The sequence below is a fragment of the Suncus etruscus genome, chromosome 12 (genome assembly GCF_024139225.1).
Source record: "Suncus etruscus isolate mSunEtr1 chromosome 12, mSunEtr1.pri.cur, whole genome shotgun sequence".
Taxonomy (NCBI): domain Eukaryota; kingdom Metazoa; phylum Chordata; class Mammalia; order Eulipotyphla; family Soricidae; genus Suncus; species Suncus etruscus.
This window is the reverse complement of record NC_064859.1, coordinates 53,316,787-53,460,965: the sequence shown is the minus strand read 5'-3', so window position 1 is coordinate 53,460,965 and position 144,179 is coordinate 53,316,787. Positions and strand designations below refer to the sequence as shown.

General features: G+C 40.5%; 4 protein-coding genes across 4 annotated transcripts in view; 2 read left to right on the top strand and 2 right to left on the bottom strand.

Moving 5' to 3' along the window:
• THNSL2 (threonine synthase like 2) overlaps window positions 1-7,493 on the bottom strand; it is a 15,868-nt gene extending 8,375 nt beyond the window's left edge. The window contains exons 1-4 of the mRNA XM_049784925.1: window positions 7,431-7,493; window positions 5,199-5,433; window positions 2,366-2,560; window positions 1,853-2,005 (exon numbers count right to left, since the gene is read on the bottom strand). Of these exons, the coding sequence (XP_049640882.1) occupies window positions 1,853-2,005; window positions 2,366-2,560; window positions 5,199-5,421 (571 nt within the window). The 5' untranslated portion in view covers window positions 5,422-5,433; window positions 7,431-7,493. The remainder of the gene's footprint in view (window positions 1-1,852; window positions 2,006-2,365; window positions 2,561-5,198; window positions 5,434-7,430) is intronic.
• A 34,806-nt stretch (window positions 7,494-42,299) lies between these two features.
• On the top strand, window positions 42,300-48,034 carry FABP1 (fatty acid binding protein 1). The gene is made up of 4 exons (XM_049784964.1): window positions 42,300-42,466; window positions 44,027-44,199; window positions 46,198-46,290; window positions 47,915-48,034. Exons 1-4 carry the CDS (start codon window positions 42,400-42,402, stop codon window positions 47,963-47,965), a joined length of 384 nt encoding a protein of 127 aa, XP_049640921.1. The 5' UTR covers window positions 42,300-42,399; the 3' UTR covers window positions 47,966-48,034.
• A 30,892-nt stretch (window positions 48,035-78,926) lies between these two features.
• On the bottom strand, window positions 78,927-108,819 carry SMYD1 (SET and MYND domain containing 1). The gene is made up of 10 exons (XM_049784943.1): window positions 108,692-108,819; window positions 98,924-99,100; window positions 95,361-95,574; window positions 93,285-93,415; window positions 90,239-90,277; window positions 86,807-86,996; window positions 83,862-83,954; window positions 80,777-80,940; window positions 79,655-79,823; window positions 78,927-79,085 (listed from the first exon to the last, which is right to left on the bottom strand). Exons 1-10 carry the CDS (start codon window positions 108,811-108,813, stop codon window positions 78,927-78,929), a joined length of 1,458 nt encoding a protein of 485 aa, XP_049640900.1. The 5' UTR covers window positions 108,814-108,819.
• A 6,658-nt stretch (window positions 108,820-115,477) lies between these two features.
• On the top strand, window positions 115,478-141,016 carry KRCC1 (lysine rich coiled-coil 1). The gene is made up of 4 exons (XM_049784942.1): window positions 115,478-115,573; window positions 134,705-134,812; window positions 137,119-137,289; window positions 139,669-141,016. Exon 4 carries the CDS (start codon window positions 139,691-139,693, stop codon window positions 140,453-140,455), a length of 765 nt encoding a protein of 254 aa, XP_049640899.1. The 5' UTR covers window positions 115,478-115,573; window positions 134,705-134,812; window positions 137,119-137,289; window positions 139,669-139,690; the 3' UTR covers window positions 140,456-141,016.
• The last annotated feature ends 3,163 nt before the right edge of the window (window positions 141,017-144,179 follow it).

The following is a 144,179-nucleotide window of genomic DNA, read 5'->3' as shown; positions in this document are numbered from 1 at the left end:
AAGCTAAACCAGCCTGCAGGCACTTTCTTCCACATTGGGGTTTTTGTTTTGCTTTGTTTTGTTTTGTTTTGGTCCACATTAGGTGGCAGTGCTCAGGGATTACTCCTTGCTCTGTGCTCAAGGGTCATTCCTGGTGATGCCTGAACACTAGTGCCTGGGACACTAGGAATGGAATGTGCAAGGCAAATGCTCTACCCACTGTACTATCACTCCAACTCTACATCTTGGGTTTTAACTTTCATTTGTCTTGGCCTTGTTTTTTTAGACTCAGAAATTAAGCTCTTCAAGGACAGACCCCATTTTTGTGTCTTATATTCTTGTGATCCTATTTCTAATGTTTCTGTCATTTGATAAAGAAGTTGTCAACCTTCTGAAAATATCAGCAACTGTATCGCTCCTGATTCTCCCTGGCCCCTGGGAAGACACAGAAACTGAATATCTGATATGAGGGAGAAAAAAGCTAACTGAATTACCCACCATCGCATGGTGGGAGAATTTTTTTCCTCACTCATATGTCTGCCTTTTTCTCCTCATTTAGACCATGATGGTGGGTGTTCTTATTGCTCCTCTATGGTAAGAAAGAATTTCTCCTGATCTGGAAGTAAACACAGCCTAGTTTATGGAAGACTTAGTAAACTTATAGGTAAGCTGGCTACTAGTCAAATTTCATCTGCAAATCAAGCTCCCCCAGCAATCAAATATTGTTGTGATATCTGATACCTATATTAATTTCTCCAGTGAATCCAAACATGGAATACAGCTTTGGAAATGCAATTACTGAGGTTTTTATACATTCCCTTCCCTTCTGTGTGTGAGTATGAGACTGGGGGATGGACTTCACATCCACACCAGAATCCTAAGTGGTGGGAACATCTATGATCATTCCTTCCCTCCACCAACCCAGAACCAAACCAATCAGCTCCTTGTTTCCCTGTGTAGTGAGTGTATGGAACCAAGATGGGTACATACTCAAATTCAGGCCAACAAAATGTAAGAGGGATGTTTGATGGTGCTCAAGGAAAATGCTCAGTGCTTTGTAATTTTAGTTATTTGGTGGTACTTGGGGAATATTACTAATGCTGTGTTCATGAATGTTAGAAATTAAACACAGATATTTTATGGGTTTAATAAAAACTTACTTCAATAAAAAGTAAGCTTCCTGCATGCTTTGCATTGAAATATCTCCCATTGTTTTCAAGAGCCAAGGAAGATGATATGTTAGTTTTCCCAGAAGAATGAGCATCAGGAGTTGGGGAGGCAGAACAGAGGATGGAAAGAATTTGGTCCCAGAAAGCACTGCTGTGCCACTGAATCAATTCATCAGACATTCCCATCCCTGCACTACCAGTCTAGGAACCAGAAATATTCTTGGTTGTGAAGGAGGCTAGGCTACACTTATCTGTGTAAAGTTATGACTTTATATTTAGACCTGCTAACCAAGTACATGGCCTAGTCTATACTGTAAAAGGGGCAGAGCTGGTAACTATGCTGATGTGTGCTCTAAATTATTAAACATGTTTGTGTTCTTGAAACTTGTGTGCCTGGGATAAAGCCCAAGTCACAAGACTATGGTGGTAACAGGCTGAACTTGTATGATGCATTCTTTGGGAGATGGTTTTAAACCTGTGCTTTTTGGGGTGTCCAGTCATTACTGATGCAGGGTTCTGTCCCACCAAAGCTTATGACACTGTTGAACCAATAGTCCACCAAGAGTTAAACAAAGGCCCAAACCAATCTCAGAACAGGTCTGACAGAAAAAAGAAAGGATACTAGGCAGTGAAGTCACTGTTCTTCTGCAGGCCAGCTCACAGCAGTGCCATGCTGTCCCCGAGACCCGGGTGCCAACACCCACCTCCAAACACATGGACATTCTCCCTTAGCACCGTTGTCATCTGGAGTTCCTGAATCTTTGTGCAGTGACCTTTTGGCAGCAGTACAACAATGTCCACATTCTTGGCTCCTTGAACACTCTCAATGGCAGCACTCCCTGTGTCCCCAGAGGTCCCTAATTGGGAAGAAAGGAGAACAGAAAAGGAAATAAGCCCTCAATCATTTTTTCCAATAGAGAAAATAACAACTTCCAAATGCTTGCAGAGAAGAAACCTGGAGCTTAATTTGGTGTCTATGAAGCCCCAAGAGATCCATATCCCAAATCCAGGGTATTTGTGAATTTGGTACCATATGAGTTTATGTATATCAACAATACTATTATGGGAAACACCCATAGCCTCCACCAGACTTTTAAGAGCCCCAGGGCACAAGAAAAGCTGAAAAAAAATCAGCTGTAGAATAACCAGAAACTCTTCCTGAGCAACAACAGAGAGTTCCCATGGATGAACACCCCAAGTCAGGCCACCATGCACACCTACAACCACTGTCACGTGCTTCTTCCTCTTCTCCAGGAAGTACTGCAAGAACTGGGCTGTGCAGCTCAAGGACAGGTCCTTAAAGGCAAATGTGACCCCATGCCACAGCTCCAGCACATTCAGCCCATCTTTCAGCCTAGCCAGGTGAACCACCTCTGGGTGCTGGAATCTGCTGAAGGCCTGGTCGATTAAGTCTGTGGGGACAGCAAGAAGGGCATTAGCTCTTCCCATTAACTTCTCTCTCTCTCTCTCTCTCTTTCACTTTATATTTCTGAAATTGAGTTTTCTCCTCAATCTGCTACCAGATAAAAAGAACAGAATGATATTGTCTCAGGTTTAAATTGATTTGATTCTAGACAAAAAAATCTAAAAAAAAAAAAAAACTATTTATAGATCTTCGGACTAATCGTCCAGAGAGCAGAATTGTTGCTGTTATACTTATTTTCCGCCCTAAAAATTCTTTAGAACTGAAAAACAAAAAGTAGGGGCGAGTTGGTCCACACGACCTTGGGGATGTAGGGGAAGGAGGTGGATATTCTGGTGATGAGTGCAGTGCTGGAATGATGCATACATGAAAACCAGGATAACAAAGTATTAGAAATCACACTACCAGGCTGGAGAGATAGCATGGAGGTAAAGTGTTTGCCTTGCATGCAGGAGAATGGTGGTTCGAATCCTGGCATCCCATATGGTCCCCTGAGCCTGCCAGGATTGATTTCTGAGCAAAAAGCCGGTTGTGACCCCAAAGCCAAAATCCAAAAAAAAAAAAAAGAAATCACTCTACCTCAATCAATAAAGATAAAAACTTACAATAACGTAAATTTTTGTTTGTTTTTTTTGGGTCATACTCAGCAATGTTCAGGGTTTATACATGGCTCTGCACTTAGAGAAGACTTCTTGCAAGCTCAGGGGATCAATCATATGGGATGCTTTGGATCAGACCCAAGTCAGCCACATGTAAACACTCTATCCACTGTACTATTGCTCTAATTTACAAAATAAAATTCTCCAAAGCTGGAGAGAGGAGCTGGAGCAATAGTAGGGTAGGTAATGGCATTTGCCTTGAATGCAAACAATCCAGGTTCAATTCACCAGCATCCCCTATAGCGCCTGCACTTCACCAGGAGTGATTTCTGAGCTCAGAGCCAGGAGTAATCCCTGAACACCACAGTTTGTGGCCCCAAAACAAACAAACAAAAACCAATCTGGAGCGATAATACAGAAGTAGAAACTGGCTTTACACAGGCTAGTTTAATTTCCAGCTTCACATATAGTCCTGGTCAGCAGTGTTATCTCTGAGCTCAGAGGCAGGAGTAACCCCTGACCACTACTGGATATGGTCAAAATAAATAAATTATTTATATTTCTTTGTTTTTAATCTTTATTTAAACACTGTGATTACAAACATGATTATAGTTGTATGATTACAGTCATGTAAAGAACACCCCCCCCTTCACCAGTGCAACATTCCCACCACCAATTTCCCAGATCTCCCTCCTCCCCACCCCCCTACACCTGTACTCGAGACAGGCTTTCTACTTCCCTCATTCATTCACATTGTTATGATAGTTTTCAGTGTAATCATCTCTCCAACTGCACTCATCACTCTATGTGATGAGCTTCATGTCCTGAGCTGCACCTACCAGCCCTCATCTCTCTTGTCTCTGAGATACTGTTAAAAATGTCTTTCATTTTTCTTAAAGCCCATAGATGAGTGAAATCATTCTGCGTCTTTCTCTCTCCCTCTGACTTACTTCACTTAGCATAATAGATTCCATGTACATCCATGTATAGGAAAATTTCATGACTTCATCTCTCCTGATGGCTGCATAGTATTCCATTGTGTATATGTACCACAGTTTCTTCAGCCACTCATCTGAATTATTTATATTTCAAATTTCTTGTGAGCATGTATTTCCATGCAGATTCAACTGAACAGTGATATGATAATTTTTATTTTTTTTTTTGGTTTTTGGGCCACACCCAGTGATGCTCAGGGATTACTCCTGGCTATGCGCTCAGAAGTCGCTCCTGGCTTGGGGGACCATATGGGATGCCAGGGGATCGAACCGCGGTCCATCCAAGGATAGCGCAGGCAAGGCAGGTACCTTACCTCTAGTGCCACCGCCCGGCCCCTGATATGATAAATTAAAGTAACAACTTTTTTTTTTAATTGAGACCATTGTGAATTACAAGTCTTTCACAGTTGTATTTTAGGCATTTAGTTTATCAGGTCTGAGACTTCTAATAATCTTCTAAAAATAAATGCCAGGGAAAGCCATCACAACCTGTCATCTAACTACGTTTCAAGTAGTCTTCCTCACTTCAGACTCTCACCAATGGCCATCAATGGAGAGTTGGCCAAGGGCCAGTAGGATCAACATTAGTAGAAATGCAGAATTCTCAGGCCTAGTCCAGACTAATTGCATCAGAACAGATATTTGACCAGATGCCCAGGGGGAAACCCAGGAACACATACATTGTGACAGGAGCTGTTCTAGAAACCAGAGACCCCTTAGGAATGACCACTCAGGGAGAGAAAGAGATCGAGGGTAGAAGAATTTTATTTGCAGGAAGGAACTATCTCGACTAACTGTTCAGGAGAATACTAAGGTCTTTCCCCTCCAAAAGGGGCTTGCTTTTAAAATAAACTCAGAAATTCTCTGCAAATCATTTTGATTTGAATATGCTTGAAGACAGAAATATTTAGAGGTTGTTTCCAATTTAGGGATGCCAGAGTCTGGAAGTGAAAAAATACAAAATTGGAGAATATGACTCAAGATCTTGAGGCTCTCCACAGTGATGAGTTTGCCAGGCAGGTGGGTAGCTCACCGTTTAGAGCATCTCTGGGAATGAGCTCAGGGCCAATGAAGAGCGCACACAGCTCCTTCACCAGGCGCGGGTAGGAGAATTCACTCCACTCCAGGAGGGTCTCCCTGCTCAGCTGAGGCACTTCTGCAGGCATGAATAGCCCTCCATCTGGCGCATAGCCTGAGAAGAGGGCCCCCTCAAAGTCGACCCGAGGCACCATGCCCCGAGTGCTGACATACCACATTATCCTGCAGATCTGCAGAGTGGATAGTGAACAGAACCGTTAGGTTTCCCAGGTCATTGTCTGAGGGAGCAACATTGAAGTATACATACATACATACATATATATATATATCTCCTGTCATACATATACATATATATATATATATATATATATATATATATATATATATATATATATATATATCCTGTCCTTCTACAAGCCGCTTGTCCCAGCTTAGATGGAGCCTGTCTGGAGTCTTGCAGCAGCTCTATCTGGGACTGTGCAAATCGCAACCCCTCCAATGGAAATGAGGCATTGCCAGTCTTTATTGGGAGGATGTTTGGGGCCACAGCATTCAGTGCTCAGGACTTACTACTCTTGGCTCTGTGTTCAGGGATCATTCATAGAAGAGCTCAGAGAACCTTCTGCTGCACAGGGACTGAACTGGCAACAAGTAAGGAAAGTGCTTTAACCACTGTGCTATTTCTCTGGCTCAACTCAACTTGTTTCTCTACCAAAATAAAGCCTTCTAGAGCTTGCCATTCATTTAAACAAAAGGGATAGCATGGGGCTGGAGGAATTGCATGGAGATAGAGCATTTGCCTTGCATGTTGAAGTAGGGTGGTTCAAATCCCGGCATCCCATATGGTCCCCCGAGCCTGCCAAGAGTGATTTCTGAGTGTATAGCAAGAGTAACCCCTGAGTGCAGCCAGGTGTGAAAAAGAAACCAAAAATAAAAATAAAAAAGGACACGAGACAGTATTAATCAATGGAATTCTGGTGTCCAGGACTGTGGACCTTAACCCTCAGAACCCACGCTGAGTCTGACGTGAGTGGCTATTTCTGTACCTACAAAAAAAATTAAATGAGTGCATATGAGAGACAGAGACAAGTTTAACCTGTGAAACTTCCCAAAATCAAAGCGGATGCTTTCAATTAATTATGCTGGAACCATGAGAATAAGCCAAAACGTTGCCTATGTGGTCACCTTGTATAGATGAGAATGTTACAGAAATAAAAGCAGGTTAACTCCCAACGCCAGTTGCAGCCAATAGCAAAGTAGGCTTGGAGTTAGCAGAGAAGTGGGAAAGGAATCTAGGGAACAGCTGTACCCTCTCTGAGGGGCAACCTCTGCAACCTTGAAGCCAGGGTTAATGCCAACACATTAATGTACATATTAAGGTCCTGGAGTCAGGAGATCCTGCCTCAACACTTCACAGGGCCCAACTCGTGGTAGGGAAAGTGATGGTTTGACTTAAAGCAGGACTGACAACAAAGGCAGGATGGGCAGCAGGGAGGAACCAGGAAAACCTTTGCAGAATCTCTGTCTTGGGGACAGCAGTGGGACACCTCACACCCAAGAGAGCACAGGGCTCTTCTGAACTCTGAGTTTTAGGAAGGTAGAATATCCTGGCCCAAGAAGAAGGCCAAGAACTCTGCACCGAGGCATTGGCCTATTTGGGGCGGGCGGATCCTGCTGGCTTCATTGAGCTTGAAAGCCACTGTCAGGCCAAGGGGCAAAGCCATTCACATCAAGGGAAACCAGAGAGAAATTGCCGAGAGGTGCGTTTGGTGGCAGATACCTTAGGAAGATCAAACACTATTGACTATTGTAGGTTAGCACCAAACAGTGTGATGGGGATAGGAGGGACTCAGTGACCTCAGCAGGGGAGGTTTTGGGGAGCGCTGGATGAGGCTATACTTAACCAATAACCTCACTAAACACCTCTCAGACTCCGGAGGTGGCCTGCAGGAACCCGCATAGGCCTTAGCTAAGCACTGGAAACTCAACCCTCCCGGTTTCTCCTATGGAAGGCGCCCGCACCCGGTTACAGAAGGGGCGACGCGGCCCAGCGGACCTGGGGTGGTGGATCGGAACCGAGAGGAGTTTAAGGACTCAGAAACATCGCAAGGGCTGCAATGGCGGGGAGGGGTGCTGGGGCTGGCGGGTGCACGCAGCTGCCACCCCGCGAGAACCGCGCGGACCCCGGGCACTCTGGGGCTCCCTGGGCCGCCCCGAGGCACGTTACCGGGTCGGCGGCGGGACGCTGGGTCGAGGCTTCCTGCGGGGCCGCGAGCGGAGCCACCACCGAGCAGCAGCCGGCGGCGGAAGCAGGGCCGCGGAGAACTGGGCGGGCCAAGCCCGGCTGGGAACGTTGGACCTTCCGTCTTGGTTCCCGTGCAGTCTCTTACCCTCCGAGTTCTGGAAGTGCTTTTCAGATCAGAAAAAGAGGACAAGGGGCCGGAGCGGTGGCGCAAGGGGTAAGGCGCTAGTCTAGGACGAACCGAGGTTCGATCCTCCGGTGTCTCATATGATCCCCCAAGCCAGGAGCGATTTCTGAGCGCATAGCCAGAAGTAACCCCTGAGCGTCACCGGTTGTGCCCCCCAAAAAAAGTGAGAAAGAAAGGAAAAAGAAAGAAAGAAAGAAAGAAAGAAAGAAAGAAAGAAAGAAAGAAAGAAAGAAAGAAAGAAAGAAAGAAAGAAAGAAGGAAGGAAGGAAGGAAGGAAGGAAGGAAGGAAGGAAGGAAGGAAGGAAGGAAGGAAGGAAAGAAAGAAAGAAAGAAAGAAAGAAAGAAAGAAAGAAAGAAAGAAAGAAAGAAAGAAAGAAAGAAAGAAAGAAAGAAGAAAGAAAGAAAGAAAGAAAGAAAAAGAAAGAAAGAAAGAAAGAAAGAAAGAAAGAAAGAAAGAAAGAAAGAAAGAAAGAAAGAAAGAAAGAAAGAAAGAAAGAAAGATGGAAGGAAGAAAGGACGGGAGGGAGGGAGGGAGGAAGGAAGGAAGGAAGGAAGGAAGGAAGGAAGGAAGGAAGGAAGGAAGGAAGGAAGGAAGGAAGGAAGGAAGGAAGGAAGGAAGGAGAAGGAAGGAAGAGAGAGGAAGGAAGGAAGAGAGAGGAAGGAAGGAAGGAAGGAAGAAAGAAAGAAAGAAAGAAAGAAAGAAAGAAAGAAACAAACAAAGAAAGAATCAAAGAAATAAAGAAAGAAAGAAAGAAAGAAAGAAATAAAGAAAGAAAGAAAGAAAGGAAGGAAGGAAGGAAAGAAGGAAAGAAAGAAAGAAGAAAGAAAGAAGAAAGAAAAGAAAGAAAGAAAGAAAGAAAGAAAGAAAGAAAGAAAGAAAGAAAGAAAGAAAGAAAGAAAGAAAGAAAGAAAGAAAGAAAGAAAGAAAGGAGGGAGGGAGGGAGGGAGGGAGGGAGGGAGGGAGAGAGGAAGGAAGGAAGGAAGGAAGGAAGGAAGGAAGGAAGGAAGGAAGGAAGGAAGGAAGGAAGGAAGGAAGGAAGGAAGGAGAAGGAAGGAAGGAAGGAAGGAGAAGGAAGGAAGGAGAAGGAAGGAAGGGAGGGAGGAAGGGAGGGAGGGAGGAAGGGAGGGAGGGAGAGAGGAAGGAAGGAAGGAAGGAAGGAAGGAAGGAAGGAAGGAAGGAAGGAAGGAAGGAAGGAGAAGGAAGGAAGGAAGGAAGGAAGGGAGGGAGGGAGAGAGGAAGGAAGGAAGGAAGGAAGGAAGGAAGGAAGGAAGGAAGGAAGGAAGGAAGGAAGGAAGGAGAAGGAAGGAAGGAAGGAGAAGGAAGGAAGGAAGGAGAAGGAAGGAAGGAAGGAGAAGGAAGGAAGGAAGGAAGGAAGGAAGGAAGGAAGGAAGGAAGGAAGGAAGGAAGGAAGGAAGGAAGGAAGGAAGGAAGGAAGGAAGGAGCCCTTTTTGTGGGTTTCATGTTTCTTCCTCATATGCAGAATGGGAAGGCAACTCAAAGTGGAGCCCTGAAGTCAGTCCTTCTGGAGGGCTCGATGACATGGTTTTAGCTCAGCTGTCTGAGTGAGAGAACACATTGGGTTCAACTCAGGTCTCATCTGGAATAGTGAACGACATCCCAGTTGTTTGTGTGTTTGTGTGTTTGTTTGTTTTGCTTTGGGGGCCACACCCGGAGATGACCAGGGGTTAATTCTGGCTCTTCACTCATGCGTCACTCCTAGAGGTACTGGGGATTCATAGGGTGCAGAAGATGGAACCCAGGTCATCATAAGCGAGACAAAAATCCTACCCTTTGTACTGTTGCTGGGCTCCTTCCTCCCCAATTGCTTAAAAAAAAGAAACCTAATTGGTCTGTGTGCATATGTGTGTGTGTGTGTGTGTGTGTGTGTGTGTGTGTGTGTGTGTGTGTGTGTGTGTGTTTTCGTGGTCCCAATGCTTGACTAGCAAAGTTTGAGAAACTGGAGGCATCATATGACCCACAACCCTAACCTAAACCTAACTCTAAACCCAGACCCTTAAGGGCCTTGGCTACAGTTCAGTGGGTAGAGCATTTGCCTTGCACATGACTGGCCTGGGTTTATTCCTCCCGCATTATATGTGGTTCCCTGAACTCGACCCAGAAAGATCCCTAAGCGTAGAACCTTGAGTAAGTCCTGATTGCCTTTGGGAGTGGCCCTTCCCTTTTTAAATACAGAATGATCTTTCTCTCTATCTCTCTCTGTCTCTGTCTGTCTCTCTCTCTCTCTCTCTCTCTCTCTCTCTCTCTCTCTCTCTCTCTCTCTCTCTCTCTCTCTCTCTCTCTCTCTCTCTCGGATATAGGGTATTAAGAAATAAAATAAGGGACTAACAAATTCCCCAAAGCAACAGAACCTGAGAAGTGATCTACAGAATGAACCTTGGGTTTGGGAGGACACCCTATCATTAATATATTGTTATTCATGATACCTCAATCTAAATTAATGATAAAAAGAGATATGGAGGGCCACTCTCTGATGTTGACAGTCCCCTTTTATGAATTTCCCAGAAACCTGTGGACTCTGCTTACTCAGGTCACCTACTCTCCAAACTGCCCAAATTTGGTATTCTCCAAACAAATTTACACATACCTGCCATTGATTGACTCTGGTCTAGAATTCCAGAAAGGGATTTCTCTCTTTCCTGGTAACTGCTCAGCTGATGGATTTGGGGGTTGCTAATTGCTAATTGTTTGAGGAGTCACACTCTGCAGCACTTGGGATTTAATCCTGGCTCTGTGCTCAGGGATTACTCCTGGTGACTAGGGCTTGCTGGGGATCAAACTTGTCAGTCATATATGCAAGGTAAGTCCACTACCTCTTCGGCCCATTCAATTCTTTTCCTTTTATTTAAATGCCATTGTTACAAAGTTGTTCATAGTTGAGTTTCAGTCTTGTAATGTCCACTACCTTTCACTCATGAACATTTCCTGCTACCACCCGTTCCTATTTTCCCACCCTCCCCTGCCTGCCTCAGGGAAAGATATTTTACATTTTACATCTCTCCATTTTTTTTTCCCTTTGGACACTGATTTGCATTCTTGTTGATGAAGGGATACTGTGCATATGACTTTATCTCTATACAGCACCCAATTATTGTCCAGAGTGATCAGTTCCAACTATCATTGTCATAGTGGTCCTCCTCTATGCTAACTACACTGTTCCACTGTTTGTGGCATGCTTCCTCGTGGTCCTCATCTATTTTTTCTGGGTATTATTATCCTACCATCTTTGTTTTTCTTATATCCCAAAAATGAATGAGATTATTCTATGTCTATCCCTCTCACTCTAACTTATTTCACTTAGCACAATACTCTGTATATCCATAAAGGTATAAGCAAATTTCATGTCTTCATTTTCCCTAACAGCTGCATAATATTCCATTGTGTAGATGTACCATGGTTTCTTTAGCCACTCATCTGTTCTCGGGCACTTGGGTTGTTTGCTGATCATGTCTATTGTAAATAGTGCTGCAATGAACAAAATGCAGAGTAGTATCTATCCCTAAAAGTGATATTGATAGATCATGTGGAAGCTCAATTTCTAGTTTTTGATGAATATCCATATTGTTTTTTAAAAGGCTGGACTAATCGGCATTTTCACCTGCAGTGAATGAGAGTCCCTTTCTCTCCACTCATTTTGTTTTGTTTTGGTTTTTTTTTTTTTGGTTTTTGGGTCACATCCAGCAGCATTCAGGGGTTACTCCTGGTCTATGCTCAGAAATCGCTCCTGTCAAGCTCAGGGGACCATAGGGAATGTCGGGATTCAAACCACCGATTTTCTGTATGCAAGGCAAACGCCTTACCTCCATGCTATCTCTCTGGCTCCCTGCCACTCAATTTTGTAAAATCTTTTTGTTCATGTGAATGGAAGGATTTGAAAAATGATGCAACTATGAGAATATTGTTCTCCATGATAGAATAGAAATGACTACCCAATATTTCCTAGAAAATTGGTAAGAGGGGAATATTGTTGCAGAAATTATCTTCTATTTCTGTGTTTCTCTGTTTCCTGACCAGAGAGGAGATGCATGCATTGGTTATGCTGCACCACTTTTCCCCCACTACTTTTTCTTGTTTTCTACAGCTCCTCTGTAGAGATAATGACTGAAAATAACAATTATCAGAGATGTTTATAATATTTATAATGTTTAGAAGCAGACAATTGCTATAATTTTGCCTGTGCTTTATAAATGCAAAATAAATAAAAACTAGAATAGGAGTGGCTCATCCTCATATTCTCTGACTCCTTTTGTGACCTCCTATTAATGAAATTAAAATTTTATTGTAATACAATGCAACTCCTATGGATATAGCCTAGGAACACAAAAACAATACAAAAATGCCCTCTGCACTCCTCTGTTCATTGGAGCACTATTTACAATAGCCAGAATCTGGAAATAACTCAGGTGCCTGACAACAGATGAGTGGCTAAAGAAACTGTGGTACCTATACACAATGGAATACTATGCAGCTTTTAGGAAAAATGAAGTCATGAAATTTTCTTATGGACTATCATGGATGGACTATCATGCTAAGTGAAATGAGTCAGCAGGAGAGAGATAAACACAGAATAGTCTGACTCCTTTGTGAAATATAAGAAAAAATAAAAGACCAGATGGTAGTAATATCCAGAGACAATAGAGAGGAGAGCCAGAAGCATCAGCCCAGGATATGAAGCTTACCACAAAGAGTGGTGAGTTCATTTAGAACATTAACTGTACTGACAACTTCTATGACAATGATACTGAGAAAGAGAAGTAGAATGCCTGTCCCAGAGACTATCAGGGGGAGAGAGAGGAGGGAAACACTGGTGGCAAGAAAGTTACACTGGTGAAAGGTAGTATATATTCTATGACAGAAATCCAACTACAAACATTTCTGTAACCACAGTTCTTAAATAAATAATTAAAAATTATGCTAATACTTCATATCATTTTTTGAAGGAAGATAAGAGAAAATAAGCAAGTAGAATAAAATTAATTAAAAATTAAGATTCTTATTAGCCATTCCAATATTATCTCTATTGTTTTGCTCTTTTTTTCTGAAAATTTGTTTTTTTTTTGGCCACACCCATTTGATGTTCAGGGGTTACTCCTGGCTAAGTGCTCAGGAATTGCCCCTGGCTTGGGGGGAACCATATGAGACACCGGGGGATCGAACCGTGGTCCTTCCTTGACTAGCACTTGCAAGGCAGACACCTTACCTCTAGCGCCACCTCACCAGCCCCTGAAATGTTTTTTCTTAATTTACTTTGTTTTATTATTTCTTTTAAATAGGAATAATTTTTAAGAACTTTATTTTCGAGGGTCAGAGAGATTATATAATAGATATACATTAAGGTGCTTTCTATGCACATGGCCAACCTAGATTCAATCCCTGACATCTCATATGGTCCTCTTAATACTGCCAGGAATTATCCCTGAGCACAGAGCCAGGAATAACCCCTCAGCACCATTGGGTATGGTCTAAACATAAACAAAAAATATTTTTAAGTCTGAAAATAAAATGTGTTAATGCTGTCTCCTAATCCCTCTGCACCCAAGTCCCTTCCCTTATCTCTGTTTTTCATCACTGTAAAGAAACTATATCGTAAAGAATATCTGTAGATCTTTGAAAGGCAGAGTTATTCATTCAACAGACATGTGTTAAGCAATAGCTTAGTACAAAGTATCACATTTAACTAGAGTCAATGCTGAATGTGGTGCTCTCCACCTTGCAGAACTTAGAGACAAGAAGGAAAAACAGAGAATCACATACCAAAGGCCTTCATGGGCAAGTAAACACACACAAAAAAGAAAAAAAAATCAGTTAAAATAAGGACTGTTCATATCAAATGCTCATAAACCAGAGACACATAGGGTGCAAGAGTGCAGGTCGGAGATTAAGAGATAGAACAATGGATAGAGCACTTACCTTTCACAGGCCCAACCCAGGCTTGATTCCTGGCATCTCAGATGATCCATTGAGCACCACCACAGTAATTCCTGAGTGCAGATCCAAAAATGACCCTTGAGCACTGACAAGTATGACTCCAAAACTAAAAAACTAAACTAAATTAAAATAAAATAAAAAACCCACTTTTTTAAAATAAAAAAAAGAGTACAGATGACAAAATAATGCAGACAGAAGAGAACAAGAAAGGGAAGGCGATTGGTGCTGAAGTCAGACAAGAAAGTCAGACAAAGAAAGATTTCCCTCTGATCTACATATTTGGGAGAGACCTACATTTGGCAGTGCTCAGGGATTACTCCTTACTCTACACTCAGGAGTTATTTCTGGCAGTACTCAGAGGATGCTGGCGATTGAACCCAAGTTGGCCTCATAAAAGGCAAATAAATGCCCTATTCACTGTGCTATTATTCTGGGCCCTCTCTGACACACATTTTTATAGAGAAGGTTTACAAGGGATCCGCTTTGCAGCTTCTGTGGGCTCAAATGAGTTGTGCAAGATAGGTGGGAACACAGACACCAACCATTCTCAATGGCACCTAAAGGAGGTGGGCTTGCTAGGACAAGTGAACTGGGTTAATCAGTAAAGCCCAGAACATTCCCTAACAGCAACGGTGGCAGATATATGCCCGGGTAAGCATATGAAAACCATCAAATAAGATTTAAATAAGATCCTAATTTCCATAATGCCAAAAAAGTGAAACAAGGGAAAAGGTAGAGGGAGAGAGTGAGAAAGAGAATGAAAATAAAACAGGCTATTTAGAAAGGCAGAAGAAATAAATAATAAGAAAAAATAGCTAGAAGAGTTCAAAGTGGTTGCAATGATCTCATTACTCTTATCTCTTTTGTGGGTTTTTTGTTTTTGTTTTTGTTTTTTGCTTGTTTTGTTCTGGGGCTACACTTAGCAGTGCTCAGGGGTTACTCCTGATTCTGCTCTCAGGGATTACCAGACTTGGGGAACAATGTGGGCTGCTGGGAATGGAACCCAGTGTTGGCCATAAGCAAGCTGAGTGTCTACCTGCCGTACTATGGCTCTGGTCTCCTTACATGATTTTTAATTCTAGGAAACTTCCTAGATTTTAAGCACATTTTAATGTGCTTTTAAACGTTGGGGCTGCCTAAGTAGTAAGGTTCCCACACTCAGAGACTATAACTGCATGGTGTGAAGGCCTGGAAGTCTGAAAGTTTAATCTGAATAGGAGCTGAGCAAATCCCTTGAGGGAATTCAGTTTTAGAGCTGAACAGTGGACTTCTAGGCCAATCAATTTATTTCTTTGTTTCTCCTGTTAATAACAAGGCATAGTATTGGTCACAGGTGAATTGGGTGGTGTGGATTGCTCAAGTTAAAAATCTAATTAAAATCTTAGCAGAAAAATTGCAATAAATCTTGTACAATACTTCAGTGAACTTAATGAGCTTTGAGAATTCCATAGATTATTGAATTCAATCTTCTTAGAGAACATGTTTTCTTTTCCTTGTGAAGTTCAAGTTGATCTGGATTCTGGGTATGGTGGGCAGGTTTTCAGGGATCAATATAAAACCTGAGTTGATATGATCTATTTATTTATTTATTTATTTATTTTTGTTTGGGACTGGCCATGCACAGGAGTTACTTCTAGCTCTGTGCTCAGAAATCACTCTTGGCAGACCCAAGGAACCATTTGGGATGTCAGAGATCAAACTTAGGTTAGCCACATACAAGACAAACACCCTATCTGCTGTTAGCACTCAGGCCCCTATTTTATTTTTTGATAGGGGTCTCCTTCTAGAAGGGCTCAGGGGATAGTGGATTCTCCCACCAATACTCAGCTAACCAGGCCAGTGCTTCAGTGCCAGTGTCTGAGGATATGGTGCTGCTCAGACTCTTGGGGTAGCAGGTACCACCAGGACACAGCTAGCAATGCTTGGAGGTGATGCTTCGGAGCTGTATGGTGACCAGGTCCAAATCCAGTGTGATACATGCAAGTTATATGCCCTTACCCTTGCATTGACTCCCTTGTTCCTGCCTTCTATGGAGTAAATGAACAGTTTACAACACACAGGTACAAATAGTACTGACCCTGACTAAAAATCTAGTAACCAAGCCTCCAAGTACTAAGGGACCAAGTACATCCAGGGTTACAACTAAGCAGAACATCTCAAAAGTTTTAAACTGCCATTTAATCAGGAATTAACTATTGTGAAAGATAAACCTATCAGCTTGAGGAAGTGGCCTCTCTACCCTTCTTCAGATCTTAGAAAGAACAATCTATCTAGATAAGATTTTGATAACGTCCCAAGTATATATTCCCCATCCAGTAAATGGACTCAGATTTCTTGGGAAGGGTCTGACCTATCCTGCAGTTGTTAGGTCAAAGGTTTCCTGCTGTCTTTATCAAGCCTAAGACCTTTCACCCATCCAGACCTCTGGATGGAGTGCTGAGTTCAGACAATTTGAGGTCTAATCAAAGTAACCACTGCTGCTGCTTTTCTAATCGTATTGAGACTAATTGGATCTATAACTCGTGACCAGATGGCCAATAGTCACAGAGCCAAGTTTCTAAATAGAAAGAGAAAACTCAGGTTTATTGAAGCATGAACCACCACTGTGATGTGTGTGCTGACATACGAGTCAGAACACAATTCGCCATTCTCCCAAAACAGAGAGAAAGGCTAGCGACAAAGGGTAGGAGCTCTGTGGGACTGTGAGGAAAAAGTCAAGGGGCCCTTCAACTCCTGATACCTATTCCCCAAATAGGCCTGCTATTGTCCCTTTTTTGCAGCTGAAAATTTCCACTATGGCATCTTGATTAAATTATAAAACAGACCAGCATAAAATTATCCCTCTTCTGTCTGAGTTTTGCCTTTCCTATTTAATTTTGTCTATTTATTACTAAAAAGTTTCTTAACTGTTGATTACAAAATTCAGGTTATGGAGAAGTATAGAGAATAAAGAGAGAAAATAAAAGTGGAAGTGGAATGTCTTGGGGACTTTGTGATGGTGAGACACAGTTACTTTGCACAATAAACTTCAGCATGATTTTAGCTTATGTTAACTAAACCATAGTTCAAAAAATAAATATTTAAAAATTTTGAGAAGAAATAGTCTACTTATTGTCTTGAGAGAATCTTTCAACTCTAGGATATGTACGGGAAACCCAAGGTTATCTGTGTGAGTTTCCCAATCTGACAAAGATGGAGTTAAAATTAGGACCAGAGTGATAGTACAGCAGCTAGGTCTTATATGTGGCTGACTGTTGTTAGATCCTGGGCTTCTTATATGGTCCCCTGAGTCTTCCAGAAGTAATTTCTGAGTGCTGAGCCAGGAGTAACCCCTGAGCTAAAAGTGGCCAGAACTGGCCTAAAAAACAAAGAGAAGCTGAAATAAAAGAATAAGTTGGTGAGAATCTAGGGAACAGAGTCCTAGAGAAGAGAAAACAGCATAGACAGAGTTCCAGAAATCTACAGAAGGTGTCCCTGAAGTGGTCACCATGTATATATTACCAAGAGAGCTACTTCAGATGGAGGAATGTGGATTAGAGATGACAGTGCTTGGTCCTGCCAGCTAGAGAGGAAAAAACAAGCAAACAAGTGAGTTATAGTACATTGAATATGTTGCCCTAGATGAACTGTCTCTGTATTGGGCAATAAATTAACCTTAGTCAGACCACTGCCATGGTTCATTCTATCTAGATAGTCAGACTCAAGAGGATTAAATGGCCTTGAAGAAAACTGAATACAAGAACAAAGGTCAAATAATTACCAAGACATAAAAAATACTTACAATCCAACAAGGTAAAATTTATATGATCCAATAAAAAGAAACTTATTACACATGCAAAAAGATGGGATACAATAGCCCTAAGGAGAAATCAAAGCAATTGCCGTTCTCATAATGCCCTTTACATAAATGTTAGGATTAGAAAATAGCCATTAGATTTGTAGTGATAGTACATCAAGTAGGGCATTTGCCCTGCACACGGTCCACCTGAGTTCAACCCCTGGGGTCATATATGGTCCCCTGAGCCCACCTGGAATGATTCTTGAGTGCAGTACTAGGAGTAATCCATGAGCATCTCCAGGTACGGCCCAGCCCTACACCCTAATAGTCATTAAAGCAGTTACTATCCTCATTCTCTATATATGTCTTGTTAAGTAGGCATATGAAAAATGAAGTTTTTTGTTTGTGTGGATGTTTTATTGTTCTGGTTTAATTTGGTTTTGAGGTCACACGCAGTGATGTTCAGAGTACAGTGTCTAAGATGAACTTCATAATGGATAAGAATGAAAAGTGAGGCACACGTAAATTGTCAACCCATGCATATGGTTCCCTCATGCTCATGTCACCTGTTTCTCCCCTCTTGATATGTATACTTTCATATCAGTGTGCATTGATGTGTAATGTGTAATGGCTCTCTCTCAAGCATCTTACTCTCTCTTATCTTCTCCCTCCCCTTTCTCAGGACCTTCAAATAAAACTTGTTTTTAATTCACAGAAAAAATAAAAATGATTAAATGTTGTATAATTAAATATTAGTCCATTTAAATCCATAGTAATAAAGTTATTAAATATAAAAAATATGGTAAACAAAAAAGATTTAAATAAATAAAATATCAATTAATTGTGAGACCACACCAGCATTTAAACATACCCACTAGGATAGCTGTAATTTAAAAAGTGACTAAAGGGCCCGGAGAGATAGCACAGCGGTATTTGCCTTGCAAGCAGCCGATCCAGGACCTAAGGTGGTTAGTTCGAATCCCGGTGTCCCATATGGTCCCCCGTGCCTGCCAGGAGCTATTTCTGAGCAGACAGCCAGGAGTAACCCCTGAGCACCGCCGGGTGTGGCCCAAAAACCAAAAAAAAAAAAAAAAAAGTGACTAAAATCAAGTATTAGTGAAAAAATTGGTGTCCTCAGACAATGCTGGTAGGAACATAAAATTAGGCAACTACTTTGGAAAACATTTTGGAAGTTTCTAGAAATATTAAGCATTTAATTACCAAATAATCTAGAATTTCTATTAGGTATATACTCTTGCGAAAGAAAAGCATGTGTCTATATAAAACTCTATATACAATATTCAGAGTAGCATTATTTATGTTTGCCAAAGCAGGGGCCAAACCAAATGTCCATTAGACAATGAATTAAAAAATACTATTCTGTATTTATATAGACAAAAGGCTACTGCTTGGCAATAAAAAGTAATGGTGTAGGGAAGGAGAAAGGGATCGAGTTGGCTCTGCAGTTTTCTACAATAAAAATGATATGGAATAAGTTGGGTGCAGACTCTGATTTGAGTTCCTGCAGAGGAATTCACTGGTTCTTGACACTCCTCTGAGAATGACAGATGAAGGAGAGGGTACAAATGATGGGGAGAGAAAAGAAAGTGGGGGAAACCAGGCATCTTCAAGAGCAATCAGCTGTGCAAAAACAAATGCAGACTTTCTACAACCCTCATATGTTCTCATTATTAGGATAGTTCAAAATGTAGTTATTTCTCTAACTAAACTCATCACTCTTTGTGGTGAGCTTCCTGAGGTGAGCTGGAACTTCCAGCCCTTCTCTCTTTTGTGTCTGAAAATTATTATTGCAAGAATGTCTTTCATTTTTCTTAAAACCCATAAATGTGTGAGACCATTCTGCGTTTTTCTCTCCGTCTGACTTATTTCACTCAGCATAATAGATTCCATGTACATCCATGTATAGGAAAATTTCATGACTTCATCTCTCCTGACAGAGATCTCTCCTGACTCCTGTCTAGAGTACTGGTGGAGGTTGGGTGGGGAGGAGGGAGATTTGGGACATTGGTGATGGGAATGTTGCACTGGTGATGGGTGATGTACTTTACATGACTGAAACCCAAACACAATCATGTATGTAATCAAGATGTTTAAATAAAATATATTTTAAAAAAGAAAATTCAGAACCCCATGTAACACCATGCACAAAGATCAAATCCAAATGGAAAAAAGACTTTGATATCAGACTAGAAACCATAAGGTACATAGAACAACACGTAGGTAAAACACTTCATGACATAGAGACAAAAAGCATCTTTAAAGAGGAAACAGAATTCTCCAAAGAGGTGGAAGCAGTGATAAACAGATGGGAATATATTAAGCTGAGAAGTTTCTGCACCTCAAAGAAATAGCACCCAGGATCCAAGAGCCACCCACTGAGTGAAAGAAACTATTCACCCAATACCCATCAGATACGGGGCTAACATTCAAAATATACATGGCACTGACAGAACTTTACAAGAAAAAAACATATAGCCCCATCAAAAAATGGGGAGAAGAAATGGACAGACACTTTGAGAAAGAAGAAATACAAAACGCCAAAGGGCACATGAAAAAATTCTCCACATCACTAATTATCAGGGAGATACAAATCAAAACAACTATGAGGTACTATCTCACACCACAGAGACTGGCACACATCACAAAGAATGAGAACAAGCAGTGCTGCCAGGGATATGGAGAGAAAGGAACTCTTATTCACTGCTGGTGGGAATGCAATCTTGTCCAACCTTTATGGAAAGCGATATGGAGATTCCTCTAAAACCTGGAAATTGAGATTCCATAGGATCCAGCTATACCAATCTTAGGGATATACCCAAGGAACACAAAACTACAATACAAAAATCCCTTCCTCACACCTATATTCATTGCAGCACTCTTTACAATAGTCAGACTCTGGAAACAGCCAAGATGCCCCTCAACAGATGAAAGGCTAAAGAAATGTGGTACATATACACAATGTAATATTATACAGTCATCAGAAGAGATAAAGTCATGAAATTTTTCCTATACATGGATGTACATGGAATCTATTATGCTGAGTGAAATAAATCAGAGGGAGAGAGATAGATGCAGAATAGTCTCACTCATCTATGGGCTTTAAGAGAAATAAAAGACATTTTTGCAATAATTCTCAGAGACAAAGAAAGGTGGGCTGAAAGTCGAGCTCACTATGTGAAGCTCACCACGAAGATTGATGAGTAAAATTAGAGAAATAACTACACTGAGAATTCAATAACAACGTGATTGAATGAGGGAAGTAGAAAGCCTGTCTAGACTACAGGTAGGGTTGGGGTGGGAAGGAAGGAGACTTGGGACATTGGTGATGGGAATGTTGCACTGGTGAAGGGGGCTGTTCTTTACATGACTGAAATCCAACTACAATCATATTTTTAATCAAGGTGTTTAAATAAAGATATCAAAATAAAAAAAAAACAAATGCAGAAGCTTGAGCAGCTGCAGGTTGCATAAGTTTTATATAGGTGTGTCCAGTAGTGGGGAGATGATAAGGGACAAAGTACTGGTGACTCCAAGGAGTGTCCTGGGACGTGACAGCAGATTCAGTCAAAAGAGATAACAAGTGGACTTTGTTGCTACTGGCAATGTGACTTCAGAGCAGTGGAGAGAGCCACTGCAGTCTCTTTGGAGATGAGTTACCACCCTCAACCATCCACCCACTCTACCAGATCAACAGCTAAGTGGACTGCTGGCAGATATTTTCTGGAAGCTCAAAGCTCAGTCAACAATGTTGCTGCCTTGACATGCCCAATCCTTGGATCTGCACCACCTAACTTGTGTTTCAGCCTCATGCAGCTCACTGAGCTCATGGGCACCTAGCCAGGCTGGGTAATATAGCCCTACACAGCTAGCCAGTCCCTGGACCTGTTGTGGAACTTGTAGCCCAGCCCAGTTCTGTTCATGTGTTCTTTGGGAGCACAGCCTACCAAGCTAGAGAGATGTTCATCAGAGTCTCCTTCACAAAGGCAAAACAAGCCAGTCCATTGATCCAAGGAGTGCCTGAGTTACACTCATGCACTTGATGCCCCCTGAGTCCATCTGATTCCCCACAACTAGAAAAGCAGCAACAAGACTTGCAGGCAGAGTCAAAGAAATGTAGGAAAGACTAACAGTCCTGATCTGCCATTCAAGAATGACCCAATATGTTTGCTCTAGTACCTGGAACCATTTCTTTTCTTTCTTTTTTTTAAAGGGGTATGGTAATACCTGTTCAGAACTCACATTCTGGCTCTATGGTTAGGAGTCTCTCATGATGGTTTTCAGGGCTTCCTCCTGGCTCTGCACTCCTATAAGTTCTCAGAGGACTATATGTGGTACTGGGATGAAACAAGGTTGGATCTGTGCAAGTGTCCTGCCTCCTTTCTATTCTATTTCTCTGGCCTGAACAGTTGTGATTTGATGACAAGTCACCCAAAGTTAAAACTCAGCCATACACAAAACGAACTGATAGCTGCTGCCAAGTTCTGTTGACAGGGTTTCACTAGCTGTTCATTAGAAACCCTTTCAAACCTAACAGAGTAGCAGAAGTTTGCCTCTGCACCTCCAGTTATCTTTTAGATCTGTTTAAATGTATCCCCCAGGCATATGGAGAGATCCATAAATTAGCTTATATGGCAGCAACAAAGACCTATCCTAAGGTTTATTCAGACAACAACATTATTGCACTATGAGTCGCTATTCAGAATGTTTAAAATTTGGCTCTATACTGGTAGCCTAGAACTGACAAATAAAAAATTTCCAGAGCCAGAATGCTAGTGAAGCAGTAGAATATTCGCCTTGCATAAAGTCATTTCAGGTTCAATCCCAGGCATCCCATATAGTTCCTCAAATTCTTCAGAAGTAATTGCTGAGCACAGAGCCAGGAGTAATCTACTGGGTGTGAGCCTCCTCCACTTCACCCCAAAAAGAAAACTTTACAGTAGTTTAAGTAGCAGTAGCGAGAATCAGCTTACTTAACTGTGATGATGAGATGCTTGTGACTGCAAACCCCCTTGCTACCCAGAGTGGCACGGTGACACTTACCAGACTCCAGCAGGAGTGATTCCAGGCCAGCCCAACTGTAGGGCTATGACAGCTATAGGGCACTGGTGTCAGTGAGCCAACAGCAGAAACCCAGAGTCTGTGAATGGGAACCCTGGATTGCTACCCAAACTGCTATGCACTCAGCTATACTCCTAGTTCCCATATAGTACCAAGAATAATGGAAAATAAATGAATGGATTCAGCTGCATTGATTCTGACTTTGATTCCCAATCAGAAATGAATAAACTTCAAAGAAGGAAGGAATGCAACACTATTTTTAATATTTAAAGAAAGGAAGAAATCAGTAGAAGAGCCCACCAACAACTTCAAAGGAAGGTTGATGGGAAAAAATATGGAAAAACTCCTGGCATTGTATGACCACCTGAGTATCACAAGTGACTACCAAGCACACAGAGACAGCTGTAGAACCAAGCACTCCTAATTGTGGACTAACCATTTCTACTCAATTTAGGAACACTCACTCAAGTGGACATAAAAGAGTTAAAGCTAAAAATAATAAAGCTTTTAAAAAATAATAAAATTCATTAAGAGAACTCAAAATCAAGATATTAACACAAAATTTGAATCATTAATATCAAGGTCAAGGTATATGACATTGATAAAGAAAAGAAAAAAAGACTTAATATTTTAAATAAAGAGAACTTCGGTATTTAAGGGATAAAAATCAAGAGAAATAATGAGGCCAGAGCCATAGTACAGTAGGTAGTGTAGCATAGCACAGCATAATTCAGCACTTGCCTTGCATTTGGCTGACCTGAATTTAATCCCCAGCACCCCATATGGTCCCCCAAGCCTACCAGGAGTGATTCCTATGAACAGATCCAGAGTTAAGGCTTGAGCACTGCTGTCGATGGTCCAAAATAAACCAAAAAAAAGAGAATAAACTTCTGTATCCCAGAATGTCAGAGGGAGAGGGGGGAGTAAAAGACAGAAGAATTATTAGTGAAAAAAATAGTCAAGGATTTTCTTGATCTGAAAAGGGAGTCATTTGAACAGATTGGGAAAGCCTAAAGAGTTCCAAACAAATAAATCTAACCATAAAAAACAATTGTAATAAAACTGGCATTACCCAAAGTGAGAAATAGATTAAAATTAACAAGACATAAAAAAGATGCATTAAAAAAGCAACCTGACTCCAATGCCAGGTCTTCTGGGTGTCTTCCACTGGTATGTTGGGGGCTCTGGGCAGGACAGCTAGCCATAGGCCCCCTGGGCTGACCACTTAGTCCAGGGGACTGAGATTCCCCCATGGCAGACTGGTCTTCAGGGCCAGGCCTGGTAAATCGGACCCTGTTGTTGGGGAGACAAACTCCTGTCGTATGCATACTGGACCCCATTCTGGGGTTCGTTTCTTACTAGTATTCATTTTCAAAAGCGCGTGGGCGCATATATACTTTTTAATTTCACCCAAAAATGTTTTTAATTATTGTTTCTAGGAAAAAAATGGAATGCCTTAGATTTGGAGGATAATATTCAAATAGGTCTCTAAAATCAGTGTATATGTAGAGGTGACTTTCTATACAGTGATCCTCTCTGACTGCCAAGCCTAATCCATAAACAATTCATCTATATAATGTATATACCCCCTCTGATATATTGCCCCTCCCCCACACCAGAGCCCCTTCTACTTCCTCATCTCCCAATCCGGATTCGTTTTCTTCCCCTTAATTTGCCCTCTTTACTCTCAGTTCTTAACATGTTAGGCACCAAGACGTACATCCTGCCCCAACAGATTCTGCCCTTTCGCACACCCCTTCAAAGCTCATTATTACTCCTTAACTCTCTCACCCCCAACCATCAGTACCCCACATTTACTCTTTTTAACTTCAGTACTGCACAGTCCTAATCACAGACCAAAGTCGTGTATTGGATTTAACAACCCCCAATTATTTCAAAAGACATAAAATGGACACATATGTCTTTTGAATATTTTATGTGTATTTTCTTTGACAGCTATAACTCTTACTAAGTATTCTTTTACAGTGACTATTGTACCCACTTTTTATCTTTTCTTCTCTTCGTGAGCTGTTCAATAAGGAATTTTGGTGAAAGAATCCCTCAGTTTAATGCTTATGATTGAACCATGTCATGGGGATTGTTGGACTTGTTCTTATGGCCCCCATATGCGCTGATAACACCACGTGGCATTGTTCCTTGTTTGCATAGGCACTTTAAAATGGGAAAATACTATACATACAAATAAGTTCTTATCTAATAGAGATTGGAACACACAAATCTTGTAGTGCAATGGGACCTCACACCCTGAACATTGATATAATAACCAGGCACAGGCCTCAGAAGAATGGGCATCCTTCATTCACCCCTGAACCAGGGAAGCTATCTACAAAACATCCAAGGTTTTTTATAACAACACCTGGAAGCAATCCTCTACCAGGGAAGACCCTACCACTGCTCTGACATCGACCTGCTCAAAAGAGACTTCCCTTAACACTAAAAAGACTTTACAACAACAACGACCTGCTTACAGGACAGGGCTCTTTGCATTGCCCTTTAATTGTAAGGTGAAACGAGAGGACACTCTAAACCATCCTGACTGCAATGTAGGATATGCAGATTCCAGGATCTTTAATACAGAAACATGATACCAACAACAGAGACTGTGTGAAAAATAAAAGTATAATGGCACTACAGACAATGACTTGGATTGGACAAACTAGTTTGCCTGGAGCCTAGAGTTGGTCTTATGCTAGGAAACTTCCTTATATTTAGGCCAAGGCTTTTCCTTTCCATGTTCCTCATATTTTGGTGGGCCTATGCAAACAATAATTGCCACTCTAACACCATTTTTACTGTGCTCCTTTGACTCTAACCCTTAAGAAAAACAACCCACTTAAACTTTTGAGGTTTACTTAAACTAATATGCATGTGCATGGAAATGTAAAAAAGTACTTTGCCTTCCATGTTTAAGGAGTTACATAAGTTTTATGGCTTTAGATTGCTTTGTGTGATGCTAAGAAATATTATGTATTACAATCTGGGGACTTGTGGGACAAAGTAACTGTACATGGGTTCTGTTTTATTTTTCTTAATGTTCTTTGGTTGAAAGTTCAAAGTTCAGATATCAGCAAGGGGATTTCTGAGAATTCTGTTTATGGGTGATTGTCCTTCCACTGTAACTTTACCTTGTCCTCTTTCTTTGCATCTTTGTTTTCATAATTAAAAATAAAAAATTTAAAAAAAGCAACCTTCATACGATTAACAGTGGATTTCTCAAATAAAACTAATAAGGAAGAAGAGAATGCAAAGATGGTTTCAAAGTACTGAATAAAAAGAAAACCTAGTCTAGAATTTGTTTTTCTATAGGTAAACAATGAACTAGGAGAACACTAAATCAAGAGAACAATTCCATTTAAAGTTTTGTATAAAAGCACAAAATAGGGGCCAGAGCAGTGGCACAGTGGTAGGGCATTTGCTTTGCACTAGTCTGACCTAAGACAGACTGTGATTCGATCCCCTACCATCCCATATGGTCCTTCAAGCCAGGAGCGATTTCTGAGAGCAGAGCCAGGAGTAACCCCTGAGCATCAACAGGTGTGGCCCAAAAACCAAAAAAAAAAAAAAAAAAAAAAAAGCACTAAATATAGAAATTAACATGAGGATGACTTAGACATTGAAAACTCTGATTATTGAAATACAAGAGGACAGGGGCCGGAGAGATAGCATGGAGGTAAGGCATTAGCCTTTCACGCAGAAGGACAGTGGTTCAAATCCCGGCATCCCATATGCCACCCCCATGCCTGCCAGGGGCGATTTTCTGAGCATAGAGCCAGGAGTAACCCCTGAGCGCCACCAGAAGTGACCCAAAAACAAAACAAAACAAAAAAATGAAATACAAGAGGACAGAAGAAAACAGATAAACATTCAAATCTGATGGATTAGAAGATTATCTTGGTCAAAATGACTATTTTCCATGTTCCTGGACATGGAAGAAGATGTAAAATCTCCATCTTTATTTTGGAGATGGAGATTATCTGAGACACCACCCAGATGTAGAAACTGAAATACCACCACAGAGGGTGAAAAACTTCAGAAAAGGAGAAGCTTTTTATCCAACCTTTGTCTCTAGAGCAATTGGACTCAAGCAGTGAATACTTGAACTTAGTTTCAGTAACAATGAGGTACTCATTGTAGCAATTATGTAGCAAATCAGCCCCTGAAGAGGTTGACTGATGGTGGGATGGAGAATGAGGCCTTTTTCTTCCAGCTCGGAGCACGCGTCTGCCACCCTGTCTAGCCCACGGTTCTGAGGTGAAACGGCGGGTAAACAGCTCGCAGACAGTCAGGCTCGTGGAAATATTCGCTTTATTCGGAGGACAAAACTGAAGTCCAAAGACTCAGCTTCAGTTCCAGCCAGTCAAAGCCCCCGCCTTCCACAGACCCTTGCTCTTATACCCCAGAATCAGGTACCACCCAATGGTGGGATCAGATACCAACCAATGGTGGAAGCAGAATCAGGTCCTACCCTAGGGTGGGGGCAGAATGCCAGGTCACACCCTAGGGTAGGGCACAATCACCTAATCAGTTTAGGGTGAGCAACATAGTAATCCCCCAAAATACTTACATACACAATAATTCCCCCGTTTGTTTTTAGTAAACAAACAATATTGTCTACAATTATTAAAAGAAAAATTAGTCAATAATAAAAGCGGCTGTTTGCATAAGCGCATCACAGGAAAATGTAAAGAAAAACTTCTAACCTAAGCACAGGGTGTCTAAAACCAGAAACATGTATCAAGGAATCAACTACAAGCTCCTGAGAAGATAAATCTAAGACGTACATAGATCTTTCGAAGAGACACCAGAAAGGTTGTGTAGCAGGCAAGAAGAAGCACCTTTTCTTTATTTGTTGTTGTTGTTTGTTTTTGGGTCACACCTGGCAGTGCTCAGGAGTTACTCCTGACTCCACGTTCAGAAATGGCTCCTGGCAGATACCGGCATTTGAACCAATGACCTTCTGCATGAAAGGCAAACGCCTCACCTCCATGCTATCTCTCCAGCCCCATTTTCATTCAAGTTCAGGTAGACCAGAAAGCCCATCTTTGAGGTCAATGAACTAGACCTTTATTTCGGAAGAAGAGGCACATACACCCTCTGCACAGTGGGGAGCCACTGCAATGATGATCAATAGGTATCTGAACTTAGTCCAAGTATGAGGTACTTTATACATAGATACCATAAACACAAATACTGTTCTGACCAAATAACAGTTACCAAAAACTACACTTACCTAAAGTCTGATTTAAAATAAAATGAAGTTGTAGAATATATACATAAAGGAATACTTTTCAGCTCTAAGAAAAGACAAAAAATTTTCATTTTGCTATTCTTTAATCAAACTAGAAGGGGTTGTGTTAACCTTGATAAGTCAGGAGGAAAGGGGAAAGTGAACAGATAATATCACTCATATTGGAATATAAATAAGCAAATCAGAAGAATGAACAGTCTCTAACATCAAAAGACAACTGTATGCTATATAACATTTTTTCAAGTCTGGACTAGAAAAATCTAGAGACCAAAGTCTCAATACTAGGGCTTGGAATAGGGTTTTAAAAAATAGAGAGTGACTAAGATTAGTACAGTTTATTTAGGTGGGAAGAGTTGGAGACAAAAATATTATACTTTAGTATTGTTATGATTGTCGCACAGCCTATTACTATACAGAAAGTAGGATTTAATTAAACATTTTAAATGGGTTCATTATTTAGTATGTTAATTTTAACTCAATGAATTTGCTCAGAAACACTAATGGTCAAATGCTGAAATGATAAGGTCAATATTTTTAGGTGCAATCAAAAGAAAAGTAAGCATAAACTACTTGGTGTCTATAGCAGTACATTTTAAAAATGAAGCCACAAATCATTAAGAAGTTAAAGGATAAAAAGATATGTACAGGGGCTGGAAAGATAGGACAGCAGAGGGGCCACTTGCCATGCACACATCTGATCTCTATTCATTTACTGAACTCTATATAGTCCCTCAAGCCCCCCAGAAGTGATCCCTGACCACAGAGCCAGGAGTAAGCCCTGGCCACTGCATGGTGTGTCCCGATATATATGTATATATAACAATATATTTATATAAAATCAATAACTAAAGGGAAGTAAAACTGTGGTTTCATGAAAGTAAATTCAGAGCAAATACTATTCCCAGGAATAAAGAAGTTAAGTTAACTTTGTAATGATTAATGAGTGAATTCATCAAGGACCTTACAAACCTAATGTTTATATATCCAGGAACTGAGCCTCATAATGATAGATCAATTAAAATATCAGAGAACAAGAACTAATAAAATTCTAAATTACAATAGAATTTTCATGATTCTCTTGAAACAACTCATAGATTTGATGCTGGTGAAGGTCCCCAGGATGTATATGAAGCAGAGAAAAAAAGAGAAGGTAGTCAGAGAAAGGAATCTGCCACTTTATCTCTCCACCTCCTCCACCAGAGAATGGCTGGGCAATCTAGGACTGATGTCTATGATGAGCCCCTGCATGGCATGGACTCAAATCCCACCAGCCCCAATAGGCAGACATCAAACAGCACCTAACATCCACTTGATCTGCCTAGTGTAGGGATTGATCCCTGCCACCTGATTTCTCAAAAATCGTGGATTAAATCTGTAGTGAGGAATGGCTCTTTGCAGGAAAGGAGTCAATCCTAGACTTTTTCAGGCACAAGCCATGAAGAAAAAACAAGCTTTATTTGAGAATACTAAGGGAAGAGGACAGGATAAGAAAGGAAGAGAATAATGTGCTCAAGAGAGAATATGACTTTCTCCAAAAGTGGGAAGAACCCTGGTACACAGCCCAGCATGAATGTAGAAAAGTCCACATTTCAAGAGGGTAGAAGCAGGTAACATAAGCATTCTAACATCAGGTTCACAGACCCAGGGAGAGTGCACTTATGCACATCTCCTTTGTTCCAAGATGGTTTACATAGGATTTTCCCAACCTGTCCTAATGGGCTTTCTTCTTTTTTTTTTTAATCTTTTAATTTTATATCATTCTCCTTTCATTAAGTACACAAGAAAACATGACAGTTGAATAGAAAAAAATCAACCAACTTGCAGCAGCTAAATGAACTTTATTGATACAATTTTTAGATATCATGACTTATAACAGTGTTTATATTCATGTTTTTATGTTAGATCTTTATTTAAGCACCATGATTACAAGCATGATTATAGTTGGGTTTCAGTCATAAACAGAACACCTCCCTTCACCAGTGCAACATTCCCACCACAAATGCCCTCCTCCTTCTTATCCCACCCCTGCCTGATTCAAGACAGGTATTCTACTTCTCTCACTCATTAAGATTATCAGGATAGTTGTTAGTGTACAATATGAAGCTCACCACAAAGAGTGGTGAATGCAGTTAGGGAAATAACTACACAAATGGGACCTTCTAATGAGGTAAGAGTCCTGTTGTAGTTACCAGTGGGAAGAATTGAGATCAGATGATCTTCTTTGACCTTCCTTTTCATCCTTTGTTCCTATTGGATCTTCTGTTATCAGGTCTTAGTTCCAAGGTGTATCCTGATAGTCTTAGGGTTAGTAACAAGAGTCATTACTTCATATTCTATCTCTTGGTTTTACTATGTCCCAAGGACTTTAGTTACATCTCAAGAATTCATTGTCCAAGGAAGCTGGGGCAGGGTGTACTTACCTATATTCTGGTTTGTGTCACATTTAAAAATAAAAACAAAATCTTAGAAACTTTAAGTTCACATAAATCTAACTAAGTTAGATTTATCCCAGGAACATGAAGTTGGCCTGTTGTTTGAAAATCAAATGAAGGCAAATTCACAATATAAACAAATAAAAATCAGTTCTAAGTGCAAATCTTTTTTGTTTTGTTTTTCAGCACTCAGGGGTTCCTCTTGGCTATTCATTTAGGAACCACTCCTGACTTGGAGGACCAAATGGGACACCGGGAATAGAACCGAGGTCTGTCCTGGTTCAGCCGCATGCAAGGCAAATGCCCTACCACTGAGATATCGCTCTGGCCCCAAGTGTAAATCTCTTTGTTTACAACATCTATTTCAACTTCTGATTAGGAAAACTCTTACACCTGAACTTATGAGCTCCTCATACCTGATAAATACACTGGTGAATGCATAATAAACCTATTAAAGAAAATCCCTAGATAATATCATTCTTAATCTGAAAGATTAATGGTTTCCCTCTTAAAAAATGGCATTTCTCACCAATTGAATAAAACATTGTTTTTGGAGTTCTGTTGCACGCAGGCAGATAAAGGGAGGGGAGGGAGGAGACTAATAATGGAGATTATTTTAAAATAATAATACCAAGATAAAAATTGACAAGCCACTAGCCCAGAAACTGCCCCCAAAGAGTAGAAACCAAACCCTTGAGGTGCAAATCCTGAGCTCTTTGGAATGAGACATAGATACAAATGAAGACTCTGAGGCTCACCCAGAAAAGTGTAGCCCTCTCAGAACAGGAGAAGCTACTGAGAATCTAAAGGCCATGAGAAGAAAATGAAAAGATCATATAGGGTCCAAGGTTCATTCCCATTAACATTAACTTTTATGTATATAGAGAACTCCAGGGCAAGGCAATTTGTTAAAAAACAAACAAACATGTATAATCCTTTCAAAGCACTCAAGGCTTTTTTCCCCCTTTCAGTATGTTTTCTAATAGCATCAAATACCTAGGAATCAATAGGAAACTTCACTCCCTCACTCTTTCTCCCACCCTCCTCTCCTTCATTCCCTCTTTCTCTTCTCTCTTTCTCCCTCTATCTTCTTTCCTCCCTCTCACCCCTCCCTCACCCCCTCCCTCTCACCAGCTCATTAAGTTTATTTTAGTCTACTGTCTTCTCCTCCCAATATTCTATTCTGTAAGGTAAGTCAATGGTCCTAAAAACCAGAATAGAGGTTAAAACTAAATTTTCATTTCCTGCAAAGAGCAATTTCTTGCTCCAGTCCAATGTGACTGCTCAGTCAGGGTTGGGGACCACCTTGTAAACTTTGGGTAGAGCTATAAGCTGCTTTGTGGGGCTAGTGAGATGCTCACATCTCATAGGTGCTTAGATTCATATGCTCACATGCTCATAGGTTGCATAGGTGCTTGTGGCAAATTTCATCAGTCCAAACTTTCAGGCATTTCTCAGGTGATGATGGTGAGACAAGAGGGCAACAAGGGGAGGAAGACCAGTGAATTGGTACAGTGTTGAGGTGCTTATCTTGTACAGTCACGATCTGGTTTTGATCTCTAGCACCACATATGGTCCACTGAGCATTGACAGGAGTGATCCCCAAACACCACTGAGTATGGCACAAAAGCAAAAATGTAGAGCAATGTGTTTCTGACATTGTAGGATTGTGTTAACTTCTCTGCAGTTTCCTGGCTGTTTTCTGACCTCAGAAGAGATGCTTTCTCTCTCTGAGTCTCAGGTATTTTTTTTTCAACGGATGGGCCCTAGGCAATGTGTCAGCCCCACAGGTAGTTGGGAACCAGTAAGGGTGGTAAGCTGCGTGGTGTATCCCATACCTGCCTTTGTGAACTAGTAGTTTTTTCAATCTCCCCAACTGCAGCAAAAATAAATAAGTAAATAAAAGATCAAACAAAACCAGGGTCAAGAGTTTGACCACTTTGGCATACTTGGACAAGAAATCAGATGAGTGGTTTATATGGCACTTAAATGATCACAGCCAGACCTATACTTGTTGAATTAAAAAAAAAAATCCGGGCCCGGAGAGATAGCACAGCGGCGTTTGCCTTGCAAGCAGCCGATCCAGGACCAAAGGTGGTTGGTTCGAATCCCGGTGTCCCATATGGTCCCCCGTGCCTGCCAGGAGCTATTTCTGAGCAGACAGCCAGGAGCAACCCCTGAGCACCGCCGAGTGTGGCCCCCCCCCCAAAAAAAATCCACTTTAACACACCCCCTACAAGGTTGACCTGTATTCACCCAAATCTTAACAAACAACTCTCATCGGCACTGTTCCTATCAAAGCTAGCCAAAGAATTTCACAGATCTCAATGCTCCAAGCTCTAGGGAAGTCTATTGAGTCAAGTAATGCTATAGGAATTCAGGTCAGAATTTAAAAAGTGATTTCCAAAGCTTCCCTCCCTAAGTCTACCTCTCCCACACACATTTGTGCCATTAACAGATAGGGTGACAGGTCTTAGTCCTGCTCTGTGGAAAATGTGCATGTTGTAGGCTCGATATAAAAAATTTTTGCATTTCACCAGGCTATTTTCCAAAAGCAGTGGGCTTTGAATTTCCAAAATAATGTTTACATTATTGTATGTAAGAGTATTGCTGTAAAAGACTACACTCTTCCTCATGGACCCTGAATTGCTGGGTGAACAATGTCAAAGCAGAGGATTAAGAAAACAAGGCAGCGGGACCCGAGCAGTGGTAAAGGCAGTAGGGTGTTTGTCTTGCATGCACTAACCTAGGACAGACTATGGTTCAATCCGCCAGCATCCCATATGGTCCCCCAAGCCAGGAGAGATTTCTGAGCACATAGCCAGGAATAACCCCTGAGTGTCACCGGTGTGGCCCAAAAACCAAAAAGAAAAAGAAAACAAGGCAGAAATCTGAAAAATCTTGGGTCAAGGCATGAACAGCCTTGTGAACTGAGAGCTTCATGGTCAGTGTTTACTGCTTTGATCCAGTAATCATTATGGAAAGGAGACCAACTTAGTAGATCATATGCCTATTTTAACCCAACAGAATAAAACCTATTAATATATCAGAGGGTCTCAATGTATTGAGATTAAAATCTTTTTTATGGATTGCTAAAGGGATTATTTCATGGGAGTAAATAGAAAAAGCAGTCATAAGAACCCTTGTTTCACCAGTGCCAGTTTTGGATCTTTTTTCTGTCCACCCTGCCTTTTCCCTTACTCTGCCTTAGCCCTTTTACCCAAACCTGAATTTACTCTCATCTTTACCTATTTGTACCCTTTATCCCCCTTCCTGTAATCAAAGATCCCACAGAAGGCAGGTACTGAGCAGAGTTGTCCCTTGTGAACACTGGCGACACTTGTTTTCTTCCTTTACACTCATTCATCAAACTTATCTATTTGGGGGAGGGGGCCACACCCAGCAGCATTCAGGGGTTACCTGGCTCTGCATTCAGAAATCGATCCTGGCAGGCACGGGGGACCATATGGGATTTCAGGATTCAAACCACCATCCTTCTGCATGCAAGGCAAACACTTACCTCACTTACCTCCATGCTATCCCTCTGGCCACATTATCAAAGTTATCTTGCGTTCCTTCCACTCTCAGCTACTTTGCTGAGCTAAAGAACAGTCTCTTCTTTTGTTTGTTTGTTTGTTTTTGGGTTACACCCAGCAGCGCTCAGGGGTTACTCCTGGCTCTATGCTCAGAAATCACGGACCATATGGGATGCAGGGATTCCAAACACCGTTCTGATGCATGGAAGGCAAACGCCTTACCTCCATGTTATCTCACCTGCCCCAGACAGTCTCTTCTTAAGAAAGTTACAAACAATAAACAAAGCAGAAATAGAAATGGCACTAAAAATATCAAATTGTATCATGTACCTGAGTTAATAGTATGATTATTGCCTAAAAAATAATAGATTAGGGGCCGGGCGGTGGCGCTAAAGGTAAAGGTAAGGTGCCTGCCTTGCCTGCGCTAGCCTCGGACGGACCGCGGTTCGATTCCCCCGGTGTCCCATATGGTCCCCCAAGCCAGGAGCGACTTCTGAGCGCATAGCCAGGAGTAACCCCTGAGCATTACCGGGTGTGGCCCAAAAACCAAAAAAAAAATAAAATAAAATAATAGATTAAAAGCAGTAAAAATGTTTTGTCTTCTATAAAGACTGTGCTTTTTAATCTAGTTTCTACACAACCAAAATTTAATATTGTTAGTGTTTTTTTTATTAATTGCTTTATTTAAGCGCCGTGGTTACAAAATTGTTCATTGTTGGGTTTCAGTCATACAATGTACACCATCCTTCACCAGAGCACCTTTACTGCTTCCAATGTCACCTGTTTCCCTCCCATCTCTCACTCCCACTCTGATTTTCCTATGGGAGGCAATTTGCTTCTCTCTGTCTGTCTCTCTCTTTTCCATTTTGACACTCTGGTCTGTACTTTTGTCAATGGAGGGATGCCTTGCATATCACTTTCTTCCCTTTCAGAACCCAAACCAGTTCTTGTCTAGAGCAATCAATTCCAGCTATCATTGTCCTAGTAGTAGACCTTTCTCTACTTTATCTCCACTCAACACTCCTTGTGGCAAGCGTCCTATCCTGGGCTGAACCTTAATTCTATTGTCTCTGGATATTGTTACCATATATCTCTTGTTTTTCGTCCCACAATAAGATTATTCTATGTCTATCCCTTTACCTCTGACTAATTTCACTCAGCTTAACAATCTCCATGCCCATTTATGTATATGAAAATGTTAGTTTTGATCACAAGATGAGAGATAAGAACTCAAAGTGCCCCAAGATTTTCTCATTAGCTTCAGACTAAATAGAGCAGGGGTCTCAAACTCAATTTACCTGGGGGCCGCAGGAGGCAGTGAGGGGTGAGGCAGGGCCACATAAGGGATTTTGCTTACCGAATCTTCGCAATAAAAAAATCGCAATAAGAAAAAAAAATCAAAAAAAAATCTCATTAAACATTTGCATACCCCAAACAGAATTGCTCGGGGTATGTGAATGTTTAATGCGATTTTTTCTTACTAATGCAATTTTTATTGCGATTATTCGGTAAGCGAATAATAGCGAATACTGCGATATTTGAAGGCTGGCTGCAGGCCACAAAATGTTGTACGGAGGGCTGCAAATGGCCCATGGGCCACTAGTTTGAGACCCCTGAAATAGAGCCTTGGGTATATGTACCCATAAACAGGATTGCAGCATAGTACAGAACTTTGGAATTTCTAGAATTCTAGGTAACAATACTCTAGGTACCACTTATTGTGATGCAACCACAATGCTTGGAGCATTTACATATTTGTTGAAACATCCTAGAGAAGGACTAAGAGTGGTTTCTCCTAGGCACAGCAGTAATAAGACCAGAATGTTTGTGTCATGAACAGATCTATCTTCCCCTGTGTCCTTACAAATTTCCTATAAATTTAGTAAGGGTGGAACTTCACAAATCATTATGCATTCTGGCTCATGAAGAACCAGCTTTTTGTTAGCAAAGTGTTATTTGTAGGGATAGATCTAGATCCTAGAGCAGGACTTGATGGGTTTAAATCTTGGTTCTGGACAGGAGCAGTACAGTGGGTTGGGCACTTAACTTGCATACAACTGATTTGGGTTCAAGTCCTTGTATCCCCTATGGTTCTGAAGCTCACTATTTTAGGAGCTTCAAAAAAAATCTTTTAAGTAAAAACAGATTTTACTGGAAGTTTTTGAGAAAGAGAAAGGATAAGAAAGAGAGAGAGTAATGTACTCAAGAGAGAACACGGGTTTCTCCATATGTGGAGAGAGCCCTGGGACACAGCCCAACATGAAAATAGGAAAGTCCACCTTTCAAGAGGGAAGATGTGGAAGATATGTGTATGCAGAGACCGTATTCATGGAACCAGGAAGCACATGGGCCTAAGATTTTTTTGAACACATGTGAACTGTCAGATTATTTGATAAAAACTCAACCTTGCTTTACTCAGAAGGCCAATAACACTGGAACTGTTGTCTATCAACATTTTCGAGGCCCATACTCCTTGGAAGGTTCACTGCTAATATCTGGTCTAGAATAATTTTATAGTGATAAAACGTTTAATTTGGGGGGGGGTTGGAGCCACACCTGGTGACGCTCAGGGGTTACTCCTGGCTATGCACTCAGAAATTGCTCCTGGCTTGTGGGACCATATGGGACGACGGGAGATGGAATCATAGTTCGTCCTAGGTTAGCACATGCAAGGCAAATGCCCTACCACTTGTACCACTGCTCCAGCCCCAGAACTTTTAATATTTTAATACATTTAAGTCAAGCATATAACCTTATAGACCAACATATCTTAGTTTTGATACCCAAAAGCATTGGGAGAAAGATGGCTTATATTATAGTAAGATTTGATAATGTAATGATATAGAACAGAGAATGTATCTACTTAGTATTCAATTAATGGAAGATTTTATTTTGTCATTATTAACAGAATGGACTAGTAATTGTTATTGGACACTTGGAAGCAGAAAAGGTAGAGCCATAAAGAATCTGTGAAGAAGCGATGGGACTGTCTTCTGATCTGTAGTCAGATTCATGATCCATTCTGTGACTGGCCTGCACATGGACCTGAGTATTAAGAGGATGTCAATGCAGTAATCCATCCTGACTACAAAGGACTGATGAATCATAGCTCTAAGCAGAGAAGTAACCAAATTTTAGGAAATAGAGTGGAAGTTGAGTCAAGCATTACTCAAAGCCATTGAACTACCTCTTAGTCCCAGAAGAGGTTTCCCTTTGAAGTGTAAGGTTGACTTTGAAGCCAACTAGATTAACTTTCAACCCTCAGAGGTCAAGAGACACAAGGTCACAGGGACTCAGCAAACGGTAGTTTTTATAATAAAAATAGGAGCTTCATAAACCTACTTTAGAGATAAATTTTGAGTTTGTTCTTGATTGCATCAGTCTCATTATCTCCAGTGCCTGCCACTTAATCCACAGGATTTTTCAGTCTGTCAGGAGTAGAGGAGAACTCACAGATACCTGACGTTAATCATAGGGAAATCCCACTTTCTATGATAGAATATACCTAAAAGTTATTGCACATGGGGGTATTTTGTTGAAAATACTTGTTTGTTTGGGGTCACACTCAGTAATGCTTATGGGTTGATAAGCTTATGTTTATGGATTTGCACTTAGGAATTACTCCTAGTGGACCCAGGACACCATACAGGAGACCAGGCTTGAACCCAAGTCAGCTACCCACTTAATTATCACTCCAGCTCTGAAAATACTTTTTAGTATGGTCAGTGCATAGTCTGATTCCTTTAATAGTAAAAGAACCAACCACAAGTTTTGTTTGGCATATTTTTACTTTTGCATCTAGTGGGTTCTTTAAGCAGGACAATCTGTAAGAATGCTGGCATGCTAATGGGTTGTAGAGGGTTCTGTTTCATGCACAGGTTTGTTTTCTGTGTGTTCTTTAAAAAAGTTATGATTAGAGATCCAGAATAGGTATATGAAAAAATGTAAGGTTTAATATGTCTCTAAATGTGTTTTGAAGGATTTATATCCTGATTTAAAATCATATAGAATGACTCAAGACCTCCAGAAGCCAACTGAGTCAATGCAAGCTCTTCACTCAGCATTGCTGGAAGGTGAAGTTGTAGCTTTATGGTTAAGTAACTGAGGTCACAAGAAATAAAAGTTACCAGAGTCAGGAAGTAAGCCAAAGCATCAAGTGGTGAGCTAGAGCTGGGGGTCTCTCAGAGATGACTAGGCTAGGAAATAAACCTTATGGTCAGGGAATTGGGTTTTCATGCCCCTCAGGAGTAGAATCTGAAGTCTCAGTCTTGTGAAACTAGAAACTGATGTGCCTCAATTTGTGTCAAACTGGGGCCTGGAGACATTACTCACTGGCCCAGGGAGGTGGACGTAGGTCCCAACCTGAGCATAAACACACAACTAGATTCTGTGCCAATGATACCTCAGAATATCTGGCACAAGTAAATTCATACTATCTAGATTCCCTGATGTGAGTTTCATGTTCCTGAGTGCAGAGGATGCAACACCTCATAAAACAGAGAATGTCATGATGATTTCATGATAAGTGGGAACTTGGACAAACTGACTTGACCAGTTTCAACATTAGGGAGAGAGAAGAGTTGGGCTAAAACCAGTCCTTCCCCCTCTAGTCATCAGAAGCACATCAGAAGCTTCCATAAGAAGCACAGGATGTGTGAGGTCTCCCTGAATGCTCAGAAAGTGAGCACACCCCTAGTGACTAGTGACTAGTGACTCCTCAGGAGTAGGTGCACTAGAGCAGGCCCAAATGAAGTTCTTTCAGATCCCATCAAGCCACCAAGACACAGTTTTGTCCCCTGACTCACCTCCAAACTGTTCCCCTGAGTAGGAAAGTTGAGACTGTCTAGTCAGGGCCAGAGTGGCTTAGGGTCTCTGGGTTCTGAAATGTGAAGTTGTGCTAATGCAGTGGCAACCTAGCATCATTTTTTTTTCTTTTTTGAAAACCACTTAAACTTTGCCCTTCCAATTATGCTTATCTCTTCTGTTTGCTTAGCTTGTGGGTGGGAGATGTCAGTGTCCTTTTCTCATTCAAGTCTGGTGTTGAGACAGACACTAAATCCTGTGGACCCTGAGATTCTCTCACAAACAAATGTGTCCATGCAGAGCCAGGGGGTGGGATGGGGTGGGTGATAAGATCTGTGCTTTAGGATGTGGGGAGAGGAAGACCTTCACTTCTTGCCTGTCAGTCTATATCTGTCTCTGTTACTGTAGGGATATTTGCTGGGTGGATGGCAGGCTATGTCCAAAAGATGCCACAACGTCCAGGAGGGGTAAATCAGGAAGAAGGAACACAAGAAATTAGCTCTCAGCCCCAGCTCTCCCTCTGAGACCTGAAAAGGCATTTCTGGCCTAGACTTCTGAGAAACTCCTAGAATTTTCTTCCTTTTTTTTTTTCTTTTTCAATGGAAGGGAGGGAGGGAGGGAGGGAAAAAAGGAAGGAGGGAGGGAGGGAAAAAAGGAAGGAAGGAAGGAAGGAAGGAAGGAAGGAAGGAAGGAAGGAAGGAAGGAAGGAAGGAAGGAAGGAAGGAAGGAAGGAAGGAAGGAAGGAAGGAGGGAGGGAGGGAGGGAAAAAAGGAAGAAAGGAAGGAAGGAAGGAAGGAAGGAAGGAAGGAAGGAAGGAAGGAGGGAGGGAGGGAAAAAGGAAGGAAGGAAGGAAGGAAGGAAAGGAAGGAAGGAAAGGAAGGAAGGAAAGGAAGGAAGGAAGGAAGGAAAGGAAGGAAGGAAAGGAAGGAAGGAAAGGAAGGAAGGAAAGGAAGGAAGGAAAGGAAGGAAGGAAAGGAAGGAAGGAAAGGAAGGAAGGAAAGGAAGGAAGGAAAGGAAGGAAGGAAGAAGGAAGGAAGGAAGAAGGAAGGAAGGAAGGGAAGGAGGGAGGGAGGGAAGGAGGGAGGGAGGGAGGGAGGAAGGGAGGGAGGGAGGGAGAGGAGGAGGAGGAGGAGGAGGAGGAGGAGGAGGAGGAGGAAAGGAGAGAGGGAGGAAGGAGGGAGGTAGGTAGAATTTTCTGTGCTAATTTGCCCTGTGGAAAAATTTCTGGGACTCAACTTTCAAATATCCCCCACAAGGAGCATTTCTGTAGGACATAACATTTGACTTTTGTAGTCAATGGGACAGGCTATTTATGTGGAACTGCTGGTTTGCTGTGCTTTACCTGAGAGGTACGTCAGGGAGCTGTGAGAGGGGTGTTGGGCAGCACTTGGTGACTGGGCAAAAGGGTGGAAGCAAAAGGCCTTTACTCTGCCATTTCCTTCATAGTATTGCCATAGTTTTTGACAGCTACCCAAAGGGAGTTTGATCTTCTCTCTGACACATGTTTGAAGAGTTGTTTAGGAAGAAGGAGACATGATGGAGTGAGTGGAGTCTCAGGTGTGCTTGAGTTAGAATTGGGCCACACTACCTTGTCATTCAATAATATACACAGTTATCAGCCTCTGGGTGTTAGTTAACTTCTGAAGTAGAGGGTCTCTGGGATTGAATGATAATGTGTATCCTCCTAGGCTGTTCAATCCTTCAGCACTGTCCCTGAAGAAGGCAGAACAGACTGGCAAGCTGAAAGCACACGGGCATTTATGGTCATGAGTCTGGAACTGGAAGTCTCTTGTGCCCTGGGCACCTGCAGGCCAGGTGGGGAGACAACATATCTGCTGCTGCCTAGATTCCCATGGGAACCCCTAGCATTTCCCTTTCATTTAGACATGGGATCCCCATGTGGTAGTGTGGTGCTGATATCTAATTGGGCTCTGACCCTGAGCGTGTGGTGAAGACAAGACTTTGATGGACTTTGCTGGATCCACAGGTCAGAGTTCTGTAGGCTGGGAGGGTGTGCGTGCTAGGTGTGGTTGGCAGTGTGCTTGTCTTGTGGCTCCCATACATGTGTTTACCCCAGCCCCTCAGTTTGTATCTCTGGAGTCTATGTTCCCTGGCCTGAGGCCTCATCCACTCATGTAGCCTGTGCCCACTTCTGGAACTTGAGGGACCTATGCCTCAGGAGCAGACACCCCAACTGCTCAGAGGTGCTTTGCAATGATAGTGAAACAGTTGAGAGAGTGAGCACATTGTCATTGGTGCAGTGCACAGATAAGAATTATGGGTTCAGGGGCCAGAGAGATAGCACAGTGGTAAGGCATTTGCCTTGCATGTAAAAGGATGGTGGTTTGAATTCCGACATCCCATGTAGTCCCCCGAGCCTGCCAGGGGCGATTTCTGAGCATAGAGCCAGGAGTAGCCCCTGAGCGCTGCCAGGTGTGACCCAAAAACCAAAAAAAAAAGAAAAAAAAAAGAATTATTGGTCCCCTACTGAAGAGACAAGTGTCTGGGAATAGAGGGGTCCCTATCTACATTTCTCTCTTATACATTGACTAGACTGCAAAACAAACCTACAGAGGGTGGAGAAGGAATGATGGGAGCAGAGGAACTGGTTTTCTGGGCTAGGTTTCCACTACCAGGGCCTATTACACTAATTCACACCAAAATTCAGCCTACACATACAGATACACATACACACACAGAGACCCCTCCTGTTGTCCTGTGGTCAATTCTAGTGATCAGGGAATTATTTTGTATCTATTACATCTCTTAACAAGAAGAGCCATAGTCTCTTGGACAGTTTTAATTTGCAGACTTATCATTAGTTTAAAATTTACTATGTGCTATATTCTGGAAAAATATAAGAAGTTCACTTTGAAGCACTATACAGAGAAATAAACCAGTAGGGATTAGATTAAAGAGAACTGCAGTACATTCTGAAATGAAGTCTAGAACCCTTCCATTACCCCAGGACCTGTGGCTGTGCCCCTAGAGCACAATGTCTCCAGATGTTATTACATAGAGCTGAGCACACATGGAGGGGAAGATCAGAGGCTTTAGGAAAGAGGCTAAAACCAAAGTCCAGATAGAGGAAGAAGAGGAGAGAGAGGAAGGCAGGGTAGGGGGAGCTCCAGAGACAGAAACAGAAACACTGGGATTCACTGGGTACCCCTATATGCTTCATAGCACACAGTTCCAGGGTCTCAGACTTCTCTGCCAGCTCCTCAGGGGCAATGTCCAAATTCCTAGATTAAAAACAGTCCCCCCATTCAAGCATCCCAAGCAGCACCGCCTTTTCTCTTTCTACTTTCACATCTCTGTTAATCAGATAGGTTTTTATTTTAACACATTTGGCTTTCATGGTCAATACCTGCCTGTTATATGCCAATTCAACATTTCTAAAAGGAGGCTGATTTGGATAATGGAGAAGTCTATAACTGGCTAGGGGAAAGTCCCTGAATATAACAATCTTAGAGGCTGATGGAAAGAAAGAAAAAGGTTTGGTAAATAAGGGTAGTTGGGGATTTGAGAGAGATTTGGTACTTTTCCAGGTATAGACATACACAGGAATGTCAAAGTCTAGATGTATAACACACGGAGAGAGACATCTGCACACACAGACATCTATACACATACATGTTCACTCATACCTGAGAGAACATGTTCTTGGCCATGGAGCTTTGCACTTGATTGACATCCACAAATGTTTGTTGAATTGGAGCAAACCTCTGCTGTTCCCATTCTGTTTTTATTTTTATCATTGACCATTGCTCTCAGGAGTTAATGTTTGAACCTGGCCATAAAGGAATTGACTGTTACTGACCTATGGCCAAATTGGAAGTGGAAGGAACCCCCTATAAATCAGCTCACTCTGGGCAGTGGGGTCAGAGCTGCAGACTAGCTGTGGAAAGAGCCTGATCACCACCATGAACTTCTCCGGAAAATACCAACTGCAGAGCCAAGAAAACTTTGAGGCCTTCATGAAGGCTATTGGTGAGTCCTAGGCTAGATGCCAAGGTTTGAATGTCATGGTACTAGGGGTCTGGGAGCATTGTGGCTAGTTGGTGTCTTTGTGTTAGATTTAAGGACAAGACAAGCTTTATTCAGGTGAGAGCTGAATAAATTTCAGTTTTACAATCACTTGTTTGCACTCTACTCATGGCCATGCCACAGGCAAATGGAAAGAGCTATGATTTAAGGTTAGACCTGGGTGACTCCAGGGAGAACCAGGGAAATAAATCTTAGTTTCAAAGTGGCAATTGTTAAAGAAGACAGAAGTGCAACAAGTTTCTCCAATGTGCAAACATTGGGTGCAGGCACCATGCTAAATTCTTGATATAAATTCTCACCCCAAACTTCCTCATTGGAGGCTGTCATCTTATCTTCACATTTGCAGTTGCATGAGTGAGGCCTGGAAAGGGCAAGTCACACTATGAACTGGAGTGAAGCAGGAAGAGCTGAGCTGGGCTGGGCTTCAGCCTCACCCTGATTCTCCTACAGAAGTACCGAATGATACACCCTAAACTAGAGAGGGATCCTGGGATCAAGAGAAGGGGGAACAGAGAGAGAGAGAGAGAGAGAGAGAGAGAGAGAGAGAGAGAGAGAGAGAGAGAGAGAGAGAGAGAGAGAGAGAGAGAGAGAGAGAGAGGACCTCACTTGAGGAAGCAAGAGAAGATCTTTATGGACAAGAGTTCAGGTTTTCTGTGGGATGAATCACACCACCCAAGTCTCACCTCTCCATACAGCTCACCAATGCAGCAGGACTTTCCACTCCCACTGGCTCAGTCCATGGCTCTGTGATCCTTAGTTCACAGAATAATGGTGCCACATGCCAACAATGTAAAGCTCTGTCCATGATAGAACGCCTGATACATCTTCCTCAGGAGCTTCAGACACAGGCTGAAGGAGGGGGAATGAACATGAGGGTGTCACCTCGGGGTTGCGTGTAGTATTGGCCTCATTACTAATCAGCTTCACTGGGACTGTCAGGAGTGCCCAGCTTCTAGGTCAGATTTCACATAGCAGAAGCAATTCTTGCATGTGAGGGCAAAATTTCTGGAGTCAAAGGGGGCGAGTGGAAGGAGGGCCACCAGCAGGAAACAGGAAAGGTCGATTTGGCCAAGGAAGCATCATTCCTGTGAGATTACTGGCCAGAGAACAAGTGGACCAGGTCAGGGCTCTATAGTCAGGCTTTGAAAGTCAAAGTCCAGGGGCCGGGGCGGTGGCGCTGGAGGTAAGGTGCCTGCCTTGCCTGCGCTAGCCTAGGACGGACCGCGGTTCGATCCCCCGGCGTCCCATATGGTCCCCCAAGAAGCCAGGAGCAACTTCTGAGCGCATAGCCAGGAGTAACCCCTGAGCGTCACAGGGTGTGGCCCAAAAACCAAAAAAAAAAAAAAAAAGAAAGTCAAAGTCCAGGACACCTCAGTATTAGTGCCTGAGCAGTAGGAGAGATGGCAAAAGGAGCCCAGCAACTTCCTACCAGGCACTGCCACTCTTGGTTGTATACCCTTGATGTCATCTCTGCTATCTCTCATGCTCTGTGCTTTCCTCCAGGTTTGCCTGACGAACTTATCCAAAAAGGGAAAGACATCAAGGGGGTGACAGAAGTGGTGCAGAATGGTGACCACTTCAAAGTTGTAGTCACCACTGGTGCCAAAGTGATCACTAATGAGTTCACCTTGGGAGTGGAGTCTGAGCTGGAGACCATGACTGGAGAGAAGGTCAAGGTAGGAATGCATCTCCACTAATCACTGTACTTCTAGAACTTTCTCCAGAGTCCAACCCCAGGCCTTCACCTTCACCCTTTTTTGATGAGGGCAGAAAGACAAAGACAGATCATAGAGATGCTCTCGGGGAAGTTTCTCCCATCATCCTGAGTCTATGGGATGGAGTGCCCAGGCTGAGGAATTTGAGTTCATTGTGTGGAGGATTGGGGAAAACTGGGCACAGAAGAGGAATCTAAGTGTAATTGCTTCCAGTATCCTTACTTTCATAGTTGTCTAAGCAGGACCCGACTGTAAGTTAGGGAGGGATCAGCACTTTTAACAGAGCCCCAACATACTTGAATTCAAGTATACTGACCTTTTGAACTTAGATCTGTGGATCACAGAAGTTTCCTAGAGGAGGTATTGGCCACACCCCAAGTCCCAGACTTTCATTAGGCCCTCAGAGAAATCATCAGGGAACTCTGTAAATGGGCAAAATGCCCCTTCAGATGAAGGAAGAAGGCAGGGGAACACCAGAACTCTGGGCTGTGGATGATGCTAAGAGACCTGGTGGGTTGGGATAGTGATCATCAAGGAGGAGATGACACCAGTAGGAATCCCTCTCCCCCTGCAAGATGCCCACACTCCCACCAGAAACCCCTGGGACAGCCCCAAACCCTGAGTAAGGACCAGCCAGCAGCTCCTCCTCTTCTTACTCTTTATTTCATATCTCCCGATCCAATGCCACACTCAGAAAGTTTGAGATATATTTAGGAGAGAAATTCTCTAATGTTCCCTGACAAGGGTGACAGCCCTGGGATTTACCAACTGTTCACTTTGGAGGAGTTTTATTTTGTTTGTTTGTTTGTTTTTGTTTTAACAGGGACTAGTAAATCTCCTTCTTGTTGGGTATAGTCCTAGTAACAAAAGATTTGAGAAAACCAAGATTTAAAAAAGGGGCCAGAGGGCCAGGAGAGATAGCACAGTGGTGTTTGCCTTGCAAGCAGCCGATCCAGGACCTAAGGTGGTTGGTTCGAATCCCGGTGTCCCATATGGTCCCCCGTGCCTGCCAGGAGCTATTTCTGAGCAGACAGCCAGGAGTAACCCCTGAGCACCGCCGGGTGTGGCCCAAAAACCAAAAAAAAGGGGGGGGGCAGAGCGATAGCATGGAGGTAGAGTGTTTGCCTTGCATGCAGAAGGACAGTAGTTTGAATCCCAGCATTCTATATGGTCCCCCCGAGTCTGCCAGGAGTGATTTCTGAGCATAGAGCCAGGAGGAACCCCTGAGCGTGGCTGGGTGTGACCCCCCAAAAAAACAAAAAAACAAACAAACAAAAAAGAAGCAGTGCATACCCCAGTAATCCATGTATTCTTCCAGCTGACCAGTGTTCTGAATGCACCTAACACCTCCCTCAGCAATTCAAAGAATTGAGAGTTTATCATTTGGGTGCGCTGTGCTCACTTCCAAATCACATAAATTCAAAGTCTGATGAAGAATCTCTGACTTCTTTTGTTTGTTTTTGGAACACACCAGAGATTCTTAAGGGTTAGTTCCGGCTCTGAACTTGAGAATTACTCCTGGCGATACATAGGGGACCATATGGGATGTTGGGGATTGAAACCGGGTTGACCCCATGCATGACAAATATCCTACCTACTGGTACTGTCACTTTGGCCCCATTTGACATTTTCTTTAGCTTTTAAATATGCCCACTTCTTTTCTTTTTCTTTCATTTTTGGTTTTTGCACTACATACTATAGTGCTCAGAGATTAATCCTGGTCTTGTGCTCAGGGTGCCAGCAATTGTATCCACTCAGTTGCTTGCAAAACAAGTGCCTTACCATCTAGTACTATCCCTCTAGTCTACTCCACTTTTAGAACCAGAGTATTGGGTATATCTAATACAAATATGAGCAGGGAAATTACTGTCAACAGGTATCCAAACAGGGGGTCATCTCCTTGGCACTGTCTTCTCCCTTCTCAGCCTCCCTCATCAATTATATCCTCTATCCCTATAGGCTGTAGTTCAAAAGGAAGGTGAGAATAAGCTGGTGACATCTTTCAAAGGCATCAAGTCTGTGACTGAACTCAATGGTGACACCGCCACCCATGTAAGTGAATGCTCTGAGCTGTGGTCCATATGCAGCAGGGGTGAAGGAAGGGGAATAGCCCTCTGAAAACCCTCCTATCTCAGTCTCTGCCTCCCCAGCATGGACAGGGGATCTGTGCACAGTATCTCTCATTTTCCTTCAATCCCCAATTCCCTAAGAGGAAAACTTATGGCAACAAATTTACTGTAACCTGGCAGACCTGGGGTTCCCTGGAAGTGGGTCTATAAAACATGTTTCATGAGGTGCTATTAGAGTGGAAAACTTGTTATTTTATACAAAAAATGTGTGGAATGGCCTTGCACACTACTACAAATATGGTACTACCAGCTCATCTCATTGCAACTGACCAATGCTATATGCCCTGAACCACTGTTATATATAGTGTCTTAGTGTCTAAGAAATAAACACTCTTTTCTGGTTCACAAAATGCCCCAGAGCACAGGCAGGGGACACTCCTGCTGCTTCCCACCTCTCCTTGGAAGAGAGCATTTATCTACTTTCTCCTATTTTCTGGCCAGGATTGATGGCCTCCCACCTGCTACTCTCCCGGCAATCAAAAGCTGGGACGAAAGCGGAGTCAGTAGGAGGGGATCTGGGCCCTACTAGCCTTGCTTCTCTCTGCTGGGGTGTGGCCCTAAGAGCTGCCCACAGGCCAAGGGTAGCAATCAAGTATTATATTCCTGGAGTCTCAGCGGCTCAGAGAAGTTCACATTGTACCACATTTAATGGACACTTTGGCCCTTAGTTTTTCTCTCTCATAGCTTCTTATACTTTTTTGTTACTAATGTCATTGTAGTCATAGCTCTTTTTTCTGCTTAGCTCTAACCAGTGAACCCCAGAGGCACGAACCCAGTGTGATCCAGATTACCTTTGCCATTTTGGCTTTTACTTGGAGAATCAGATTTACTGCAACTTTATGGCACATTTAGTCTGGCCCCTCCCTCCAGTGGAATCATGATGGGTGTCTGAATGCTTTGTCCAGATGAGCTAAATTGTGCAGATGCTTCTCCTACCTTAAATTCTCCTAGTCCGTGTGGTTCATCACCCTAAGAAAGTGTCTTTAGAGGGACAGAAAGAAGAGCACTGTCCAAAATGTTTGGTCTGTTTAAGTGAAATTTCCTTTGTTTAGTAAGAGAATCAGCTATGAACAATATGAGCTCCTCCTCCTGCACCTTCACAGAAGAGGAGAGAGGAACCCATAGGGTAGCAGAAGATGATCCTGTGACCAGATAATGCTGGCTAGTGTCCAGTTTCCCAAAATTAGGGACACAGGATGTGAATTTCAAAAGCAGGTTGACCTATCCTAGGCCATTCAGCCAATGAGCTTTCAACCAGAGCTCACTCCATTCATTCATTCCTCTGCTTCAGAAGCTAAGGATTTTATCCTAACTCTGTGCAAGCACTTCATGATGCAAAGTGATCACCCTACTCATTATAATATTGCTTCATTATGTTTAGCATAATTTTTAAGATAAGGCATCAACCCATCTCCACATCTTACAGAAACAGAAATGTTCAATTTGCTTCATAATATAACATAAGTGGGGCTGTTTGTGCAGGTCAGTTATTTTTTATGATTTAACAATAATTTTATGATTATTTTTTCTGATTTTTTCCCTTTTAGACCATGACACTAGGAAACATTGTCTTCAAGAGGATCAGCAAGAGAATCTAGACAAGTCTGCATTTCCTATTCTTTTACTATGTAAAATTAATGTAATAAAGTGAACTTTGTTTTATTTTTTATTAGTTGCTTTATTTAAGCACCGTGGTTACAGAATTGTTTATTGTTGGGTCTCAGTCCTTCACCAGTGCACCCTTCCTGCCACTGATGTCACCCCCCTTTTGCCACCCTCACCCCCGCCTATCTCTAGGATAGAAAATTTGCTTCTCTCTCTCTCTCCCTCCCACCTTCTCTCTATCTGTCTCTATCTGTCTTTCTCTTTCTCTTTCTCTCTCTCCCCCTCCCTCCTTCTCTCTGTCTCTCTCTCTGTCTCTCTCTGTCTCTCTCTGTCTCTCTCTGTCTCTCTGTCTCTCTGTCTCTGTCTCTGTCTGTCTGTCTGTCTGTCTGTCTGTCTCTCTCTCTCTCTCTCTCTCTCTCTCTCTCCCTCCCTCTCTCCCTTCTCTTTTCTCTAATGAGCTGCGCAGGTGGCAAAGGCCCAAAGCACTACATTTCGGTGTCCCTGGGTGAATACCTCACCCCATCCTGCAGCCTGTCCTCCGGTTCTTGCAGCCTTGCAGTTTTGCAGCCTTTGTGGCTTTGTAGCCAGTGCTGGCCTTTGCAGCTGGTGCCAGGCTTTTGCAATCCCACAGGTCTTTTGTTTATTTATTTTGAGTCTTTCCTCATCTTCTGCTATTTATTGTCTGGAGGTTTTCTGTATCTTATCTTGGAGCTCACTGATTTTTTTTCCTTGGTTACTATTACTCTGCTGCTCAGGCCTTCCAGTAAGTTTTTTATTCAACCTACTAACTTCTTTAGGTATGTCATCTCTGCTTGTGGTTTTTTTCTTTCTTCTTTCTTCTTCTTTCTTCCTTCCTTCCTTCCTTCCTTCCTTCCTTCCTTCCTTCCTTCCTTCCTTCCTTCCTTCCTTCCTTCCTTCCTTCCTTCCTTCCTTCCTTCCTTCTGTCCTTCCTTCCTTTTCTTTCTTTCTTTTTTTTTTGGGGGGGGGAGTCACACTCAGTGACACTCAGGAGTTACTCCTGGCCTGAACTCAGAAATTAACCCCTGGCAGGCTCAGGAGACCATGGGATGCCAGGAATTGAACCACCATTAGTTCTAGGTCAGCCATGTGCAAGGCAAACACCTTACTGCTGTGCTATCTCTCCTGGCCCCCATAATTTCTGCTTTCATTCTCTCGTATTCTATGACTGTCTGTTCCATTATTTTTTTGAGGTCCTTACACAATCTCAACATTTCCTCTCTAAAGTCCTATCAGAGAGGTCACAGAGCTGGTTATTACTGATTGGGCTACCATTTTTTGTTCACTAAATTTGGTGATGGTGGGGAGTTTCTGCATTATTTTTCCATTATGACTTTTTCAGTTTAGAGGTATTATTTGAGTGGTGTGTTGTTGTGTGGATAGGTGACGAGAGTTGGGATGTTAGTGAGATATGAAGAGGTGAAGAGATACATGGCCACAGTAATAGCTGTGTGCTTCACTAGGTTCTGACCTGAGGGTGAGATGGCAAGATTTTGGAGTTTATTTTGTGGAAGCTTTCTGTATAATGCCACTATTTTAGTTCCCACTGTCTTCATCATTAAGTTTTTAGTGATATGCTGAATCTTTTCTTCAAGTCTGCTTCATTCCCTAAAGAATGATTTCCCTGATTTTTTTTTCTTCCCTGGTTTTCTCCCTAAAGTGGGAAAAGTACAAAAGAAGAGGAAGGCTTCTGGGCACCCAGGACTTTAACAAACAAATGCCAGGTTGGGGGAAGAGGACTTTTACCCGGGCAGTTTAATTTTGGAAGCTTTCAGAAAGGAGAGATCTAAGACTGTAGAGGGAATGAAAGACTGATCTCTATTTTTGGATCACTTGTAATGGTAAAAGATAAGAGTTTAGATAAGGTTTCCAGTTTAGGATGGGACAAAGATTAGCACCGGCCATTAGTTCAAGCCCAACAGCTTCCTATTTCTAAAAGAGCAAACTAGAATTTTTTTTTCATCTTTAAAGTTAACGGAGAATAATCTTTGATGACCTTTGAATATGAGTGGACACTGAAACTTCAGGGTCAATAATAAGCTTTTTGGGGACATGCCCATTGGTTGGTGTCATGTCTGTGGTGGCTTAATATTGTAAACCACTGAGAAAGTGATTGTGAAAGAGACAGGATGAGCCAGATGAAAACGTTTACTCTCTGGTTCTTTCTAGAGAAAAGTTGATTGACCCCTGAAAGAGAGTTATGAATGCAGACTTAGGAATTTGACTCTTATGGGCTAGAGAGACAATGATTTTGATTAATGCTTTTTTTAAATTATTTGAAAGAACTCATCAGCTGTTTGGAGTTTTAAGGAACTTTAGGAACTAAGAAGTAAAAGTCTAGAACTTCCCAAAGCTGGTAGGTCTTTGAATATGGAATATAAGCACTGCATTGATTTTCTAGAGCTGCCATAAAGTATCAGAAACTGGGTGAGTGAAACTATAAACTTACTGTCTCACAAATCTGGTGTAAAATCACCGTAGGTGAATGAGTCTAAAGTAGAATCGCTGCACAAAATAATCCAGACCAGGCTGAGGGTGAAACATATAGTCTTGCAATCTTCTACATCTTCAGGAGAAAAAGCTGCCTGTAGAACTCTGGTTTTTATGAGTAGGGAACCACCCCCCATGTGGGACAGTAAAGACAGAATAAGGAGAAAATGCTCAGGCTATCCTGAGCCAGTCCTACCCAGGTTTACATGTAAGACAATCTCTGTTTTGAAGTAAAACTAAGTTGTAAACAAATGCAAAGAAACCAGGGATGATCTTTATTTTGGGTGAAACCAAGTTGTAAGGAAACAGATACAAAGAAACCAGGAATTATCTTTTGGGGGGGGGGGTAATAAGGTAAATAAGGTAGAACCTAACAACTGCCCCATTATAGTTCAAAAATTGAGAGGGATACTTAAGTCATGTTCTATTGTTCTCTGCAAGAGACAGGAACCACAGATCAATACTTATAAAAAAATTAGTGGTTGTTCTTTTACATAAGCACAATAAAAGTTGGCTGTAATAGTATCAAAGTTTAAATTGTATAAATCATTCTTAAAATGATCAGCTTTTATGGGGCTGGAGAAATAGCATGGAGGTAAGCCGTTTGCCTTGCATGTAGAAGGACGGTGCTTTGAATCCTGGCATCCCATATGGTCCCCTGAGCCTGCCAGGAGTGATTTCTGAGCATAGAGCCAGGAGTAACCCCTGAGCACTGCCGGGTGTGACCCAAAAACCAAAATAATAATAGTAATAATAAATAAAATGATCAGATTTTCCCATATCTTTCTATATCTTATACATATGACCATTTTTCATAGGCTTTTCTGAACATAAACATTTAGAACATTTCTTTTTTTTGATGGGGGTCACACCCGGTTGGTGCTCAGGGGTTACTTGTAGCTGGCTGCTCAGAAATAGCTCCTGGCAGGCACGGGGGACCATATGGGACACCGGGATTCGAACCAACCACCTTTGGTCCTGGATTGGCTGCTTGCAAGGCAAACACCGCCTGTGCTATCTCTCCGGGCCCACATTAGAATATTTCTGCAGATGCACTTAATTTGAAAATTCTTAAACATTCTTACACTGATTACTGTAATATGCGTATAAAACATCTGAGTTTCTTTTCATAAACTTCTTAAACAAAATCGCAGAACATTTCTGCCAAATATATATGGTTTGAAAATAAATTTGCTAAACATTCTTATAATGAACACTGTAATAAGATTCTATAATACCCAAGTTCATTTTCCATCTACTTCCGTGAACAAAGACATTAGAACATTATTGCAGGAATAATTTGAGAATAAGTTGTTACATAATATACACAATCAAACTTCAAAACAATTGGGAAACATTCAGTAGGGTAGCTGAGAAATTTTTTAAACTCTAACAACATGCATTTCCCTTGAATTGTGCAAACAAATATTAAACCACTAAAGCTGGATACAAAGTTCTCTGTAATAATAGCTATTAAGACCCACACAGATAAAACACAGTTTAACTAGTAATACAGTGACCAATGCAAATAGGTCAAAGAGATTAACCTAGAAGAAAGTTAATTTTTTTTGAAAGTAACCCCAGATGCAAAAGGTTCTGAAAACAGCTTTTCCTCAGTTGGGCTTAGACTGGGCTTGTGTTCTTCATCTCCACCTTCTGTGGTGGCTACTGGGGTCTCCTTGATAAACTGCTGCAGATTAGGGGGGGTGAGGTCCTTGTAAAAAGTGCTTCTGGTAGAAGAAAGATGGTAGATGTCGGCATCTGGGATGCTTCCTAGAGTCTTAAGCTCTTTCCCTTTCACTACTTGCTTTTATCCACCACCATAGGTGGTGGGACAGCTGAGTGAGGCCAGAGGATGAATCAACAGAACGTATGTCGATTGGGAACATCTCAGCTACCTTTCATTGGCATTCCTCCAGGTCCAGATACATTAGCAGCTTTTGGACTGCTCTCTCCTTTCATGACATCAAACAACACAGTTTCACCATCTCCAATGCTGCACAGAAGCTTCCTAGGATTGTTTCTCTTAATAGCTGTCCTTCGAACAAAGATATCATCTTTAGTGTCATTTCTGTTAATTATAGTGGTCATGTAAAAAATGGTTATGGAATCATTCCAGACATTGAACCATTTGACAGTACCCAGGAGTTGGATTGCCAGCATCACTTTATCCACCTGATTCGGTGCTTGGGATGTGGGGGTATCTCTGGTTAAACCATTTTCAGACTCTGAGTCTGCAGAAACAGTAGCCATCTCATCATCCTTGGTGGGAGATGGGGTTCTTCCTGGTTTAGTGCCAGTAGTAAATGATAAATGAAGACCTTTAGAATGAGAAATCATCACCACTGGGAAGGTACCCTTCCCCTCTTGTGAAATGTGTGCAGGAGAATCTCTAGGAAACCTGGCATGTACAGTCCAGAGTGAGAAATGCAGGTAGATGGGTTGGTGCAACATGAAGCTATTAACAATGGAAGTCATGTGCACCGATGTTTCAGTGAAAGGCATGGTACATTTAGTGCAGCTCAAGGGGCTGTTGTGGTCACTATCCACCAGAGGGTCAAGTCATTCACTATTGCTGGGGTCTTCTTGGGTTCTCGAATCATTGTTTGAGTGCCAGTTGGTAATGACAAGCCAAAATTATCTGGTGAAGCAACTAGAAACTCTTCTGGCCTCCGGCCAGTAGAGGGCGCTGGAACACCAATGTGACCACTCATGTTAACTGGAAAAATATTTCTTTTAATCTTCTAGGCATTTCAGAAACAATTAAAAGCACTTCAGAAAATTTTTTGTAATAAGTCAGAGTATTCTAAGAGCACTTCAGACATTTTCCAGAGTATTATATCCGTATTTTATTGCACTTTATGATACTTACGAATTAACATAACAAGTAAAACCAATATCAAAGTCCCAGTTGCAAAAAAATATCATATCAGTATGTTCTATTTTGAGTATTGAAAAAAAGAGGTAGCAATTCGTATAAGAAAAAGCTAAGGTCATTCAATCCAAAAGAAGCCCTTGTCATAATTCTTTTTTTTTAATAATATATTTATTTAAGCACAATGTTTACAAATATTTTTTGTAGTTGGGCTTCAGTTATAGAAGACACCCCCCCTTCACAGTGTAATCTTCCCACACCAATCCTCGTCATAATTTAATTCAAAATATACCAAGCTTAAAAACCCAGACGGTTAAATCTACTTAAAAAGCCACGAAATTAACATCTCACTAACATTTCACCAAACATCGGCTGAGTTCCAGGCACCATCTGCTAGAATTAGGCCCCAGGTTCTAAAGCCAGGACACTGGAGAGATGCTGTTCTGGAAGCAAAAGTCAATGTAGAAAATAATCTATATACACACTAAAGAGGGAGAAACGGGTTCAGGAATTCCAACACACAAGCTTTCAGCTCCTAAGAAGCAAGAAGCTCGGTGTGAAGTCCTGAAATGCAAGAGAACATTTTCTGAAATCAAAGGTCTTTATTAGGAAGGAACAGACTAGACCTGGAGCTGGGATTAGGTAGTCTAAGCACCAAAGGAAGTCATGTGCACTGATGTTTCAGTGAAAGGCATGGTACATTTAGTGCAGCTCAAGGTACTACATTAAAAAATGTTTCCAATTAATGAGGCATATACTGAGTGGGATGGGATCTGTTTAATCCCACAGTCTTGGAAACTGAAATCCTAGATCATGATGTCAGTCAGGCCATGATCCCCATGAGGCACCATGGATGGAAGAGCTATTCTACACCTTTCCTCAGGTTCTTGTGGTTCCTTGATCTATGACTACAGGACGGAATGCCACCTGTGTGCAAATTTCCTCCTTTGAATAGAGCCCAGACCTACTAGGTTGAGAACCAGTCCTACTCAAGTAGGACTTCATTTTATTTTGTGTCATTGCATGTTCAAGTCTATACTTTATAATCTGAAGCCCTGATGATTAGAACTTGAACATGTGACTTCAGGAGATGCATCTCAACCAAACAAGACCAAAGCCTGGTGTTCCTATACTCTTCCAAATCACAGAGAAAGTCTCTATCTGAGCTTCCTCTTCCACTCTGGTGTCTCCTTAGCCCTCCCTAAGGAGACAAGATTATTCACTTAGTGGTTATGAACCTTTCTGTTCATGTCCACAGTAGGTGGGCTGCTGTGAGCACTGCCCAGTGTTTCTGCTTTGACACCACAAGGAACTCCCTCAGGGCCTGCACAGCCCAGGTCTCATGTTTCAGTTCCTAACCTGACTTGGAAAGTAGAAAGATCACTCCAGTCTACTTCACAGATCCAGTTACATCTTTGTTCCTCATAGCATCTGAATGAGTGTATGAGGGTGCCCTTTCAGAGGCAATGTGGGGAGTAAAAAGGTTGATAAAATAGTAAAACTATTTTCATCTAAAGGTGCTAAAGGACTACTCCTGGTCTGAGCTCAGAGATTTGTGCTCATTTGTAATGCTGGGAATCAAGCCAATATCATAGTCAAAATGGCCACATACAAGATTAAATGCCTCAAGGAGATAAGTTTTACCTATAACAATAACACCACCAAAGAAAGCTACTGAGAAGAAAAATCATTGAATTTAGGCATGGAGTACCTAGATAAGCTGAAGATTTTAAGAGTACATGCTCCCAGATCTAGGAAACCTGAAGGATACCAGATAAAAGGGATCCAAATAAAAGTAAAAGACATATCCTAATCAGAATGATGAAAACCTTAGAGATAAAACACTTAAAACAACAAGTCAAAGAAGGAAATTATGTACAAAGGAGTGTTCTCAAGATTTACAGCAAACCTTTCAAATGGCACCCTCTTGGCTCAAAGGCAATGGGAAATATAAACTCACTGAAATGAACACCTCACCAAGAATACATTACTCAGTCAGACTTGCATTCGGATTTGAGGGACTAATATACAACCTCACAGATAAAGAATAGCTCAAGAACTTTATAGCTTTAAAATAAGAGGAATTAAAAGGATTACTTTAACACAAGGCAAGTCTCACCAATACACCAAAATTCTATAGAAATATGGCACAAAACTTCATGACAATAATCTATCTCATTGTCAATGGTCTAATGAACAATTAAGAGACAAAATGGCAAGATGGATCATAAAAATGATTCCAACATTCTGCTCCCTGCAGGAAATACATGTGAATGTCAGACAAGCTATTCATTATAGCAAACACAGATGCAAAGTTTGGAAGAAAATTCTTCAAGAAAACAATTCCTTACAAAGTCCAGGATGGCCATACTAACATAGACTTCAGACTCAAAAGATTATAAAAGACAGAGAGGGTAATTTTTGGGGGGCCACACCCAGTGACACTCAGGGGTTACTCCTGGCTATGTGCTCAGAAATTGCTCCTGGCTTAGGGGACCATATGGGACGCCTAGGGATCGAACTGCAGTCCATCCTGGATCAGCTGCGTGCAAGGCAAATGCCCTACCGTTGCACCATCACTCCGGCCCCCAGAAAGGGTAATTCTAAAAGATCAAGGCATATGTACATCAGGAAGGAATCACTGTCCTAAACATATGTGCTCCTAATGAGGGACAAGTACAATACTTAAAACAACTGCTAAAAGATGTTATGGAGGTTACTGATAGCAACAGAAGAGTATTTGTAGTCTTCAACACCACTCTGTCACCCCTCTTTTTTTTTTTTTAGTTTTTCAGGCCACGTCCGTTTGATGCTCAGGGGTTACTCCTGGCTAAGTGCTCAGAAATTGCCCCTGGCCTGGGGGGACCATATGGGACACCAGGGGATCGAACCATGGTCGCGATCTTTTCTTGGCTAGTGCTTGCAAGGCAGAACCTTACCTCTAGCGCCACCTCGCCAGCCCCACCCCTCAATAGATCAATCAGACTAAAACTCAACAAGGCTTTGAAGTAGAAAATTTAAGATAGGGAGTCCAGTATATATATGACATCTTATCCTGTAAAAGCTGAATATATATCCTTCTCCAATGTACATAGGACTTTTCTAAGGCAGACCACATGCTAAGCCACAAAACATACCTACATAAAGTCAAAAAGTTAGAAATGGGGGCTGGAGAGATAGCACAGCGGCGTTTGCCTTGCAAGCAGCTGATCCAGGACCTAAGGTGGTTGGTTCGAATCCGGCATCCCATGTGGTTTCCTGTGCCTGCCAGGGGCTATTTCTGAGCAGATAGCCAGGAGTAACCTCTGAGCACCGCCGGGTGTGGCCCAAAAACCAAAAACAAACAACAACAAAAAGTATCTTCTCTAACCATGATGCACTTAAAATATGTCTGAATTGGTGTGTTTGTATTCTTCAGTTAGATAAGCACAAGTGAAATAGTTATATCATAATACTATTATATACTGCATTTGTTGAGGAATTTCCATATTGACTTCAATAATAGTGATGCCAATTTATATTCCCACTGAAAGTGTACAAGGATACCTTTTCTCTCTACATCCTTGCCAATGTGCATTTTTTATTTCCATAGTATTTATCTTTGTAAATATTATTTTCTTCCTGCTTACTTTGGGATCTTTTTACTGTTTTCTCCTAGTTTCTTGAGATATGAAATTATATTTCTCTGAGCCTATTCTTGTTTCCTAATGAATGCATGTAGTGCTATAAATTTTTCTTTTGTAGAAGCATTTGCATGTCCCATAAGTTCTGATATTCATATCTTCATTCCAATTTGCTTCCAGAAAACTTTTTACTTTTTACTTTTTTTTGACCCAATGGTGTTTTAGTCTTCATTACTTAATATTTAAGTGTTCCTGTTTTATTATGGTTTGTTTCCTACCGCAAAGAATTATGATCTGGGCTCAGAGCAATAGCATAGTGGACGTTGCCTTTTCCTTGCACATGGCACATGCACGTTTGTTTAATTCCTGGCACCTATTGTGGTTCTCCAAGCTTTCCAGCAGTAATTTCTGAACACAGAGTTAGGAGTAACCCTTCTGCACTGTTAGGTATGGCCAAAAAAAAAAAAAGAATTATGATCAGATAGCATGATATTATTTTTGCTTTCTTGATTTTATATAACTTATTTTGTGCCCTAATACTTGATCCTAGTGAATTATCTATGAAAACCAGAAACAAATGAATTCTCAGTTTGGGGAGATTACAAATCCTACAGATATCTACTAAATGCATATATTTTATTTCTTCCTTTAATATTGCTTTTTTATATATTTTATTTGTGATTTACATTGTGATTTACAAAGTCCTTCATAGTAGGATTCAGACATAAAATGCATCAGTGCCAAACCCACCACCAGTGTCGTCCTCCCTCTAGCAATGTTCCATGAGTGTATCCCATACCACCATCACTTGCCCCCTGGTCTGCCAGTATAACAGGCCCATTTAAAGTTTAGATTGTTAGAGTTTGGGTCCCTTGATTTCACTGTTGTTGACTTTGGCTTGAATATTTAGTTCTGTACCCTTTTATCTTCACCAATTTACCTGAGACCCTTTAGACCCTGGCTCCAATCCTTTCTTTCCCCCTTCTTAATTTTATAGAAATATGCAGAAATATAAGGTAGAACAAGTGATTCATAGCCCAAGGTTCTATGCAAAAAGTAAGAGCCCCTATATAAAAAATAAAAGAAAGGATGGCACTTTTCTGCATAGGTGCAGCAAAAGTTGGGGAAAATAGAAAGAATAAACCTTTGGCCAAAAAAAAAAAAAACAAAAAACAATGAAGCATCCTGCCATAAAACCAACTACAGGTTCTGGGCATACTAAGTTGTCAAATCCCAAAATCCTGGTGCCAGAAAAAGTTCTCCTCAATAATGGTTGTCACAGTCAGGCTTCAGTAATTAGAGATCTTGGTTTTTGTACAGATCCTATGTAGAAGTCAGGGTGTCATGGAGCATCTTCTGTTTTCATCTTACCATTAGGTGAGAAACAGGGAAACCTACCCTGAAAGCAAGTTGTTGTTTCCAAGTCGTCAGGGTGTCATATGAACTCACCCTCGAGCAAGTTGGTATAAGGGCTGCATTAGGGACTTCTCAGTAGAAGTTCCATTCCTGGTACTTATGCATAAAACTGTGCAGGTTCCAAAGATGGAACCCAAAATTCAGGGGTGAATAATTAATGTCCGATCAACTAAAGCCTAGGTCAAGTCACTATGACACATATTCAGGTTGTAAGGCCCCCTGAAATAAAAAAAAAATTTAGAAGTTCCTATCCCTATTAGATAAGAACATGTTTCTATGTGTAAATTTTCCCATTTTAGATACAAAAATATACAAAGAAAAAACCAAAAGCCACAGGAAAAATTTTTAATATTTTTATTTAAGCACCATGGCTACAGAAATGTTTACAAAAAATATTGTACCATTTTCATTAAAAGAACTATTATTCTAATTCACGCTAAAGCATGAGGAATCTTGCAAAGCATCAGGCTAAGTGAGAGGAATTAATCACAAAAATCATTATATTCATTTTCTTTTTTTTTTTTTTTTTTTTTTTTTTTTTTTGGTTTTTGGGTCACACCTGGCGGTGCTCAGGGGTACTCCTGGCTGTCTGCTCAGAAATAGCTCCTGGCAGGCACGGGGGACCATATGGGACACCGGGATTCAAACCAACCACCTTTGGTCCTGGATCGGCTGCTTGCAAGGCAAACACACTGTGCTATCTCTCCGGCCCTCATTTTCTAAAATAATAAGCAAATGTTTTGAATATATAAACAACTGGTAAATTTGTGTAGTAATGTACAATTATAATCTTGGTTTGTTTGTGAAATGAGAATTGTGCACAGTTAGGTATTTTCAAGAGAAAACAAGTACAAAAATAAAGACATTTTAAACCTGGTTTCTAGTATATTTAGAATATTTCAAAATAAAGGATATTGGCATGTGAATCCCTTTGCTATAATATTCAAACATTAAAGTCAATGAAGTTATCTGAAAAAAATATGCTTAATGTGTATTTTTAAATAGAGTCTAGGTTAAAGTTTTCAATCTTTAAGCTAGATCTCAAGTGTACTAGGTATTTAGGATTTTTACAAATTTATTGATAAAATTCCTCTAAAATTAGCACTTCTCTAGTAATGTTGCTTCTATTAGTTACTACAAAATATGTCAGAAAGCCAAGTCCATCTTACTGAATCTACCATTAGCTACACCCACCACCCATAATCACTGCTTTGCCAATGACCCAGCTTCACCACTCAAATCCCATGCTATGCCTGAGATGACCAAAACTCCCAGATACTGGTATTTGCACTAAAATATCCAAGACTTTTTGGAGTGGAGGTGCGGGGCACCCTTTCCCTGCCTTCTCATTCTTCCAGGAGGTCTTCTGACAGCCAAAATTACTCCCCCAGAAAGTTTATACTATTAGCCACAGAATTTGGCAATTACTGGACTACATGGCCTATATAACCTCCAAATTTTTTCAGTAATAAAATTGCAATAGGAATACACCAATTTCAATATCAATGTAGATTCAGAGCATATAACAGAAAATAAACCCAGCAACAAATTACTTAGCAAACCGTTCTGACAATGATTTAATGATCTTGCTGAGACATACCATTTTGTTTTCACAAATTTTCTTCTATGTTTTTTTTGTTTGTTGGTTTGGTTTGGTTGGTTTTTAGGTTCCACACCCAGCAGCACTCAGGAGTTATTCCTGGCTCTAGGCCTCAGAAATCGCTCTGGCAGGCTCGGGGGACCATATGGGATGCTGGGATTTGAACCACTGTAAAAATTAAAAAATTAACGATGGTGCTGGATTGAGGTGGATGGATGGAGGGATCTCCTCCCTCTGCCATCCCCGCCCCACGTGGCGCTGCAATCCCCATTCAGCTGGCGGGTACCAGGTTTAGGTGAATGGCAGAATCAGACTCATCCAAAGACAGGCAATCAGGAAGCATCAACTTTATTCATGCCTATCCACTGCATGTGCTGTGGCCTATATCATAACCTTTTAAGCATCAGCCATTCTTAGCTAGCCCTGCATCTTAACTCCTTTCAGCCATCTTCCCTTTGACCTCCATGCTGGCAAAAGATCAAAAGGCCTAATCCCCTCTGGTCAAAGCCTTATCTACCCTTTCCAAGACCCCTCCAGGAAATGGGTGGGGTCTTGCAGGTAAGGTCAAGTTACCTAGGAAAAGAATGGGGGGGATGAGGCTTCATCTCCCCTTCTCTGAAATATAAAAGAACCCTTTTGTAATCCCTGACTCCACCTTTGGCCAAAGGCAGGTTAATATTTTCATGCAACAAGTAATAAAGTGAAAATTAACATACCATCCCTTTTGAAAAACATAATATTTCTGCAAAATATACTATACACCTGTATACTTAAAATTTTCTTAATGTTTTTCTACCAAGCACTATCCTGGAACTTTCATGATTCCCTAAAACCCTATTAAACTAATTTTTGGGGAACTTTTGTTTCCTATTAACCTTCCCTACACACAAGTACATACAGCATAATGCATAACATACATTTTAAAAACAGGGCTAAGTACATTAAAATACACACAGTAAAACATTTTGCAATTGAAAATATTTAATATGGAAAACAATAAAACACATTTAAATTATAAAAAAATGACTTAATCAAGACAAAGATGCATGGGCGGTTAGAAATCAGATCTTTTAAATGGGCTAAGCTGTTATTACTTCTTTTTCAAAAAATTTTTACACTACTACCTAATTTTCCCATTACCAAATACCAATTGTGAAATTCCTTTCACCTAAAACCAAATGTCAGACACGGAATCTGTCCCACGCTGCTATTACCACGTGGTTTCTTTAAACTTTCTGCAGGCCGGTTCCCTTGCGCCATTTTACCTTTGTGATCTGGAGGGTGGATTCCAGGCTTGCCGCTTTTCCATAGCAGAGCAGAGCCAAGCCGCAGGTGTTGCCATTTCTGGGCTGATTAGGAGTTTTTCGCTGCTTCTTTGCTGCAGGACGGGCACTGTTGGCTGATCACCGCAGCCTTTTCTCCCCTCCGGGTGGCACTTTGGAAGCAGGTTCCGCGGCCACAGCCACTGCAGCTTCTTGGCCACAGCTTCACAGGGTGATTTTGGATGTCCAGAATTCAAAGTGATTTAAACTAAAAGTCCAGTCCACCATCCTTCTGGATGTAAGGCAAATGCCTTTCTCCATGCTATCTCTCCTGCCCACAAATATTTCTTATTGTGCTATTTTTAAAAATAACCTTATTACCACTTACCTGTGAACCAAGGAATATAAAGTATATTATTTTGTTCCTGCCAAAGAGGTAGCCTGGGAATGGTGGGGACAATTGTCTGGGGACAATAATGGACGATAAGTTTATGTTGGTGGTGGAGCTGATTTGAAATAAATGTATTATTAACACCTATATATGCATGGTCTTTAAATAATTTTTTATTTAAAAGATGTCATAATCTATTTTTCTTTATTAGAACGAAATAATTTGTACATACAATTGAAAGAAACATGTTGATGATTAATTTTGTGGGTAGCTTGAATTTTTATTTTGTTTCCATAGTTTTTTATTTTGTATTTTGATTATTATTTTAATAAAATAAATATTAATTGAATCTCTATGATATATACAGTTACAAGTTGTTCAAAATTAAGTTTCAATCATAAATGTTCAGCACCAGTGCATATTTCTAATCACCAATCTCCCTGTTTCCTCCCCACCCCACTCTCTCTTCTGCTTGCCTCAAAGGCAGTCATGTTTCTTTTTCCTTTGTTTTTCAGTTTTTTATTTTATTTACTTATTTTAATTTATAATATCTTTAAGCACAATGATTACAAACATGTTTGTAGTTAGGTTTCAGTTATAGAAAAGAACAATTCCCTTCACCAATGCAACCTTCTCACTCCCCATGCCCCTCATCTCCCTCCTCCCCTACTTTCTGCTGTATTCGAGACAAGTATTCAATTTTCTCATTTATTACCATTGTCATGACAGATGTTAGTGTAGTTATTTCTCTAAGTGCACTCACCACTCTATGTAGTAAGCTTTATATCGTGGACCAGTCCTCCCAGTCCTCATCTCTATTGTCTCTGGGTATTATTAAAATAATGCCTTTTATTTATTTATTTATTTTTGTTTTTTGGGTCACACGCGGCAGCACTCAGGGGTCACTCCTGGCTCCATGCTCAGAAATTTCTCCTGGCAGGCATGGGGGACCATATGGGATGCCAGGATTCGAACCACCATCCTTCTGCATCTAAGGCTAAGGCCTTACCACTGTGCTATCTCTCTGGCCTTTTATTTTTATTAAATACCATAGATAAGTGAAACTACTCTGTGTCTGTCTCTCTTTCTCTGACTTATTTCACCAAGCATAATAGTTTACATGTCCATCATGTATAGGAAAATTTCATGACTTCATTATTCTCTGATGGCTGCATAATATTCCTTCATGTATATATACCACAGTTTCTTTAGCCACTCATTTATTGAAGGGCATCTAGGTTGTTCCCAGATTCTGGCTACTGTAAATAGTGCTGCAATAAATATAGGTATGCAAAAGACATTTTATATTGTGTTTTTGTGTTCCTTAGAGAAATTGCATTAAATATGTACAATGCTTTGGGGAGTATTGCCATTTTAATTATGTTAATCCACAAACAGGGTATGTTTCTCTATTTCCTTGTGTCCTCATTTATTTCTTGAAGCAGTGCTTTTCTGTTTTCTTTGTATAGATCTTCTCCTTTGTAACTCTTTAGTTATGTTGACTCCAAGGTATTTGCTTTTGTGTGATACTAATATGAGTACTAAAATGATAAAACTACAAGCAGAAATAGCATATGGTAGATGATAGAGGTCAATGATATGACATGATAATACTTATAGAAAACCCTAAAGCACCCCAAAATTATTAGAAAGTGGCAAAGGTACAAAAATTAACACACACTTTTAGTCTACGCCATTGATAATAATTTCTATATCTCCATTAAAGGGCAATACAATAAGCCTGTCAGATGAATTCTTTGAAATTTCCCTGACTCAAATAGCTTGACAACCTCACAGAAATTTTATCAAAAGGCTCCGCTGTGGAAGTTTTATACCCTGCGTGGAGATTGAGGAATTCCAAAAAGATATTTCTGAAATTCATGTCATGGTACTGACTTATATTCCCCTCATATTATTTGGCCTTAATATTAATTCTACCTTCTGATATTCACAGGCAAAATATAGCTTTGATTAAAACCCCTTTACCTGGATAATTTTTAGCACCAAATCAAAGACAATATTTTTCTCTCTTTCTTCAAAGTGCCCTTGCAGCTTCAGCTTCTGGGATACAAGGGCAGAGCCAGAATGCAGAATGGGCTATTGACTTTTCCCAGAAAATGAGAACTACACCTTAGTGAATTTAGTTCTTTCTTTCACTTGACGTCTAAAATAACAGCCCATTCAGTGAAGATAGAATTCCTAGGTTTTTTTCTACTTCTCACTAATCCCTTATTTTGCATCTGAAGCTAGTTTGCAGGGAACTTCCTTGAGTTGTGATCTTCTCCTTTGTAACTCAGAATTGTACTGTGTACACCCATAGCTTTTATTTTATTGTTAAGATCTTCTTTGTAATTGTAAACATTCTTCTCAGTACATATGGCTGGCTTTTACCCTTTAAATCAGTGGTCCTCAAACTATGGCCCGAGGGCCACATATTGTATTTGTATCTGTTTTGTTTCTTTATTGCAAAATAAGATATATACAGTGTGCATAAGAATTAGTTCATACGTTTTGTTTTTACTATAGTCAGACCCTCCAATGGTCTGAGGGACAGTGAACTGGCCCTCTGTTTAAAAAGTTTGAGGACCCCTGCTTTAAATACTCCTAGCTTGGAGATTAAATTTAAAACACACTTGCCAGGATGTGTTTCTCCATACATTCATTTTGTGGTCTCATTTTCTTCATATTTGACATTATGTCGATTTGTATTTTCCACTTCCCTGAAGCAAGGATTCATCAAAATCCTGCTGGCACTGCAGGACAGAAGCTGCCTGCAGCACGTTTCTATCCAAATAACTAACTAGAAGAGAAAGAAATCAAAAAGACCATCTCATGTACAATTTATCATAATAAAGATGCTAAAAATATTAACTCAGGAGAAGGATCCATAAGACTAAAAGACAAATAGAAGATAATTTTCCTGGGTAAAGAGAGTTATGTGCAATCACCATCATCTACCCACGCCTAGTATCTAATGTGGAGCAGTACTTAGAGAAAAAAAATTGAGTAGAGTGAGATGCAAGGTGAAAATCTGGCTCTTTGGGGATCACCATTGTCATCCTGCTAACGTCCTTTCACACTGGATTCAGTCAAGCTGAGACTCATTTATATTCTCTCTCTCTCTCTCTCTCTCTCTCTCTCTCTCTCTCTCTCTCTCTCTCTCTCTCTTCTCTGTAATTACAGGTCAGTAGCACCTTGACACAGAGAGCCAGAGGTGGAGAAGTTCATCAATGTTTGCCAAATGAGAATAAACTGGTTTTTATTTCTTTAGTTGCACTATTCTCAGGAGTTAATGTTTAAACATAGCTATAAACTTCTACCCTATAGCATCCTTGGAAGAGGAGGGGCCCCTATGAGTCAGCCCCCACAAAGAAGCTCCCCTACAGAGTTGCAGATCACTGTAGAGAGAGAACCTTGTTGCCACTATGAATTCTTCCAGAGAGAAGCAACTGGAAAGAAGATCGGTGACATGCAGCAGTAAGTACTAAAGTGGACCTAAGGCTGGTGCCGCAGGGCTGCCAGGGCTTCTGTGCTGGATGTGAGAACAGAAAAGTCTATACAAATCAGGACTGTAATGTCACTCATTTCTATAGTCACTTGCTTGTGCTTTATGTTTAAGCAGGACACATCACGGCAACTGTAAAGACCAATGATCCTAAAGTCTGACCTGGGGTTAATTCCAGGGAGACCTATGACTAATTGAATCGTAGTTTCAAAGTGGCAGTTGTTAGAGAGAAAAGACAGAAATGTAGTAAGTTTCTCCAATGCACAACATTGAGTGCCCAGTCACTGTGCTAAATCTTTGATATGAATTCTCCATCCAAACTTCTTCTTTGGGGCTGTCATCTCATCTTCCCATTTGCAGTTAAGTGAATGAGGCCTGGAAAGGGTAAATCACACTGACCAAAGATTTAAATGAAGCAGGAAGAGCTGAGCTGGGCTGGACTTCAGTCTCCCCTCTGTTCTCCTTATAGGGGTGCTGGAGGGTGGTATTCCAGGGAGAGGGATCCTGGGATCGAGGGCAGGGAAAACAGAGAGAGGACCTCACTTGAGGAAGCAAGAGAAGATCCTTATGGGACAAGCGCTCAGGTTTCCCTGTGGGATAGGACCACACCACCCAAGTCTCACCTCTCCATATAGAAGGACCCCCTCTATTTCCCAATGGCCCCAATCCATGGCTCTGTGACCCCTCAGTTCACAGAAACACTAGTGCCCAAATGCAATACTCTAATCTTTGTCCATGATAGAAACGTCTGACACATCTTTCTCAGGTGCCTCAGTCATGGGACAAAGGAAAGAGAATGAACATGGGAGTGTCACATGAGGATCTGCATGTAGATTGGCTTCATTATTCATCAGCTTCCCTGTGACTGTCAGGATGTGATCAGCTTCCAGGTCAGGTTATAATAGATATGAGCAGTTCTTGCATGTGAGGATAGAATCTCTGCAGTCAAAGGAGGCAAGAGGAAGAAAGGCCAGTGGGAAGCAGGAAATGTCGATTTGGCCAGGGAAGTATCATTGTGTGAGAGAAACTGGCCAGAGAGAAAGAGGGCCAGGCTCTCAGTGGTCAAAGTCCAAGAAAACTTCAGGAGTCCAGTAGCTCCTCCATGTGCACAGGTGCTCTTGTTCCCACACCTGTGATGTCATCTCTGTCGATTTCATGCTCTGTGCTTTCTTCCAGATTCATCCCAAGTCAAAGGCCAGGTGGAGAAACAGTATAAAGATTGATATTGAGAAAGTGGATGGGAACAGTAAAGTAAAAATTACACTATGAGAGAAAAGAGACTAAGCACACAAGGTATGTAAATTCAAACCTCTGTAGTCTAAAAAGGTCTGGGCAAGAGCCTCCAGTCACTCTTTACGTCCAGCACTTCCCCTCTTCTTTAGTTGTCTCCCTTCCAAGCTCTCCCACCTCAACTAGTGATCTCTGGTCCCTCCTTTGGAAGGAGACGGAGAAGAAAGAAAACTTAGGGAAGTTATCTCCTGTTTTTCTGGATTGTTACAGAGCCCTGACTCAGAATTCCAGGAGGAACTAGGGACAGAGAATGATTTTAAGCTTCAGTTACTTGCAGGCCCCTTCTCTCATATTTTTGAACAGGATCCATTTTGGGAAGTTAGCAGCCGGCTCGGAGACTATCTAACAAAGTCCCAGCATCAAACTAAAGAAACTAAAGCTCAAATAAACTGACCTTTGTGAACTCCAATATCCATACTGCCATTATGCATTTAGAGCAACCATCAAAATACTCAAGGAGCCCCTGCCTCAGCCAGAAACTCTGTAAATGGGCAGTCTGCCTCCAGAGGAAGGGAGAGGGTAGGGGAGCACCAGAGCTCTAGGCTGTGGCTGATACTGAGGGAGAGTTGGATGGGCTGGGAGGAGTGGTCAGCAAGGGGGAGATGCCACCAGCATGGACTTCTCTCTCTCCCAACCCCATCCACACCCCATCCAGCAATCCCCAGAGCAGCCCTCATCACTGGTACACAGCTGGGCAAGGGACCAGCATGCAGCTCTTCCTCTTCATCTTGTTATTCATTTCATTTCTCCTGATGCATTTTAGGAGAGAAATTCTCTAATGTGCCCCTTTGAGGGACTGGTGACCCTGAAATTTCCCAGTCTTTTCCAACTGTCTGTCTTAAGGATTTTTGAACCTTGACCCATGTATTCTGATCCCAACGGTGTGACCATTGGCTTGTCCCCTGATGAAAAGGGATTACGATAAAAAGATAAACATGCTGTAAGGCTAGCACAAATCCCAGTAAGACAAGCGTTCTCTCAGCTCCCCAATATTATTTGACAGAGGTGTTCAGATTTCACAATCACTGCTCAGTGACCTCAGGAATACATGCAGTGATGCTCAGAGCACCATATGCTGTCAGAGAAACACTGATGGGCAGGTGCAAGGTATGAGCTCTGACTCCTTCACTTTCTCCTGGTGCTGAGCAGCATTTGGATTTTGTTACTACCTCCTTTGAGAATCAAGATTTTTATACTTGTTCATATAAATGCTTAATTAATCTAAGACCACTTAGACATCAATTCTAAATCATATATTATAAATTAAAGTTTGACAACAGAAACTTTGACATTTTCCATTAGCTTTTTTAATGTACCTCACTTCTATATAGAACCAGAAAATTGCTGGGTATGGGATATGTATTTGACACCAAGATGACAGGATGGGTGTTGTGATCTCAGCCCAATTCATCAACAAAGTATTCTACCTCCCTAGATCCTCTCACCACCTCTCTTCTTCTTATAGACTATTTGCTCTGAGAAGAAAAGTTCGACAATCATTAAAAATAGGTCCATGACAGCTCAATGGCAGCAGCATCAACACAGTAAAGTTGATTCTATGAATTGCACCATGTATTATGGGGAACAGACGGTGAAGGGTAGGAAGCAAACCTCTAGGACCTTCCTATCTCAATCTCTGACTCCCCAACTGAGCAACCACCTTAGTCCCAGATTCTATGCACAGTATCTCTAACTTTTCCCCAAATCTCGAGTCTCTAAGAAGGGACTCTAAAACAACAAATACTTGGGACCTGGCAGATCTGGAGTTGGCCTTGGTCTATGGGACACCTTGAATAAGGTACACACCCAGAACAAAGCTTTAGCTGCATTGTAAACTATGTAGGTTTGTGTATTTACAACTTAACAGCCATAAAAGTATATCTTGTTTAAATAAAAAATTACCAAGTATTCTTCTAGGATTAAAGGATATGTTTCAATGGTGGAGTATTTGCTTTACATGTATGAAGCCCTGGATTCAATCCCATGCACCAGAAGAGAATGTGGGAGAGGTGAGGAGAGGAGAGGAGAGGAGAGGAGAAGGAAAGGGAAGAGAGGGGAAGAGAGGGGAGGAGAGGGGAAGGAAGAAGAAGGGAGGGGAAGGGAGAAGAGGGGAGGAGAGGGCAGGAGAGAGGAGGGGAGAGGAAAAGAGAGGAGAGGGGGAGAGGAGAGGAAAGTGGGGAGAGAAGGAGAAGGGAGGGGAAAAGAGGGGAGGGGAGGACAGGAGAGGGGAGGGGAGAAGAGGAGAGGGAAGGGGAAGTGAGGGGATGGAAGAGGAGAGGGAAGGAGAGAGGAAAGGGAAGGGGAGGGGAGGAGAGGGAAGGGGAGAGGGAAGGAGCGGGAAGGGGAGGAGAGGGGAGGGGAGAGGAGAGGAGAGGGAAGGGGAGAGGAGAGGGGAGGGGAGAGGAGAGGGAAGGGAAGGGGAGAGGAGAGGGAAGGGAAGGGGAGAGGAGAGGGGAGGGAAGAGGAGAGGGAAGGGGAGGGGAGAACGAGGAGGGGAGAGGAGAGAAGAGGGGAGAGAGGGAGAGGGAGAGGAGAGAAGAGGAGAGAGAGGGAGAGGTGGGGAAGAGAGTTGAGCAGAGGGGAGGAGAGGGTAGAGGGGAGGAATGTAGAGGAGGAGAGGGGAGGGACAGAATTCAGTGACCTCAAGAGAATTCCCTCTTATCCACACTGTCTCACATTCAGGGCCAGAGTGTGCCTCTCTCATTGCCTTTTTAACTATTTGTTGCTAAAGTCATTGCAACCAAAGCTCTCCCTTCTGATCAGCTCTAGCCTGTGAACTTCAAATATCTTCATTCACCCTGCACTCTTCATTTCTTTTACCTTTTTTGGTTTTTACAAGGAAAATCAGATTCACTGCAACTTTTAGGAACCTTCAGTCTGCCACCCCTTTAACCCCCCCCCCCCCACTTCAGTGAAGACATGATGGGTGCCTGGATGCCCTGTCTAAATGGGCATCACTTTAAGGATGTACCTTTGGAAGGACAGAAAGCAGAGAACTACCCAAGGGGTCAGTCCTCCAGGTCCTGGTCAAGTGAAGTCTCGTAAATTAGTGAGAGTGGATCTCCCTTTGACTACCAAAAATTAGAAAAGTCACAAACCATGTTGGTTCCACCCTCCCCTGCATCCTCACAGCAGAGCAGAGAGGCACCCTACAGAGTAGCAGATGAAACCGTGCCTAGGTCAGTGCTGGCCATTGTCCAGGATTAGGGAGGCAGAATGTGAATTGCAAAAGCAATTTGACCTGTACAAGTCTATCTAGCTAATGAGCTTAGAATCAAGGTTCAAACAAGATCTTCTCATCCATTTCACTGCTAAAACGGCCTTAGGACTCCTTTAAAGCCTAAAATATTTAATGTATTGTCACAGTCTAGCAAATGATCAGCAGGGAGGAAAGAGAAAGGAGACAGATCCATCTATCAAAAACTCAATAGCTGAACAATATTTTAAGCCTGATGAATCTGTTTCTTATGCTCCAGATGCTTAGGGAGAAGACCAGGCACAACCTACTAAGTCCCCAGGCAGGTGTCTTCATGGTCCAGGCACCCTGTGTCACTGTCCACTCACAGAAAATGCTTAATGAGACTGAGAACTTGTATTTGATTGGACTGGTTTTGGGCAGCCTTTTCTGTAACAGTAATGACATAGAAAGTAAGAGATAAGGACAAGTCTCCTCGTATGAAGATGTGGCAATGACAAAGATATGGTATAGCATTTTAGAAAATGTTGCCAATCTTTCCTTTGAGCTATGTCAAAACATGGAATTCCTTAAGTTCCTTTGTATGAGTATATTTTAGTTTCAGTAGAATCTGACATATTTTGGAATTCTACATCATTTGATCACCTTGTGATGAATTCTTTTATGAACAATAAATCATTTGTTACCTTTTCTGATTTTCAGGCCCATGACACCAGGCAAAAACTATCTTAAAATGAAGCATAAGAGAACCTAGACAAATTTCTCTTGCATATATTTTACTGGAAAATTAGTAAAATAAAGATTTTAAATTTCATTTGTCTTCTCACTGACTATATTTTGGGGTTGTTGAATTATACCTTGTAATGAACGCCTCATACCCCAATCCCAAAGGGTTGGGAAACATGGGTCTGGAACGCAATGCCAACACAGGAAATAATTCACACAATATTTGGAAGATAAAACAGGTTCAAGAACTCTCCACCACAAACCTCTATACAAGAAGGCAAAAGGTATCAATATATAGATGGGCCTAGTTGTGAGATCAAACTTGAAGAAGTGGGGCGCGTGCTCGGTGGCGCTAAAGGTAAGGTGCCTGCCTTGCCTGCGCTAGCCTCGGACGGACCGCGGTTCGATCCCCCGGCTTCCCATATGGTCCCCCAAGCCAGGAGCGACTTCTGAGCGCATAGCCAGGAATAACCCCTGAGCATCACCGGGTGTGGCCCAAAAACCAAAAAAAAAAAAAAAAAAAAAAAAAAAACTTGAAGAAGTAAGTATCTCTGACCCAAGGTCTTTATTGGGATGTGTAGGACCAACCTCATGGGTGGAGAACAGGTAGGCATCGGGGGCCAATCCAGAGATACTTCCCACCCGAGAAGGACTAGCACATGTAAAGAAGTATTATCCTGAACAAAGTAAGAATCAGTTACGCCAACAACTTCCCCTTTTTTATTTCATAGAAAAATCAGAAATATGAGATAAAACTAAGTAAATTATGTCCCAAAATTCTATGCAAAAGGCGGTAACCCCTATCTCAATAATTTTTTTAAAGGTGGCAATATATCTTGCATAGGCACAGCAAAGGTTGGGGAAATAGCTCTTTAGTATAAGAGCAGGGTGTCTTTACCCATAAAGCATCTTGCCATAAGACCAAGTACAAGATTCAGGCAGACTAATTTGTCTGTCACCATGGATTTTCTTCTCAGCTCCAGGAAAAGTTCTCCTCATAGCAGTTGTTGCAGTGTAGTCTTGCTGCATATTTACAATGACCTTTGTCCATTTCATTTGTCCATTTTTTAATACAGATAATAAGTTGTAGTCTTCATAGTTTTTCTTCAGAGTTAAAATTCATAATGACAAGCCAAAGTTTTCTAAATAGAAGTCCACTTAAGTTTGTAAGTTTGTCATCTTCATCAGAGGAAAAACCTTCCAGATGTATTAAAAAGCATAGGTGGCAGTTTCAAATTTTCTGTTCTTTTAGAGAATCCTGCTGCATGTTGCAGTGACTGCAATAAAACTTATTATTGTCTGTCAGTTTTTCTTCTTTAAAAAATAACTTGAGGCAATTCTGCAGTGTGCATTTGCCTGAGATGCCAATGGCAAGGATAAATGTGTGAAAATCTCAAATGTCGGAGACTCTGTGACAGGTGAGGCACCAGACAGGATTTGAAACCTAGCCTTGGAGAAGTGTAACAATAATAGACATACTGAGCTGCTTGTATCTCTGCCAAGCTTGCTCTGCAACTTTGTTTTTGTTTTCATTTGTTAGTTTTTTGGGGCCACACCCAGCGGTGCTCAGGGGTTACTCCTAGCTCTTGGCTCTACACTCAGAGAACACTCCTGGTTGACTCCTGGAACTATATTAGATTATGTTATACTCAAACTTATATCATACCAAATAAAATATAGTCTTAATAAAGTAATTAGAGATAGAGATGGATATTACCTACTAGTTATAGGAACAATAGACCAAGAAGTATTATCTCTTATTTACATGCACCAAATGAAAAATCATAAGTTTATAAAACAGTTCACAGATCCAAACACATTTACAGAAATATAACAGTGTATAACATTAACATTCCAATTTCACTCAGAGAAAATATAAGTAAAGATATAAAGCACTAACATGAAGCATTAGAAGAACTGTAGTTAGAATAGATCACATACTGAGTGTAAAAAGTATACATAATTTTAAGAATAGATTAACAACAACAACAACAACAACAACAAAAATAGAGTAACATACCAAACATCATCTCAGATCATATCATGATGCTAGAAATCAACCATAAGAATATTGAAAAAAATTGCAAAAGTTGAAAGTTAAGCAAAATGCCACTAAATAACAACTTTTTCAAAAGGAGAATCAAAGATAAAATTAAAATATGCCTTCATGTCCTCCACGACATGAAGCTCACCACAGAGAGTGATGGGTGCTGTCACAAAAATAATTACACTCAGGACTATCATAACAAAATGTGGCTGAATCAGAGAAGTAGAAAGCTTGTCTAGAGTACAGGCCAGTGTGGGGTGAGGAGGAGGGACACTTGGGAAAATAACTAAATAGATAAATAAATACATAAATATCCTTGAAATTAATGAGACTTAAAAGAAACCTTGTAATCAGTTAGACACAGCAAAAACTCATAATTCATAGAATACAGGTTTGCATTAGAAGCAAAGGGAAAGCTTCAATCAGCAACCTAAACACATATCTTAAACACCAGGAGAAAAAACAAGAAGGCAATGAAAAGAATTCATGAGACCAGCAACTGCTTATTTACAGAGTTTTCCTGCCTTGTGACTGCAGAATGAGCTCAGAGTATCCTTGATCTGGTACGGACCTTCTTTGCAGGTAACATGCTCAGGAGTTTTGTGCTCAATGCCCTCTTTCCTTCTGTCTGAAAATATTCTATTCCTATCAGACTATAAAACTGAGCTCTCACTTTTGTTCTAGGTCTAGTCTTTAGAGCAATAGCTCTAGTTGCATCTTCCAGTGTAAATAAATCTGGTTCCTAAGTATTAGTGAGCTTTTTTGGATTCTTCCCAGTCTGATCCAACTGCTGCACACAACGAAACACAATCATTGCTTACACTGACATTCCTAGGATTTCGGTTGTGCTGGAAAATGCAAGAACATGAGCAGAGCCCAGTTTTGCCAAAGAAGTTAACTTCATAAGCTACCAAGAGGGAGAAGAGTTTTGCTCAGGACTCTGGGCTGACACTGATGGAACTGAGGTTCTTTGATTTAACATTTATCAAGGAAAGGCAGTGAAACAAGGTCCCCCAGTATAAACTTCTAGACTTTGACAAGCTTCCCAGGTCTCCCAACTTGAGTATCTATTAGTTTGGAGTCGGAGGGAATGTACTTGGTTTCTGCCTGAAAAAGAGTATTACTTTCAGATGCTGAATTTGAAACCTTGTATAGATACCCAGAAAACTTTGGGTCTGTGGTGTGCTTTATAAAATCTAATGCCTTAGTTGTTGATGTATCAACTATTTTTACCCTGATCCCTTTTCTCTTCTGATGCTTTCTCCAGCCTTTGATGCAAAGAAGAGAAGGGAAATACTTTCCCCATTTATTTTTCTTTTTTGGGCCACATCCAGTAGAGCTTACTCCTTAGAACCAGGCTTACTCCTTCCCTACCTGACATGATATTGCTCTAGGACCAGAAGAAAAATAGTTTTTGGTCATGAATATCTTTTTCTCTGGCAAGGAGTTTGGACAGAACCCTAAAGAGACTGAGAATTAGGGTCAGAATGATTGCATAATAATAATTCTGCCAGCCTGAAACAAAGTGGGTTTGATCCCCAGCATCCCACTATGGTCCCCGAGCCTGCCAGGAGAGATTTCTGAACACAGAGCTAAGGGTAAACCCACTGAGCACACTGGGTGTGGCCCCATAAAACCAAAAGAGAGAGAGACTGAAAATTATTATTAGGGTTTTTGCTACCTGAGTTACATGATGTAAATGCATTGCAATAGGTTATTCTGGCTTATGATGCTAAAGACTAATGAGAAGGGTAAAGACAATACAAAAAAGTCATTGGGGCTATAAAGGACAGAGAGGTTGAGGTTCTGATCTGGAGTTGTGTCAATGAGATGGGCAAACAAAAAATTCTACTTATTAAGTAGAATCATTCAGCATCGTGACCAGATGTGAAATGTACAAAGGTATATGTCAGAGCTCTTATGAGCAGAAGCTTATTAAAAAAGAGTTCACGTTTTTAAATAAAAACTAAGAGTAGGGACCCGGGGAAGGTGGTGCTAGAGGTAAGGTGTCTGCCTTGCAAGCACTAGTGTAGGACGGACCGCAGTTCGATCCCCCGGCATCCCATATGGTCCCCCAAGCCAGAAGGGATTTCCTGAGCGCATAGCCAGGAGTAACCTTCATGAGCGTCAAACAGGTGTGGCCCCACCCCACCCCCCCAAAAAAAACAAGAAAAAAAGTAAGAGTAATAAAAATGCAATGAGTGGCAAGAAAGAGGTTGTACAGGGGATGACTGTACCTTGCTCTTCATGGGGTCAAATCTACTAAATCTCCAGCACCAAATATGGTCCCCTCAGCACTACCTGAATAACCCTGAACATCAGCTAAGAGTAAGCTCTGAGCATTGCTAAGTATAACTTATACCTGCACAAATACACACGCACAAGCACACACACACACACACACACACACACACACACACACACACACCTACCCAGAATAGATAAGCAGAAGGGAAGCATGAGACAAGGCTGTGGTCCTCCCATGCAGCTTACAATCCTCTTTTGAGGAATGAGAAAGAGGTAAGTGTTTTTTTTGTCTTTGTATTATTTTTTATCTTTCCTTTTGTTGTTGTTGTTGTTGTTGTTGTTGTCATTGGTGTTTTGCACAGGAGTTCTTGGTTGCATCACTGACTGGGATCACACATTTGGTTCTGATGTACCAGAAGTTTGATGTGCATTAACAATGGAGATCGGGCCGGAGAGATAGCATGGAGGTAAAGCGTTTGCCTTTCATGCAGGAGGTCATTGGTTCGAATCCCGGCGTCCCATATGGTCCCCTGTGCCTGCCAGGAGCAATTTCTGAGCCTGGAGCCAGGAATAACCCCTGAGCACTGCCTGGTGTGACCCCCCCCCAAAAAAAAAAACAAAAAAACAATGGAGATCATAATGGCAGTCAGGAATCACACTTGTATGCAAAGCAAGGGATGGCGTTTGGGTTCTCCTACTAAGATCTATCACTGAGTTATATTCTAGAATTCAAATTAAGTTGTTTTAAACTACTACCTTTGTGGTGACTTGTTATCAGCAATAATAGGCAACAAAAATAGCTCCTACGTGTATTTGAGTAACTGAGGCACAATGTTTCAAGCAAACTCTTCAGCATAAGACATACAAACTGGGAGGGTCAAATAAGGTCTGAGTTTTTGTCAGTTAATGGAGTTCTACAGTGTTCTATGGGCCTGTGGTATATTGTATTCTGTGTCACTGATGAGTTCCTGGTCCAGGAGAGAGTGGGTGATGGGATAAACTGCTGGGCTAGGAAGGACAAAGCAGCTGATCAGCACACTGTGTTCACCTCGTTCCAAAAGCTTGGACCTCTAACCACCTCTAAAATGTGATTCTATCATGTGCACATTGTTAGTGATTCACTTTTGCACCTTTTAGCCAACTAAATCCTGAGCAGTTCAACCAAGCAGTGGCTGTTTCTGGCCCTTCACACTTAACCTGTCAGTACATTTAAGGTGTTTTGAGCAGGTGGTTAGGGAAAGGTAGTAATGGGATATGGGAGGCTTGTTTGGAAAGGTCCCTCCCTGTGTGTGAGGTATTTCAGAATGCAGAGTTCATTTCTTTTTTATTGAAGTAAAACTTTAAAGTGCTCTTTTTTAACTATTCAATCTACAATCTCATGTAGCAAACCCTATTCTTCTAAGTTGGCATATCTATAGATCAATGTGCTCTTCTAAATGTAGGCCAATGACCATGGTCTGAATATTCCCACATGGCCCAAGTCAGTTGCCACTATGATAAGATGAATGTAGTGTTAGAGAGAGATGTGCTTTGGATATCTTGCACTGGTAGGAGCTGGATTAGCAAATCACTTTTTATTTCTACTAGTCACTTCTTTCTGATCAGGAGAAGAGACATTCTACAGACTCAAGGTTGAAAAATAACATAGAGCAGATGATAGCCAGGTATTCATCTAATGGATTTACATTAAAATTGTTTCATTCTCACAGTAATTCTATGATGAAATAAATAATGAAAGTGTGGCATTGGTGAATTCTCCAGCCATATAGCTAATATTAAAAATACTGGGATATGAAGTTACTTTGCCTCAGTGTCCATAATCTTAAGAATAAAAGTGCAATTTTTCCTAAAACAGCATTGATATAGTATCCACTATCACATTAGTTATTTTTTAATGAAATTGAATAAAATAAAATATTTGTTTCTTAAACTTCCTAGATACCTCTAAGTATTCTGCTGTTACTTGTCACTAATGGATTCTGTTCTGAAAAATGTAAAATTATTTAAGTCATCTCATAAAATTCTGTTAGACAGTGAAATCCTAAAAATATTATCTGCAAAAATGAGATCACACACATCCACTGAAACCACAAAGAATTTATTGGCCTTTGATGGCTGTAGCAACATAAAAACAAATACATTTTATGTTATTTCTGCTCTGAAATAAGCAAATTTATTGTCTTCATTCATTCCAAACATAATAACTGAGCACCAATGATGTTTCAGGACCTATCTTATATTCTGAGAATATGAAGACGAATAAAGGGAATGGATCCTTCCCTCTAGGAGTTCACAATGCACTGTTGGAGTATAAGTTCACAAAGAGAGTGTTATGGTAAAGTCCATAAAGCTATAAGGAGTGAGTCTGACAAGCAACTGCTGAATGTAGGGCATCAGAGAAGACTTCTGGGGCGGAAGGGGATTCAAACCGGATGAAAAACAAATTTGACAATATGAAGAAGAATTGGACAATATTCCAACTCAAAGGCAGCATGGAAGCTCAAGGATCCCTAGGGACCTTATTAAGTAGGTCTGACCAAAGTATAGGCTGTAGTACAGATAAGGGCTGTGACTAACAGAATTCAGACATTCTGGGGTGCTAAGCTGAGGACAGCCAATGTAGAGGAGAAAAGAAAGAACATTTCATTTGGGGCATGCCTGGTGTGGTGTTCTGTAGAGTGTCCTGGAGGGAATACAGGATAAACAAGAAGTAGAAGATTCATCATTTGAACATGCCAACTGGTTTTTTTCCAAGAAAGCTGGTGGCACCTAAGTCTTTGATGTGGGGACATTGAAGAAATATCAATATTCCTGTGAAACTTCTGAGAAAGTAATAGTCTTAAAGAAAACCCGGTGTCCCTAGAACATTTACAGAATTTTGTCCCATTTGCAGGGGTTTAGAAGTGATCACTCTGATAATAAAGGGTGGATAGGGATGAAGGTGCTAGCATTTTTGGAGAGAGAAAAACTCTGAGGCCTGGTGGGATCACTTGACTTCTAAGTCTTAGCTAGGACTTTGGGGTTAAAACATTGAGCCAGAACATAAGTAGTGACAACCCAAAATTAAAAACTCTTCTCCAGAATCTGCTGGAAGATTGGTGAGAAGTTGGGTTCCAGAAGACATCAAAACAATAGGACAATCAGTCCTATCTGATCCTCAAGACTCTTGCTCTTGAGTGAAAACAAAATTACTGTGATAGGACATGAGGGAAAATTAGTCACATCTCCATAGTAATCCCAACCCAAGGGTGCAGAATTCATAGTAGAGATTACTTTAGAGGATAAGACCAGAGGCCAAAGAGCATATACAGGATACAAAATTAAGCACTAGACGTCATAATTATCTATTACTAAAGATAGAGATTTACTTGGGACCCATAATGAAGTCCAAACTCAGAAAGACCACCAGACAAAATAATATTTTTTTAAAAACCCAAAACTAGTTCATTTGGACTTATGCCCATTAGATATATGTGTTTCTAAGTTTCTCTTGTCTACATCTCAATAAGACTTCTTCAATCCTATATGACCAGACAAATCTCAGATATTATATCACATGGTTTATGAGGTCAGGATGGGACAGACAGTTTCTCTCTGTGTTCTAGAAGTATTTTCAGAATCATACTCAGAAGATTGAGCTAGTTTGACATACTCAGAAACTGAGGCTTCAAGTGTTTGGGCAAAGCCCTACCTTTTTGGGCAGATAAACTTTTGGAGAGGTTTCATTCTCTGAGTAGAACCTACATGATCCCAACAGTAGCTCCACTTTAACCTGAGGAGGCTGAGCTATTATTCCAGGCCATTCTGAGACCAAAGCCCCAAGAACATCAGCACTTCACAAAAGGTGAGTAAGTGGCTACCTAAACCTCATAGCACCTGATTGATCTTTTCCTCCATGACAACCCCTGCCACCATACACACACCAGACACATACTTGCCTCTGCACCCAGCTCTGCATATAATTTAGCAGCACATTTATCATCAAACTGGGCTTTAATTCTTCACATTGTGCCACCCCACTTATGTCTATAGTTTCTTTATCCCTAGGGCTTGAACCCAATAAATATTTGTAAGATAAGTTGGGCTGGTCTTGAGCAGAGTTCAGTTGAATTGAAGTGAGTTAAAATAAACTGAAATGACACAGAGCTGTAGACTCTCACTGCAATAAGGTTGAGGGTTACCATGATGTCCTCATCAAGCAACCCAATACCTCCAGAATAGTTCCCCTGTTTCCCAGCCATGCAGCCTCTCCCCCATCAGGCAGGTCCTTATTGCTTCTTATGGAACAAGGCTGGGGCTGGTTCGTTGTTGGGCTCAGCCATGACCTGCATGGGCTGGTTGTTTAGGGCGGCTTCACGCATCTTGTGGTACATGAACTCATTCTGGCGGAACATGCGCAGTTCCATCTCCGTCTGCATCCTCATGGCCTGTGAGATACAAATGAAGGGTAGTGACAAGCCCCAGGGACATGCTGGTCTCTGACCCACCTTGACCCTTAGGGAAAGGACAATATGAGTAAATGATCCTTAATCACTGAAATTTAACTTCTCAAACCTCCAGAGACCAGGCACACACAGATATACTTTCTGTGTATCTCTCTCTCTCTAGCTCTCTGGCTCTGTCTCTCTCTGTCTCTCTGTCTCTCTCTGTCTTTCTGTCTCTCTGTCTCTCTCTTTAAATCATCATCCCCAGTAGGTTTGGTTGTCAGTAAAGATACAGACACTTGAGAGAAAAGTTTGGATTGTTCTCAGAGAAGAAAGCTTGTTCTTGCTCTCAGGAATTGCCAACTAGGAATTAGGAAAACACAGGCGAATAAAACCTCTTCCATGTGTCTACCCAAGAATAATTTAACAAGGGGTGGTATCATTTAGGGCCTGAGAATACAAAAAACACACTGCTTTAGATTTTAGCTTAATCACTACACATAAATCATGTTCAGCTTTCATTCTTAGAGCTCAGACCAAGTAGGGCAGGCCAGTCTCAAGATGCTACTTGCCTCTAGGTCCTTGGTGATTGGGTGGGAAGGTCCATGTGTAACCAAGAGAATAGAATAGGCTTTGCAGATCATCCCATGCCCTGCCTCAATGTTCCCAGCATGCCAGTTGGTCAATCCTGCCCGCATCACCGCCATGCCTAATTGGGCATTATTAGGGTGGTAGAGTTTCCTGTGGGGACAAAGAAAATAAATGTATCATAATTTTAACCTTCTTCTATCTGTGTAGCACTTAACAACATATAACTTGTCTTCAATGAAAAAATTCATCTCCTCCAGGAAATGAGAGAGGCAGCTGTACTGGAGGGCTGAGGTGCAGGGAGAGGGGATGAGTGTTCAAACACCCCCGTAATGTGACTATAAGGGTTGAGACTTTGGACTGGAATGAGCTCTGTCTTTAGAGTGAAAAGATCAGGAACTGTTTTCTGAACTTGAAGACTGGAAGTTGAAAGCTTGCAGAAGCACCCCAGTTCTCTGCCTGGCAAGGAACAGGATGTTGGGGAGATTAGGGTGAATGTCCTAATTGGGGAAGAACTGCAATTTTACTATCTAGTCACCTCAAAAAGGTCTTTCTTCCAGCACTTTATGTAGTGTACCCCCACTTGATTTGAGAGTAACAACCTCACCAAAAAATTAACCTCATGCTCATGTGCTCCTTTGATCAGAACTTCAGATCCATGTGAATAGATAAGGCAAGAAATTATATTGTCTTGGGCAAAGCCAAGGAACTTCATTTCACTTTTTTATTTCAAAAAAAAATTTTAATAAAAGAGACTAAAGCTCACAGAATTACCTGGGTTGATTACTATGAAAAATTTTTCCTTAGCACTTAAAATCAAGGTGAACTTTGCCTTAAGGAAATCAAAAGCAGAAGATGCTTCCAATATAATAGATGATTTGGAAAAGTTCAGAAATAACAAACAGGTTTCATCTTGGGTATTAGGCCAAAAGACAATACTGCTCTAGACACCAAAGTAAAATGGTACAGGTAGAAAGAGAACCACACTGGGTGATGGATGTTTCCTTTGAACACAGGAGCATGATGGCAGCAGTATAGCTACCTATAGGCCATCATTGAAGTACACATGTTTGCAGAAGATTCTGAGAGCCAGGGTCTCTACCTACATATAACCATCCACCATCCTTTTGGCGTAGAAGGAGGCCTCCTCAAAGGCTTGGAGGTAGGAGAGGACCTCAGAAACAATGCTCAGCATCCGTAGCATGTAGAGGTTGGTGTCAGCAAACACTGGCTCCTGCTTCTCCAGGCACTCCCGGCACAGTTTCACAACCTAGAGGAGTCACAGCACCGTTACCATGGCAGCAGAACACCTACTTACTCACAAGAAAAGCTTCACATAGACATTGGGCAATCATGATCTGACAGAAGGAACTTGCTGGCAGAGGTGAGAAAGCTCCCGTCGTGGTTTCAATAGTAAAATAGTCCCCTTTAAGGAGACCATGTGGGGATAGGAAGGGTAATCAACAGAGGGAGCTACCATTGCCATAACAAGGAGTTTTTATGTAAGTCAGTAGGTGGCAGAACTTATGACAGTTATCTACATAAAATTATGCTGAGTGAAATAAGTCAGAGAGAGAGAGAGAGAGAGAGAGAGAGAAAAATGCAGAATGGTCTCACTCATCTATGGGTTTTAAGAAAAATGAAAGACATTCTTGCAATAATAATTTTCAGACACAAAAGAGAAAAGAGCTGGAAGTTACAGCTCACCTCAGGAAGCTCACCACAAAGAGTGATAAGTTTAGTTAGAGAAATAACTACATTTTGAACTGTCCTAATAATGAGAATGTATGAGGGAAATGGAAAGCCTGTCTAGAGTACAGGCGGGGATTGGGTGGGGAAGAGGGAGATTTGGGACATTGGTGATAGGAATGTTGCACTGGTGATGGGTGTTCTTTACATGACTGAAACCCAAACACAATCATTATGTAATCAAAGTGTTTAAATAAAATATAAAAAATAAAATAAAAAATATATGTGACCATGTAAGGATATATAAGTATGGGTATATACCTTAGCCACTATTCCCTTCTCAAGCCTGGTTGTACTGAGCAAAATCTTGGTGTTTTTTTTTTTTTTTTTTTTGGTTTTTGGTTTTTGGTTTTTGGGTCACACCCAGTGGTGCTCAGAGGTTACTCCTGGCTCTGCGCTCAGAAATTGCTACTGGCAGGCACTGGAGACCATATGGGATGCCGGGATTCAAACCACCATTCATCCTCGATCGGCTACTTGCAAGGCAAATGCCATACTGCTGTGCTATCTCTCCGGCCCCTGTGCAAGATCTTCTAAGAGACTTGAATGTCTGAATCCTCTCTTAGACCAATTAAAACCAAAGATCTAAAGGAAACATCCTGACACTTAGAGTTTGCATATATTCCCTTGGGAAGTCTTTATGAATATTGATATTGGATAAACATACTAGGAGATTATAAGATGGATAGGTAGAGACAGAGGCTCCAGGGGAGCTGGAAAACCCACAAATACCCCACATATACCTCCTCTCACCTCGCTCTTCTCTCTCTCTTACTCTATCCCTCTCTCTCTCACACACATACATACATACATACATACATACATACATACATACATACATACATACATATATATATACATACATAAAATGCAAAGGCCTGACCTCAATAGATTTGGAAATAGCTTTTTCTGAATTGACTCATGTGTAGGCATATGCTTAGGTGAAACTCTACAAAGTTCTACGGTCTCTAATTATTCAACTTCTTTCCTTATTGTTCTCATAAAAGAAATATCATAAAATTATTTTTGTTTCAAATGAATGGAAATAAATTTTCTCTATGATTCTCTCTCAGAAGCAAATGAATGAGGAGTGGCACAGGTGGCTGGCAATGAAACCACCAGTAAGCTCTCTTAAATCCACCCTAGCAAGTTTTAATGGAGAAGAGAACTGAAGAAATGAGAAATAAGAGGGATGGAAGCAATGGAGCTTAGATTGATTTAGTTTCCACTTAGTACTTATATCATAGATTGTTTCCATATCATGCAATAATGTGAGGTTATGTAACTCTCTTTTTCTAGCCTCATAGAGTCCTGGGAGGCAAGAATCATAATATGTGTTGATCACTGCAGTTAGACTCAAAACCATGCAATGAGTGAGGGAGGAAAGGAGAATGAAAGAAAGGGAATAGCAGTTAGAGACAAAGAGAAACTCATCCCACCCATAAATAGGCTCAAGAGGCATTCAATCTCAACTACAACCATGAACTGCTTGAAGATCTTGACTGAAAAAAAGTACTGATTCATGCTCTGTGACAGACTGGATGAGTCACATGTTGGTATATGAGATACAAAAATATGTATTTCAAACAATCTCAGGTGAAATGATGCAAGCGCTGTGAAGGTCAGTGTTTGGCAGTGGGCTCAATTTTAGCTAAAACTTCTAGAATCCAGTTGTCTATGTACTGGGCCACAGAGAGTTCAATAGATTGAGTTTAAGCAGGAGATCCCTGGTTTGATCCCTGACTCTGCTGGAAACAACACCCAAGCACAGAGGAGGGAGCAGCCCAAAACCTCAACAACAACAACAACAAAATAGAAGTCTAGATATCTGGGTCCCATCCTAAGATATGCAAGTGAAATTGGGATCTGAACATAAGACTTTTCCCAATGATTTTTGTATTTAGACAGATAAAAACATTTGGTGCATCAAGAGCCAGGGCTAAACATTTAGTTAATAGAGACTGAATATTGTATCCAGAACATGCATTCAGTTCTGAGTGCATACTTTGCATACAGGTAAATCCAAGCAACACATGGACCCTTGACACTGCCAGGAGCACCACTGGATATGCTACTATCCCCTTCCATTGACCACCACCCACTCTATCAAAAGAAGTATATAGGGAAAAGCAAGATGCCTACTCTAGAACATTCCATGTTGGTATCAATTTCTCCATCTCTGAAATCAACCTGATGTATTCAACAGGCCACTGGGACATGTCAGGCTTTTAGTGCTCTCCTCATATTCACTTGAAGTGGGTTGAATTCTCACTTTAAACTCACCACTAAGAAATGCTAAAGGTTTAAAGGGAATAAAACTCATGATCTTACCCAAAGGATATTTCCAGAAAAATGAAGCCTGCCTCTTAATAGACACCATATTTTTACCTCTTTTATCTCCCTCCTACCCACACAGACCCCCCTATAAAAATTAAATCCTACCTCATGGTACAAGCCCTCAGAGCGAGCTTTGTCAATTTTTTCTAGTGTGTCCTTGGAGAATTGTGTCATCTCCTTCACCACATCCTGAGAGGGCTAGGTAGAAGAAACAACAATGAGTGATATTCCTCACAAGATGGCCATTTCATCTTGGAACAGGTGCTGTATTTGAAATTCAAAGCAGTGCAATATTAATGCTTTACTCAACAACCCTGTAACTTTCCAGCTCCCTTATTATGCTTCTGATTCAAGTTACATCTTCCATTGATCAGTCCCCACAGCCAGTCATTCCCACTCTGTGCCTAATCTGACATTGATTCCTGCTGTGTTTTTGCTGGCATTATGGAGTCTCTTTCCATCCACCAAATGAGTTGTTACTTTCCCTTTTTACATCAACTCAACCACATAATCTACACATGTGCTTTTTGCATTTTTCACTTCACCAAAGACAATTAAATACTGGCTGACACAGAACTGAAAGCAGAGGCCGAGGGCTTAACCAGAAAAAAAATCATATGTCTAGAATAGCCAAAAGTTGATGGCCTGGAGTGATAGTAGATAGGGTGCTTGCCTTGCATGTGCTTTCCATCCCCAGCATCACATGTGATTTCCTGAGCTCTGCCAAGAGTGATCCCTGAGCATAGAACCAGGAGTAAACCCTGAGCATCAGAGTTGTGGCCCAAAAAGCAAAACCAAAAGAATATACAAGGGTTGGAAGAGAAAAATGAATTCAATGGAAATTTGTGTAATCTGAACATTAGCACTGACACTGAGTGAAGAAGTAGTAGAGTGGGGCACCACTACCTAAAACTAAATTTTGCTTATGACTTTTGCTCAAACAAGAGGCACATTCTGCCCACACGTGGGAAGTAGAAGTTACATTGTGTGCATTTGTCTTAAACACACTTGTGAAAGATAAAGAATGCTCAGTAAGCCTCCCTAAAGTGTTCCTCCCTAAAGTGAGGTTAAAAATACATCCGTGTGGGCATTGTCCATTTACCCCTGAACCAGGGATGCCATCTACAAAACAACCACGGTTGTGTACTATATCACCTGAAAATAATCCTCTACCAGGGAAGACCCTACCACTGCTCTGGCATAGACCTATTCAACAGAGACTTCCCTTTAACACCCAGAGGACTTAACAACAACAACCACGACCTGATTTCAGGACTGAACTCTCTGCATCACCCTCTACTTGTGAGTAAAACTAAAGGATGCTCTGCATCATCCTGACTTTTATATAGGATATGGACATATTCCAAGATCCTTGGCTACAGAAACTTGACACCAACAACAGTGACTGTGTGAAAAATAAAAGTGTATTGGCACTACAATGACTTGGGTTGGACAACCTAATAGGCCTGGAGCCTAGAGTTGGCCTTCAAACTTCAGGGGTAAGGTCTCCTTGTATTTAGGCCAAGGCTTTTCCTTTCCATGTCCCCTATATTTTGCTGGGCCTATGTAAACAATTTCCATACTGACACCATCTTTGCTCTGCTCCTTTGACTCATCCTTAATGAAATAATGTATTATGATCAATTGTGTCAACAATACTATAGCCTTTGATGTTAAAGGAGTTACATAAATTTTGTGGCTTTGGATTGCTTTGTGTACTACTAAGAAATGTTATAATGTACTACATTCTGGGGGCTTGAGGGACAAAGTAAATGTGCATGTATTTTGTTTTATTTTTCTTAATGTTTTTTTGGCTAAAAATTCAAAATTAATGTGTCAGCAAGAGGATTTCTTTGAGAATTCTGTTTATGGGTGATTGCCTTCCCACTGTAACTTCATCTTGTCCTTTCTTTGCATCTTTGGCTTCAATAAAATTAAAAAGAATAAAAAAAATACACCCATGTATTTCCAGACTGACTTTTTGGCAACTACAAAGACCCACCTGTCAGGGTTCTTGCCACCCAGAATATAGCAGTCCCAGGAAGGAATGGTGATAATGATGATGATTATGATAATAATAATAATAATAATAATAGGGGCTGGAGAGATAGCATAGAGGTAAGGCATTTGCCTTTCATGCAGAAGGTCAGTGGTTCAAATCTGGGCATCCCATATGGTCCCTGAGCCTGCCAGGAGCAATTTCTGAGCATAGAGCCAGGAGGAACCCTGAGCACTGCCAGGTGTGACCCCCCCCAAAATAATAATAATAATAATAATAATAATAATAATAACTAACTGCAGGAACCTTTAGTTCTAGACTCCATAGATATTGATCCATCTGGTCCTTCTTTAGCACACCATTCCATTCAAGGAAACAGAACAGGCGAGTCAATATTTGCTTCAGTTTTTGGCCCTGCTTAGATAATTACAGATATAATTAAAGCTTAACAAATTTAGGCTTTTTGCTTTAATCAGTTCCTTTGACATTGGCTGCTCAGATTCCCCTCCCAGCTCAGTGAGCCTTCCACTGCCCAGTTGTCTCATTGAGACAGCAGCTACTTGGGAGTCAAGCATATCAACCAATCTAAACATATCCACATTGCCCATTTCTATAGAACTAGGCTGTTTGTGATAATCAGACAATAAGTCTTATTGTGCATTTGTTCTAGATCTATAAAATTATCAGAATGATTTAATATGGAAAGGGCCAAGTAAAGGATCCAAAATTTATCAAGTGATGACCCTACATACTATTGTGCTACTCCTTTTAGTATATAGTTATGGTTGACCCCTTACAACCCCATATAGCAGGCATCATCCTTCCTATTTTGCAGCAGAGAAAATGTGATAACTTCCTCAAACTCAAACACCTATTTGGGGACCTAACTGCAGTGCTCAGTCTACAACTCTATAATCTTCCTGCAAATTAATTACAGGCTGCTCCTCTGGACACCAATGACTATGGTGCGTTGATTAATCATAAAACAACCTTTGCTTGGTTTCTAGGGAAAAGAAGCTACAAATACCCCCATTGGGAGGGTTGCAGGTACCTTGGGGTCATCTTTTACGCCCAGAAAAAGGTCATCCTTCAATCCTTTCTGGCAGTGCTCACATGTGCAGTCAAAGTAGTATTGCTTCTTTAGCTGCTTCTTGCGTTCCTCACTGACATTAAGGAAGTCAATATAAGACACTGTCAGCTCCTCTCCTTCTGAGATCTTGCCTAGAGCCCGTAGCTCAATTCTGGAGCAGGGTAAAAGAAAAAAGAGTCAATACAATCCTATAGAATTTGCTATCAAGTTGGAATTTGTGCTCTTCAAGGGCTCGAAGAGTTGAATTCCAATGACAATAATTTCTACTAGAACTCTGAAAAAACAGCTCCATTATGCATTCCCAAGGGGAGCTATGACCCGAAGAACAGCTTTCTTGATAATTTTGCTTTACTTGGAAAATTCCATTAGAATCAACTCTAATAATGTCTAGTTAAAGGGCTAGTCTTAATTATCAAATCATACATAGTTCTATACCCGCAATTGTTTCTGTACATTTAACTACTGATTGTAAAAAAAAAAAAGGGTAGGAAAGATAATGAGGCCAAAATTCCAAACAAAAGAATACTCACTAGCATTGATGCTTAGGGGTGTTCAAGAGAAAACACACTAGTAACATTCAATTACCAGTCTTCTTGGTCTATTCTGTGTCTAGCTTTTAATATGTCTCACCGTAATCTTTTATCCAATAGTTAATACTTGCATTATGTGAGGAAATATGGGCCTGGTGATCACTGATGATGAATAGACAAAGACAAACTTTCTAACCCACAATTCAGTTCATTTTTTAGTTTACTGTAGATTATGGCTGTTTGATTTAATTTGGTTAGCAAGAATAAATGGTATATCAATTTTCCCTTCCAAGCTAGACCTGACCTCTAATTAACTATAGCTCTACGCACCTTGTCATAAAATATACTCAGAATTTGTTGAGAACAAAAGTCCTCAGAATGAACATCTAAGTAGCCAGTAAATAGAGATAGACTTTGAGCCTTTCAGCCATGCACTCTTCAGCTACAGGACCAAAAGTTACAGAAGTCGTAAGCCCTTCAAGCTGGATCCTAAACTGTGTTTGAGTATTTCCTCAGGACCAGTAGGAAGCCATTATCAGAGGAGTGGCAGATATAGGGAAGAGTGAAAGATACAGGGAGCCCATGACCATTTATTTTACCTCTAATGAGCCTGAACCAAATGCAGTGTAAAAGGATTACAACACCAGAGAAAGGTCCCAGTCAAAGGCAGTTCCCTCTACTATTGTAAATATGAGAATATAAATAGAAATAAAATAGCAATTCATATGGAGTTGGTAAATTTAAGTTCCATTCATGTGTTCATGGAACTTTTTTCTCATTCCAAGTTTGGAAGCAGATGTTTCTGAAGTAATGAGAAGCAAGGAGGTGGGGGAAAGCCCCTGATTCTATCTGTAAACTTCTTAGAATCCTAGTTTCAGGGGACCGATGTCCTTGTTCCATAAATGAGGATGCTGACATGAAAGAATTTCCAAGATCCACTTTGGAGATAAAGTTAAGATTAGGACTCAAACAGCATTCCTGTGTCACCTATATACTAGCCCCTTCTATTGTCTTCCTACTCTTCCAAGACTGCAACACATGGAAATAGCAATGATTTGAAGTAGTTTACTTCAAATAGTAGAACTCATCCATAGCCTTAAATAGCTATGTGAGTGACTCCTAAGTGTTGAAAGTGGGTTCCTTTCACTTGGTCCTGTTAAGATAATTAGGCAATTTTGATCTCACAAATCTCTTTTTTAAATACAGCCCACTAGTGGCATGCAGCTCATCTATGCTTCCTCATTTAGCAGTGGCCAATTGAGTTTGACTTCAGTAAATATGCTTCCGTCACCCTTACAAGATCTCAAAGATTTCAATCGTGTTAGAAATTTTTCATTTGTTCTTTTTTCATTATTTTATGTGTTGCGCCACAACCAGCAATGCTCAGTCAAGGTTTATTCCTGACTCTGCACTCAGCGATCAATCCTGGTGGGACTGAAGAGACCATTTGGGATGCCAGTACTAGAACCCAGATTGGCACATAGAAGGAAAGTAAGCTACCCACTGTACTATCATTCCAGGCTAGTGTTAGAAACTTTTAAAACCAAACAACTTAATACTTCTTTAATATAAGAATGCATATGTGTGCCCCATTTTACCTAAGTTAAAACTGGAAATTAGGAGCTAAATAGTAACTACTACTCCATTCTGAATTTCAGATCTCTTCCATCTCTATCAAACACTGCAAATCTATGTGTCAGTTATGTGAGCCCTAAAAAGACAACTTGTTTAAGTATTTCTGGATCAAGAATAGAGGCCAGGGGCCAGAGCAGTGGCTCAAGCAGTTGGGCATTTGCCTTGCACGCGCTAACCTAGGATGGACCATAGTCCGATCCCCCAGCATCCAATATGGTCCCCCAAGCCAGGAGTGCAGAGCCAGGAGTAACCCCTGAGCGTCACCAGGTGTGGCCCAAAAACCAAAAAAAAAAAAAAAAAGTCAAAGAAATCTAGTACTATTGTCATCTTGGATCCCATTTCCACAGAAGTAGAATTAATCAATCAGGAGATGCACGGCCAAAGTGATAGCACAATGGTAGGGTGTTTGCCTTACACATTGCTGGCCCAGGATGGACCAGCATTCAATCAATCCCCAGCATCCCATATGGTCCCCCAAGCCAGGAGCGACTTCTGAGTGAATAGCCAGGAGTAACCCCTGAGCATCACCGGGTGTGACCCAAGAAACAAACAAAAAATTATCAGGAGATGATGTGAACTGTACAAAGGCACCTACAATGCTCTCAAAATAGACTTGATTCCAGTGAAACCTGACATTCTCTTTTTAATTTAAAAATCATGTCCTGGGTTTTCAAACCCAGCCTGAGAAAAAGACATATTTGGGACTATTTTATTGTCATTGAGAAAAGTCAAAAGAAAGTCTATCCTAAACGTAAATTCATAGTTGAAAAAAGCATTAATAGAGTACTATGAATGCATACTTATCAAAAATGTAAGTCAAGAGAGCTATTTCTGGATAAGAAATTGGGAAATGGAAACCACACAGTCTTTTAGTGGATCAGTTATATTAGAAGGTCAGTCTTCACTCAATTACAGTCAAGGTTCAGAGAGACTACACAGGTTTTGCTAAGATGGTGCAAGTTAGAAAGGATTGTCATGCTTGAGGTTGGACAAGGGGGAGGAGTAAGGGGTGGCAGAAAGAAAGCAAATACATGGCATTTTGGATGGATGATAAACAAAATGATTAATGGATAGGCATTAAAAAGAGTATTCAGCAAATAAGCCTTAGAGGTATAGAAAAATATTATGGACAGAGAGCAACCAAGCATTCTTGGGAAGGGATGACCCAAGTTGACCAGGCAAGTGAGATGGGCCAGAGGAGAAGGGATACTTGAAAGGACTGACCCACCTCATCTGGGTGTGAAACATGGTTTTCACTGCCTCATGACTGAAAGACAAAACAGACACCCAAATGAAAATCATTATCATTGGCTGATCCTGCAGGCTAGTAAGGGAGCCCAACATTCCAGATCATGCAATCAAAGCTTTGACTATCACAGCCACTTCAACCCCAGCACCCTTTCCCTCAGTGGTCAGTGGTCAAGACACAGCCTAGCTTAGTATAAAGTACATTGAATTTGGAATGTAAAGTTCTAGCTTCAAAGATGTTCAACCTTGGAGAAGTTATTTCCCCTTCCTAGGCCTCTGGGTTCTCATCTGTAATCTGGTGATGAGTCTGTATGATATAATGCATTTAAACGTAGATTATTAAGAAAAGAGACATGGCTCAGTCTTATATGTATAAAATCTTGGGCTTGGCATAGAAATAAAAGAGCACATATATACAGACTCCACAAAATTAAAGTATAAAAAACCATATGGGGTTCCATTTTTATCTCACTCACAAGTATCTTGGACAAACAGGCATCTTCTGTTATGATGTCTGTCTTGAAGAGAGTTTGAATTATGTGTGGAGGCTGGTTAGGTCACACAGGTAAGTACATAGTCAGTTAGAATTAGACTTCCATCACCAACCCATTGTTTTTGCACTATGGCAGAAAGCTGGGTGGTGATGTTGCAAAGTCACCTTAATTTACATGACAGCTGAGGAGCCTGGGTAAAATATGACTGCTCAGAATTAGTGCGTGAAAAGCAGCCAGAGATGATCAGACATGATCTTTCAAGTTGCTGTTAAACTAGAGACAAGAAGGCCAAACAAATAACATATCGAGTATGACGTTTGCCCACGTGACTGACCCAGGTTTGATCCTGGGCATTCATACTGTCCCCCAAGCACTATCAGGAATGATCCCTGACCACAGCTAGGTGTTGCTCAAAATCAAAAGGGAGAGAGAGAAACAAGATCACTACCCCTGAGGGGAGTTTATCTAGAAAGACCAGCCCCATCCATATGTGACTAAATTTATCTCTGCCAATTTAGCTAATTCTTGACTATCATTCATTAGGTAAGGGGAGATAAGGCCCAGGATAGTGACCCCTATGAAGGGAAACACAAATAATGAGGGAAAATTATTAGACAAACTCTATCTTGATTGACTCTCATGACTGTTTAAGAATTAGGTGTCAAAAAAGCCCTTGATTCAGAAAATAGGTAAAAAGTCCTTGTTGTATTACTTTTGACTTAAAATTAACAGAACATTTTGAATAAATTTGTTCATGGTTTCAATTTTTTAAAATCCCTGCTCCCTTCCTTTTCTCTCTTAATGATGTTGCAGTAACACTTGTTTGTGGTGATCACTGGGGGTCACTGTCTTGCCCTTGCACACACCTGTTCACTAAGTATGAGCTCCCACTCCTGGTTGTCTCACTTTTTTTAAATTGTGGTGTTCTCTAGGGTCTGTCCTTGAGTTGAAATGCTCACACACAATTCATGATGACAGTGGTCAGAGGGCAAAACTGCTTGAGATGCACTGGGTATGTCCAGCAGCACCAGGGATAGAACTTGCAACCTCAAGCTTAAAAGGCAGGTACTGTAGCCATTAAGTCATCTCCAGTACCCCTAAACCTGCAGATTGATGATGGCACAAAATCAATTTGTGTCTATCAAAAGAGTTCATTTCTAAGAGTAAAGACGTGGTCTTGATAGGTCTCATCTCCATATACCCCCTAGCCAGAACCATGGACAACAGGAAGCTCAAACTGAAAGCTTACTTTTCTCCATCTATGCTTCTATCCTAAGACCTATAGTTGACCTGATCTGGGCCTTCTAGGGGTGAAGAACCAGCATCTTGGGTCTTCATCATCAAGGTTTCTTTGCTGTATTGCTTTGGGTTGGAGTTTGGCCAATGAGAAGTTAGAATTTAGGAGTAAAAAGGCTGAAGTATTACTTTTCTTTTCTCTTTTTTTAAATTAAATAACCATGAGATGCAGAGTTTAAAAATTGTTGATAGTTGAGTTTTAATCAGACATTTCTCTAATACCTATCCCTTCACCGGATTCATTTTCAGTCACCAGTTTCCCCAATTTCTCTCTCATCTTCACTCCAACTTTTTCTTCTCTCTTCCTTTCTTTCTTTTTACATTTTAGGAACCATGGTTTTTAATACTGTTACTGAAGGAGAATCATGCTTATCACTTTACTTTCTTTCAGCACTCAGTTCTTGTCCAGAGTGGTCATTCACAACTATCATTGTCATAGTGGTCTCTTCTCTGTCCTAACTGTACTTCCCATCCCCATTGTTTCTGTTGTCCTTGGGTATTATTTTTTTATTTTTTTAAATCCTGCAGTTAAGTGAGATCATTTTATATCTGTCCCTCTCCTTCTGACTCATTTCACTCAATATAATACTCTCCATCTATAAGCAAATTTCATGACTTGATTTTAAGGCTGAGATGCTTCATCTGGTTCCAGCAGGGGCTGGCTTTACACAGCCAACGTATAGAGTGTGGATAAGGGAAAAGTCCCCAACATGACTCCAGAATTTAAAGCTGCAAGAATTTAAATGTAGCTATGTAGCTCTTCCACTTTCCCCTCTAGTTCTAGAAGTGATACTGGTTTCATTACCACTGGAAGTTGTCTCTATTAAATTCTCTTCAAGTAAACCCTAAATTAGTTCTCTTATTTCTGCCCAAGTCTTGAATGAGATATATTCCTGCTCAGAAATTTTCAATTTATTTTGTTTTACAATGACTTCTAAATTAATAATACCAGGTTTTTAGTTTTATAAATTGGTAATTAGAGGTTTGTATAACATATCTAAACAGAATCAACAAACATGCAAAGGCTCAGGGATTACTCATGTTCAATTCTTTGCCATCCTTACTTCTAATTTTCTCCCATTCATAAATAATCTAGAATGAAATTTCTGTTTGCCACTCATGTAAAATCCATGCCAGCTCAGTTTTGGCAGACAGCCTTTAATTTAAGTCAATTTTTCCATTAAAGATCATGTCTGCCCATCCCATCATATCACTCCCAGTTAAAAACATACTCACTTGCCATTGTTAAATATGACTGTGCAGTTGGGCCAACAGTCATGGTTCACCAGACCCAAGTTGGGGAAGATGCCAACACCAACTGCCTGCAGGCCTCTCTGGTCACTGAGTGTGAACCCATTGCAGTTAATCTACTCACAGAAAAGGAGAGAGAGAAAATACACTATGAGACTTTTGCTTTCTAGCAATATTAAGAGTTTGAGAACAAAACAATTTAATTTCTTGCATGACTCCAAATGACCTTCCAACCTTCACACCATTAGAGAATCTTCTATTTGCAAAACAATGTAATGCCACCTTGAAATTTTACATGCATCCACTCAAGGGGATATTTGTTAATGATTCTAGAGGGGAGTTATTTTCTCTGTCAGACTTATAAGTCATTCAATAAGCTATGCCTGCCCATATTATTAAATTCTGAGGTGCTGTGGGCACATTCTTTCTCTAAATGCTGGTTTTTATTTTCCCACTTGTATAGGTTGATATCTTGAACTAGATGATGTCTAAATACTCCTTTAAGTGCTATTCTTTATTGAATAATACATTGTGTAATTGCAATCCCCAAATGAGGTCAAGGATGCACAGGATTGCTCTTTGACACGATTTACTCTAGGTCTGGAACGTAACTCTTTAGAATTTAGCAATGCTGGCACCAGACATACTGCTAATCTTTCCATGGACAACAGCTCAATGCATGTCCTTCCAGAAATCATAGAACTCTAAACTTCCTGTCATAAAAAGATGTTTTGTTCTGTCGGTAGCAATGCTCAAAAAGCTTAAGCTTCATCTTTCATTTAGAGGGTGTGCAAACATTTAATGGGAAGTTGTAATGGTCAGTTTTATGTTTCAGTTTTGCAGGACAGCAGTACCCAGGTATTTGCTAAAGAATTATTATCTATGTTTCTGTGACAATTTTTGGGGTGAGATTAACAGTTAAATGAGTGATTGTTTTTAAAAGAAAACATATTGGTCTTCATAATGTGGTGGCTCTCTCCAATAGCTGAAAGTCATAATAAAACAAAGACTGACCTCACATGAGCAAAAAAGGAATTCTGCAGATAGTCTTTGGACTCAATCCCCAGCCTCTATCTACTGTAAGATTTTAGAATCACCATATCTTCACAGTCATAAAAGCCAATTAGTTTAATTTACCAAATGATAAATCTATCTACAATTCTACCTGATTATCTACCTAAATACTAAAAAAATATGATATGGAGGCACACATGAATTTTATTAATTGTGAAAAAATACTGTTACAAAATCACAAGCACATGGTGAGGATCTGAGAACTGTTGAGCTTGATAGTGCCAAAATTATTATTACAATAACTTTCTATATAGACAACTCACTGCACCACATAAGGTGGCCTGGCCTGATCAACCCAAGGTCTGAATCTACAGTTCCACCAAGTTCCTTTCTACATTTATGTCCTGAACTCTCATAGACATCCAGCCTGACTTTGTGGACCATGGTAGCATCCACCAAAAAGTCTTTAATCTCCTCTTCCTAATTACTACCCACAGGCTCTGTTATCCTGCCTATCAGATCAGGGGAAAGGGAGAAGTTTATTTCCAAAGTGTCCAGTGGGCAAGAAGTAACAATGATTTGGGTTTTGTTTTTAACATAGAAAAAGTGTAGAAGTCATAGATAAGTAAGAACATAGCATCTTCCAAGCCTACCATGAGAGATAGGAACAGGGTATGTGAGGGAGTTCAGAATCGAATGGGCCCAAAATAATCTCACAATAATCAAAACCAGAGAGAATGGGGTGGTGATTCTTCATCTTGGACCTCTGTCTCCCTCCAGCCCTCACACTGGCCTAGAGTTGTGCAAATCTCCCTCCCCTGCACCTCCTGCAAAATTTAGGAGGAATCCTAAAATCCCGAAGCAGTGGCACAAGCGGAAAGGCATCTGCCTTGCATACGCTAGCCTAGAACGGACCGCGGTTCAATCCCCTGGCGTCCCATATGGTCCCCCAAGCCAGGAGCAATTTCTGAGCACATAGTCAGGGGTAACCCTTGAGTGTCAACGGGTGTGGCCCAAACAAACAAAGATTTTTAGGAGAAATCCTACCACTCCAAAGATGTGAGAGATATACTGCATGCTGAACTGCTGACTCTGAGGGGGCCAGTACTGCAAGAAGCTGTCCACATCCACCCGTAGCTCCTTCTGCTCCTCTTCCCCAAAGTGTTCCACATGGTTTTGTAGCTCATCCACAGAGACCAGACAGCCTTCCGTGAGTCCAGTGCCCTCTCTTTCCACACGCCACATGATTCGCGCAGCCAGCCTGTGAAAGGAGCAAAGTGAGGAGGCTTTATCATATTCATTCATTTGTTCATTATTCATTCAGCATTCAATGAGTTTCCAGTGAGATCCAGGCACAGTGTTGGATCCAAAACAGGAGTATTAATTAAATGAATAAAAATTTCATCATGAAGCTTCTTATAGAAGGGTAGATATAAGTTGCAAGGGAAATTTAATCTAGTGTTAAGTACTATACAGAAAATAAGATAGGCAGCCTATCAGAGAGACACTGGGGAGAGGAAGCCAAGAAAATCAGGGAGGGCACAGAGGAGGAGCTTTGATGCTGGAAATGCAATAAAAAGAAGGAACTAGCTTTGCACAGTTTGAGAAAGAACAGGGAGCACAAAGTCTGTAAAGAAGGAATGAGCTGCACAAAGGTAAAAAAAAAAAAAAAAAAAAAAAAAAGAGCAAGAAGGCCAAGGTGGTTAGAGCACTGGGAACTGGGATCAGGAACCAAATAAAATGGGCAGAAATCAGTTCACATGTGGACCAAGAGACCAAAAACAAGGCCTTGGGGCATAATAAAAAAAAAAGGCAGTTGCACTCTCTTCTAGAACTATGACTGAAAAAAGCACTAGAAAAGGAAAGTAAACAACTTTGGTTTAAATCTGTCAATATCTTACTGCTTGACACTGGGAAAGTTGCTTAACTTCCTAAATGTACAGTATGACCAAAAAGTAAGGATAACATACATTCCCTAGCATGTGAACCTCCAGAAATATTTGGTACTCAGGCTTTGGTGCAGTGCTTTGGGGACCATGCAATTCTGTACGTCAAACCTGTACCTTCAGGATGTACTCAGCCCATTGAGCTATCTCTTCAGACTTCTCCTGAAGTATTTGGAAGACAATAGAGGTAATGAATGTACACTCACTGTATGAGCCTATTGGTAGTCTTAATATTGTTATGAATGTATTGGTATCCTTTTTAAAGAAAAATCAGGGTCAGGCAAACACCTTCCCTGTGGTACTAGCATTCTCTTTCTTTATTTTATTAACATTTTTAATGATTAAATAGAAGTTGAAGGGGCCGGCGAGGTGGTGCTAGATGTAAGGTGTCTGCCTTGCCAGCGCTAGCCAAGGAACAAACCACGATTCAATCCCCCGGCGTCCCATATGGTCCCCCCAAGCCAGGGGCAATTTCTGAGTGCTTAGCCAGGAGTAACCCCTGAGCATCAAATGGGTGTGGCCCCCCCCCCAAAAATTAGAAGTTTGGACCAAACAATCTAGGTGGGGAAGAAGTAGAAACAAATGCCAGGAGACAGTTTTGGGCACAACACATTCAGAAAGGAGGTCAAGAACATAGCAGGGGGCTCTGAAGATGGAAGAATTTAAAGGATACAAGTGGATCAGAGAGAGCAGAGGGCTTTGAGTGTGAGACAAAGGGCCCCTTGATGACTGTTAGGCAGCCTCTACCTTCAATATAAACCTGAGACTGAAGGATAGTTTGGTGGCCTGTCATTTTCTAGCTGTAGGTTCCTCTTAGATAGCTGGGAGGAATTCATGGCCTATGGGATACCCTGGAGAAATCTTATGGCAAAACTTAAGCCCTTTTCTCCTCTCATTTGACTTAATTATTTCTGATGGAGATCAAAGGTGCTAGAGAAGCAGGTCTCCCTATGTAAAGTCCAGAACTGAACTAAAAGAATAAGACTTAGGGTGGATCTTTTTCCTCCACATATTGGCTCTCCTCCAAGTAGTCAAAGAACTCAGAGAGTAGAGACCAATGGATGACACATTTCACATGGAGAGGAAGGAATTACCGAACACAACTGTGCAAGGCTAGGACGCAAACTTCTCTCAGGACAGAGCACTAACTTTGGGCCTTAAAGACTAAAGATGATATAAAAGAAGTATCTGCACTTTCATGCTCATTGCAGCATTTCCAATAGCCAAGCTTTGGAAACAGCTTAAGTGTTAGATAATAAAGATGTGGTGTAGGCCAGGGATGAGGCATCAGCCTTGCATGTATGAGGCCCTGGGTTTGATCTATGGCATTTAAAAATGAAAAGAAGGAAATGTCATGTGTGTGTATATATATGTATATATATGTATGTATATGTAATATACACATAATGAAATACTATTTAGTTATGAGAAAAAAAGAAAATGTCACACTCAAGAATATGGGCAGGGGGCCGGAGAGATAGCATGGAAGTAAGGCATTTGCCTTTCATGCAGAAGGACGGTGGTTCGAATCCCGGCATCCCATATGGTCCCCTGTGCCTGCCTGGGGTGATTTCTGAGCATAGAACCAGGAGTAACCCCTAAGCTCTGCCAGGTGTGACCCCCCCCAAAAAAAGAATATGGGCAGGCCTTTATAAAATTGTGCTTGTTGTGTATGTAAATATTTTGGGGGATTACTATGCTGCTCACCCTAAACTGATTAGGTGATTGTGCCCTACCCTAGGGTGTGACCTGGCATTCTGCCCCCACCCTAGGGTAGGACCTGATTCTGCTTTCACCATTGGTTGGTATCTGATCCCACCATTGGGTGGGACCTGATTCTGGAGTATAAAAACAGGAGTCTGTGGAAGGCCGGGAGCTTTTTGCTGGCTGGAACTGAATCTGAGTCTTTGGACTTCAGTTTTGTCCATCCGAATAAAGCAAATATTTCCACGAGCCTGATCGTCTGCGAGCTGTTTACCCGCCGTTTCACCTCAGAACCGTGGGCTAGACAGGGTGGCACTAATCCCACCATCGGTATCAACTTCCCTCCACCAGCATTCCCAGGTTTCCTTTCCACACTCTACCTTCAGTCTGCCATCTTTACAGGTACCTGTATATGTTTGGTTGCTTAAGTTTGAGTTTCATGATTTCAGTGTTGTTGACTCTGTGGCTTAGATATTTAGCTCTATCCTTTCTTAAATTTAATTCAATAATTACCAAAGAAAAATAAATAAAATATAGCTCATTTTGCCAAATCTTCCGTTGTTCTGTTACTTGTATGCCCTAGCAACACTCAGTGCTTACTCGTGGTGGGCTCAGGGGACTTTATATAGTGCTGGGGATGGAACCCAGGTCAGCCACATGCAAGACAAGAATACTACCTACTATATTATTGTTCTGCCAAAGTTTAAATATCAGATCAGTTTTTATAAAAGAAACTATGTAGAACGTGCCCAACTTCAGTCAATGGCTACTATTCAGAACCATTACTGTAGACCCCCTTCTCCTTCTGAGACAGGCCCGAATCCCAAAGAGAGTGCATGGAAACAGTGGCCAGATTCATCTGAGGCAGTTTCCTGACCAATGCGTTCCAGGGTTCAGGCTCTGTCATTGCTGCCATCATTGCTCACTTCCCAGACCACCGCCCCGGGACTCAACTCATACCTGATGTTCTCATTGGGCACTTTCCCAGATCTCTTGATGGCAGAACACTCATTCTTGTGATTCAGCCAGGCATCCCTCTGGCAGGTGCGGTCACAGTAATGGGCAAACTTGCACTGCCCGCAGCGATGGAGCTTCTCCTGTCGCTTGAAGCAGGTGTGGCACACAACGTTGACAAGGCTGCAAGAGGAGGGAGAATCTTAGGAAACTCAGGGATAAGGACACATGCATATGGTGGGAGAACAGTGTTCAGAGAGTGTCACTGTGACACAGGCTGCCTTTGGGGATCAGATTCAGATCCCCACTTTTAAGAATAAGGTTGGGACTTTCCAAGATGCCTCCACTTTAGGAGGCACCCACACCTCATTCCAAAACCATATACACCCTGTCACAGACTTTGTAATTGAAGCCAATAGGAGACGTATTGCACTCATCTTAGATATGTATAAGCACTTCTATTTAATGTATCTATAGACTTATGGCCTGTAAAGAGTGACACATTTCAGATCAATATCAGAAGGAACAACCAACCAGGACTATGCAGGGGGAAGCAGTGAGCTCTTTCTTGCAGTAGAAAACAGTTACTTTGGAATCTTAAAGACTAAGTAAGGTAATGAAAGAGTTACCTGCTTTCTCGATGCAGCATTTCCAATAGCCAAGCTATGGAAACAGCCTAGTGCTAGATGGATAAAGGTGTGGATTAGCTACTGTTTCTACCCTGAGAACAACTGTACTTGCCACAGAGTGCAGTGTGGAGAGGTAGAGGGAAAACTTGGAACACATGCAGTGATGGCTAACCTTTTTGAGCCCGAGTGCCCAAACTACCGCATAATGCCCGGTCCTCCCAATGGCCAGTCTGGCCCTGTTGCCAGGTGAGCTGCAAAGGCAGACACCAGCACACTCGCCTACCGCCGCGCCGCATGTCTTAATTGCGGACCCCTTCCCGAGTGCCAGCTGCAAGGCCTTCCCGAGCCACCGCTGGCACGCGTGCCACAGGTTCGCCATCGAGGGCGGAGTCCTGTTTCTTAGCCTTCTAGCCTTTGCTCCATCTTGACCTTGTTTCCTTCCCACGGTCCTATCCTACAGGTTGTAGCTCTAAAATTCTAGCTGAGCTTCTAGGTGATGCTAATGTTACAGTTTTGAGTAACAATAATGTAGAAAGGAAGAAAATAAAAGTACTACTACTTTCTGTAGAGATGGAGGGAAGTGCTAGGAAGAGAAAAAAAAAAAAAAAAAGGAAAATCCTTAGTTTCATTATCCATTGCTACAGGTAAAGACATAATTTCAGAAGACTCTGTCTCTGAAAAATTATTGGATCCAAAATTTCAGATTTAGAAACAGGAACATACATATGATTACAAAGGGGAAAAATTGTATTTGGGGGACAGCACTGTTTGATTTGGGGGCCATACCCAGCAGTGTTCAGGGTTTACTTCTGGCTCTGGGCTCAAGGATAACCCCTGGTGGTGGCTCAGATGAACATATATAATACTGGGTTTTCAAAAAAGGGTCCACAGCATTCAAGGCAAGTGCTTCATTCCTTTACTGCTTCTCTAGCCCAGGAAAACAATTTCTTATCATATGGAATATATTATTTTCTACAATTACTCTAACAAATCAACACACATTTTAGTGGTTTTCTTTAATCACCAGGTAGACAAGGTGCCAGTCTGCAGGCATAGAAAGTTTATGAAGTACTGGTCTACCATCTTGGTTATAACTGCTAATCTTGGACTAGTGTGCAGGTAGGTGAGATCAGTAGGTATGAAAAGGTTGAAGATGGGATTGGAACAATAGTACAATGGATAGGGCATTTGCTTTGCATCTGGCCCACCCAGGTTCCATCCATGGCATCCCATATGGTCCCTGAACACCATCAGGAATGACCCCTGAGTACAGAGCCAGGAGTAAACCCTCAGCACTGCCAGGTGTGGCCCAAAAACTAAAAAAGAAAAAAAAAGTTAAAGAATGCTGTTTTAAAGAACACAAATATTGGGGCCAGAGCAGATATAGTGTTTACCTTGCATGCAGCCAACTCAGGTTTAATCCCCTTCACCCCATATGGTCCCTCTGACTCCTCTAGAAGTGATCCCTAAGTACAGAGCCAAGAATAAGCTCAGCATTGCTTAGTATGGCCCCAAAACATCAACAACAACAAAAGTTGTTTAAAAGATTAACTTTTTCATACTTTTGGAAGTCAAAGATCTAAAACTATCCATAATGATTATTTTTTAGACCTTTTAAGCTTTAATTTCAACAATTTACCCCTTCTTTTCTTTTCTTTTTTTTTTTTTTTTTGGTTTTTGGGCCACACCCGGCGATGCTCAGGGGTTGCTCCTGGCTGTCTGCTCAGAAATAGCTCCTGGCACAGGGGACCATATGAGACACCGGGATTCAAACCAACCACCTTTGGTCCTGGATGGGCTGCTTGCAAGGCAAACGCCGCTGTGCTATCTCTCCGGGTACCCCTTCTTTTCACTTTCATTCCCATGATGACCAAAGGCCACACACTTTAATATGATGCTTCACCAAAAAAGGTGCCATGTGAGTCAGAGTGATGACACATGGGCTGGAACACATGAGGCCCCAGGTTCAATCCTTAGCACTGTATCATTTCCCAGAATTCTGCCAGCAGCAGCCCTGAGCCTGAGAACCACTGTGTGTGCCCACAGAACACTTCGAGGTGTGACTCCCCCCAAAAAGTAGCAAAATATTAAAAAAATGGGGGCCGGAGAGATAGTGTGGAAGTAAGGTGTTTGCCTTGCATGCAGAAGAATGGCAGTTCGAATCCCGGCATCGTGCGTGCCCCCCACAAAAAAATGAAAATAGCATCAAAAAGAAAGATGATAATGGATTTTCTTTTCGGTTCTCTAAATAAAATGTTAACCAGTTCCTAAATGGTTCTATTTGAGGGGTTGAAATGCTTTAAGAGGTTTTTGTATCTGTGTGTAAATGAGTAGGGGCGGGGAATTGAGAAAGCAAGAAAAAGTAGAAATTACTATCAGTCAGATCCTTTTGATCAAACCAGTTATGAACTTCCTCAGCCTCTTCAAAGATAAGTGGACTTCTAACTAGGACAATTTTATGGTGGCATATGGGAATGCTAGGATTAGCTGCAGCATATGCATCCTCGCATATGAGACCTTTAATCTCATAACAGCTGCAGGCAGAGGTTGATGAGGAACAGTGATTATTTAAATGAAATAATTTAATAAATGAAAAGAGAAATTAGTGCAGAAAATGAATAAATAGCACTTTGCTAAAATATTCCTGTTATTGAATGCTTGCATTTGACTCTGAGGAAAAATATGGTGGATTTAGGAATTTGCCTTTAAATTGCTCCATTTGTGAAGATAGGACATGCTGGAATGGCCCTTGAGCAACTTAATGAAGAAATATATGAGGTTAACTTTTTTGTTGTTGAATGTGGAATTAAGACAGAGGCTTTCCCCAGTGGGTGACTTTTCCCCCCCAGATATTCACTATAACACAATGCACAGTCACTGGGGGAAAATGTCATTGAACTGTGCTGTGTCCTGATTATCACATGGGGTCACTACTTCAAGTACTACTGATAATAATTTTACAAAGTCCAAAACAGGTCTTTCCTTTGGCACTTCTTGTCCTTCCTGGAAATTGACCAACATCGCTGTTCAGACTGCTCCAGATTCCATACTTCTAATATTGTTGAACTTGACAAACTAACCTTACCCATTTGTTTCACCTATATTCTTTTCAGGCACCCAACCAGCACACCTAAAAGGGGTGGCAGATTAGCAAATGCCAGTTGATACTGATTAGTACAGGCTGTTGGAGCACCCTGCTGGCAAGGATTCTGAGGTCAGGTTGGAGCTTAGAGAGAAGAGGTGCCTGATGGATTATTCTGGTCTGCTAGAAAAGAGGATAGTTCAAAGGCTACATATTTGCCAATCACAAAGAATTGTCTCTGTTCTCTTTATGCGGCACTGAACACCTGTTTTGACAACCAATGATATTAGGAATGTCTTTTAAAAATAAATCTTAAATAAAAAAATAAAAATATCTTAACCAGATTAAGAGCTATATTGTAAGGCTTATTATAATCCTAGATTATTATTGTTATAACTGAGTTAAGTATTATAGTGATAACACAAGCCAGATTTACAAATTCACATTACATATTAAAACATTCTTCTTTAAAGCTGAAAATCACAAGCATTACAATCCAGTAATTTTATTCCTCAGCTCATGTATCTGTTTATCAGAGTAGAGGAAAAAATGTCTATAAACCAATCATTCAGAGGAGAATTAAAAATAAATTGAGGCAAAGACACAGAGTTTATTCCTTTTTGTTAGTCACACAAATGATATAAATGAAATAAGGCAAATATTTTAGTGAAAGAAACAAATGGCATAAATCCACATGTACATTTGTGTGAGAATTAAAGAAAATAAAATATAGCAGATAAATTATATATGGTTTAGGAATATAAACATATGTGCTAAAATATTTATTAAAAATAAGGTGGCTTTTTTTTTATAAAGAAAGGTCTAGAGACATAGGACAGGGGTTAAGACACTTACTTTGGATATGTCATGGTATCTTTATGGTCCTTTCTGAGCACTACTCAGGGTCACGCCTGATCACAGAGTCAGATAAAGCCTCTGACATTATTGAGTGTGGGTTCCAATAGAACAAAACAAAGCAAAGATAATTCTACACAGAGGAGTATATAACATAAAATTCAGTTACCCATAAAATAATTAGTGGTGTAGAGTAGAAGGTCTTGAGTTGAATCCCTGAAGCTTCCACTCTGGCAGTCCTGCCTACTTGACTGCTTGAGGCTGGCAACTCTGCTGTCTGTGATCCCTAGTGCCATGATCGATTGATGGCCCTGTGAGCACCACAACTAAATAATGTGTGAGCAACAGAGCCAAGTGTGTATGGTCTTGGTTATTGAAACAAGAGTGACTGCAATAAAGGGAAAGCAATTCAGGAAAGTAATCCCCATGGGGACAGGCACAGAATAGGAAAATGACAGGTGAGAGAAATGGAAATTAAATAGTCTAATTACATTGGATGTAGTTTCACAAACATAGCTATTACTGCAATGCTTTTTAATGTACATATATATTTAATGTACCAAAGAGATAGTACAGGAAGTGAGTTTTTTGCCTTGCATAGTCATCCCCAGATCAAATCTTAGATATTGCAGATGGTTCCCCAAGCACTACAAGGGTTTTGTTTTTTTTTTATCACAAAGCCAAAAGTACCCCCTGAATACTGCACTGTATGGCTAAACTCCACTCTTACATTCATTTGTGTGTGTGTGTGTGTGTGTATATATACACATACTCATATATTAACTTGTATACACATACATACATATAAAATATACCATTGAAAGAATTTTCATGTACTACAGTGCATGACAAAAAGTGAAATCTTTCCTCATGTGTTTAACAGGACAGAAAGGCTATTTTACAATGGCATGGATTAAAATGTGCTTCCTTAAGAGTGTCTTTTGGGGGTGATGCAGTCCTACCTCCAGATTTCAAATCTATGTGATTAATCTTATCAGCAAATTAAAATGGGAGTTAGTGGAAAATGAGGTTTTATTTTTTCATTCTTGTGTCTGCCTTCCTCAGTGTCTCATCTTTACCAATATTGCTTCTTCATTTTTTATTTAAGTACCATGATTACAAACATGTTTGTAATTGGGTTTCAGATATAAAAAAGAATGCTCCCCTTCACCAATGCAACCTTCACACCACCAATCCCCCCCAACTCCATCCTCCCCCATCCCCTGCCTGTATTTGAGACAGGCATTCTATTTTTCTCATATATACCATTGTTATGATAGTTGTTAGTGTAGTTATTTTTCTAACCACACTCACCAAACTTTGTGGTAAGCTTCATATCATGGACTGGTCCTTTTATCCCTCATCTCTATTGTCTCTGTTTAGTATTATAGTAATGTCTTTAATTTTCCCTTTTTTTGGGGGGGTGAGGCACACCCATTTGATGCTCAGGAGTTACTCCTGGCTAAGCACTCAGAAATTGCCCCTGGCTTGGGGGGACCATTTGGGACACCGGGGGATTAAACCTCGGTCCTTCCTTGGTTAGTGCTTGCAAGGCAGACACCTTACCTCTAGCACCACCTCACCAGCCCCATCTTTTAATTTTCTTAAATCCCATAGATAAGTGAAACTATTCTGTGTCTTTCTCTCTCCCTCTGACTTATTTAACTCAGCATAGTTTCCCTGTTCATCTATGTATAGGGAAATTTCATGACTTCATTTTTCCTGACAGCTGCATAGTATTTCATTGTGTACATGTACCACAGTTTCTTTAGCCATTCATAGGTTGAAGGGTATCTGTGTTATTTCCAGAGTCTGGATATTGTAAATAGTGCTGCAATAAATATAGATGTGCAGAAGGCATTTTTGTATTGTGTTTTTTGTTCCTAGGGTATATCCCTAGAGGTGGTATAGCTGGGTCATATGGCGCTCAATGTCCATTTTTTTGAGGAATCTCCATATTGTCTTCCATAAAGGCTGGACTAGATGGCCTTCCCACCAGCAGTGAACGAGAGTTCCTTTCTCCCCATATGAGAGCCTCATTGCTTTAAATGAGCTTTAATGCTTCTCAGATTCTGATACACCTAAGAAAGAGCAGCCTCTCACCTCTGCAATGATGATTATGGGCAAATCCCCTTTCTGAAGTATCTTTCTAGATTTATTTACCTGGCAGTGCTTGAACCTGAGGCTGCTACATGCAAAGCTCTCTTGTCTTTCAGATTTTTGTTTCCTTTTGTTTGGGGACCACAACTCTAAGTTCTCAGGGCTACTTCCAGCTCTGAGCTGGAGGTGGAGTGTTGGTCCTGGTGATGTTTAGGGGAGCAGAAAGTATGTGAGGGATCAAAGCTGGCCTCCTGCATGTGAAATTTCCCCAGCTTTTTTCAGTACCCCTCTTAGAATTTTTTAATAATAACTATCATCTATCCAACAATGATCATTTTAATCCTACTTTTATGATACTATAATGCTTTATGTAGCGTTTTGCATGACCATTGTATACCAAAGTTGTTTTATCATTATTACTTCTAGTGGCAATAAATTATTTTTCATAAAAATTTACTAGACATTTTTAATATGTCTAATTATAAAGCAATTTGAGATCATACTGATGCATACAAAAAGTGCATAAGAACATGAAAGATACCTAAATTACTGTATGAAACGTCACAATGATTGCAGAATACAAACATGATTGCAGAATACAAACAAGTGCACTCAGTCTTACCGGAAGGAATGAATTAACAATGTCAAGAATCTTTCTGTTGGTGTTTAGAACAAGCTTTCTTCCTAAGTATTCAAATATAAAAATGCTTTACTTTTACAGTTAAAAAAAAACCTCTCACTCAACTTTGAAGTTCTTGAATGAGAAGCTGATTGGTCCTAGTAGCTCTGGGGATTGGAGGCACCAAAGAAGGCCTTCTCATCTATATAAGACAGGGCAGTAAGTCTGCTAACCCAAAAATCACTGCTTGGAGTTTTTGTTTCTGGCTCGCTTTTTTTCTTCCTTCCTTCCTTTCTTCCTTCCTTCCTTCCTTTCTTCCTTCCTCCCTTTCTTCCTTTCTTCTTTTTCTTTCATTTGTTTTCTTTTGTTTTGTTTTAGAGCTGCACTCTGATGATACTCCTGATTACTCCTGGCTCTGCACTCAGGAATCAGTCCTGGTGGTGTTTAGGGATGCCACTAATCAAACTTGGGTCGGCTGCAAGCAAGCCAAGCATTCTATCCACTGTACTTTCTATTCTGCCCTGGTTTTTATTTCTTAATTCTGGATCCAATTTTATTACATTCACCACCACTCTGATGCAGACAAGTAAATTAATAAAGTAGGGCAAGCTCACTCTGAAGAGATATTCCTATCACCTCAGTCTTTAGCTTTTACATATGGTAGTCTGCCACATACACTAGTTGCTGCCTATTCCTTCTTTATCTCAATGGAAGAAAAGAAAGGAGAATTTATCACTCATCACTCATACCAAAAGATCATATTTTCAGATTGTGGGGACTGCTTTGATTCAGAGAACTTGAATGTCAGGTGGATCACTCCAGAGAAAATGGTCATTGTTTCCTCACATTGTGGTATTGCTACTGAAATAGAAGATTTAGTACTAAATTTAAGTTCAAGGGGGCAATATGAACAGGATTGTAGAGAAACAGGAATGCAATTGAAAAGCACCACTTTGGAGAGCCCATGGAAATGGGAAACAACCTGTTACTTGGCAGAGCAATCACCCTTTCTAGCTCTATCTCCTAGAAAATCACCATACTTAAATACTGAGCATGACCAAGGGTTTTAATTGCATGAATGTTAACTTTTGTGGTGTCAAATGTCTCTTGGTAAGGGAATGGATGGATAAAAACCTCACATATTTATAGAGTGGAATATTTAGAACTGTTAAAATCGGTAAGTCCTATAGCTTATGTTATTGATAACCATTTTAGGTAAAGTAAATAGATCTTTGAGGATTTAACAGAACTACTTATAGATTTATAGTCCCCATAAGGAGATATATATATATATATATATATATATATATATATATAACATGTTTAGTGAAAAGAGCAAGTTCTAAGATAAATCAAAATTTGATATCTTTTCTGTTTTTTTTTAAAAATGGACAAACGGGTCAGAGAGATAGTACAGCAGGTAAGGTGTTTTCTTGCATTCAGCCAACCTATGGCATTCTATATGGTCTCCTTATGTTTGTAAATTTTTGTAAGTTAGACTTATGTCCTAAAATGTGATCTATCCTAAAGAGTGTTCCATGTAAATTTGAGAAGAATGTGTTTTTAGCTTTTTGGAAACATATAATCTCCCAAAGCTAAATGAGAAGGAAGTAAATAGCTTAAACAGGCCAATCACAAGCAAGGAAATTGAAACAGGAATTAAGAATCTCACCAAGAATAAAAGTCCAGGCCTAGATGAGCTTAAGTGGATGAATTTTATCAGACATTCAGAGCAGATTTACTACCATTGGTCCTTAAACTCTTCAAAAAATATCAAAGAAACAGAAACTGTCCCTAATAATATATTGTTCCCTAAGCACCAAGAGGAGTTATTCCTAAATGCACAGCCAGAAGTAATCCCTGAACACTGCCAGGAATGACCCTTACAAAAATACCAAAAATAAATGAAGAAACTGAAGCTATACATTTTTATAAGTAGATGTATAGGTAATATACTAACAGAATAATCTAGAAGAGCATGTTAAAATCACAGCAAGAATTGCTTGAGAAAAGATAGAGGGGATCATGATTGGAGGTGGGAAAGGTGAAAACAAATCTATTTGGATTCAACTATTGTGCATACTAATCACCTTTTTTAAGCTTTAGTGATTACTTCAACCTCCAATGTATGTATCATATTTAAGAAATATAAGAAAAGCAAGGGTCCTTGCCTAAGAAAATGTTTCTATAGCACCACACCCACCTTCCATTTCCATCTACCACACACCGCACATTCACTCAGCCAAATCACGTTAGAAACTGCCGGAAAAGTGTGCTCACCCTTATAACTCTCCCAAAAACCAGGGCCAGTTCCCCCAGAAACAATTCTTTGCTAGGGACTTAAAAGATACTCCCAATGTCTGTCAGTAGTTAAAAATGATTAAATGGAATCAAACCCTTTTTCATGAGGATTTTGAAAGCAAAACATTTCAGCGTTTGGCAGGAGCCAAGTCAACTGAGGAAAAGAGGCAATTCTCCACTTTCCATACCTGTCAAAAACCACTGCGGAATAGGCACGCTCAGCAAATATTACATCCGAAGCCCAGAACTCCTTTGTGGCCTTCAGACCCCTGCCTTTGCCCTCCGAAGTGAAGACCTCCACGTTCTCCATTCTCCCCACTGTTGTCCCAGGCTTTCAAGCAGCAGAGTTATTTAACCTCCAGTCAAGTCTCTTGCTGCTATTTCAGCACCTTTGGCATCCCAAAGAGCAAAGCCTATAAATGGACAAGCAGCCTCCCCTTCCCTACCCCCTCTCCCCAGAGGAACCCCCTCCCCCTTTAAGTCCCCTTTTCCCTGAGGGTGAAGAGGAGTCAGGCAAAGGACAATCAACTGTAAGCTAACAGAGCAGAAAGTGCCCATGGATTGGTGTGCTTCTGGAATTGGGCCTGAGAATATTTAAAATGTTTCTTTGCAAAACGTTAAGTCTTGTGTTGCCACTGCTGCTCAGCTGAACTGGAATGGGCAGCACTTGGTCAGTAGAATATTTTTAGCAGCCAGATGCCTTTGTCAATCCAAAGCAGACAGCTGAAATGGCCCGAGACAAGGGGAGAAGAGACTGACTCTGGGACCCTGCAGTGGCAGGTCTGCTCTTTGTCAAGTGGACAGGACCCTGCACCCCACACCACCCCCATAGACCGACTGTCTAGAAAGCAGCTGCTGTTAACTGACCCCTTGGCCACAAATAGGGTAGTAGTACTATTTAGGTTTCAGGGGGCTGGCCCTCTTCTCTTGTTACCTGCACCCCAACACTGGCAGTATATAGAAGTCTGCAACTCCCTGTTCTGTGCATGCCTGAAGAGATAGAAGTTTTGGATATAGGCTGGATAGAGAAGGAATGAAGGCCTTGAAAGAAAATGCCCCCCCCCCTTTTTTTTTTTTTTTTTTTTTTTTGCTTTTTGGGCACACCCAGCTATGCTCAGGGGTTACTACTAGCTATCTGCTCAAAAATAGCTCCTGGCAGGCACAGGGGACCATGTGAGATGCCAGGATTCGAACCATGGTCCTTCCGCGTGCAAGGCAAACGCTTTACCACTGTGCTATCTCTCCGGCAAAAGGCCCTATTTTTAATTAACAGAATAAAAATAAATTGTTGGGGCCAGAGTGGCGACACAGTGGTAGGGCATTTGCCTTGCACATGGCTGTCCTAGGACTGAATGTGGTTTGATCCTCCAGTGTCCCTGATGGCCCCCCAAACTGGAGCAATTTCTGAGCACATAGCCAGGCATAAACCCTTAGTGTCACTGGCTGTGACAAAAACCAAACAAAAAATCATTTTATAATTAAATTGAAACATTTCCATTTTAACAATGTCAATAACCATTTGATCTCTCTTATTTGTTCCTGAATGAAGAAAAGGAAGAAAAGTGAGACAGCTCAAGCTTGAGGCTAATGACTTGAGGCCAAGAGAGAGCTCTGGTTAGAGATTCCAGGAACAAAGGTGACGATAGTGACCATTGTGCTTCTGTCCGACTTTGTTTCATCTGGTATCCCTCCTCTCCCACCCAACACACAGATACACACACTCCAAGAGCACCACTATGGCTACTAAATACCTCACATTTAGAAAATATGTGAAGCAACTGCTGCAGTATACACTAAACAAGACCTTAGCATATACGTCCAGGTCCTTAGCATATATGTAATTTCTATCACCTTATACTTCAAATATATGTTACTAATAATAGTAACTAATAATAGTTACTAATAATAGTCTGAATGAATGTGCATCTCATTGAGAGGTTACATGATAAAGCTTAAAGTGGGGATCTTCAGAAAAGATTGGTGTCCAGCCTGGAGCAATCATACAGCAGATAAGACACTTGTCTTGCAACTGCAAATCCAAGTTGTACCCATTATGCCATATGATCTTACAAAAACACCAGAAGTGATTCCTGAGCACAGAGCCCTAGCACTTCTGAGTGTGGTCCATAAAACAAACAGACAAAAGAGAATTATTGGTATTTTTCTACCTAGCTACAGCCATATGCTTCAACTATCTTGTTAATATAAGATTAATTGCTACTTGCTAACCTGTACATCAGGTAGACTCTGTTCTCAAATTCCACATTGCAGGTCCCAAACCTTTGGCAATTCTCCCATGTTCATACTACTGTACTGAGGCTTGCTCTTAAAGTTCATGTTCTCCCTTAAACACAACTTACCTTGCTTGTTTGTCTTTATGTCTCTTTGCTTGCTTGCTTTTTCCACTCTGGAAAAGCCATATTCTCTCTCTCTCTCTCTCTCTTTTTTTTTTTCTTTTGGTTTTTGGGCTGCACCCGGTGATACTCAAGGGTTACTACTGGCTATGAGCTCAGAAATCGCTCCTGGCTTGGAAGACCATGTGGAATGTCAGGATTCGAACCACCATCCATGCTGGATCGGCTGTGTGCTATCACTCCGCCCCAACCCCAGGTTCTCTCTTGATAACATATTTCCTCTTCATCTCTCTTCTCACATATTTTTAAGTCTGTTTCATTCAACAAAAGCTATCTTACTTCATATTATTGTTCTGAACCTTTCAGAAAAATCATCTCTGAGTTCCTGATAGTATGATGATCATACCTTCTGTAGAATATGCCCAAGTTCAGATAATCTGTACATGTAAGTGAAGGTGAAGAAAGAAATGAAAGTCCCAGTAGCAGTTTGTGATCAATTTGGGACAATTTGTGAACCTCTATTAAAATTGTTGTATCTGATGTACCTCCCCACCCCCACCCCCACCCCCAAATTCAATAATTTCTTCCTTTTGAAGGATCCACTGGTTTCAGGGACCACCATCTACTGGTCAATCAAGGGAGGTGCAAGTTACCATCTTTTCTAAGGGCTGGTCTAATAAATGAAAAGTTCTTTGTCTCTCAATTCCACCTCCTTTGTATCTGGAGTAAAAGATCATGTAGGCCAGCAATCAGCAAGATTCCTTTAGACCCGTAAGTGAAGAAAAGTATGTGTGCAATGACTGTGGAAATAAATGAAAGGCAAAAATACTCTGACATATGAAAATTAAATAAGATTCACATTTCAGTGACCTAAATAAAATTTCATCAGAAAGCAACCACACTCTCATTTCCTTTGTTCCTGACATTTATACCTCTACAGCAGAGTTAAAGATTTGCAGCAAAAATGGTAGAATTCACAAAACGGAAAACATTTACTATCTGGCCATTTGTAGAAAATATCTGCCAATTACCATTTCAAGCTAAAAATAACTTGCCTGATAATGTTAAAAAATAGTTCAGGAGAAGCTCACTGCTTCTAAGAACATTCACTGATAGACTCATTCATTAATTTAATAATCATTGTGAGTGATATCATCAACTTAAAAAGTTCATGTGCCTATCTAGCACTCACATTCCAGGATGACAGAGCAGTTTTTTCTTTAAAAGACCACGATAGTCCAAGAAGATAGCTCAAGGACTGGAGTGCATGTCAGAGCCCATGTTTAGTCATGGTCCTCCAAACATGAGCCCTAAGTAGCCCTTATGTACTCTCAGCGCTATCACTCACACACATATATCCCTTATATCTCACATAATTACATCATTAGCTAACTTCAGAATCCCCTTGATCTCTGTATTCTTAGTAAAATCACACTTACTTCCGTTTGGGGGGAGTGAGCCACTGACTGGTGGTACTCAAGGCTTACTCCTAGCTCTGAATTCAGGGATCACTGGGGGGGGGGGGCATATTATGGGATCCTACAAGGTACCAGAGATCAAACTGGGTCATATGCATGTAAGACAAATGCACTGTACTACCTGTCTCCTATCGGTGCTCAGGCAAGTAACTTCCCTGTTGTATTAGCTCTATGGCCCATCTATCTTTCATCTTTGACTCAAAAAAAATTCCTCAGCTGAAAAATTGCCTTTTCAAGAATTTCTAAGTCCATTTCACTCCTGCTTAGATATACAAATATTAGGTACTACACTCAATAGTATGACTATAAATCTGGAAAGCATGGAGACACTTTTCAAAATGTTGACTGATTAAAAGGGATTACAAAACAAGTTTATAAAGACTGTGATAAAATACAGGAAGCAAAGGGGGTCATGTACCTAGGAAAGCTGAGGAATTAAGAAAGATTTCAGAGAAAAAATGGTAGATGAAGAGAAGTAGAAAAGATCACTTCAATTCCAAGAGCACAATAACATGACCAGAGATACAAAAGTGAAGAAACAGCATGGCACATACAGACAAATATGGTCAATTGGGAACCACAGAAGCATGAGTCAAAAAATGGTCATAGTCTATTTTTCATTCTGACACCAGACTATAGTAGTCCTTGAAGGTATGTGCTTCAAGACCCAAATGAAATTATGGACATTTCTGGCCACTTTATATGTATGTTTTATTCTTCCTATACATACATGCATCTGATAAAATTTGATTTATAATTTAGACACAGTAAACAATGAACAATAATGACTAATAAAAATAGAAAAATTATAACAATATGCTGTACTAAAAGTTATATGAATGCTTTCACAAAGCATTTTATAGTATAATGTATTTTTGGAATGGAATTACAGCAGAAAATAACCCGAAATCATAGATATGATTAGAATATTATAGTTATTTCTACCTCTGTGTTTCATATATATATTTAATGGCTTGAAAGTTTGAAATTACACTTTGCTAATATTGCTCCATATGTTTTCAAAATGTATATTATCTCCTACTTTTAAAAATGCAGTATCTACTAAAGAAAAATAATGATGGGGCCGGGCGGTGGCGCTGGAGGTAAGGTGCCTGCCTTGCCTGCGCTAGCCTAGGACAGACCGCGGTTCGATCCCCCGGCGTCCCATATGGTCCCCCAAGAAGCCAGGAGCAACTTCTGAGCGCATAGCCAGGAGTAACCCCTGAGCGTCACAGGGTGTGGCCCAAAAACCAAAAAAAAAAAAAAAAAAAAAAAGAAAAATAATGAGAAAAGTTCTTATGTATGCCTAAGAATCATTCCCAGAATGATTTAAAATTCCCAGAATCATCTAAGCAGTGCTCTCTGTAAACTTAGTATCTCTAGGTAAGAGAAGTAACAACTTGAGTATACTCAAACAATGGAATATAATAAAGATGTGTGTTTTTTTTTTTCACAATAATGGCGAGTGAAAATTGCAGAGAAGAAACAATGTAGGTATAACAACACTCATGTAAAGTTTAACATTATGCAATACAGTATTTCATGCTACTAGGGAATACGAATTTAATTAACAGAAGCATTACGAAAAGCATGAAATGATGTGTGCTGACTTCAGAACAGCATTTACTCCTGAAGAGGCAATTCACAGGAAAGCAGGAAGAAGTCATTCCAGGAAGAGGGAGCAGCTCTTACAATAAGTGAATCATGCTATAAATCGGCATTTTCAGTAATAAAGTAAATAAATAAAAATTTAATGTGACTAAATCATAAAATGAAAGCAGGGTGTGTGAGATGGGAGAATTAGAAAGATAATGAGCTCATGGAACTGTACAGAAGTTCATTTATTCTCTCAATAGGCTAGAGGAAGCCAGCAGTGATTTCTAGATTGTATCCATTGGCTGACATTCACAGAGTGAACTGGAGCATGGATGTCAGAAGAAAGGTTGATCAGTGAGGCATAACTATGACAAGAGTTGATGATAAAATTAGATGATGGCAGAATGGCAAGAAAGTAGAGGATACTCAAGAGGAAGTCTTTCCAAGTGCAATGATAGATATAACAATCAACAGGGGAGTGAGTATAGTACACAGAAGAAAACTAGATAAGCAACTTGCATGAAACTCAAAATTTAGGAATAAGTCCCAGAACACAAAGAAAAAATTATAAATCTTACAAAATTCAAAACCAGACTAAACTTTTTCAGTCTTGCATATATGCGATAATAGATAAATATATAAAAGGAAATGATGACTTTTAAAAAGAAAAAAATAGGGGCCAGAAAGATAACATGGAGGTAAGGCTTTTGCCTTTCATGCAGAAGGTCGGTGGTTCGAATCCAAGCATCCCATATGGTCCCCTGAGCCTGCCAGGTGCTATTTCTGAGCATGGAGCCAGGAGTAACCCCTGAGCATTGCTGGGTGTAAACCTCCCCACCCCCCAAAAAAAAAGAAAGAAAAAGAAAAAATATTTCAGGCAGACTAGTGATTTCTTAAGGAAATAGATGATGAGATGCACACGTGTGAATCATGCAGAAGTCGGTGATTAAAATCTACGTGACCAAGGATTAATTTTAATCTACCCTGTATTTAAGACCCTAATCAAATGACAGATAAATGAGGCTGAAGATGCATATTTTAGACACTTTAGAGAGGGAACAGCAGCAGCAAGGAGATTTTTTGGGGGGTCATATCCGGTGATGCTCAGGGGTTACTCCTGGCTTGGGGGATCATAAGGGACGCCGGGGTAATCGAACCGCGGTCCGTCCTAGGTCAGCCGGGAGCAAGGCAAACGCCCTATCGCTGGCATCACTGCTGAAAGATTCCTCTCCCACTCTGGACCAGGAACAGCAGCATACCAAGGCGGGTACAGGACAGGTTGGTCGGAGGGCCTGGGCAGAGCCACAGCGAAGTGGGCGTGGCCAGCCAAGGGAAGGGGCGGTCCTGAAGCGGCCTCCTGGGCGGGGCTGTAGAGCGCGCGCCTGCGCACTCGCGCGCTCTCCGCCATCATGGCGCGCCGGCGCCGCCCCGTCAGCCGCGGGCGGTGGCCGAGCGTCCTCCCCCCTCCCCTCAGGAAAAGCCGGTCTCCGCCTCCTCCTCCTCCTCCTCCCCCCCCCCCACCCCGCCTGCTCGGTGGCGGAGGCGGCCGCAACCTCCACCTCGTCCTCTCTCTGGCGGAGGCCGGCGGCGTTGGCGGGGAGGGGGAAAGGTAGTTGTAGACGCCCGCCCCTGCTCAGAGAAGGTGAGTTCCCGCCCGGCGGCGGGGGCGGCCCCGACTGACTTCAGCCCCTCGACTCCGCCGCGCAGCCGCGCCATCTCCCACCCCCCCACCCCGCCGACCGGCGCGCCCCATGTTCGTAATGGCGGACGGGGCGGAAGCCGCGGCCTCCCAGCGCCTCACTACTACCGACCGCTCGCCTCAGAGGCGAAAGCGGGTGCCGGGCCCGAGTGGACGGCGGCGGGGAAGGCGCTGAGTCTGCGAGCCGAGGAGCCGAAACCCGGCGGCCCGGCCGAAGTCCGGATTGCATTGGATGGTGCAGGGCGGGGAGTGACGAGGAGGAGGGCCCTGATGGCGGAGTACGGGAAGGCCCGGATGTGGAAGGGACCGGGGGAGGGGTCGTGGGGAGGGGGCTGCACGTCCTGGGAAGGAAGGAGCACGCAGAGGTAGGATTTGCAGGGGATCCAGAGGCTACACTGGGGAGCTTCAAGTTAATCCGGGCCAGAAGGGTAAGGTAAACGAGGGCTCGACTGGGAAGATTCCCCCCACTTTTTTTTTTGAGGGGTTCGCCTTGTCACATAGCAGCTGCTGGATCCTGAGCTTTGGGCAAATGAACCCCATATTAACAAAACCTGGATTTTATCTAAACTCCCAACTGGGAGCCCGGCCCACTGCACCCCAATGTCTCCTGGAAGTGAAACATAGACCAGGGAGAGGAGGAGGGGGATCAGGGAAGAGAGAAATGCCTGAGTTAAGTGCAGTTTGAGTCACAATCAGGGAGGGCTTTGGGGGTCCTGAGTTCCCCCACTGAGGAAGAGCTTTAGGGTTCTAAAGGTAGAGTCCATTTCTTAGGATGAAAAGAACGACTCGCACTTGTCAGCCCTCTGGAGTTTCCAAACCAAGTGAGGCAACCCTCAGTGATGATGGAAACCAACCCGAGATTCTGGGGATTTCTGCTTAGCAGCAGAAGTGGAGCCCAGTCATCCTTAGGCTGCTCCAGACCTTGTTCATGTTTTATATGGTCAGGCCTTCAGTGCGGGGGAGGCTTGGGGGGATGGAAGACATGCTCTGGCCATTGCAGTTCTCATCCACCACACTGCCCCTGAGACGATCCTAATAGTTATCTAAAACATCTCTATCTAAAATCATTTTACAAGCTGCAGAGACCTGGAAACAACCTGTTGTCCCGGCTAGGACATTAATTAGGCAGCCAGGCAGTTTGAGACATAATTCCGATGGTGTGACTTAATCCCAGTCAAGATAAATCTCAAGCCATCTTCAAGCTAAAGATAATGTTTGAAGATATTGCCTTATGTTGCTTTTTGTCTCCAAAGTGAAAGATGGTAGGATAATGATTTCATCATTTAAATACATTTTCCTAGGTAACATCAATGAATAAGGTAATTCCATAAGAATTTATTTTCTGTCTTTCATGATAGATGCTATTTTTTGGTGTTATTACATAATCATCTCTCACTTTGGAGAGTACATTATCTTAAAACATTTATAGGACGCACTTATATAATTCAGTCACCAAAAGTGAAAAAAAAAAAAGGAAATTAGAAATCCATTAAATCAAATAATGTTTTATTAATTGTCACTGAAGAGCCTAGATTTAGTGTCTTCAATCAGCTGGGTTAGTGATACTTGTTTGGGGATTAAAAAATAAAATTGGAATTTTTTGTTTTCATACCAAACTTCTCTCTTACCAACAAATAGGACCGAGTATAGACTACAGAAAGTTTGGCCAAGTAGTCATAAGTTTAAGTTAGTAAGAGGATGACCGGAAAAGAGACAGGAACATGTGTTAAGGCACTTGCTTTGCATGTAGCTGATTCCAGTTTAACCTGTGTCACTACATATTGTCCCTAAGCACTGCTAGGGATGGCCCCCAAACCATAACCAAGTTACTGGAAGATTTAGGAATTGGTTACTCAATTTAAAACTTAAAGAAAAACCTTATTGCCAGGCTTTGCTATTGCTTTTGCCTATGTCAGTGCACATGTTGGTACTGTAGCATGTGATTTACATGGTAGCAGTGATCTTTCTATACCACTTTAAAGAGACATAATGACTAATACAGGAATTTTGACTTGGAAATAGGTTCTAGCTCTATTTCTGAGTCTAATGTATCCGATAATGGGATTTTTCCACCACCTCAAGAGATATTTTTTCATCATTGAGTCAGGAAGAGAGGAAATGGTAAGACAGATGCTACAGCCATCTATTTGATATAGGCCAGAGATGGGCTTCTCTAAAATCTCTGGGCAACATTTTAGCATTCGTCCCCACCTACACATAAACACACAACAAACATTGCGTATGCTACACAAAATGACCATGATGTTTGCCAAGCTCAGATTATTGACAACTTGAAAAATGTAAACAAATTGCAAGTTAATTTGCAATTTTCTGTTGATATTCTTGCCATGTCTTACTAGGATAAGGTACTAGAACAGCAGTTCATTACTTCAGAAATTTAGGTCTATAAAGTCATAGAATGACATTAAAAGAGTGAAGAAACTATTTAAAGTTGATAGGTGCTTATCTTGCTCAAGTTCAACCTGGGTTCAAAACCCCTCGTCCCATATAGTCCCCCTAACGCTACCAGAAATAATACCTGAGTACTGAGCCATCAGGAAACCTTGAGCATTGCTGAATATGGCCCACTCTCCTTTTTCCCCCAAAAAGAGTAGGGTAGGGACTGTGACTAATAACAAGATTTGAAAAAGTATATAACCCTATAAAAATACATCATGCCACTTTTTTTTAGGTAAATATCTTTTATTTTAATTGATTGTTACTTAACAAATGATAAAAATTTTATATGCTATTTAAAATCCTGTTGGGACTCAGTATATTTTTACCTTAAGTAAAAAGCCTTAAATGACAATTATGATTAAGTACACAACTTAGAAGAGGAAGAAAAACTTGCCTTTTTTTTTTTTGAAGACTTAAGAGTTCCAAAAGTTATCAGTTTTCATGCTCCCATTGAAGTTCAGCTCCATTTTAAAAATCTGGTAGCATCATTAAAATTGACTTCAAGAATCTGACTTTAAGACCACTTACTGATCCATTTTCACCACTAGCTATAATACTCGGCAGGAGCTCTTTATTAGAATTGGCAGTGAAAAATGTCAAATGGATTTAAAAATGGCCATCAGGGAAAAATACAGAAAGGATAAGATTGAAAATTAAGAAATTAAACTTAATCACAAACCCCAAAGAAATACCACATAACATGAACTATTATAGAATTTATGGCCAGTGTCTCCTAAAACAAAATCTTGATTAAAGTTCAGTGAGTTTACCCAAATATTTTTGACAATATACAAACCTTGCATCATGTAATGCTATTCCTAAGGAATCTGTAAAAACAGTCTACTGAAACTTTTTTTAGCATCTGACAGTGCTCAGGGGCTACTTCCAACTATGCTAAAATGTTACTTCTGGCTGTGCTCAAGGAAATCATGGTACTGGGATCAAACCTTTACCTCTTATTTGCAAAGCTGCATTCAGTCCTTTGCTCTCTCTTTGGTCCTCTACTGTTTTAAAAGAAAGAAGGCCCTAAGACATTCACATTACCTTAAAGAGGTACCCTACATGCATGAGCTGAGTTCAGTCTGGTACCACAAGCCTTTTCCCACGCATCCCTGTAGTCCTGATGGCCACCAACCTGAGCAATAGTACATAGCACATCACAGGTATCACTGAACTAATTGGTATACATACAAATACTGAAAATATTTATTGAGAAACTTCAATTACATCTTACAATGGCTAATAATAACATGCATTAGATGCAGCCCTGTTAAAGATAACAGTTGTAATGTTTATTAGAATTAGAAAATAACAAGAAAATGCTATTTTAAATATGAATTTGTCTCCTAAGATTGGAGTATATTATTGTATATAAATATGTCCTCTTCCCATAGCACATTTGCTATAGGCACACCATAACACCGAATATGGGAAATCTAGTGTTGGCAGCTGGAAAGAATAATTTGGGAGAAAAAATATCAAGAGACATCTACGATTGTTTTAGATCTATTGTGTATTAGGTATGTTGTAGATATATTGTCTCAGCATGTTAAAATGATGAGTTTAAGAGAATTACAGCAGGGAGGACATTTTCCCCACACAAATTTGATTTCTGGCACTTCATATGAACTTCAGAGCCCTGCCAGAAGTGAGTCCTGGGCACAGAGCCAGGAGTAAGTCCTGAGCATCACCGGGTATGGCCCCAAAACAAACAAAAAATAGATTGCCCCAACTATAATTAATCACGAGTTTCATGAGCAATAAATATATTCTCCTTCCACTTCTTAACATACTTAGGTCCTTGAAAAAAAGAATGTTCATTTGGTAGCATTTTAATGTAGATGTAATGTAGGATGGTCCTTGTAATCTAACATAATAAACTTAAACTTTGAACACTAGGTAGCCATTAAGTTCTTACGATTGATATTCCAGGCTCCTTTAAATACATAAACTTTCTATTAACATGTAACTAGCACTCTTAATGATTAGTGGTTTCCTTTACATTTGTCATAAAACAAATATGCCATAGTAACCCCTTTATTGTGACTGTTAATGTGAAAAGGACTGGAGTATAGTAAACTTAACAGATCATATATTAATCTCATTCATAAATGATAGGCTGGGCTAGAGTGGTAGCGCAGCAGTAGGATGCTTGCCTTGCATGAGCTTGACCCAGGGCAGACCTTGGTTCAATCCTTGGTGTTCCATATGGTCCTGCAAGCCAGGAGTAACCCCTGAGAGTCGCCGGGTGTGCTCCCCCCAAAATAAATTTTAAAAATGACGGACTTAGGGAGCTAGAGTAATAGAACAATGGGTAGGGTGTTTGCCTTGCACACATGGCTGACCCAGGTTCAGTCCCTGGCATCCCGTATGGTTCCCCAAGGCTGCCAGGAGAGCAATTTCTGAGCACAGAGCCAGGAGTAACCACTGGGTGTGACCTAAAAACAAACCAAAAATAAAAACAACAGGCTTAATAACTACCAATGCTAAGGTACTTACAATGATAATTATACTGTGGCACTACTTGTGTAATTAAGATCTCTGGATTAGAGAGCTCAACAAGCTGTGTTCTTTACATGCTGAAGTCCCTTGGGTTCCCTGAGCAAAGCTGGGAAATGACTGAGAATTTCCAGGTGTGATCCAAAAACAAATTTCAGAACTTAATAGCATTTGACCTTCAGGAGTGAAAAGGAAATTAAACAACATGGTTTGATTAAAAAAAATAAAATAAGAGAATATTGTGTTTCTCCTGGAAATGAGTGCCGTCCCTTACGTTGTCTTTCCCGATAATACTAAACTAATTGAATAAAAACAAGGCAAGACTGCATTGTCAATATCCAATGCTCAGTCTTGATCAGCATTATCAATTAAGAAAATGAAGGGAAAATAGGTTTACAGAAAGAAAGAAAAAAATACTGTATATATTATATTGATTTCTGACAACCTTTATGTCCCTGTGTGAAAAATATCTTAAGGAATCTAGGAAATCTAGACTAATTAATGAATTTCAGTATGGGCATAAAATGTAAGGTCAGTATGAGAAAATAAGTACTTCTAAGTATTAGCACAATTAAAAAATGGGATTATTTTAATTAGGTACAACAAATATACCTCTGAAAATAAAATATAGTAATACTAAGAAACTTTTGATGAGAAGGTATAAAATGGGAAACACAATATTTTTTAATTAGATATATAAATTTAGGAGTCATGCCTTTTTAGTATAGTAGTGGGTTTTTTTGTTTGTTTTTTGTTGAGTTTGGGGGCACACCTGGCAATGCTGGTTACTCCTGGCTCTTGTCAGGAATTACACCTGGTGGTATGCTCAGATTTATATGGGAAGCTGGGAGTAACTAGTCAGCCGAATGCAAGGCAAGCATACTACCCACTATTATAACTCTGGTCCTTTTTAATAGTGTTTTAAAAAATATTTTGTGGGGGCCGGAGCGATAGCACAGCGATAGGGCATTTGCCTTGCACATGACTGACCCAGGACGAACATGGGTTCAATCTTTGTTGTCCCATATGGTCCCAGGAGTGATTTCTGAGCGCACAGCCAGGAGTAACCCCTGAGTCTCACTGGGTGTGGCACAAAAACAAAGAAAAATATTTTGTTTGTGGTGCTTAGGATAGAACCCAGGGCCTGACACATAAGGAAAATGATCTCCCACTGAACTCCCAGACCCTCTTGTGTTCATTAAAAGAGAATAATTGAGCTACTTATATACACCTACAATTAACCAAATTAATATCCTAATGTTGCTCAAGATTTTTTAAGATAAGAGATAAACATTTTAAGAAACTTGGACCCAGTTCAATCCCCAGCATCCAGTTGGCCTTCTGAGCCATATCCGGAATGATCCCTGAAAGTAGAGCCAGGAGTAAGTTAGGAACCAACAGGTATGGTCCCCAAACAAAATTTAAAGAAACTTTATACTGTATTATATGTACATGTCACAACAGAAACCTACGTACTATGGAAATGATTTTTTTCCTATTGTCATGTATCCAACCTAGGGCCTCACAATGCTCTACTAACCTATACCCCCATCTCAGGTGTTGAAATTTTTATTAACAATCAGTTGATTTCTTCATCAAACAATAGTCTAATAGTGATCTATTAGACTACAAAGCAAAATATCAAAATTTTCCGATTTCTAATATAAGAGTGGTTCTTAGTATAAAATAAAGTCTTTTGGACAATATTGAGAAATTCATGCTCATTTTCATATTGAATATTGTTAAATATGTAATTTAGTACTTTAATTTTCACAATTTGTTGCTGAAATTTGGGGGAGGGGTGCAGTCAAACCTGGAGATATTCAGGTCTTGCTTACTCCTGGCTCAGTTCTCAAGGATTGCTTCTGTGGTGCTTATGGAGCCATATGTGGTGTCAAGAACAACACCTTTATGCTTAAGGCCACTGTACTTACTATCTCCATCCCTGAAGGGAAAAATTTAAGCCTTTTACCTGCATTTCATGGCCTTTCTTTTACTGTCATGATGTTTTTCCTGGGAGTAAATGGTATTGTGAGCCCTAATCTATAAATAGGCTTATGGGATATGTTCCCAAATAAGAGAATCAAGTTTCTGGAATTTTACTAGCCCCCTCCACCCTCCTTTGGCCCCCAAGTTAGAAGGTACCATCTAGAAAACTTCACAAAAGTTTGTAAAAAATGGTTCTGCTTGATACCTAATGCCATCCTGTCAAGAGCTCTTATAAATAGCTAGTATTTCTAGGTGATTGATATTCCATTCTCTTTCAGCTATTGTTACATTACATATAGCAGACGTAAACTAGATATTCAAGGAATTAATTCAAGCTCAGGGCAATTAAAAAATGATCAAATTTAGGGCAATAGCAAGCAGGGAGGGCATTTATTTGCCTTGCATGCAGCTGACTCGGGTTTCTTCCCTGGTATCCCATATAGTCCCCCAAGCCTGCCAGGGGTAATTTCTGAGCACAGAGCCAGGAGTAACCTTAGTGTCACCTGGTGTGGCCCAAAAACCTAATAAACAATTTTATCAAGTTCAACATTCAGCTTTAATTTTAAAATATTCCCAGAGCTGGCAAGATGTACAGTGTGTAAGGCATTTGCCTTCAACTCAACTGACTCATTCAGTCCCTGGAAACTCATATGGTCCCTGAGCACAGTGCAAGGAGTAACCCCTGAGCAATGCCGGGTGTGGCCTAAAAACCAAAAAGTAAAATAATAAAATGTTCTTCTGGGAGCTAAGGATGAGGCTGAGAACTAGAACACTTGTTATAATCATGGAGTTAAAAAGTCCTCAGCACCAAAAGAGAAAGTCATTGGAAATAGAACAAGTGAAGGAGCACAAGAATTCTTTGTGCAATACCCTGAGTTTGATCCCCCACACACACCCTCAGCGCCGCCTACAACTATTAAAAGAAAAAGGAAAGTTCCTCAGAAACATTGTTTAGCACAAAACAAAAAAACAAGATGTACTTCTGTACAACCTTTCCTTCATGGGGTTTTATATATAATGCTTGGCTTGGGAGAAAAATTTACTGTCAAATAGATGCAATTCTGAATAACAATAAATATACTTCATTCAAATAGCACTGATTACATGCTATCACTTCTAAACACCATGCACATCCTAATACCTTTCGGACTCAACTCTTTGGACTTGTATGTTACATGCCTATTATTAAAACTGTTTAACCATGCTACAAGATTTCAAGTATATGACTTCTATATATGTGTATGGGGGTTGTTTGTAGTAATACCTCTCACATTACCCACTACCAAAAGAATTCTCTGTTCTACCTATTTTTCTTCCATCATGCTTTTAATGAGTAATTCATTTTATTGGTTTTACTTTATTGTGCATTTGCCACATACCAGTTAAACTCTAGTAATACTGTTCATTTCCTTTAATAATCAATAGAATAATCTCACCATTCTATCTATTCAATTACCCCAAACTGATTTTTTGTAGCAGTAGTCGTCCATTGAGTGTACACACACACACACACACACACACACACACACACACACACACACACACACACACACACTCTCTAAGGCTTCTTTATCTGTCAATGGACATACAAGTTGATTCCATATTTTAGATCTTGTGAATAACACTGCTTTGAACAGATAGGTGTTAATATCTTTTCAAATTAATGTTTTCATATCCTAAAGATAAATGTTTCTGTGTGGTGTTGGTGTTTCCATTTTTCTTTGTGAGAGCATGTATAGTGGACCGAAACAATAGCACAGCAGTTAGGGCGTTTGTCTTACATGCAGCTGACTCATGTTCAATCCCCAGCATCCCATATAGTCCCCAAGCTCACCAGAAGTGATTTCTGAGTGCAGAGCCAGGAAGGAATCCCGAATGTGGCCCAAAAAGTGGGCGGGGCTTGTAGTGATTACACCCAATGTGCTGAGGGGATGCAGAGCCATTTCCTATGATACTTGGCCCAGAGGTGCAAGTCTCAAGGTTAAGTGCTCAGGTCCAGTCCAAAACACTTTTGGGACACTACCAAGACTCCCTTCCCCACAGTAAAGCTTGAGGTCACCAGCACTGTTCCTGGTAGTGCTTGGAGGGCATTAGGTAAGGGGATCAAACCCAGGCCTTCACATATGCTAGGTTTTGTGCTCTACAACTACCACTTGAACTCTCAAGCAAGGTATGCATCCTAACCACTATACTACCATTCAGACCTTTCATTTTTCTTAAGGAATCTTACACTTTTCCATAAAGGCTGTACATTCCAACTGGCAATGTGGCAAACTATTCACATGTTTTTTGTTTGTTTGTTTGTTTTTGGGGGGGGTTGGTGTTTATTTTGGGGGGTTTTGTTTTGTCTTGTTTTTAGGTCATACCCAATCTTGCTTAGAGGATATTCTTGAGTTTTGTGCTCAGGGCTCACTTCTGGGGATTAAATCTATGTCTCTTAAATGGCAATATTTACTCTCAGCCCATTGTACTCTGCTTGGCCATACCAGCATTGGTCTTTTATTGGGGGTGACAGGGTGCTGGATCACACTCAGAGATACACTAAGGGCTTACTCTTGGCTCTGTGGTTCAGGGGTAGACAATATGCCATGACAGGGATTGAACCAAGGTAAACCATATTTAAGAAAAATAGTTTAACCCCCCCCCCCCCATATTATGTCTGGCCCCAGGATTTATTGCTTCCAGTCTTTTTGATACAGGCTATTCTCACCAATATGAGATGTTATCTCTTTGTGATTTTGATTTACATTGCCCTAAATAAATATGTATCCCTGTTTTAAAGATGGGAAACCAAAAGCACAGAGACACTGAAAATTTTGACCAGGTACATACAGTTATTAAAGTGTCACAACTAAAAATTTCCAGGCTCTTTTTCCTAGGAGCAATGCAGTAAAACTATAAATCGTAGTTGTATGTTGGTAGACTTCATTAGGTGAACTTTATTCTGGGAACAAAGTGAACATTTAAATATTCAGTTTAACAAAGATAGGATTATTCCTTTTAAAACATTCATTGGATATTTAAGCACACTTTATTGAGATTTACCTAATTTACAATTAACTACACACTTAAAGTATACAAATCTGAGTTTCCTGTGAAATTCACACCTTTTGCATACAGCAGCCCCAACCCCCTGCATGCTTGGCCTTAGCAACTACAAGTTTATTTTTCCATTACTAAAGAGTAATTTCATTTCTAGAACTTTTTATCAATAGAATTGTGCAATGAACTCAGGATGATGACTTTGAAATTCATCCCTGAGTGTGTGATTGTTTTGTACCTTTTGTTGCTGAATAATTCTGTGATCAGTATCTACAACATTCAGTTCATCCGTTCACCCAGTAAAAGACAGTAGAGTTGTTTCTATTTTTAACTATTACAAATGATGCAGCTGTGAGCACCATGTTCCATTTGTTTATGGGCATAATTTTTATCTTGGGCCAATATATATGAGCAAAATGGCTGGGTCATATGGTAAATATTTAACTGTTTTAAGTATTTGCCAAGGGTTGGAGAGAAAGTACAGTGGTAAGGTACTTCTCTTGTACATGGCCAACCCAGATTTATTCCCCAGCACCCCAAATGGTCCCCAAGCATCACCAACAGTGATCCCTGAGCACAGAGCCAGGAGTAAATCTGAGCATCACAGGGTGTGACCCAAACACAAAACAATTTGTCAAGCTACTGTGTCATTCTACTGCCAGACAGAATACTTCAAATATTTCATTGAATTAAATATTCCATCAAAATGCGTATTTTAAATTCTAACTAAACGCATGTGAGTTCCATTTGATTCATATTCTTTCCAGCCTTTTATGTTTTAACCATTTTAAGATGGCCAAGTGCATGATGGTATCTCATTGTCTTATCTCATATTTACTTGGTCATTTACAAATAATTATGTATATTTTCTGAAATGTTCAAAATCTTTTGCTCACTTTATTTTTTTAATGTTTATTCAGTGCTAAGGATTGAACCCAGGGCCTTACACAAGTGAGATGTGCACTTAATCCCTGAGCCACATTATTTTCTGCTTCTATTCCTTTTTATTTAAATGTTTTATTGAGTTGTAAAATTTTGCAGAGAAAGGAGTATAGTTTGGGCTACAGTTAGCATAGCACAGGAATAAAACCAGGTTTGGTCAGGTTCAAAGCAAGCACCTTAACCCCTAGGCTATCTCTCCAGCGTGTAAAATTTCTTTATGTGTCTTAATTGTTCAGATGGATGAAATGAGAATGATCTTTTCATTTTGTCACTTACTCATGCTTGTTTTAAATTAATATATCAAAAGCCCAGAACAACAGAAGATGTCCTAGTTTTTTTAAAGAGGGAGACGTGGATTCCAAAGTGACTTGAAAACTTTGGCATGTATTAGAAAGCAACAAAGTAACAATAGCAAACTTTAAAGCCAGATTGCTTCTGTGATAGTCAGATATTATATTTATTATCACAGAGTATTCCTTAACTCTTCTATACCTCTTCAATAAGCATGTATAGTAGTAGTTAACCAATAAGGTTCTTACATGGAGAAAATTAGTTACTATTTGTGGGGCAGGAGAGACGATGCAATACTAGGTTATTTGCCTTACACAAGGTCTACCCAGATTCCATCCCAAGTACCCTATAGAAATCTCCAAACCCCAGGTCCAGGAATAAGACCTGAGCACCATCAGGTGTGGCCCAAAATAAAATTAATTACTATTTTTAAGTTTTAAACTGTACATAGCATACATAAGAATAGTGCCAGATAAGCAATAACAATGTATTATTAATGTTGCTTGTGTAACATAATTCTTTGAAATGAACATTAATAAGTGTGACTAGAGTCTCAGCTCAAAAAGCCGAGTACATGTTTTGCTTGTGGAGACCCAGATTCAATCCCCATCATCAATCACATGGTGCCCCAGATCAATGCCCAAGCACAAGTAGCCCCAGAGTACCACCAGATGTGGCCAAAGACCTTGGGTGCCTCAGCACCACCCCTGCTACTACTTAGCCCAAGCAACACTGAATCCTCAGGTCCTTGCATTGAGCCATCCTGGCCAGTAAAGTAAGTATTTGCTGGAGCAGTCATCAGATTTCCTGATCAGTGCTTAGGAAGCAAAAAATAAAATTGTGAAAAAACATGGAGTTACTGAAAATATGATGCCATGCCTTATCATAGGAGTATTTTGTGACTCTGTTTTCTCTGAGGTTTGGGGTATTCAGCACTCTTCGCCCACTTAAAAGATTTTACCAGTGACAGGTGAACATATAGGTTATAGAAGCAACAGGAGATGACAAGATTCAAATAATTTGATTTTTAGGAGAATCTCAGAGGTAGGAATGGCAGCCTAGGTGCATATCAAAATGAAGTATAGTCTGCCTTTAGAAAAGAAGTCATAACCGCTGACAACATAACTGCTGATCATAACAGCTGATCCTTAGCACCCAGCCTCCCAGATAAAAGTGGATCATTGGGTTTAATTTATATGCTAGATTTGGTGAACAAAAGTATTCTTATTTAGCAGTGTGCTTTATAGTGATATCCTTCAGCATCTTTAGTAGCTTGAGAAAAAGTCAGGATTGTCAGTAGATTTCAATCTGAAAAAAAGACTTGTCTCCAGAAATAACTGTCTTTTTGTCTCTGAATATTGAATAAAATAAACTTCCAGCTACTGTTCTCCATTTTTATGTTATCAGGCTAATGTTCTATGTAAGTAATTAGGATATAGTCATTTTAAAAAATCAGTTACAATAAGTACCAAATGGGAGAATATTGGGGAGGAAGCAACAGATCACCTCTAGGATATTTTAGCAATTACAGAGATCAATAAGTACCTGTTACATACCTACTTAAAACAAATAAAACTAATGCCAAATAAGGTTGTAAGAATGGAAATACTGCTCAAGTCGGAAGTGATCATTTTGCTGTGCTTCAAATAAGCACAGAATGTTCCAACCTTTGTAATGATTCAGTAGCATGCACCATGTAAATGGAATAATAGTAGAATCAAAATGTTCTGAAGCAAATTTTCTACACTTTAGAACTACTACTGTGTCATCTTTATCTCTAATGGCTCACTAGTGTCTACCCTGTTTACAAAAGTTTGATGCATGTACAATTAGTTACTGTACTCATCAGCTTTAGCTTAGGATCTTAATTTGTAAAGAATTTTAAGGTCCATGGGACATCTGCAATAAACATCTTAATGTGTATTGTGTTTGTCAGGGCCTGGTGGTCTGGGTTCAGAGCCACTCCTGACAGTGCTAGGGGAGTACAGTGCTAGGAAAATCCAGTTTTCTTAAAATGGAGCCATTATGGAAAAAAAACGTGTTTTTAATCAGAAACTTTCTTTGACTTGCATGTATTATATCAATTATATGTTATGTTAGGTCATTATATTATGTTAGTTTTACCTCATTATGTTAATCAATTTTGTCTCTTGAATAAATTCTTACAATAAAAAATAAAAAAAATGGAGCACAGGACTTGGAAAGAGCTAGTGAAAGGAGTTAATAGTGACTACAAGAAAATCAGGGAAATAGTATAGTGGCTAAGGAGTTTGCCTTGCCTCCATGCTATCTCTCTAGGTTCAATCCTCAGCATTCAATATGATCCTCTGAGTCCTCTGAGAGAGTAAGCCTTGAGCACTGCCAGTTGTAGTCCCAAAACAAACGAAAACACAAGTTTCTTACTTCAGTGTAAAACTTAGAACATGAAAACTTTAGAAATGGGGAATCTAGTGTTATGTATTAATCCAGAAGGGAAATCTTGGTTCTCTTTCAGGATCAATTGAACTTTTAGATAACTAGTAAACTTTCTATTGTAATAAGCCCTTGTTATAACTAAAAACCAATATTAAACACTCCTTAAGGTTTTCTGTGCTTTGTTTTGTTGCTAGGGATCAAACACAGTCCTCACGAACATGCTGAGCTGTAGCCTTGGTCCTAAAGGTTTTATATTTTGGGGCTACTCTCAGTGGTGCTCAGAGGTTACCACTTAAACTTTCTCCCAACTCTAGAGATCTAGGGGATGAATTATGGGAAGAGGGCTCCTTGAGGCTGTTTAGGAACCAATGGCTACTCCGTGCAATGCAGGCCTACTAGGCCTTCAATGCTACACCCTGGGAATGCTGTGCTGCTCGAGTATTTGATGCTAGGGACCATGAACCCTCCTTCCTCCACAGCAGTACTTAGTGGTCTTCAGGGTCACACCCAGTCATGCGTGGTGGGCCTTTGGGACTCTACCCAGTGATGCTTCTTTCTTGCACCAACATCTCAAGACCCCCTAAGATTTTTTTCATATATATATATATATATATATATATATATATATATATACACACACACACACACACACATATATTGTTGTTTTGGGGTCACATCTGCCTGCACTCACGGGTTATTCCTGGCTCTACGCTCAGAAATCGTTCCTGGCAGGCTCAGGGTACCATATGGAATGCCAGGATTCAAACTACCGCCCTTCTGCATGCAAGGCAAATGCCTTACCTCCATGCTATCTCTCTGCCCCCCCCCCCCCCAGAGAGTTTTAGTATAAAATTAACCCCCATCTTCATGATCAGGTTACATCTTTTAATTTCAAGTCTAGGAAGTTCTGAAAGGCTTTTTAGTTGACTTTTTGACCTTACTGACTTTAAAGTTACTATGATTCAGGTACATATTTTTGGAGTAGGGCCTCCCAATTCATACTCAGGGCCCAGGAATCCTGGTGGTTCTTGACCAACTGTACTGGCAGTGGAATGCCAGGACTTGAGGCTGCTCTGACCTTCATAGATGAGCACTGGGACAAGCAGGGCCACCCCACAGGTGCTGAGACATTTGTGCTAAAGATTGAACTGGGTTAAGATGTCTGCAGGATATTGCCCTCATCACTGTCATTATCTTCCCACACCCAAATTTTTTCTTTTTAAAAATACATTAGGTACCTCAATTTGTATTTGATAATTATTGGATTCCCTGCATAAAACATTCCAACATCACACCATCTACCCAAGTGTCCACTTTCCTCTAACACTGTCCCAGTGTCTCCCCTACCTCCTCATACACCCAGTCCTCCCTGCAATGGCATTCTTTATACTAAAGACCAGTTTTCAGTTTCTGTTACCTTAGGACATTTATTGTTCCCTTACTGTGTTTCTTTGTATCTCAAATATAAGGGAGATTGTTCTGTTTTGCACCCTGATTTAGCATAATACTCTCCAAGTACACCCTCAGTAGCAGAAAATTGTTATTTTATCTTACTGCCAGATAGTTTTCTGATGCGTATGTATACCATATTTTCTTTATCCAGTCATCTGTTCTTGGACTCTTGGCTATTTCTACATCTTAGCTATTGTGAATAGTCTGCAATAAACACAACAGTGCAAATTTCTTCTCAAGATAGATTTTGGACTTTTGGGGTAGAAACCAAGAATCAGTAGGCTCACACTTCAAGCCTATGTTCTACATTGAAGCAACCTTACTTGCTTGTCTCCATGTTTCTTTGCCTATTTCCATCCTGGAGAAGACTGTATTCTCTCTTGAATACGCACTTCTCCCTTATATCTTCTTCAATCAATTTCAATAAAAACTATCTTGCTTCACACATCAAAAGGTTTTATATTGGGGCCAAAGAGATAGCATAGCAGTAGGATGTTTGCCTTGCACATAGCCAACTCAGAACAGACAATGGTTCAAATCTTGGCCTCCCATATGGTACCCCGTGCCTTCCAGGAGCGATTTCTGAGCCCAGAGCCAGGAATAACCCCTGAACGTCGCCTGGTGTGACAAAAAAAAGTTTTATATTGTAGAGATCCTATAAAATAATCAATTTCTAGTTGTTTTAGAAGGGACCTTATTTTTTTCCAAAAAGGTTGAACCAATTGATACTCCCACTATGGATGAAAGTCTCTTTTTCCTCCTCATCACCAACTTTGGTTATTTTCCTTTGTGATGTGAGCCAGTCTAAATGGTGTGAAATAATATCTCATAGTTTTAATTTGGAGTCCCCTGATGGCAAGTCATGCAGATCATTTTTTGATATACCTTTTAGGTCTCTATCTTTTTGAGGCCCAATAGTTAGTTCTATAGGTGAAGTACTTACCTTGTACAGAATTTATCTAAATTCAATCTCCAGCACCACATGTGGTCCTCCAGCTCTGCAATTCCAGGTGTAACCCCAATTTCAAAAAAAATTCCTTTCTGGGGCTGGAAAGATAGCACAATGGTAGAGCGTTTGCCTTGCATATGGCCAACCCTGGACAGACGTGGGTTCAATCCCCAGCATTCCATATTGTCCCCCAGGCCTGCCAGGAGCAATTTCTGAGCACAGAACCAGAAGTAACCCCTGAGAACCTCTGGGTATGTCCCCCCAAATTCTTTTCTCAAATGTTCTTTTTTAATTCTTGAATACATAATATTTTAAGCAAACCTCTTAAATCTATATAACAATAGAAAAATTAAGCTTAATTTGAATATATCTATTAGAAACTTTAATTGGGTTTTTCATTGGCATTTTTTGTTTTTTAATTAATTTTATTGTTAAATTATCTTTATATAAACACTGTGATTACAAATATGATTGTAGTTGTATGATTACAGTCATGTAAAGAACACCCCCCTTCACCAGTGCAAGATTCCCACCACCAATTTCTCAGATCTCCCTCCACCCCACCCACACCTGTACTCGAGACAGGCTTTCTACTTCCCTCATTCATTCACATTATTATGATAGTTCTCAGTGTAGTTATTTCTCTAACTGCACTCATCACTCTATGTGGTGAGCTTCATGTCATGAGCTGCACCTACTAGCCCTCATCTCTTGTCTCTGAGATACTGCTAAAAATGTCTTTCATTTTTCATTAAACCCATAGATGAGTGAAACTATTCTTTGTCTTTCTCCCTCTACTTTTTTTTATTTTAAAAAATGAAAAATGTAAAAAACAAATTAATGTTTTCCCAAACTACCCTCATTTTTCAGACATTATTAAATTTAATTTATATCTTTTGAAGTTTTTCCTATGGATAATGCACATATCAGGATGACAAATGTGACTTCGTGATATTATCCAGTACCAAGTGTTACTAATTGCATAAGCAATCAAGGACTGTAATGAATTAGAGGGAGTCTTAATTCATGAAAGATGACTTTACAACAGTGTTTTTCTACTTTGAGCATGAATACCCAGCCCAGAATAATAATAATAATAATATACCAGAATTCTATTAAGGGAAGATCTGTAATAAATAGATGAGAGTCATCTCACACCATAGAAGTGTTTTATTAATATTACTCTTGAGAATTGTATAGCTAATATGAAATTCTTCATAGGACTTTATATCTCTTGAATTCATTTATTTTGATTTTGGACCTATCAGTGCTCGTTACTTAATTTTGGCTCTGTGCTCAAGGATTTCTCCTGAAAGGCTCAAGGGACCTTATGGGGTGCCAGAGATCGAACCTGGGTCTGCCACATGGAAGGCAAGCACTCTGCTAGCAGTACTATTTCTCCAGCCCAGACCTTGGGTTTCTTTACTCCCTAGCTTGATATATCTTAATAAGTACATTTCTTATCATAGGACGTCTCTGTTTTAATTACAAGAAACATTTTTAGACTGTTGCACTGGAAACCCAAAAAATATATAGGACTCACTTTATTGTCATATTCATTCATAGTAAGTTCTGTACAAGAATATGACCAGTTTTGAGTAGCTTACCTAATTTAGTAAGCCTTAATCATGTTTGTAATAACTGGAGGAAAATTGCTACCATGGGTAAGGATGTTTTGTACTTCATTTTCTCAGATGATATTGGTGACTCTAAATAGATTATTTCTTTTTGGGCCAATCCTGGCAATACCCAAAGTTTGCTCCTGCTTTTGTGCTGAGAATTCACTTCTTGTGCTGCTCAGGGAACCATATTCATTACCAGGGATTCTAAACAAGGTTAGCAGAATGCAAAGTTGTATTTCTTGAGACTGGATTCTTTTTTTTTTTAATATCTTTAAACATTTTGATTACAAACATGGTTGTGGTTGGGTTTCAGTCATGTAAAGAACACCCCCCTTCACCAGTGCAACATTCCCATCACCAATGTCCCAAATATCCCTCCTCCCCACCCCACCCCCGCCTGTACTTTAGACAGGCTTTCTACTTCCCTCATTCATTCATATTGTTATGAGAGTTCTCAATGTAGTTATTTCTCTAACTGCACTCATCACTCTTTGTGGTGAGCTTCATGTAGTGAGCTGGAACTTCCAGCACCCCTTTCTTTTGTCTCTGAAAATTATTGCAAGAATGTCTTTTATTTTTCTTAAAATCCATAGATGAGTGAGACTATTCTGTGTCTATCTCTCTCCCTCTGACTTATTTCACTCAGCATAATAGATTCCATGTACATCCATGTATAGGAAAATTTCATGACTTCATCTCTCCTAATGGCTGCATTATTCCATTGTGTATATGTACCACATTTTCTTTAGCCATTCATCTGTTGAAGGGCATCTTGGTTGTTTCCAGAGTCTGGCTATTGTAAATAGTGCTGCAATGAATCTAGGTTGAGGAAGGGATTTTTGTATTGTATTTTTGTGTTCCTCGGGTATATCCCTAGGAGTGGTATAGCTGGATCGTATGGAAGCTCAATTTCCGAGACTGGATTCTTAACCTAGACTTTCAGTGCTGATGCCCATATTATTTCCATAAAATAATAATAATTTCCAGACTCCCGCTGGTCTCCCACCAACTCCTTGAAAACAGTATTTGAAGGACTAAAATATATGTTACTGTAGCAGATATTAGAAGGTCATGGGTCATAGTGAATAGGATGTTTATCTTGCACATAGCCAATATGGATTCAATCCATTTTATTCCATATGGTCCCCTGAGCCAGCCAGGAGTAATTCTGAGTTCAGAGCAAGGAATAATCTTCAGTACTGCTGGCTGTGGCCCAAAACCAAACTAAATATTTTAAAGAGTTGATAAATGTTCTGTACTAAAATAGACATTCTGATGAGCAATATGATAGTACTGTTGCTATTAAGCTCTTAGGCAAAAAAGATTTGACATAGCATGTGAAATAACAGGTTGAAATTGAAAATATGATTTTAAATGTTTACCATGGTCTACCTCTCTTTGTTTTACTTATAGATACCACAACATTAAATGAACAAGTACTGAACTTTTTACAGATACCATTTATAAAAGGTGTATGTGGAGCAGTGCTTCATTTTGAATCAAAGGATTTTACTTTATGAGGTATGTTGGAAATAGAGGACTTCTAAGTCATTTTTCTCTCTCAATTTTGTTTTGGGGCCATACCCAATGATCAAAACAAGCTCATCCACGTGCAAGTCAGATGCCCTACCTGCTGTACTACCATTCTGGCCTTACTATTTCTACTCAATTATTTTTTCCCCTTGATCTGGAATCTTAATGTCTTTTTTTACTTTATTTAAAGAAGTAGTTGGCTAAAATACATTTGTTTCCAGGTAAGTGCAATTAAAGTTATCAGAAAAATAGAAAAATAAAAACTAAAAGGAAGAGAAGAAACTTTAAAAAAGAGGGGGGGAAGTATAATAGCAAACACATTTGTGAAAATTATTGTGTCTCCAATGAAATCATTAATACAGTAGCAGAAGGTTTAATAAGCTCTTCTTGTTAGCTGTCCATTCTGTTAAATTAGTGTGTTCCAGTAGGTATGACAGCATCAGAAAAATGAATTTGCCCAGAAATTCAAAGCATTTTTACTAATACTAACTTTCAGGGCCATGTACTCAGCTGCCAGGTCTCCTGAAAGAAGGAAGATATGGGTGAGGGTGCCCGCACTTGCTCCAAAAAGTGCTGGTGATATCAGTCCCAAAACTGGTGTACCTGAAGACTGGTCAGATTGGTATCCCTGAAGGGAATCATAGAGAGGTGATTAAACAGATTCTTTGGGAAAACGGTGGTTCTGATGATAGAGGCAGCAAGTGTGGCTTCAGCAAGGCAACATCCTGTCTTCTGCTCCTGAGAAGGCCAGCTTTATGGTACATGGACCTGCATACCCATGATCTTTTATGGTTTGTTTTACATCTCATTCAAGAAAAGAGTGAGTCTATGGAGCTAGTCTGACTTGTACATGATTTCTACTCAATTTAAATTTTCTACAAATTCTTTCTACAAAAATTGATTATTTAAAAGCAAGTGAAACTTCATATATTCTTGCCGTATTTTCCGGCGTATAAGACGACTTTTGAAACAAAAAAAAAGTTAGCCGAGAATCGGGGGGTCATCTTATATGCCAAGTATATCCCGAAAAATGTTTCAATATGCCGCTAAATGAAAATTGTTTGAATATTCCACAAAACGAATCTTCCAACTTGATCCTGTACCAGTCACTGCAAGGCTGCTCGGACTGCCTCTCTAACTCAGCCAATCCAAGCAGGCTTTTTTTTTTTTTGTTTTGTTTTGTTTTTGGGCCACACCCTGTGACGCTCAGGGGTTACTCCTGGCTATGCGCTCAGAAGTTGCTCCTGGCTTCTTGGGGGACCATATGGGATGCCGGGGGATCAAACCGCGGTCCGTCCTAGGCTAGCGCAGGCAAGGCAGGCACCTTACCTCCAGCGCCACCGCCCGGCCCCCCAAGCAGGCTTTTTATGCATGCAAATTAGACAATGTTTTGGACCCAAATCTACACTGTATAAAGCCTGTTCAGATTGGCCAGAGTCAGAGAGGAAGTCTATTACAGTATAACCTTTGAACCTTTGCTTGTTGTGATTGGCTCACTGTGGTACATACAGTTGCAGCACAGGAACGTTCTGTCTGATAACAGCGAATATAGGTCTAAACCTATGTTTTAACTGCAAAATTAGGGTGTTGTCTTATACGCCCAGTCATCTTATATGCTGGAAAATATGGTAATATAGACTATATTAAAAATCATGAGGGCCAGAGTGGTGGCACAGTGGTATGGAGTGGTAAGTCATCTGCCTTGCTGGCACTAGCCTAGGACAGACCACTGTTCCATCCCCCAGCATCCCATATGGTCCCCCAAGCCAGGAGCGATTTCTGAGCACATAGCCAGGAGTAACCCCTGAGCATCACTAGGTTTGGCCAAAAAAAAACCCCAAAAATAATTAAATAAAATAAAAATCATGAATGTATCTTAAATTCAGAGGGATAAGTTTGTTATAATTTTATTCTAAAATAAAATAGTATTGGGGCTGGAGCGGTACCATAGTGGTAGGGCATTTGCCTTGCACACCGGCTGACCTAGGGCGGATCACGGTTTGATCCCCCAGCGTCCCATATGGTCCCCCAAGCCAGGAGCAATTTCTGAGTGCATAGCCAGGTGTAACCCCTGAGTGTCACCGGGTATGGTCCCAAAAAACAAAAATAATAATAGTAATAGTAAATAAAATAGTATTAATTTTTTATAATATATAGGGCCAAAATCTTAGCTCAAATTTCAGGTTTATATAGAGCTAAATCAAACTATTTTGAGTTTTCAGATGGTCTATATTGATGTAATTGTATGCTTTGTGTTATTTAATCTTTCTAACCAACTTGTGCCTTTTTTCCAGGTAAATGGGAGTGAACTTTTGAGCTAAACTAATTTTGTCATTTGCATCATGGTTTGTAGCTCCCCAATTGTTACACAACTCACTATTTGGAAAAAGTATATGCTAATGTACTGAAGCAATTAATAAGTGAATATGATCAGATTTCTCCACCAAGTTCTCAGCCTGATATGGGTAAGGTTAATTAACTAATTTATTGATCTCTGTATCATCTTTGGGCCATTGAGACTGACTGACTTCTTTCACACAGAAAGTCCAAGGGTTCATCTATGTTTCCTATGTATGATACTTAATTTCTTTTTAATTGTGAGTCATATTGTACTATATACCACATCTTATTCATTTATCATTTGATGAACATTGATTTTTTGCTTTTAGCTGTTGATGATATTAACACTTAAATACTACTTTTGTACAGAAATTTTTAAATCTCTTATGTAGGTATCTAGGAATGAAATTGCTGGGTAATATAATTCTGTTTGACATTATTAGACATATAAACTAAAATATTTAGACTGATAAGTTTGTACATATTCCCATGAAATGATCCCATAGGTAAAAAAAATAACCACATCCAAAAAGTATCCTTTCTGAATGAGTCCCTCATGTTCCTAAATACCACTATTTCTAGTTTGCATTTTGTAGTTTTATATAAATGGAATGTCAGTGCCCTTTATCAGACTTACTTCATTCAGCATAACTATTTTGAGAATCATCTTGTTGTTCAAGCTATCAATAACTCATTCTTTTTTCTTGCTGATAGCATTCTAGTGTACAGGTATGTCACTATTCCATTTCTTTTATTTATTGATCAATATTTGGATATTTTACTTTCAGGGAACATAAAATAATCCACTAAAAACAGTCATATGTAAATTTTGTATAGGTACTAATTTATTTTTTTAGGAATGGCATAGCTGGCTTATATAGTAGATGCATATTAACTTATTCAGAAATTACCAAACTTTTTTAATGGCCATACCATTTTCATGTGCCAGTTAGCTAAGTATGAGAATTCCAAAAGTTCTGTATCCCCACTACTATGAATAAAGATATTCCATCATTTTGTTTTACTTTTGTTTTTGTTTTCAAGCATATCTAGCCAAGCTCAGGAATCATTCAGTACCAGGGATCAAGCCCTGGCTTCCACATGAAAAGCATTTGTTTAACTTTTTGAGATATCCCTCTAGCCCCTTGTGAGGTATTTTCATCACACTCATTCAGATGACCTCATGTTAATGTCTTCTTTATGGCTTTTGTTGACATTTAATAAGTAATATTTTCTGATCTTCTTTTCATAAGCTTATTGATCATTTATATAGTTTATAAATTATTTGTTCAAATATTTTTCCATATTTAATGAAATACTTGATGTTTTAGGATTTTCATAACCTTAAACTGAGTAGAACTAAATTTACAAACTTTCCAAATTGGGCTTCATTTAGACTTCCCTTTTAAGTATTTCCTAAAAGATAGTTGATCATTACTGATCCTAGAGTGCAATGTTCGGTTTGTTTCTGTTACGGAGGAAAAATGTTTAGTTCGTCATGAGGTATGTCATCTGTTTTTTGCAGATAATATATATCACCAAAATATCTAGCTTTTTATAAATCTCAGAGTTAAGTACAGTTCTGCTGCATTTGTAATGTCCAAATTGAGGTGGGAACAAAAATAATTCAGTAATAAAAGAACTCTCAAAAGTACAAGTATGGCTGCAGATAGAGGTAGTTTTTGGCAAAGTGTGTGTCTTGCATACATGAGAGCTGGATTCAACCTCTGGAAGCACCACTTTCCCCCAAAACCATACAAAATTTATGTGAACTATTTTTAATTTTTCCAAAATCTTCTCTACAGCAGTCACCCCCTTCTTAGCTTTCACCTCCATCAAATCCTACCCCTCCCCCAATCATCCTTCCTAATTTTAATAGAGAACAAACCAGAGGCATTCTAGAATGTTTTTGCCACCAATCAGAGGTAACTGAATGAAATGTAAGACCTGTACAAAGACATAGAACTCTGTTCTCTCACCTTTCCTCATGTCCTAGATACCTAAGAGTAGCACTAGTCTATAGGTGAATTTCTCATTCCCGGCATTCCCAAACATTTAACAAACGTCCTTTTATTTTTACGTCTTACAATAGACTAGTCAGGTAAGTATGTATGTCTCTTTTGTTTGAGTAAACTGAAGCTTTTAAAGATCAAATTTCTTCAAATATGTAGGAAACCATATACAAGAAACTAATCCCAACTTTACACTGACCTTGTTGTTGTAGCCTTTATCCACACATATCTACAATGGAATCCTGTGTTTAGTTCATCTCTGGTTTTGTTTTTGTTTTTTCATTTTGCTTTGAAATTTAGGTTACTTGTATGTGGTCTATGCACTATTTCACCTTTTGGCATATAATACAAGATAACTTTTATTTTGAAGTAGGTGTTTTTTGTTGTTTGGTTTTTTTGTGGGTTTTTTTTTTTTGATCTTTTCAGAAGTAAAGACATACTTTCAGAATAAAATAATCTAGTAAGAAGTATTTTCTCCTATCTTCTCTACAGAGAATCCCTCATTGTCAACCTAATGAAGCATTCAATGAAGACATATGACTCTTTTCAAGATGAACTTGAAGATTATATCAAAGTACAGAAAGCCAGAGGCTTAGAGCCAAAGACTTGTTTCAGAAAGATGAGAGAGGACTATTTGGAAACCTGTAGGGACAAAGAGGAGATTGATCACAGATCCAGGTATAGGATGTTTGATCAGAGACTCCCATCTGGAACTATCCAGACCAACCCAAGATCATGCTCTATTTCACAAACAGTGGAAAACCGGTTACCACCATGGCTGCCAGCTCAGGACAGCACGCTGAAATCAGACTCACTGAGCTATTGTCAATTCACCAGGGAGTGTTTCTCAGAAAAAGCTGTAGTTCTTAGTCAGCAAGAATGTAGCTGTAGCTCATACAGTGTAGGATCTGGAGTTTATAAGCAGCTCTCAGAAAGTAGTATTAGTACCCATCAAAACAGTCATAAACAGATACATCAGAAGAGAAAAAGGAATACAGAGGGAAGCAAAGAAAAACCCAAGGAGGAAGGGCTTAAGCATAAGGAAAAAAAAGTTTTTGAGGTAATAGATTTAGATAAACACAAGAGCAACCAAAGGAACAAAACAGAGCTGGAAACAGTCAGAGTCAGTACTGGAAAACTTAAGAATCGGAAGGAGAAAAAAAGTCGAGATGCATCTTCTAAGAAAGAGGAACGTAAGCATAGGAAGGAGAAAAAGGAACAAGGCCAAGAAAGGACAGAGGAGGAAATGCTTTGGGACCAGTCTATCCTTGGATTTTGAAGCTTTTGAATTGGTCCTCCCAAAGCTCAGTTGAAAAAAATAGTTGAGGCTATTAGTTTTATAATATTCAAATTATTTTCTTCATGTGAACAGGTACTTTCACTTCTAACAGAGGCCAAGTTAACAAGAAGTAGATGCTTACTCTCCATCATGGAAATGAACAACTTACTTTCTAAAAGCATTATATTTTTCTCACATATAATATAGTTTCCCCTGTTGAGAGTGGCTCTTTTATTCATCTAAATTATATAATGGTGAAAGTATTTTTTCCTTTTGGAGGTCATTTTAATTGGAGAATTAATGGGCTTTTCAGAATCTATTTCTTGATTGTGTTTGTTTTCAATTTGGGTGGGGCAGTTTTATATTCACTAGTTTTCTCTGAAGAAATTTAGGTTGATTTTTTCTTTATTAGATCTAACTTGCAGTGTATTTTTGAGATTGGGAAGTGGAAAATTAAATACAATAATAAACCTATGTTGCAAAAGTTTTAAAATTTCAAAGTTAATATTCTAGAAATCAGTTTATATTCTAGAAATATTTATAATAAAGTTCTAATTTCTACATTTTCTTGTGCTGTGTCAGTGTTCTGTTCTCATTCAAAAAATGACTTCTCTTTGAGATGAGCAATAATAATTTGTAGTTAAAAGGTGATATCTTGGGGCCGGAGCAATGGCACAGCAGTGGGGCATTTGCGTTGCATGCAGCTGCCCCGGGATGGACCTGGGTTCGATTCCCAGCGTCCCATATGGTCCCCCAGCCAGGAGCAATTTCTGAGAATGTGGCCAGGAGTATCCCCTGAGCTTCACCAGGTATGGCCTAAAAAAAAATAGAAAAAAGAAAAAAAGCAATACCTTCTTAGAACGTATAAAGGTTCTTTATATACTATACATTGCTTATTTTAAGTATAAATAAGCTTTGAGAATAGGAATTTATGAATTACTAGCAGTTCTTCTGATACGAGTAAAGAAGTAGAACACCACTGGATTATTCTTTTGTAGACAGTGATTTTGTTCTCATGGCTCCCCTTTTATGATAAGTATATCAAGTATTAAAACATCACTGTTTTGTTGAAGGAGTGATGTCCTGGAAATCTAAATCCCAGGAGTCTAATGTCAGGTATGCCATCAAGTTGTTATGTAATTATTTCATTTCTTCATTTTCTTTCCTTGTTGGGTTTTTCAATTACATCTCACAGTGCTCAGGAGCTACTCCTAATTTTGTGCTCAAATAACTCACATAGAGAAAGCAGGAGAATGGCCCAGGGGAGCCAGTCAGCACAGACAAGTCCAATTGCAGAAAGGAATCGCCTTGCTTAGGTTATTCCAAAGAAAAAGAAAAAGTCTCACAAGAAGAAGAAGAAATAGTTGACACAGGAAACTTAAGAAGGACCTGTGGGATGAAGCAATTCTCCATGGCTGCTGCTGATGGTGATACGTTAAATAATATGCATCCTCAGAAAGGCTGGTTCAAAGACATCAGAGAAATTCAGTAGCTACTACTTCACAAAAGTGCAATGAGACCTCCCCATTTCACATTTTATTTTGTTTGTTTTGGGAGGCCAAAACACTTGCTGGTGCTCAGGAGTTACTTACTCCTTGCTTTATGGTCCAGGTCATTCTCAGGACTGCTCTGAAGGCTGCTATCCAGACCAAATATATACATTGAAAAATTAAAATTTAAATAAGTTAATATTTATTGGGAAGTATTTTTACTATTGGGAGTATGAGCTGCTTTCCTATACAAGGCACAGTAACTAGGGCTATAAGAGAAATTAAAAAAAAAAAAAAGTGCTTACAGGTGTAATTGCAGAAACATGTAAAGCCTCTGCCCAAGAGAATTGTTATAAATCTTTTCCAAAACTAATTTTAAAAATAAGTGTTTAACATGTGCATATAAAAATTTCGGAAATATATCTGGGCCGGAGCAATAGTGCAGTGGTAGGGTGCTTGCCTTGCACACGGTTGACCCAGGACGGACCTCAGTTCGACTCCAGGCATCCCATATGGTCCCCCAAGCCAAGAGCGATTTCTGAATACATAGCCAGGAGTAACCCCTGAGCATCACCGGGTGTGGCACAAAAAAAACAAACCAAAAAAAGGATTTCAGAAATATATATGCTGTACCAGTAACAGGGTTTTGGGGACATGACTTTGCATTTTGAATCCTGCATACATTACCTTTTAATAAGTACTTAAAATCAGAATATTTGCAACACTATAGGATTATTAGGATTCTTATTCACTATTAGGATTCCTTGTGTCACTTACCAAATGATCACCTTTTAATCTCCAAGCTGTATTGTGAAATGGGGCCATTTTAGCTTTGCCTTTGCCAGCAGGCTTGATGTTCATCTCTGCCAGTAGAGGGTGATAGAGAGACAGGGTAAACTGGGATCTGATGAAACCGGTCCCTTTCTTCAGTTGACCAGTTTGCCCTTAGAAATGGGATCTTCTGGAGATCTCTATATGCTTTCTCAATCTGAAAAGATAAGAAAATGAAAAAGCGGGGCCGGAGAGATAGCATGGAGATAAGGCGTTTGCCTTGCATGCAGAAGGATAGTGGTTCGAATCCCGGCATCCCATATGGTCCCCCAAGCCTGTCAGGAGGGATTTCTGAGCCTAGAGCCAGGAGTAACCCCTGAGCGCTGCCGGATGTGACCCAAAAACCAAACAAAAAAGAAAATGAAAAAGCAAACAAAAGAAAGGTTTTTTTTACTGTAGAATGGTATTGAATCCTGACTGCCCCTTTGGAGTGAGCAGGATTTGTGAACTTTTGCACTTTTATAAGCCTATTATCTCAGTAAAAATCAAGAGTTTGTGTGTGAGTGAATGTACGAGGTGCATGTGTGTGTGCGCAAGAGAGTGTGTGACTGTGTGCACTACGTATTATAGTGTATATGTGTGACTGTATGCATGTATGATTGCATGTATGTTACGTGTGCAAAAGAGCATTGCGTCTGTTATATGTATGTTGTGTGTGTGAGAGAGAGAGAAAGAGAGAGAGATCTAGCAGAGTCCTTGTCTTCTGACATTTCTTGGTCCCAATAGCTGTGAATCCTGAGGCAGTTGTGATCTCTGCAGAGTCTGAATCTCAGTTACACTGGCAGGCCCAGTTCCTCCCTCTCTCTCCCTTCCTTCTTCCCTCCTTCCCCCCTCCTTTTTCCCTCCCTCCCCCTTCCTCTCTCCTTCCCTCCCTTCTTCCTACCTACCTACCTACAAGAATCCTGCTGGAAACTGGAGCCTGCAGGCCAAACCTAGCCTTCTGCCCATTTTTCACTGCCTATCTAAGAATGGCTTTTGCCATTCCAGTTAAGGAAAATGTCATTCCAACAAAATGGATCATAGTCTTATTAAGACTTTTATACTCTATTCCAACAGCTGTATTCAAATATTATTTTATGAATACAAAGCTTATAGAAATTTGTTATATTAACATCTACAGAATACCACTTACAGATGCCAAAACCTTTCCTGCCTGGATTTTTTTTTTTTTTTTTTTTTTTTTTTTGGTTTTTGGGCCACACCCAGCAATGCTCAGGGGTGACTCCTGGCTGTCTGCTCAGAAATAGCTCCTGGCAGGCACGGGGGACCATATGGGACACCGGGATTCGAACCAACCACCTTAGGTCCTGGATCGGCTGCTTGCAAGGCAAATGCCGGTGTGCTATCTCTCCGGGCCCTCCTGCCTGGATTTTACAGAAAAGGCTTCGCTTCTGCATCTCCTT

What these genes read in the sequence shown, in the direction of transcription:
- FABP1 (XM_049784964.1), top strand. Translation starts at nt 42,400, where the DNA reads ATGAACTTCTCCGGAAAATACCAACTGCAGAGCCAAGAAAACTTTGAG. An exon ending in GGCCTTCATGAAGGCTATTG is followed by an intron (nt 42,467 to 44,026) that starts GTGAGTCCTAGG and finishes GCTTTCCTCCAG; the next exon opens with GTTTGCCTGACGAACTTATC. An exon ending in TGACTGGAGAGAAGGTCAAG is followed by an intron (nt 44,200 to 46,197) that starts GTAGGAATGCAT and finishes CTATCCCTATAG; the next exon opens with GCTGTAGTTCAAAAGGAAGG.
- SMYD1 (XM_049784943.1), bottom strand. Translation starts at nt 108,813, where the DNA reads ATGGAGAACGTGGAGGTCTTCACTTCGGAGGGCAAAGGCAGGGGTCTG. An exon ending in GCGTAAAAGATGACCCCAAG is followed by an intron (nt 83,955 to 86,806) that starts GTACCTGCAACC and finishes TCTTCTACCTAG; the next exon opens with CCCTCTCAGGATGTGGTGAA. An exon ending in AGGATGGTGGATGGTTATAT is followed by an intron (nt 79,824 to 80,776) that starts GTAGGTAGAGAC and finishes TTGTCCCCACAG; the next exon opens with GAAACTCTACCACCCTAATA.
- KRCC1 (XM_049784942.1), top strand. Translation starts at nt 139,691, where the DNA reads ATGAAGCATTCAATGAAGACATATGACTCTTTTCAAGATGAACTTGAA.